General features: G+C 52.0%; 4 protein-coding genes, 1 long non-coding RNA gene, 1 other non-coding gene and 1 pseudogene across 14 annotated transcripts; 5 read left to right on the forward strand and 2 right to left on the reverse strand.

Annotated features, from left to right (window-relative positions):
* The first annotated feature begins 5,891 nt into the window (after nt 1-5,891).
* On the forward strand, nt 5,892-24,962 carry LOC101673075 (cytochrome P450 2S1). Of its 3 annotated transcripts, none has more exons than XM_045076843.1 (9): nt 5,892-6,375; nt 7,545-7,710; nt 9,581-9,730; nt 10,078-10,238; nt 10,342-10,521; nt 11,387-11,528; nt 12,807-12,994; nt 14,611-14,752; nt 24,772-24,962. In XM_045076843.1, the coding sequence occupies exons 1-9, from the start codon at nt 6,205-6,207 to the stop codon at nt 24,864-24,866; spliced, it is 1,395 nt and encodes a 464-aa protein (XP_044932778.1). In that variant the 5' UTR covers nt 5,892-6,204; the 3' UTR covers nt 24,867-24,962. The 3 variants fall into 3 exon arrangements, with proteins under 3 accessions (XP_044932778.1, XP_004776136.1, XP_004776137.1); XM_004776079.3 differs by lacking the exon at nt 24,772-24,962 and adding an exon at nt 14,916-16,136; XM_004776080.3 differs by lacking the exon at nt 24,772-24,962 and adding an exon at nt 14,845-15,150 and having other exon boundaries at nt 5,893-6,375.
* On the reverse strand, nt 11,426-16,142 carry LOC106004074. The gene is made up of 3 exons (XR_001176922.2): nt 16,006-16,142; nt 12,489-12,615; nt 11,426-11,619 (listed from the first exon to the last, which is right to left on the reverse strand). It is a non-coding gene; the product is annotated as an uncharacterized LOC106004074 (long non-coding RNA).
* On the reverse strand, nt 19,913-20,967 carry LOC123391154 (annotated as a pseudogene).
* A 75-nt stretch (nt 24,963-25,037) lies between the features above and the next one.
* AXL (AXL receptor tyrosine kinase) lies at nt 25,038-52,735 on the forward strand. Of its 2 annotated transcripts, XM_004776076.3 has the most exons (20): nt 25,038-25,558; nt 26,773-26,995; nt 27,334-27,434; nt 27,958-28,134; nt 32,951-33,031; nt 33,179-33,294; nt 36,772-36,982; nt 37,282-37,421; nt 38,084-38,234; nt 38,443-38,469; nt 39,664-39,796; nt 40,113-40,204; nt 43,085-43,180; nt 43,321-43,398; nt 44,812-44,904; nt 45,292-45,413; nt 46,045-46,154; nt 49,511-49,670; nt 50,114-50,250; nt 50,866-52,735. In XM_004776076.3, the coding sequence occupies exons 1-20, from the start codon at nt 25,495-25,497 to the stop codon at nt 51,215-51,217; spliced, it is 2,664 nt and encodes an 887-aa protein (XP_004776133.1). In that variant the 5' UTR covers nt 25,038-25,494; the 3' UTR covers nt 51,218-52,735. The 2 variants fall into 2 exon arrangements, with proteins under 2 accessions (XP_004776133.1, XP_004776134.1); XM_004776077.3 differs by lacking the exon at nt 38,443-38,469.
* Nucleotides 52,736-53,403: 668 nt separating this feature from the next.
* On the forward strand, nt 53,404-90,899 carry HNRNPUL1 (heterogeneous nuclear ribonucleoprotein U like 1). Of its 6 annotated transcripts, none has more exons than XM_013047613.2 (15): nt 53,404-53,507; nt 59,364-59,486; nt 61,244-61,400; nt 63,154-63,227; nt 64,650-64,789; nt 66,633-66,732; nt 68,436-68,548; nt 73,492-73,758; nt 74,913-75,035; nt 75,141-75,269; nt 84,908-85,076; nt 85,669-85,953; nt 87,062-87,351; nt 88,883-89,074; nt 89,648-90,899. In XM_013047613.2, exons 2-15 carry the CDS (start codon nt 59,369-59,371, stop codon nt 89,762-89,764), a joined length of 2,274 nt encoding a protein of 757 aa, XP_012903067.1. In that variant the 5' UTR covers nt 53,404-53,507; nt 59,364-59,368; the 3' UTR covers nt 89,765-90,899. The 6 variants fall into 6 exon arrangements, with proteins under 6 accessions (XP_012903067.1, XP_044932776.1, XP_012903066.1 ...); XM_045076841.1 differs by having other exon boundaries at nt 53,406-53,507; nt 61,247-61,400; XM_013047612.2 differs by lacking the exon at nt 53,404-53,507 and adding an exon at nt 54,972-55,429.
* On the forward strand, nt 84,076-84,182 carry LOC123391292. The gene has a single exon (XR_006605916.1). It is a non-coding gene; the product is annotated as a U6 spliceosomal RNA (small nuclear RNA).
* Nucleotides 90,900-93,139: 2,240 nt separating the features above from the next.
* On the forward strand, nt 93,140-103,691 carry CCDC97 (coiled-coil domain containing 97). The gene is made up of 5 exons (XM_004776075.3): nt 93,140-93,357; nt 97,138-97,593; nt 99,041-99,319; nt 99,764-99,893; nt 101,503-103,691. Exons 1-5 carry the CDS (start codon nt 93,312-93,314, stop codon nt 101,621-101,623), a joined length of 1,032 nt encoding a protein of 343 aa, XP_004776132.1. The 5' UTR covers nt 93,140-93,311; the 3' UTR covers nt 101,624-103,691.
* The last annotated feature ends 1,264 nt before the right edge of the window (nt 103,692-104,955 follow it).

Consider the following 104,955-nt stretch of genomic DNA (forward strand, 5'->3'; position numbering starts at 1 on the left):
TCATTTTATGGCGGTCAGGGGTGCCTGAGGAATGCTACACATATGGAGGGGAGTGGGTGAAGAGGGGGTGCAAGGCACCAGCTTTTGCTCTGTCCTCAGCCAGCCTCCTGCTCCCTCATCAGTATCACAACCCAAGCTGAAGGCAGACACCCAACCGACTGAGCCACCCAGGCATCCCTTGAAATAATTACTTTTAAAACAGGAGGAAGGCTGGCAGATATGGAGCCCACTGTTAAACGGATACAGATATGGAGGGGAGGGGACAGGGGCCATGACGAAGACCACCAATTTTATTTTGCTTATCTTTTGGCTCCTTCCTGACATGAATTTGTGGGAGCAGTGCCTTATTTTTTTTTTTTAACCACCAACACCACCCCATCTTCCCAGAGGCCCTTTGGCTCCCCATGGACTATGGCACATAAAAGATATGTGAAAACAGAGGGTGGGGTGCTGTGGAGGATGGATGGGATCTGGGGATGAGATGAAGGGATAGCAGTAGCAGACTTGTGAAACAGAAAACCACGGGGGGCGGGGGGATGGGGGTGGGGAGCCCCCCTGGCTGGCTCACATAGGCATAGAGCTTACTAAAACAGACAAACGAAAAGTCTGCAAATGGTGTCACTTAGACCAAGTTCCCAAACCAGGACTTCTACTTAATCTAACTGCAGTTTCAACCTCCCCCAAAAATGTAGACTTAACCGGTCAGTCAGGAATTTTTCAATGAGTGCCATGAGTCTGCCACTTGGACCCTCTCCAGTCCCCAAAGAAAGATGAGGCAATCTGCAAGATAAGACCCTTGCTTTTCCCAAACAATGTAATGATGCTAATAACTCTCTTGCCCCGCCCTCCTATACAAAGCTTCCATTTTATATTTCCTCAGAGCGCCCCGTATTTGCTAGATGGGATGCTGCCCGATTGGTAAATATTTTTAAAAGGCCAATTGAAGCTTTAAAATTTACTCAGCTGAATTTTTGTTCCTTAACAGATTAATGAATATTGCTGCTTTGCTTCCTGTGACATAGTCAATTCCCTGATGTTACTCACAACCAAGGATGCTCTTAGAATCTCGGGAAGCACGAGGGCTGGGGAGCTGGGAAGGAAGCAAGACTCTTCTTTAACTTCTCCTTTCTCTGGCAGTTAGTTCTGTGTGCTGGGTGGGACCCCTTGAGGGAAGGAAGGGCTGGGAGGAGAGAATGTAAAGGGGACGGCACATGGCCAAGTAGGAGGTAGTTCAAGGTTTATCCCCACACAAGTCAAGTTCTAGAACCATAAGGCTTGGGGGTCCCAAGCAAAATAGCCACCCACCCCTGCCAAAGCAGTTTCCAGAACCCACCCACCACTCCACCTGCTGGAAACTCTGGGGATGGCAGCCTGTAGAGTAATCTAAGAAAATGCATGGTAGGAGCTAAATTTAAAGAGGGTCAAGGGCGCCTGGGGGGCTCAGTTGGTTAAGCCACTAGGACTTTCGGCTCAGGTCATGATCCCGGAGGACCAGGATGGAGTCCCGCATCAGGCTCCCAGCTCCTTGGGGAGTCTGCTTCTCCCTACTTTCTCCCCTCTCACACTCTCTCTCTCACTCAAATAAATAAAATTTTTTAAAAAGAAAAAAAAAGAGAGAGATTGAGAGTCAAGCTGCAGCCTCACCAAACCCAGATCAGAGGGTGTCTGATGAGAAGCAGCTGGTAGGGGAGACGGATCAGTTGTCAGCCAGCCAGGGTGAAGAGAGCCCGGAATCCACCAGAAATTATTGTTTCTGTAAAATGTATGTTGGGAACCAGACTTCTTTGGTCTTTAGACTCAAGAATTTGGAAACCTTGATGGCCTTTTAATGAATTTGAGAGACTAACAAATTGTATTCATTCATTCAACAAAATATGTATTGCACCTACTGGGGGCCAGACACTGGGAATATACCCGTGAACCAGACAGAAGTCTCTCCCCCCTCATAGAACATTCTGATGGGGGAAGGTAGAATAAAATAATATATAACATGGCTTCAGGTAGTGAAACCGGCTATGAAGAAAATTTTTATGTACTTAACAAACACACTCAAAGCTTCCTATATACCAGGCACTATGGTAAGTGCTTTAAAAACGTGTAATATTTATTAAATGCCTTATTTAATGAATTAAAGCAGGGTCTGGGATTGGGAGAGAGAGCTAATTCCATTTGTGTGGTCTGGGAAAGTGTGTTCTGGAGAGAACTGGTCTTCAGCTGGGAAAAGAATATGAGCCAACCTCAATCTATAGGCCAAACATTTCAGGCGGAGAGCTAGTGCAAAGGCCCAGAGGCTGGTTTTGCTGTTCCAGAAACTGAAAAAAGCCAGTGTGAGTAGAGTTTCATGAGCAGAGAACAGAGTGGGCCATGATGATGTCAAAATCAGCTGCCAGGGAACAGATTCTGAAGGACGTTGGAGGCCACCATTTGAGGCTTGAATTTTATTAGCAAGGTAGTGGTTAAAAGTCCTGTCTTGGAGGGGCGCCTGGGTGGCTCAATGGGTTAAGCCTCTGCCTTCGGCTCAGGTCATGGTCTCAGGGTCCTGGGATCAAGCCCCTGGGATCGATCTCATCGGGCTCTCTGCTCAGCAGGGGGCCTGCTTCCTCCTCTCTCTCTCTGCCTGCCTCTCTGCCTACTTGTGATCTCTGTCTGTCAAATAAATAAATAAAATAAAATAAAAAAAACAAAGGATCTAGTGTAAAAAGCGAATAAAGAGAAACCTCATTGAAATGGAGTTGGGAGGTAGGACAGGGAGAGCTTGCAAGCCTTACCATTCAAAGTCAACTACAAGCCCAAAAGGAAGAGAAAAACCTGGCCATGGATACTACTTTCTTATATTGGGAGGGAAAAAGGAAGGCTTGCCCACACCCCCCCTGCCCCGCACCTCATTAGCACAGCCAGTGAGAGACAGTCACAACCAGCCAGTGAGAAGCCGTTCTACTTCCAACTCCCAGTTTGCTCCAATGGACTTTTTCTTTAAACACCCTTCCCAAAGCTCTCACCCCACCTCTATAAACAAGTGTATCTCAGCTGGGTTCCCTGGGTGTGCCTATCTATGCTTTTGCGGTAGCCTGTTTTCCCTGTACTGCAGTTAATCGCAGTTTCCAAAGAAATACATATTTTCCTAGTAAAATAATTGGCAGTTTTATTTTTAAGGTTAACATTTGTAATCAAAGTCATCTTATAACATTAGACTCCTAGAACCTTTGCAGCCTTCTAATTTCTCTCCTAGGCCAGAGTTGTGTCCCTCAAAACATGGCTACAACGTTTCCTACCATCTCCTCTAGTCTTGATTCTAGGCTCCAGCATCCAAAGGGTGTGCCCCGAAACCCAGGAAGAGGAGGTGGGGAGGCTGGTCTACATTTTGTTGCCACAAAGTAGGTGCCAGTTCTTAGTTCCTCCTTTGCCTTGTTCTGGAGAGTTCCGGGAAGTCCCAAAAACAACCAGATGAAGGCTGGTTTGGGGACCTCCCGGTCCCAAAAAACTTTCATCTGGTCCCAACCAACCAACCAATGGGGCTCTAGTCCTGGGACAGCCAACAGGCATCTCAAACTTAATGAAACCAAGTGAGAATTCCTGATTCCCTGACCTCCCACAAAACCTGCTCCATCAGCTTCCCACCTCTGGTTCCCACAGGTTCCCTAATCGCCTTTATGGCCTCTGGAAAAGGCATCACCATCTTTCTTCTTGCCCAGGGCAACAAATCTCGGAGTAGGGGTTTAAAAAAAAAAAAATTGTTTCACTAAAAAACATCCTTCTGGGTTACCAGATTCTGGTCTTGTTTCCTGTCTTATGCAATAGTCTCTTCTCTCTCCTGTAATAGTCTCTCCATACCTGACACCAGAACTGCTCGGATTTGACGTTGACCTTGATTCCTTCCTTTGCTGTCACACCCAATTTGTAGCAAATCCGGCAGGCGCTACTTCGTAGACATCCCAAATTTATCCATTTCTTCCTGTCTCCCCACTGCCACCCACCCAGCTCCCAGCCATGGGCATCACTAGCCTGGACCTTGCTTACACTAGGTTCTTGGCTTTTTCTTCATCACTTGCTCTCCAGTTCACATGCTGTCCAGTCATCCACAATTCATTCACCAGAGGGTAGAAAAAAGATGTCTTTAAATGCAGAGAGAAGGGACGCCCGGGTGGCTCAGTCGGAACTTCGGCTCAGTTCATGATCCCAGCGTCCTGGGATCGAGTCCCACTTTGGGCTCCTTGCTTAGTGGGGAGCCTGCTTCCTCCTCTGCCTGCTGCCCCCTCCCCCACACTCGTGCACACTCACTCTTGCTTGCTCGCTCTCTCTCTCTGACAAATAAATAAATAAAATCTTGAAAAAATAATAAATGCAAAGAGAAACCTAATCTGGGAGGGGGCAGGCAGTGATCAGTGCCAGAGACAAGGAGGGGAGGTTTGACTGAGAAGGGGCATGGGGCGGTTTCTGGAAAGATGGTATGCAGTTGTTGAAATGCATCTTTTTTTTTTTTTTTAGATTTTATTTATTTATTTGATAGGGAGAGACACAGCAAGAGAGGGAACACAAGCAGGGGGAGTGGGAGAGGGAGAAGCAGGCTTCCCGCAGAGCACGGAGCCCGATGTGGGGCTCGATCCCAGGACCCTGGGATCATGACCTGAGCTGAAGGCAGATGCTTAATGACTGAGCCACCCAGGCGCTCCTGCATGTTAAATGTGCCCAAGATGTGTGCATTTCACCGTGTGTAATGGGTGGGGGAAATGCCCTGTAAGTAAATACTGAACTCCAGCAAATGATGGATGTTGTTGTGTTTAGAAGTGAAATGTCCTGGTTTCTGCAAATGTCTAAGATGCATCCAAAATAATAATAAGACGGATGGATGGATGTGGCATGATGAAAGGTATGCAACATAGCAAGGATAGTAACATGGAATTGGTGGCATCTGGGGGGGGGTTAAAATACAGGTGTCTACTGTATGTTTGAAAGTTTTCATGATAAAATGTTTAAGGAAAGTACAAAGGAAACTGAGTAACTATTCTGCTGAAAACTCCCGCACCTGCTTCCTTTTGCAAGAAATAGATGCTGATTGCTTTCCAGGTCACTGCATACCTCCCCGCTGACTTCATCTCTATTCAATCTTCTGATGCATCAAATACTTATTGAGCACCTACTGTGTGCCAGGCACTGCTCTAGACAATGGGGTTACAGCTTTGAAAGGAAAAGCATGGACCTGACATTGTAACTGTCTTCCTCAAGGAGCTCATTGCCCTGGCAAACCTTTCAACAACTTGAAATTATCTTAATTTATGACTTCATTTGCATGTCAGTATGAGCTCTGGGAAGGCAGGGCCCCTTCTCTCTTACTCAGACCTGTGTCTCCAGGTCTAGACAGTCTTGTTTATAGTCAGACTTCAATAACAATTAGTTGAGAGAATATTAGCTAACATATAGCTAATATTAGCTAACATAACATCGTTATCTGTGCACCTGGCCCCGTTTGAAGTTGTTTGCCCATGAACCCATTAATCCTGAAAACAATCCCCTTTTTACAAGAGTTAACGGGCACCCAGAAGCTAGGCCGTGAACTCAAGCAGTCTGGCTTCAGACATCATGTTCCCAACCACTATAGGAAACTGCTAAGTGAAGGAATGATTCAATTAATCATTTCCCGTGGCCTGAGTTCAAATCCCAGCTCTGCCGCCTGTTAGCTGCGTGGCCTGGAACCAACCGATTTATCTTCCCGAACTTCAGATTTAACCTCGTGGTGAAGACGAAGGATGCTGGAGGAAACGGGCTCCAAGACGCGCACACGCACTTGGGAAATCACACCCGGACAACCTGGAGCAGGGAGGTGGGAGCTGGGGAGGGCGGCGTGGGGTCACCGTTCCAGGCACCGGGTGTGGCCTCCTGGAGGCAAAGTCGCTGGCTTCCAGTTTCCTCCAGTGTGCCCACGCCCTACCTGGGGCGCCGGGAGCTGTCTCCGCCCCCGCCCCCCCAACCTGGCTGACCTGGTAGACAGCCTCGCAAGAGCCGGTACCCACAGCCGGCAGCCGCGGTGGTCTGGAAGAAAGAAATCCGGCGACGGGGGAGAGAATCCCGCCTGTCTTTATCAGGCGAGGCTCAGTGCCCCGCCCCTCTCCGCCAGATTTCGCCCCGAAGGAGCCGCCTGGCTCCCGCCCCCGACCCGCCCGCCGCTTGGAGCGTCTGGGAACCGGCCGGAGGAGCCGACCTGCCGCGATGGAGACGCCCGGCACCTGGGCGCTGCTGCTGGTGCTGCTGCTGCTGGTGCTGCTTACGCTGGCGCTGCCCCGAACCCGAGGCCACCTGCCCCCAGGGCCCACGCCACTGCCGCTGCTGGGGAACCTCCTGCAGCTCCGGCCCGGGGCGCTGTACCCGGGGCTCTTGCGGGTGAGCGTCCACGGGGACGCCCGGGCTGGGGCAGGGGAGCCAGGGCCAGGAGAGGGGGGTGCGCAAGGAGAGACAGCGGAGCACCAAGGGCAGAGAGGCCCTGGGGTGTCCTAGAGGAGGCAGGCCAAGGGTGAAAGGGCAGAGGGGCTGGGGGGTTCTGGGGTGGGGCAGTAGCAGGGTTCCAGAGCTGAGAAGGTCTAGTGCGGAGGTGGCGGGGGTGCTGGGGAGAAAGGACCTTGGTGTGCTGAACCCCGGCTAGAAGAGGCAGAGACGTCTGCCCGCGGAATCCTGGAGAGGATGAGAGCAGGGGAAGAGGAGGCAGGATCCAGTGGCAGGAGTCCCGGCGAGGGAGTGGCGGGGGCCACAGAATCCTGGGAAGGTGATAGAAGCAGGGAATTCAAGCCAGAGGCAGGAGCCCTTTTGCGACTGGGATGCTGGCAGGTTTATCCCTGGGGAAGAGGCAGCTGGGGAGGGGCAGAGAAGAAAGGGGGGAGGGGTCGCTGGCAGGAGTGGGGAGGCTTGGCTGGAGGGTTCCAGATCTGTGTCTGCTGAGAATCCCGGTTGTGGAGCGCTGAGCTAGGAGGGAGGTGGAAGTCCCTGTGGCGGCAGGGAAGGAGGACAGGAAGGAAGACTGAGGACGTTCTAACCTTTGGGGCAAGGAGGAGGAAGAGGCCAGAGGTTCTCTGTCAAAAGGAGTCTGAGGGACTTCAGAACACGGGAAGGGGGACGGGAGTCTTGGGGAAAAATGGGGCACGTGCCCTACTGGGCACCTCAGCCAGAACTTGAGGGTTTAGCTAAATGATAGAAGAGTGGCTAGTTTGGGGGTGGGGCAGGAGCCAAGGAATGGGGAGAAGCCAGAGTCTCAACTGCCCAATTTTGCTGCTGTGTTTCTGAGTCAGGGGAGAGGGGTGGTTCTGGGTTGTCCCAGGGTCCACACTTGGGGCTCTGTAGGAGGCAAGGGGTTGGGAACTCTATGGGGAGGGGAACTGGGAGCCTGGTACAAAAAGAGAACTGAAATAGCCCCCAAGGGGGCTATTTCTGTCTGGGGCAGGGGAAGGGGTTCCTCTTAGGAGCCTCACCCAGTGACAGGGCCATGATGGGGACACCTCCACCGAAAGAGGCCACAGCTTGCCCCATGGCGCCCAACCCTTTTCCCTCCCTGCCCCCAGCTGAGTAAGAAGTATGGACCCATGTTCACCGTGTACCTGGGACCCTGGCGGCGTGTGGTGGTCCTGGTGGGGCACGAGGCCGTGCAGGAAGCCCTGGAAGGTCAGGCTGAGGCGTTCAGTGGGCGGGGCATGTTGGCGACCCTGGACGGGACCTTTGACGGCCACGGTGAGTCATGAGCAGAGCTGGGGACTGTGGGTTCCCTCGATCAGAGGCTCAGAGCCTGCCACCATTTACCATGTGACTTTTGAGCATAGCTTGGTGTTTCTGAGCCCATTTTCCTCATCCATCACCCATCAAATGGGGTGCTAATAGTGCTTATTACATAGGTCATCCTGAGGATTGAATGTGGCCTGGGTGAGATGTTGCAGGGTTCTTACTGCTCCAGGTGAAGCCCCCAGGACTGGGAGGGACCAGGAGAGTGTTCTAGGCACTGGGACCACTTAATGTGTAGAAACTAGTTTCTGCTAAGCCTGAAAGTAGAAGGCTGGTGTTGGGGATGCTGTCAGGACACCGCCGTGACCCTGAGCTTGTTGGCCAGTACGGAGAAGGACCTGTAGCCAGGCTAGGATGGGGAAGGCAGAGGGGTCAGGGCCAGGCTATGGGAAGCCCTGAACTGCAGGGACCAGAGGAGTTGTCTGACCGAGCCTGTTTGGTGGGAGATGTCCAGGAAGTCTTGAAAGACTGGTTGCCTGGGTGCCAACTCCTAGGATGAACAGGAAGGGTGTTCCAGGCAGAAGAGTAAAAAAAAAAAAAAAAAAAGCATGGAGGGGAGAGAAGAAGCATTCATTCATTCAGTTGACAAATTTTTATCATGCCTGGCCCCGTAGTTATTACTGTGGACACAGAGGTGACCAAGACAGATGTGGTGTCCTGTCATCCTACATGTAGAAGAGGTGGGCATGTCACGGGACTGGAGGGAGGGAATAGAATTCTAAAATAAGAGGTATAGCTCTAAGATCAGGACACAGGAGAACTGTACTGGCCCAGGTCGGGGGAGGAGAGAGAGACTGGAAGAAATCAAGGAAGGCTTCTTGGAGGAGATGACAACTGCAGTGAGATATGAGGATGAATGCAGTTAGTTCAGTGAGGATGGAGAGGTGAGTGATCCAGGCAGAGGGAACAGAGGGGGCAGAGGCCCTTGAGGGGGGATCCTGACACCACTGAGGAAGTGAGAGAAAACCAATGCAATTGTAGCAGGATGAGAAACAAAGCTGGAGAAGTGGGTCACACAGGGCCTGAGTCACACCAGAGTGCTCAGCTTTGGGATTTTCTGGAGGCTATAGATGGAAGCAGGGAAGATATAAGTCAGAGCTAGAAGGATCCTTGGGTAACTGTGCAGGAGCCCAGGCTGGGGACTGTGCTGTTCTGGGGCTGGGGAAGTGGGGAAGGGCTCTGGCTAGGAGCAGGGCAGGGTTGGCGGAGTACGCAGAACAGTGGACTGAGACAGGAACAGGAGAGGTGCTGAGGCCAGTTTGGGACACAGTGGGAGGGTGGGCTGGGGACACCCTGGAGGAGACTTCCAGGAGGCCCCTAGGGGCTGGCATTATACATATGAGACCCTGAGCTCAGAGAAGCAACGTTTTGTCCAGAGCAGACCCTTAGCTAAAGGAGGAAATTGTCAGTTCCATTCCCCTCTCTCCTGGTTCAGCTTCCAAATGACATGGGGAAGGGAACCCAATAGCGCTCGTAAATGTTGGGAAGGAGAGAGGGAGGGAGAGAGGAGGGCAGGAAGGAAGAAAAGAAAGAAGGGAGAGAGGGAGCGAGGGAGGAAGAAGTCTTCACTCCTCCTGGTTCCTCACGAACCCAGGGAGCCTGGATAATCCCAGTGACCAGCTTCTCAGGAGAATGTCACCCTCTGCCCCAAGGTTAGACATTTATGGAGCACCTACTGAGTCCTTAACCCTGGGCTAGGCTGGAATGGACTCAGGACAGGGCTTGCAGCATCCGCCTCCAGACACCTCAGTGGGAGGGAGGGAGCAGTCCTGGGGAATGGGAAGAAGGGCCGGTCCCTCCTTGAGTCTAGCCTTCTGCACAGGGGTGTTCTTTTCTAATGGGGAGCGGTGGCGGCAGCTGCGGAGATGTACCATGCTGGCCCTGCGGGACCTGGGCATGGGGAAGAGAGAAGGCGAGGAGCTGATTCAGGCGGAGGCCCAGTGTCTGGTGGAGGCATTCCAGGGCATGGAAGGTCAGCAGGGTGGGGTGAGCCTGGGGGCCCCTGCAACATGCCTGAGTGGTGGTGGGGGGAGGTCCAGGGCTGGGCTGAGGGCTCTGTTCACTGCCACCTCTGACTCCTCCTCCACCTTCCGGCTCTGTCCTCTTCTCTCCCCATCTATCTTTTGCCAAGTCTTTCCCAGTCTGTCTCTCTTTCCATGTCTGTTTCTCTGTCTCTCCCTTCTCTCTATCCGTCTGTCTCTTTCCTGTCTGTTTCTCTATCTTTCTTTCCCCATCTGTCTCTCTCGATGCCTGTCTCCTTCTGGTAGAGGCTGGCCTCCTCTCCAGCACAACCCTCCCCAACTACCCTCTCCCCCACAGGACGGCCATTTGACCCCTCCCTACTGCTGGCTCAGGCCACTTCCAACATCATCTGCTCCCTCACCTTGGGCCTCCGCTTCCCCTACGAGGACGAGGACTTCCAGGCCCTGGTCCGGGCAGCTGGTGGCACCGTGCTGGGGGTCAGCTCCCGGTGGGGCCAGGTAAGTGGGTGGGACCCCTCTCCAGCCACCTTTTCCCCCGGAGCACCCCTCCACGCTGGTGCAAGGCCAGGCCCCGTGGGAACAGCTGCCCTTCCCCCTGCAGACCTATGAGATGTTCTCCCGGCTCCTGAAGCACCTGCCGGGCCCCCACACACAGCTCCTGGGCTACCTGAGCGTCCTGGCCACCTTCGCCGTCCAGCAGGTGCAGCGACACAAGGAGAGCCTGGACAGCTCAGCCCCACCATGCGATGTGGTGGATGCATTCCTGCTAAAGATGGCAAAGGTAGGGGAAGGTCAGGGTCAGGGGCACCTCCTGAACGGGGCTGGTGGCCTGGCCAGCCCCTACTGAGGTATAGCTGGAAATCTATCTGCTGTATAGATGGTCTCCAGAACTTTTCTCATCTTCTCAAACTGAAACTCTGACTTGTTAAACAACAGCTCCCTGGGCCTGCTCCCCAGCCCCTAGCAACCACCTTTCCATCTCTGAATTTTCTTATGCTTGGGACCCCACAGAAATGGAATCCCACAGTATTTACCCCTTTTGCAACTGGCTTATTTCACTTGGTGTGTTATCCTGGAGGGCCATCTGTGTCATAGCCCGTGACGGCATCTCCTTCCTTTTTAAGGCTGAATCCTTATTCCCCTGCATGGATAGACCACATTTGGCTTATCTATTCATCAGTGGACTCTTGGGGTGCCTACCCCGTTTGGCTGTTGCGAATAGCACTGCTGGGAACGTGGGTGTACGATACCCCTAAGAGACCTTGCTTCTCGCTTGTTGGGGTATGCGCCCAGAAAGGGAATTGCTAAATCATATAGTAATTCTATTTTAATTTTTTTAAGGGACCTGATACCATTCCCCATAGCAGCTGCGCCCTATGACTGCCCCACTGATGGTGAGAGGGTCCCCGCTTCTCCACATCCTAACCACATGTCATTCTGTTTGTTTTTTTAGAGCAGCCACACTCTTTCATTTTCAAACACAGCACAACCAAAAAGAACTAATATCAAGAGTCCACTTCCCCACTTGCCTAAACATTTATACAAACCCCCCTGACAAAGCTTGAACTTGCTGGCGTGGCTCTGCTGGGCCTCTCTTATTGCCCGCAGCCTGAGTTCTCTGAGCCCCTCTGCCTGGTTTCTCCCAGGAGCAGCATGACCCAAGCACAGAACTGACTGACAAGAACTTGCTGATGACAGTCATTTATCTGCTGTTCGCCGGGACGGTCACGGTCAGCACCACGGTCCGCTATACCCTCTTGCTTCTGCTGAAGTACCCTCGGGTCCAAGGTAGGAGGCTTCTGCGCCAGCCAGCCCTGGGGCCGGAAGTGAGGGCTCCAGAGGAAGAACATTCAGGAAAACGGACAGCCTGAGCCGGCGCCTAGAAGTGAAAATGAGCCTGGCATCAGGGGTGCCTGAAGAGCGAGAAGCTGGGGAGGCTGCCAGAGGCAGTGAGAGGTGCAGTGAAGTGAGAAATGGGGCAGGAGACCTCTCAGGGCCTTGTCGCCTTGGTGGTACCTTGTATGCCTAATCCTGAGCAATAGGGAGCCATGGAAGGATGCTGAGCAGGGGAGGGCAGGGTCAAATTAGCATTTTAGAAAAATCCTTGGGGCTGAAAGAGGTAAGGTGTGCAAGAGGATGCCAGGAGGACAGGACAGGGACCTGGGCAGGAGAGGACAGTCCTAGGCCAAGCTGTTGGGAGGGAAGAGGGGCCGGGTGGGCAAGTAGAACATGACCTAGGAGGCCCAGGGGACTGGGGGATGGGAGGACCATGGGACTACCCTGAGATGAAGACAGAAGGAATGAGGAACTATTTCAGGGGAGACACTGAGGCAAGTATGGGACAAGCGTGAGGAGTCTGGGGCCACCTGCCAGGAGACATCCAGGAGGCCACAAGACACCTAATTCAGGACTGGAGATAAAAAGCAAACTGGGGTCCTTGCTCTTGGGGTCCTGAGTTCAAGCAGCATGTTGGGTGTAAAGAGTTTTCTTAAAGGTGGGAGGCACCTGGCTGGCTCCGTGGGTAGAGCAGGTGACTCCTGATCTCAGGGTTGTGACTTTGAGCCCCACATTGGGTGTAGAGATTACTTTAAAAAAAAAAAAAAATGCTGGGGTCATCAGGGCCCAGGCAGGACATGAAGCTGGGATAGTATGGGAGGTACCTGGCCCAGACGTGAGCTCCAGGGAAACCCAGGATTTGGGGGTCAGGCAGCTGCAGTAAAGGCTGTCAAGCCAGTGGGGTGGGCTGACCTGGAAGATGGGGCTTCGGGTCTGGTGGCCTCCAGGGAATGGAGTCTGCTCTGACTTCAGCTCTCTGGGCCTCAGTTTCCTCATCTGGGCGATTGGGACGCATAATGGTACCCCCCTCACAGGATTGCTGTGGGAGTTAAGGAGAGACCCTGTGCTCAGCACACACAGGATGTTAGGGACCTAGTTTCAATGAAGCCTCCTCCTCCCTACCGGCCAGCCTCCCCCCACCCGCTGCCACTGTAAGATGGGGATTCCCAGGGTAGAGTCACAGGGCCCAACCCCACCTCTGACCTCCTGTCCCCCTCTTCCTGAGTGCAGAGCGTGTGCGGGAGGAGCTGATCCGGGAGCTGGGGGCCAGCCACGCACCAGGCCTCCGGGACCGAGCCCGCCTCCCCTATACCGATGCCGTTTTGCACGAGGCGCAGCGGCTGCTGGCTCTGGTGCCCATGGGAGTGCCCCGCGCCCTCACAAGGACAACCTGCTTCCGAGGGTACACCCTGCCCCAGGTGGGCCTGCCCCTCGGCCACGCCCCATGTCCGTCTCTGCTGCTGCCTCTCTGTGACTGTGTGTCTGATTATTCTGATTATTGGTCTCCATGTCTCCTCAATGACCATGTTCCTCTTCTCTGCAACTCTGTCCCTCTGTCTTTCTGAGTGCCTTTCTCCCGCTTTTGACTGTCTCTGGGCCTCAGTTTCCCCCATCCCCATCAGCGGATAGCCTACTTCTACCTCCTTCCAAGGTGGCTGGGACAGTCACATGCCAGGGGTGACAGGTGACAGACAGGGAAGCAATTTGAGAACTGAGGGCGGAAGGAGTCTCACAATGAAATGAGCCTCTCCCCTCCTTCTCTCTCGCCTCCCCACCCTCCCTCTACCTGAGCAGCTTCTGCCATCCCTTAGAGAGCAACTCATCACTAGCACCACTAGGGGGCGATGTCCGCTAGGAAACCCCAGGAGCCTTCCCGCTCCCTCGAGTGTGTAGCAGTTAGGATCCTGTCCTGGTGTTTTCTCACTGGGACCTGGAGCAAATCACTTCAGCCCATGAATCTGCCCCTACCCCTCTTCTAAATCAGGAACAGTAATAGTATTAACTTGAGATCTCAAGGAACCTGCGGGATAATGCTTGCAAAACACCAGCTCCACTCTTGGTGCCAGGACCTAGGGGTTCCCCCAGGTGCTCCGTTCCTGGCAGCGGCAGCCACAGCTAACCCAGTGACTATGGCCACTCTTAATCATGATTACGGAACCCCAGGCATCAATGACTGAGCATTTGCTCTCCGCCAGGGATTATTCTAAATGCTTCATGGACTTAGTACCTTGTTGAATCTTTGGAGCAACCCTACACCATTATCATGCCCATTTTACAGATGAGGAAACGCCTTGAAGGCTGAGAAGACTTGCCAGGGTCACCCAGCCTACAGTTGTAGTGGCAGAATTTACACCCAGGGCGTCTGCTCTAGCCATAGCTGTCTGCCTTGTTTTAACAGCCGTAGTAGCACGACCCTGTCTTCTCCTGGAGCCCCCCTCCCCTTCCCGGCTCAGCCCCACTAGCCATAGTCCCTGGCAAATGAGGTCCCTCTCCCTCACATCTCCTCCATTGCACAACCCTGGGATCCTAGTCACTCGGGGACCTGCGCTGGGGAACCCTCACGGACAGCCGTCACCTACCCGCCCTTGGCTTTACCTCTGGAAGAGTCCAGTGGGAAAGAGCTGGACCCAGGCCAGGTGGCTTAGGACAGCCACAGATGAATCACAACACAATTTTAAAACACAGTATAAAAAGAACTAGCTCTCCCATGTCTAGATGCTATGCTGGGCAAGTTGTGTAAGTTCGGGGGACCTCGGTTTTCCCGCCTTTCAAATGGAAATCATGTTAGAAATTACTTTGTAGACTTGTTAAAAAGATTTAGTGAGTTTAAGTGTATGTTTGAGTGTGCGTGTGAGAGAGAGCACAAGGTGCACGTAGCTGTTGTGTAAGAGAAAGAGTATATATGAGATACTTAAGAACGTGCCTGGCTGGTAATAAGCCCTTGAAATATTCTCCCCTTGTGCTTTGGGCACTAGAGAATCCTCAAACCTGGGTGGGGAAGGTTATTTGTAATTTGATGATTGCTTCCCCGCAGGGCACTGAGGTCTTCCCCCTTCTTGGCTCTGTCCTGCATGATCCTGAAGTCTTTGAACAGCCAGAGGAATTCAACCCAGACCGATTCCTCGATGCAGATGGACGGTTCCAGAAGCAGGAGGCATTCTTGCCCTTCTCCTTGGGTACGTGCTGGGCTGGTCCCTGCTCCCCTGTCGGTTCCCCATGCCTGGGTGTGAGGAGGGCTGACACAATCCCATCTCCCCGTTCCCTCCAGGTAAGCGTGTCTGCCTAGGGGAGGGCCTGGCGCGGGCGGAGCTCTTCCTCCTTTTCACCACCCTCCTGCAGGCCTTCTCCCTGGACAGCCCATGCCCACCGGGGGCCCTGAGCCTCCAGCCAGCTGTCAGCGGCCTTTTCAACATCCCCCCAGCCTTCCAGCTGCAAGTCCGGCCCCACTAACCTCCCAGCACTGTATGGACCAGATGAGGAGGGAGAGAGCTGTGGGAAGTGGGGGCCTCCTCATGCTGGTGGGCGTGAACATGGTTGTGTCTCCAGAGCCACAAGTCTACACCCCAGGCAGACACACACATACACCTATAGGTGTTCTAGAGTCTGCCACGTGGGTACTCAGCCTACAAATCCTCAGGACTCCGCTTGCTCGCTCGGCCCAGGTGGCTACTGAGACACGCAGCCACAAGGGCCACGAGGGCCACAGGGCAACTCTGCCACACAGGCTTTCTATAGACATAGATTTAGTTCGTCTGGAATCATGATCACCGTCCCAGGTAACACACCCTCTCGTCCAAACACAGCCCCCCTGGGTTCACAGCCCAGGTGCAGGGTTCAGCCCCTCCCCTCACAAGGCACCAAAACAGCCATGGTGTTCAGGGCCCACAAGCCCTCTTCACCCCGCCTCCTGGCAATTCTGGGAGCCTGGTACAGAGGTGAACATCCCCCTTCCTGGATCATGTCCGTGCACAGAGAGACCGTCCCTGTCTTCAGCTCCAACGTGCCCTCTCTCGTGCACGCATGCCATGATCCAGGCACGTGACCATCGCCATCCACATGCCCCCAACCACTGAACCACACAGCCAGCACACATATGACACCAGACACACCATTACCGGGAAGGGGGGAGGGCACAGCCCCAGCTTCTTCCAGGCCTTCTGCTCTCAAAGACACCCCTTTCCAAGCACCTTGATCCTCAAATCCTCCCAAATATAACTAGACACTCAGCGTGCATTTGCGCACATAGCCCTGGGAAACAAGTAAACTTGGATACCCGCACACACACACACACACACACAAGACCCTCCAATCAGAGAAACACCTCCCCCTCCCGCTTATGTAACTTTGTTAAAGGCGTCCCCAACCTGACCTCCCCCACACACACACACAGTACCCTGGCCCACCTCCCGTCCCCAAGTCCCAGTTAGACCTGGTGGAAGTGGCTAGATGACCAAGGAGGGGCCAGATTCCAGCTCCCTGTGTTGGGCCAGAGGCCAGCTCTGACGTCCTTGTGACTTGAAGGTCCCCATTTTGCAATAAAAGTTCATTTCTGGCCCCCGGTCTGGCCCATGGCAGGGTCTGGTGTGCCTGTGACAGTGTCTGTCATTGTGAGTAAGGGGTGGGGATGGGGGGGGTCCGCCCCTCCCTCGAGGCTGGGCGGGAGCTAAAAAACAGGGCCCCCACCCGCCCTGGCTGTTGACATCAGTTACCAGATGTGGAGGTGGGGGGAGGGGGGTCTGTCTTGGGCCTTACTTCCCGTGAGGCTGATCTGGAGAAGGGGGTGTGGGCAGGGAGAAGGCAGCTGGTAGGTAGTCGGCAGAGCTGGGGGTTTGGGGTGTGCTGAGGGGGCGGGGGTTTGCAGCTAGGGAAAGCCTGCAGGTGATGCTCCTGATCCAGGCCCTGGGAACTCCCCCAGTCTGAAAGCTGCTGGAGCACGATTCCTAACCCAGCTCTGCCTCTTCCATAGGCTCTTTTCCTCCTGCCTTCCCTCCACAAGGCAAGCAGACACACTTTTTTATTTGTTAATTACCGAGTAAGGAAGTTTTCAAGTGCACAAAAGTAGAGAGCGAAGTCCCATGCCATCCCCTGTCCTCATTCAATAGCCATCAACATTCTGCTAGTTTTATTTCTAACACTCTCTTAGAACTGTTCTGTTTTTGTTTTATTGTTTTTTTAAGATTTTATTTATTAATTTATCTGACAGAGAGAGAGACAGCCAGAGAGGGAACACAAGCAGGGGGAGTGGGAGAGGGAGAAGCAGGCTTTCCACTGATCCCAGAACCCTGGGATTATGACCTGACCCCAAGGCAGATGCTTAACAAGTGAGCCACCCAGGTGCCCCATTATTTTATTTTTTTTAAGATTTTTTTTTTTTAGCTTTTATTTTTAAGTTAACTTTACACCTAACATGGGGATCAAACTCAAAACCCCAAGATCAAGGGCCACAGGCTCCACAGACTGAGCCAGCCAGGTACCCCTGTTATTAATGTTATTTATTTATTTATTTAAAAGATTTTTATTTATTTATTTATTTGACAGAGCGAGAGAGAGAGAGAGAGAGAGAGAGAGACAGTGAGAGAGGGAATACAAGCAGGGGGAGTGGGAGAGAGAGAGGAGCAGCCAGCCCGATGTGGGACTCAATCCCAGGACCCTGGCATCATGACCTGAGCTGAAGGTAGACACTTAAGGACTGAGCCACCCAGGTGCCCCCCACCGTTATTATTTTAAAGCAAATCCCAGGGGCACCTCAGTGGTTGAGTCCGTTAAGGGTCGACTCTCAGCTTTGGGTCAGGTTATGATCTCAGGGACTTGAGATAGAGCCCCCCACATCGGACTCCAAGGTCAGCCGGGAGTCTGCTTGTCCCACTCCCTCTTTCTCTCCCCCCACTCAGGGGCTCTCTAAAAATAAATAATTTTTTTTTAAAACACCAAATTCCAGAAAAATCATTGAATATGCCTTTCTAATAGTGAAGGACATTTCCCCCAGGCCCCAACATCTTCTGACAGTTTTCCAGCAAGCTTGAGGGAATGAAACAGGGATACCGCGTGGTGCAGCCCCTGGGCTCTCCCACGGGCAGTCTGACCCGCCACTGAGCACGCTGCCATCCCCCTGTCCATCCAGCACTGTCTAGGTGTTTTAAAGTGAACGGCAGACGTTGGTTCATCTTCCCTGGGTATTTCAGCAAAGCATTTGTCATTAGCTGCAAGTTTCCTTGTTTATTTATTTTTAAAGATTTTATTTATTTATTTGACACAGAGAGACAGAGATCACAAGTAGGCAGAGAGAGGGGGGAGGGTGCAGGCTCCCCACTGAGCAGAGAGCCTGATGTGGGGCTCGATCCCAGGACCCTGAGATCATGACCTGAGCCGAAGGCAGAGGCTTAACCCACTGAGCCACCCAGGTGCCCGAGTTTCCTTGTTTAAAGTTTTTCACGCGGGGCCCCTGGCTGGCTCAGTCGGTGGAGGGTAAGACTCTTGATCTTGGGTTTGTTAGTTGGAGCCCCATGCTGGCCGTAGAGATTGCTATTAATCAATCAATTAATTTATTTATTGAAATTCACACGGAGGGAAGTCTGGAACAAGAAATACCATCAGACTCCCTCAGGGAGGGATGGACCGTGTGCTGCATTGGTATGAAAGCTGGCATTGAGTCAGGATCGTTTCAGTAGCAAGGAAAAGAAAAACCTAAACTCAGGAGGGCTTCATAGGAATTATGGAACCCGAAAAGGAAAATGTAGAATGAGTGTGGTCTTCAGTTCTGTGTGTGTGCACTAAGATGCATGTAACTATCATTTTAACCATACCTAAGTGTGTAAGCCATGGCGTTAAACACACGAATCTGTGTGACCATCACCGTTTTCCTCAAAGATGGTTATTATCCCCCCAAAAAGACTCTTCACTTATTAAGCAGTAATTCCCCCTCTCAATTTTTAAAAAATTTTTATTTTTATTTTTTTTAAGATTTTATTTATTTATTCATCAGAGAGAGAGAGAAGAAGCAGAAGCAGAGGGAGAAGCAGACTCCCCACTGAGCAGGGAGCCCGGTGAGGGGCTCGATCCCAGGACCTAGGATCATGACCTGAGCCGAAGGCAGACTCTCAGCAGACTGAGCCACACAGACGCCCCTCAATTTTTTTTAAAAAGATTTTATTTATTTATTTGACAGAGAGAGAGAGAGATCACAAGTAGGCAGAGTGGGGGGAGTAAGCTCCCTGCTGAGCAGTCCGATATGGGGCTCCATCCTAGGACCCTGAGATCATGACCCGAGTCAAAGGCAGAGGCTTAATCCGTTGAGCCACCCAGGCCCCCCCTCAGATTTTTTTTAAAAGGTTTATTTATTTGAGGGGCTCCTGGGCAGCTCAGTGGGTTAAACGGCTGCCTTCGGCTCAGGTCATGATCCCGGTGTCCTAGAATCAAGCCCCACATCAGGCTCCTTGCTCAGCAGAGAGCCTGCTTCTCCCTTTTCCTATGCCTGCTGCCCCTGCTGGTTCTCTCTTTCTCTGTCAAATAAATAAATAAAATACTTTTTAAAAGATTTTATTTATTTGACAGAGAGAGAAAGATCATAGGTAGGCAGAGAGGCCGGCAGAGAGAGAGAGGAGAGCAGTTTCTCTGCCAAGCAGAGAGCCCGATGAGGGGCTTGATCCTAGGACCCTGAGATCATGACCTGAGCCGAAGGCAGAGGCTTGACCCACTGAACCACCCAGGCGCCCCATTAAATAAAATATTTTTAAAAATATTTTTAAAGATTTTATTTATTTATTTGATAGACAGAGATGACAAGCAGGCAGAGAGGCAGGCAGAGAGAGAGAGGAGAGCAGTTTCTCTGCCAAGCAGAGAGCCCGATGAGGGGCTTGATCCCAGGACCCTGAGATCATGACCTGAGCCAAAGGCAGAGGCTTTAACCCACTGAGCCACCCAGGTACCCCAAATAAAATATTTTTTAAGAAAGATTTATTTATTTGAGAAAGAGCACAAGAGCATGGGATGGGTGGGGCAGGGGGAGAGGGAGAGAACTCTCTGGCAGTCCCATCACCATGTCCCCGGTGGATCCTGAGACCATGACCCGAGCCTAGATCAAAAGTGGGACTTTTAAGGGACTGAGCCACCCAGGCGCCACTCCCCCTTTCAATTTTTTTTTTTTTTTGCTGGGTACAGTATACTTTATTGATGGTACATGACAAGGTAGGGCTCCCCAAGCCCCTTCCCTTCTTCAGGGGGTTTGTGATAGAAACAGTGGAGGTTGAGAGATTCTCAGTGTTTTAGGGGATAAGTTGCGGCAGGGATTCCCCAGCAGCTGAGGGCCTCTTTCTTCCTTTTGTTCTGGCTGGGGCTGGTGGTTCAGGGGGCTCTTATTCCTTGGAGGCCATGTGGACCATAAGGTCCACCACCCAGTTGCTGTAGCCAAATTCATTGTCATACCAGGAAATGAGCTTGACAAAGTGGTCATTGAGAGCAATGCCTGCCCCAGCATCGAAGGTAGAGGAGTGGGTGTCACTGTTGAAGTCACAGGAGACAACCTGGTCCTCAGTATACCCCAGGATGCCCTTAAGGGGGCCCTCTGATGCCTGCTTCACCACCTTCTTGATGTCATCATATTTGGCAGCTTTCTCCAGGCAGCAGGTCAGATCCAAAACAGATATGTTGGGGGTGGGGACACGGAAGGCCATGCCAGTGAGCTTCCCATTCAGCTCAGGGATGACCTTGCCTACTGCCTTGGCCGCACCAGTGGAAGCAGGGATGATGTTCTGGGCAGCCCCTCGGCCGTCACGCCACAGCTTCCCAGAGGGGCCGTCCACAGTCTTCTGGGTGGCAGTGATGGCATGGACGGTGGTCATGAGTCCCTCCACAATGCCGAAGTTGTCATAGATGACCTTGGCCAGAGGAGCCAAGCAGTTGGTGGTACAGGAGGCATTGCTGACAATCTTGAGGGAGTTGTCATACTTCTCATGGTTCACAGCCATCACGAACATGGGGGCATCAGCAGAAGGAGCAGAGATGATGACCCTCTTGGCCCCGCCCTTCAAGTGAGCCCCAGCCTTCTCCATGGTGGTGAAGACCCCAGTGGACTCCACAACATACTCAGCACCAGCATCGCCCTATTTGATGTTGGCAGGATCTCGCTCCTGGAAGATGGAGATGGACTTCCCATTGATGACAAGCTTCCCGTTCTTAGCCTTGACTGTGCCGTGGAATTTACCATGGGTAGAATCATACTGGAACATGTAGACCATGTAGTTGAGATCAATGAAAGGGTCATTGATGGCGACAATATCCACTTTACCAGAGTTAAAAGCAGCCCTGGTGACCAGGCGCCCAATACAGCCAAATCCATTCACTCTGACCTTCACCATCGTGTCTCGGGCACGCGGCTGGCACTGCACCTGAAGATGCGGCTGTCTGTCGAACGGGGAAGAGCAGAGAGCCCCCCTTTCAATTTTTTAAAAGGCCCAATGAACACGTGTTTCACCCCACTCACTATTACCGAATCTGTGGTCTCCATATTCACGTTTCCCTAACAATCTTAAAAGTATACTTGGTAGTTGGGTTTGTTCTAACAAGGAGCCCAAAATTCACCACAGGATGCTTTCCCGTGAACTTCTCGGGTCTTTGAAATCTGTAGCCATTCCTCAACTTGTGTACACCACTTGTTTCTTAAGAAACTAGGTCACTTTGCCCTGTACAAATTTTCACATCCTGGCTTTGGCTGACACCATCTCTGTGGTGCCATTCAAGATGTCTTTCCATTCCAGGAATACCCCGTAAAGTGAGAATTAGGGACACCTGGGTGGCTCTGCCATTTAATCGTGTGCCTTCAGCTCAGGTCATGATCCTGGGGACCTGGAATCGAGTTCCACATGGGGCTCCTTGCTCAGCCGGAAGCCTGCTTCTCCCTCTGCCTGCAGCTCCCCCTGCTTTGCTCTCTCTTTCTCTCTCTCTGATAAATAAATAAATAAATAAATAAAATCTTTAGAAAAGAAATAATAAAGTGGGAATTAGATCAGATTCGGACTCAGAGTGGCAAGAGGTACACACTGGGAGTGCTAGGTCTCTTCCTGGGCCATCATGTGGCAGTAAACTATGGCCAGGTCCTGATCTCTCTGTTGGAAAGTTTCCCGTCAACCTTTCACTTATTGGTCTTAGCGGGGTCTTCTGAAACCAAATCCAACCAGGTCTCTCCCCTGCTCAAAGACCCCCTCCCCCGCAGCAGGAACTCTGCCACACTTTTGGTGGGAAGATAAATTGGTATAGCAATAATGGAAAAAAGTGTGGAAGTTTCTCAAAAAAATTAAAAATAGAACTACCTTTTGACCCAGAAATCCTCTTTCTGGGTATGTATCCAAAGGAAACAAAATCAGTGTATCAAAGAGAGATCTGCACTCCCGTATTCACGGCAGCATTCTTCCCAGTAGCCAAAACAGAAACAACCCCTGTAGCTATCAGCAGATAAATGGATAAGGAGAATGTGATACACACACACACACACACACACACACACACACACACGTGTAAATGACAAAGTATTATTCTGCCATGAAAAAGAAGATCCCACCATTTCCAACAGCTTGGATGGACCTTGACAGCATCACGCTAGTAAAGTAAGTCAGACAAGACAAATACTGTATGATCTCACTTAGGTTTGGAATCTAAAAAAAAAACCAAACTCATGGAAACAGATGTAATATACAGCATAGAGCCTAAAGTTAACACTACTGTGGGGGCCCCTGGCTGGCTCAGCCGGTAGGGCATGTGACTCTTGATCATGGGGTCCTGAGTTTGAGCTTTAAGTCGGGGAGTAGAATTTACTTAAAAAAAAAAATACCATATTGCATATTTGAAATTTGCTAAGAGAGTTGGTCTTAGAAGTTCTCACCATGGGGCACCTGGCTGGCTCACTTGGAAGAACGTGCATCTCTTGATCTTGGGGTTATAATTTCGAGCCCCATGCTGGGTGCAGAGATTGCTTAAAAATATAAGTCTTTTTTTTAAAAGAACTTCTCGGACCCCTAGATGGCTCAGTGGGTTAAAGCCTCTGTCTTCAGCTCAAGTCATGATCCCTGGGTCCTGGGGTCAGCCCCGTATCACATCACATCTCACATCAGGCCCTCTGCTCAGCAGGGAGCCTGCTTCCTCCTCTCCCTCTTCCTGCTTCTCTACCTACATGTCAAATAAATAAATCTTTAAAAATAAATAAATAAATAAAATCTGACAAATAAATAAAATCTTTTAAAAAAAATAAAAATAAAAATAAAAAAGAACTTCTCACCACAAAATAAGAAAACTTCTGTATCTGTGTGGTGGCAGACGTTAACTGGGCTCATTGTGGTAATCATTTGGAAATAGATACAAGTATCGTATCGCTATGCTGTGCACCCGAAACTAATGTTCTGTGTCTTCCTTGCTGGGCCAACACCCTCCCTAACCTTACCCATTTCAGACACCCATCTCCTTGAAGTCCTTCACATGCCTGCCTCTGAACCTTCCTACTAGAGATTCCTTCTGCCTAGAATGCCCTTTCCCCCATGATTCATTTGCTAATTAGCTTCAGATCTTTTTTTTTTTTTTTTAATTTATTCGGCAGAGAGAGAGAGGGAGGGCACAAGTAGGCAGAGAGGCAGGCAGAGGGAGAGGGAGAAGCAGGGGCTCCATCCCAGGACCTTGGGATCATGACCTGAGCAGATTGCAGACGCTTAATGACTGAACCACCCAGGCAGCCCTGATTTACTTCGAATCTTAATCACAACCTCAGAGGGGTCTTCCCTGACCACCCCATTTATAATGGCAATCTCACCCTTTTGCTGTTCCCTCTCCTGCTTTGTTTCCCTGCACTGTGCATATTACGCCCTCATAAATGTTTTACCTGGTCTTGATGATCTCTCCCCCTTCCCTTTGGAATATGAGCTCCATGAGGCAGACGCTCACCTTGCCCACTGGGGAATCCCCAGCCCCCCTCACGGAAACATTTCTGTCCACCTGTCCCTCTCATTGTTCTAAATGCACTTGGAAGTCGATTGCAAGCACGTAGCAGGTGCTCAGCTAATTGTTCCTGAGTGGGCAAACACAGATTCCACTTGGCAAGGCACACAGCCACAAGGCTGCCGGAGGATGTGAGATGGGAGAGAAGCCTGGGGACAGGAAAGGGAGGCACAAGGGTACAGGGACAGCAGAGGGCCTGAGGGTAGCCGTTTGAGATTTTTATCTTGGAAGGTTTGGGGCAAAGGAGGGGAAAGGTCCCATCTGAGGTTGAGAAACATTTGTCTTGCTGGTGACAGGTTAGAGGGAGGGAGCGCCATGGTGGCTGGGAGACCAGGGAGGAGGACAGGCTGGGACAGTGTGAGGTCAGAGGGAGGAGAGATGGCTGTGAAGCTGGGTCCTCCACAGGGACTTAGTAACTAACTGCTGGAAGGGGGATGTCCAAGAGGACCTTGAGGACAGCTGAGGCTATCCCTGAAATGGGACAGCCATGAGACAGCTCAGGGAAGACCCTGAGAGCCAGGCTGAGGGGCTGGGAGCTCAGCCCCAGCACATGGGGAGTCATGGTTAAGCAGGAGAGGGACAAATGTGAGTTTCAGAAACATCCCTGTGGCCGAGTGGAGGCGTTGAGGCCAGGCCAGTAGGGTTGAGGGGAAGGATGGGGCTGGACAACAGGGGTAGGGAGGAGCATACCAGTAAACAAACAGAATGGCCCAGAGCACAGAAGCCCACGCTTGCAGAGATCCCCCACCACTACATGTAAACCAACACAGGGCACCAAATCTATCTGCAAGGACTAGGCCGCACAGTCCCACCAGAGGGAGACAGCCATGTGAGACACACAGATGAGGGACAGACAGACCAGGCGCAAAAACTCAAGGGTTCCTCATCAGCTGTGTTACCCTGTTCGAAGAACTGCATGTTCCCTGACCTAAGACATCCTCCCTCTGGCCTACTGAATGGGTTCTATTCATATTCCCATCTTAGAGATGAGCAAACTGAGGCTCAGGGAGGCCAGTCACTTGCAAGATCACACTGTTGGAGGTAGAGCTAGGCTTCCAACCCAGGTCTTGGGACACCCCTGTGAGTGTCCAGACCTTGGTGTCCTGTTTCTTTGCCCACGTGGGTCGTTTTTGTTATGAGGACCCACGTCTGCAGGCGTCTATCCGCCCGATGCCCACCCAGTTGGGTCCTCCCCTTTCTGGTTTCTGACTTTCTGCAGGAATGGCGCTCCTGATCCGGCTTGTCGAGTGGGTCCGTGGGCCAGAAGCGTGCCTCTGCATGCCTCCTGTGGTCCCAGCCTCTGTGCGTGGATGACATCTGAGTGTGTGTGTGTCCTCGTCAGAGGAGCTGGGAGTGTGAGGGGGAGTGCCTGGCTGGGGCTGGGCTGGGGGGTGGAGGCAGGGGAGGGGGCTGTCGCAAGGGCTGAGAGGGGAGTGGAGTTCTGGAGGAATGTTTACCAGACACGGAGAGAGCCCAGAGGGACAGCGCCCAGAGCTGGGAGAGAGAGCCGCACAGCCTCCCTGCCTCGCTGGCCCCAGGATTTGGGGTGCAGTCCTTAGAGCGCCTTCCCCCTCCTCAGCCTCCCTCCGGGGCCCCTTTAAGACAGGGCTGGTCCTCTCCTCCCAGAGTTAACCCCTCCAAGCCCAGGTGGCCCCCTGGGCTCCCGCTGGTGGGCGGAGGCAGAGGGGGAGCCAGGGGCGGGGAAAGCGTTGCCCGAAGTCTGAAGTCTGGGAGAGAGAGTAGGAGGCTGGGGAGCAAGGAAGGCGGCGGCCGCTGAGGAGAGCCGGTGCGGGGGCCCAGCCGTGGCAGGCGGGCAGTGCCAAGTCCAGGGAGCCTGGAGCTGGGGGGGAGGGCTGGGGACAGCCCGGCCCTGCCCCCTCCCCCGCAGGGTGCCCAGCAACTTCTGAGGAAAGTTTGGCATCGTTTGCGTGGTGCCCCGAGGATGGGCAGGGTCCTGCTGGCCTGGTGCTTGGCGCTGTGCTTCTGGGGATGCGTGGCCCCCAAGGGTGAGTGATGGGGCCCTGCTGGGGGTGGGGGTGGGGGGACGACCCGGGGCTGGGCTGAAGCAGGAAGGAGTGGAATGAGGGGTGGATGGCAGGTGTTGAGGGGAGTCTGGGCTGGCCCAAGGATTGTCTTTGGGACAACAGAGGGGGAGACAAGGAGACACCGAGTTAAATGAGTTAAATGGGGAGAGAGGAGAGAGGCCGGGTAGAGAAAGGGGCTCAGAGAGGAACAGGACAAGAAACAGAAACTGGGAGGGTCTGAGATGGAAAGAAGTGAACACAGAGCGAGACAGAGAGACAGAGAACCTGGGGGCTGGAGTGGGGCTGGACTTGACTCGCGGGGGGTGGGGGGCGCTTAGGGAGAGGGGCTGAGCTGGGGGCTGCCCCGGAAGGAATCTTCCAGAAAGGAGCACGAAGTTAGGCAGTGGGATGAGGAGGACTTCAGAGCTCTAGGGGGGAACGCTTGTCACTGTCACCCTTCCACACACTTGTCCTTACCCCATCACTGTCTGTCTGCTCCATTTCTGGGATGGGGGTCTCCGGCTCTGGCTGTAGATCGCCATCTCTGTGGAGCTTCATTTCTCTGTCCCAGTCTCTGGTTTCTGTCTCCCTACTTTCTAGGTGTCTCTATAATGTCTCTGTCTCTTTGTCTGTTTGCCTCTGTGTCTCTCCCCCAACTTTGTCCTCCTCTCAGGGGTGTCTCTCCCTCACTTATCATCCTCTGTGTCTCTCTGGTCTCTGTCCCTCAGCTGTCTCTGAGTCCTCAAGCTTGACTCTGTCTGGCTTCTCTCTGTCTCTCCTTCCCTGTTTCTCTTCTCTCTCTCTCCTCTCCCTCCCTCCTTTTTTCCTTCCGCACCGCACCATCTACCAGCACCCATCTACCACCAGCAGTCCACCACCAGCCGATCTGTCAAGTCTCTAGAGACCCTAAGGAAGGGCAACAGGGGCGGGAACAGGGCCCGGCCCTGCTGGGCAGTCGGGAGCGTGGGAGGCTGCCAGATCCCCGGCCTACTTCCCAACAGACCAAGGATGAGGCCCCTAGGAAGGACGGAGGCTAGACCCCAGTCCCCTGGGAAGGCTCCCATCCTCCCCCAAAGCCTCCACCCTCCACCCCCCCCCCCACTGAGGTCACTTTACAACTATGTGGGCCTAAGGGCCTGGCAGGCTGGGAGGAAATCAGGGGTTCCTAAGCTAACTCTTTCCCCATCTCCCCACAGGAGCACAGGCTGAGACAGACCCTTTTGTGGGGAGTCCAAGGAACGTCACAGGTGCCCGGGGACTCATGGGGACCCTTCGGTGCGAACTCCAGGTTCAGGGGGAGCCCCCTGAAGTGACCTGGCTTCGGGATGGACAGGTGCTAGAGCTGGCAGACAGTACCCAGACCCAGGTGCCCCTGGGTGAAGATGGGCAGGATGACTGGAAAGTGGTCAGCCAACTCAGGTGCCCAGCCTCCCCCTGACCAGCCGCATCCCTCCTGATCCCTGTCCCCACCCCACTCCTCAGCCCCCAACCTCCATCACATGATGGGTAAAAAATTATGGGCAGGAGCCCCACCTGGGCTGGAACCCCAGTGTGGCCACTCGCTAGCTGTGTGGCTTGGAGAATGTGATGTAACCCCGGGTTTCACTTTCCTCTTCTGTAAAACGAGTTAATAATAGTACTCACTCCTTAGCTCTGACGAGTTTCTAGTCCTGACCCCCTTCCTGCAGTTCTGATGACCCCTACCCAGGGTCCAGCACTGACCCCGAACCTTTCTGTCTTTCCTCTTGTTCTGTTAGAATCTCCTCCCTGCAGCTCTCAGACGCGGGGTGGTACCAGTGTGCGGTGGTCCTGGGAGGAAAAACCTTCGTGTCCCAGCCTGGCTACGTTGGGCTGGAGGGTGAGCCCTGGGCACAGAGGTTGTGGGCGGACAGGAAATCTGAGTGGTCAGAGGGTGCTGGAAAATTTAGGGGATATGCAGCCTGGGTGTGTCAAAGATATTTAGGGGGTCGGGAAGCTGGGGAGTCTGGGAATTACTGGGGGCAGGCCTCGGGGGGATTTTATGTCCTGGGGGAGAAGATATCTTGGCTTGGTTGTGACATGTCCTAGGGGCAGACATGGTTGGGGTAGGACATTCTGGGGATCGGGTAAGGAGTCAGAGGTACAATTTAAGCCTCTCCCGCGCCCCTCAGGGTCTCACTTTTCTCACTGAGACTCAGATGTCCCAGGGGTCAGATGCTGGTGGGGAAGTACCCAGGGGTACTGGGATCTTGTGTTCTGGGGGTAAAGGCCTGACAGGTTGGACATCTGAAGGACGTTCGGATGTCCTGAGGAATCAGATACAGACGTCAAAGAATTTGCAGTGAGTCAGACACCTGGGGAGCTCAGAGGGACCTTGGCAACTACCATGCCCCCCACCCCAGGCCTGCCTTACTTCCTGGAGGAGCCTGAGGACAGGACTGTGGCCGCCAACACCCCCTTCAATCTGAGCTGCCGGGCACAGGGGCCCCCAGAGCCTGTGGACCTTCTCTGGCTCCAGGATGCGGTCCCCCTGACTCTGGCCATGAGCCATGGCCCCCAGCAAACGCTTAGAGTTCCAGGTAAGTCTGGGGAGTAGCCAGCTCTGCCTAGAGGGCCAGACAGGATGGGAGCAGGGAGCAAAGGAGTCTTTTGTGCTCCTGTGTGAGTGCCTGACCCTCTGTCCTTCATTGTCTCTTTCTGTCTCTGTCTCTGTTTTCTCTCTTTGTCTGAGTCTCACTGTCTCAGCATCTCTATCCATATCTACCCCTCGTCTCTCTCCCTCTGCTTTCTCTGTCCCTTTTTGTCTCTCTGTCCTCTGTTTCTCTGTCTCTTTCTGCTTCTCTGTGTGTGTCTGTCTCCCTGTCCCTCTGTCTCTCTTTATTCCCCCCAGCTTGTCTGAATAGAATTCTTTGTCCCGGGTTTCCTCTGAGCTGTCCCATGGCCCAAATGTGTGTGTGGGCCTGATGTCCCTTTGTCAGCCCCTGACCCCAAGCCTGGCACCGGAAGCACCAGGCTGTTTTCTCCTCCACCTCCTCCACCTGCCCACCTCTGTATCAGAAGAGCTGAAAGCGGAGAAAGAGGAGAAAGTGGGAGAAGGAAGGACAGTTCCAGGGAGAGAGAGAGATCAAGAGACATGGGAAGGGACAGACCACAGAGGTAGCTTAAGATGCAGAGTGACAGGACAGGGAGGTCTGAGTGACAGCAGAAAATCTCCTAGCTTCAGAGTGACCATCCATTTCCGCACCACAGAGATGGGGCAGGACCTAGCTTGGGATCACAGCGCGGTCAGAGGTAGTGTGAGGGTCCCTGCACTTAGCCGTTTCTCCCTCACCGAGGAAGGAGAGTTGGAGGAACACAGCCGGGTGAGGATCAGTCTGAGGGAGGCAGCTGGACCCTGGCGGGCTTCAGCTTCCGGCACCCCAACCTGCTGCCTCTGTCTGCTGGGATGGGGCGGGGTGGGGGGCTCCTGCCTGAGGGTCTCTTGGGCTAGAGGGAGGTGTCCACATTCTCAACATTCCGGGGACTCTGAGTGTGCAAGGAAGAGGTGGTGAGCATGCCAGCCCCCAGAGGGGTGACTCAGGCCCGTGGCTCTGGGGTCTGAGTCAGCCTGGCAGGACCCTGGAGATAGGAAAGGAGAGGGGGATGGGCCACCCATGCCATCCCAGGAAGGAGAAATGGGGCAGCCCCCCCACCCACAGACATGAGAGGGCCCGTGTGTGTATCAGTGTGTGGTAAAGCTGTAGGGGGAGGGTGTCTGTGGGTGTGTGTCTCAGTGTGTGTGTGAGGTCCTGTCTGTATGTATCCGTGTCCCTCTAGATCTGTGTCTCAGTGTGTATGAGGCCGTGTTGTGTGTGTGTGTGTGTATGTGTCTAAGAATACCTGTGTCAGCCTGGCCTCTGTCCTCCTTTGCACTTGCGTGTTCACAGCTGTGACTCGCTGTGTGAAGGTGGCATGTGTATGTGTGTGTTTTGGGGGAGAGATGGCAGAATGAGGGGAGGGAGTGTTTTGTGGCTATTTTGCATCTAGCTCCCTGTAGAAAAGTGACATTGTCACGTCACAGGTGTGCATCTGTGGGTGTGAGTGTGTCGTGGTGTGGACACCTGTTTCCTTGTGGAGACAGAATGTTGTCAGTGGACAGTTTAGTCTTCCTTGGTGTGTTTTCACTCACTGTGGCTGTCCACGCATTTGTCTGTGTCCACACATGTCTCTGGGGTTCCCTTGCATAGGTCCTGAGGGGGGTGTGTTGGTTTGTGACTCTGACATGGACCCCGATCTGTGTGTGTGTGTGGGTGGGTTGGTGGGTGAGAGAGAGAGAGAGAGAGAGATCTACAGCAGGCGGTAACAACTCCCTTCTTCTTCTGTCCGGTCTCCCTATGTATCAGCCCCAGCCCTGATTGTCTCTTGGTAGATAAACTTGCCAGCCTGTGTGTGTATGTATGTCTGTGTCACCTCTAGGCACATGGCAACTATGTGTCTGCCTCACTGTTTATGCAAGTGAGTTTCTGTATAGTCTGCCTCTCGGTAAATGTGTCCAAAGCGACCTGAGTGTCCAGCTGTGTTTGAAGGACTGGCTTTGTTTGTTTGCAAGCAAGTCGGCATTAACCTTATTCATGTCCTGGTGCGTATCTGTTGGACCACTCCAACCTCAAGGTCTATGTGTGATTCCCTGTGTGTATTTCCACAGGCAGGTGTGTGTGTTTGTCAGTTTTTTTTGGGGGGGGGGGCAGGATATTGCTTTGCTAGGTGTTTGACTGTGTGTTTATGTTTGTGATATATGTGTTTGTGTATGTGCGCCAACGTCAGACCCTGTGTAGATACGTGCAAGTCACTGGCTGGATACTGGTGTCGCTGCGTGTTTGCAACCCCATCAGCTCCTAATGCAGCTTAGCCAGTGCCCGGTTTTCTGTTTCTGTGCCAGTAACGGCCCCTGTGTGTTAAGTGTGATTCATTGTGTGAGTGTGAGGGTGGGGGGAGGTGCCGTGTCAAGGAATTTTGTCCGTTTATGTGTGTCTGTCCCTCGATCTGACTCAGGGCGTGCCCTCTCTCTGTCCATCTCTCTGATTCCCTCGGAAAAAGCGCGGGCGTGGGAGGAGGAGGAGCGGGAGCGGAGAGGGAGAGGGACTGTGCATCTGGGAAGCACATCTGGAGTGGGCCGGCTCCAGTGGCGGAGGGAGAGCCCGCTGGAGGGGAAGGGTCCCAGGGCCCTCCATTCCTGCTCTCCTCGTCTTCAAGGTGCCCTCTGAAGCCGAGGAAGGGGGGATCCTGCGCCGCGCGCCCCCCAGCCGCCACCGGAAGTGCCGGAGCGGGAGGGGGCACCCCGGTGACTCACGCGGGGGCAGGAATGCTGCGGTCGGAACAGGACCCGGCTCCAGAACTCCCTCGCGCCCCGAGGCTCTTTGGACCGGCAGCACCAGCCCCTGCGCGGTGACCCTGGCGGGCCCCCACGTGCCAGGTGGCTGGACCGGACCCAGGCTCCCCGCCCCCTCCGGCAGCCGACCGGGGGCTGTCCTGCCCCTCCCCCGCCGGCGGGGGCTGCGGCCGGGCTGGGCACCTGACCTTGGCTGCGGGCTGCTGCCTGGGCAGCAGCGCTGGGGAGCTTCCCTGCCCACCCCCTTCCGGCCTCGGCCGACTTTCCCTCATTCCGCTCCCTCTGCCGACTGAGAAAAGGAAACTTTGTGTCTGCGGGTTGATGGTGGTGGTGGTGGGAACCGGAGAGAGCGCGCGCGCTCACACACACATACACTTTCACACGCAGACCGAGCAGGAGGCACACACAAGCCTGCAACATCCATAGGCAAACGCAGTCTACCCGCAGACACCCAGAAACACAAGGTACATATTGGAGCGCCTGGCTGACTCAGTCCGCTAAGCATCTGCCTTCCTCTCAGGTCATGATCCCAGGGTCCGGGGATCAACCCCCACCTGGGGCTCCCTGCTCCACGGGAAACCTGCTTTTCCCTCTCCCCCTGCTCATTCTCTCTCTCAAATACATAAATAAAATCTTTAAAAAAGAGAGACATATTGGGGCGCCTGGGTGGCTCAATGGGTTAAGCCTTCTGCTCAGGTCATGATCTCAGGGTCCTGGGATCAAGCCCGACATGGGGCTCTCTGCTCGGCAGGGAGCCTGCTTCCTCCTCTGTCTATGCCTGCCTCTCTGCCTACTTGTGATCTCTCTCTCTCTGTCAAATAAATAAAATATATTTTAAAAAAAAAAGAGAGAGACATATTAAGTCACTTACCCATAGAATTACACAGGCTCATATTTCCACATACATACCCAGAAACACTCAGGTACACAAAGGCATACACGTAAAGTCATTCACTTGTTCAACAAGCATTTATGGAACACCTACTGTGTGCAGGGCTATTGTGGACCTGTATGAACCTTGGCATACAGCAGGGGACTGAATAGACAGAAACCCCCGCCCTCCTATAGCAGGGTTGACAGACAGTGAGCAAGACATACAGGTAATGGGCAAAGTATGTTGTGATGAGAAGAGCCAAAGAAGAAAAGTAAAGCTGGGGAGAGGCTAGATATGGCCATGGGGTCCTGGCTCTGAACAGGGCGGCCAGGGACAGAGTGACAGAAAAGGTGGGGTCTGAGTCCCAAATGTGATTGAGTGTGGGCGAGAGCCCTGTTCACTTCTGTGGGAAGATAGAACAGAGATGCAAAGTTCCCGAGATGGGAATGTGTCTGATATCTGAGTTCCCAGTGAAGTGGGGGAGGGGGACGGGAGTTGGTAGGAGCTGAGCTTAGAGCATATAAATGAGCGAACACCTCTGGCTTTACATACAGCCATCAGGGCCTTTTTCTTAAGTATGTGTCTGCTAGGGATATATGCCTCCATGTGTGTCTGTTTGGCTCAGTGTGATCGTGTCTGTGTTTGTGCAAGTATGTGATTGTGTGAATGCGTATGTCTGTGTGCGTGTTGGTGTGTGTGTCTAGGTATGAGTATGGGTACTTTTGTATGTGTGTGTGTAACTATGTGTTGGTGTATGTGCCTGGTGTGTCTGTGTGTAACTATCTCTGTGTACACATATGAGTATGTGTGTTTCGGTGTGTGTGTTTTTGAGTGTTGTTTGTGTGAGCATATATGTGTGTCTCTGTGTATGAATGTGTGTGTGTGTGTATGTGTGTCTCTGTGTGTGTGCCCGTGTGTGACTGCGTGTATATGTGTCTACAAAGTGGGGTACTAAGACTGAGGCCACCAGCCTGTCCTTCTGTCTGGGGACAGAGGCCTGTGCTCCCAGCTCAACCCCCACCTCCCTTCCAGCAGGAGCCCATGTGGGCTGCACTGACTGTCGGGCAGGGCATGGTAGGTGGTGGCTCAGCATGGCCTGGGAAACCGTCCTTCCCCTCTCTGACACTGGGCCTCTCCTTTTATGACTCCCCAGGTTTGAACAAGACATCTTCTTTCTCCTGTGAAGCCCATAACGCCAAGGGGGTCACCACGTCCCGCACGGCCACCATCACAGGTGAAGGAAAGGGAGCTGGGGATTTGGGTGTCAGAGGGTGTGTGGTCTGGCCCAAAGGTCAGAGCTGGGGTAGAGGGAAGGGGGGTCTAGAGGGGAGCTTCGGGCAAAGACCCCCCAGGGTCAGCCCTGCCCCTCATGTCTCCACAGTGCTCCCCCAGCGGCCCCGTGACCTCCACCTGGTTTCCCGCCAGCCCACAGAGCTGGAGGTGGCTTGGACCCCAGGCCTGAGCGGCATCTACCCCCTCACGCACTGCACCCTACAGGTGAGACCTTAGACTTGGCTCAGCCCTCCTCCTTCCACCACACATAAGCCCCCTGCCCCTCCCTGGGAAACCAGCCCTTCCCAGCCATGCATGTGCTGAGAGGCAGTAGAGCCTCCAGTTGAGTCAACACTAGATGTCTTGGCTTCAGATCCTCCCTCCACCACCAGCAGCTGCAGGAGATGGGACCTTGTGACTTAACCTCACTGGACTTCAGTCTTATCTGTAAAATGGGCAGATAGGCTTGTTGTAAGAATTCAATGAGTGAATACAAGGACCAAACTTAAAATAGTATCTGGAACATAGGTAATGCCTAATAAACTATTAGCTGTTTTAACTTTTTTTTTTTTTAGTATTAGTAATACTGACTCTGGCCAGAGTGGGAATCCTAAGACAGCATGGGTCAGAACCTTCTCTGTCACCAGCAGGTGACCACAGCCCTGTGCTTCTCCCATCCCAGCCCTGATCACTCTGGGTTGCCGCTGTCTGAGGGGTGAGTCTCTCTCCCCACTGGACCGGGATCTTTGGGAGGACCAGTCCTGGCCTGTCTCAGTCACCACTAGGTCCTCACGATTGCCCAGTGCAGGTTCCAACTAGAGTAGGACACATTTGCTAGAAGAGTCCCTGACCTGAAGTGTTCTAGACCCAGCCTTCAGCACCAGAGTTGTTCTTAGTCTGCGCTAAGAAAAACAAACGCAGATTCTCTGAATACAAGACCCAATTCTGGCCTGAAGTTCTTTGAGATCTGGAAGTTGGAGTGAGGGCAGGACAGTGTCTGCCCCGACAGATGATAATAATTGGTAATGCCCAGTGTTTATGGAGTGTCATCTCTGTGGTGGGCCTTATGTTATGACTTTATGTTTTTATGTGTGTTTGTGGGGGCAGGGTCTGTGGAGACACCCACTTTCCAGATGTAGAAGCTAAGGTTCAGAGTAGTTAAGCAACCTGTCAAGGATCACAGCCAGGAAGTGGCCGAGGTGGGATTTGAACCCTCACCTCCCCAAACCCAAACAGCCCCCTTCACCCTCTTGGAGACCATTCAGAGCCAACACTTGATCAAATAAGAGCTGTCTTTCTTGTAATTACGTGCCCTAACCCTAGAAAGTAATCTGCTAATCTTCCCATTTTCAAGGGAAGGAACTGAGGCCTGGAGAGGGGAAGTGATCTGCCCTCCCCATGGGCTTTAAAGGATAAAACTGATTCAATCTTCAAGCGTGGGCCCACTTGGGAGATCTCAAATGCTAGGTCAGGCATCAGCTGTACCCCCCAACCCACATGCGTCCAGTGTCAAAGAAAAGCAGAAGTGTGTCCTCTTCCTTCTCCAGGGCTCACTTCCTGCTGTGCCTGGCCTGGGGCAGGAGGGTTCGAATGGGAGGGCTGCAGGGAAAAGAGAAGTGGGAGTGGGCACCAGGAGGCTGACTGTCTGGACCTATGTCCCTGTGTCCCCTTTGTCCCAGCAGAGGTTCCCCTTCTCATCTGTCACTGCAGGTCAGAGAGCGGGCATGGGACAGCTTCCATCCCCCACCCCCATCATATTACCCACCCTCCCAGACCTCATGGTGGGATCCTTCCCCACAGCCGTCTGTGGGACTCTGGGCAAGTTGCTGAACCTCTCTGGGCCTCTGTTTCCTCATCTGTAAAATGGGAATGAAAAAAGAAACTGACCTCAGAGGGTGGTGGCAAAAAGACCAGGAGTTCAACCAGGATTGCGCCTGCTGGGGTGCTTGATACAGAGTCTACACTGGGGAAACGTTAACCATCGATAGGATGCACAAACCGACTTCTGTGCTGTGTGTCATCGAGCCTCATACCTTGCCAGGTAGGGACTCTTACATGCCCATTTTCCAGAGATAGGAACGGAGACTCAGAGAAATAGACACCCATTCTAGGTCACACAGCAAATGATACCCAAGCCAGGACTTGGATATCCAAGATTCTTTGGGTCCACACCAGTAAGCGGTAAACTTCCCTCTGAGAACACTCAGTGTGACAGTGTGGTTGGGTCTCCTGGTTGCTCCCCCGGTGTTGAGGGGAGGTGGCAGCATCCTTGTGGTGTGTGGCTGTAGAAGTTGTGGTTATGTGTGGCAGGGCTGTACAAATGTCTATACCTGCTGTGGTCCCTGCCATGCTGATCGTGTTATTACTGGGGATCAGGCGAGTGTCCCAGCTGGGGACGCTGTGTAGGGCATGCAAAGTTTGCTACTTGTAGCCGGGCAACTTCTGTCTTGCGCATGCACACACACACACACAATAATAGCAATAGACACTCACCGTGCACGGCCTCCTCTAAATGCTTGCAAGCATCAGCTCACTCAACCCTGCAAGTTAGGGAGACATTGTTGTTATCCCATTTTACAGATGAGGAAACTAAGGCACAGTGCTAGGGGCTAGTAGAGGCGGGATCTGAACCCCAGATCCAGCGTCTCTGCTCAGCACCAAGTTCTGCTGCCTCTCTGAACAGAGGAGAAGTATTGTTACTATCACCAATGTTCTTATTTCTTTTTAAAGATTTTTATTTATTTGAGAGTGAGAGAGATAGAGAGAGCATAGCAGGGGGAGAGGGTAGAGGGAGAGGGAGAAGCAGGCTTCCCGCTGAGTGCGGAACCCTATGTGGGGCTTGATCCCAGGACCCCGGGATCATGACCTGAGCTGAGGGCAGACACAACGGCCTGAGCCACCCAGGCGCCCCAAGGCAAAAGTTTTGAAGACAGGTTGGGGTTTAGTTCCCAGCTTCATCAGTGACAATCTGGTAACCTTGGGCAAAGTGATTCTATCTCTCTGAGACTCACTGTCCTCATCTGTAAGTGGGGATGCCCATGGTACCCAAACACAGAGCTGAGGGTCAGATGAGCTCAGATGTGTAAAGGGCTTTGCTTTTTTATTCAGATATGCATAACGTGCATAATCTTCAGTGTGCACCTAGATTGTTAAACACAAATGTTCATCCATGTCACCACCCTCCAGATCACCACCCACCAGCTCCCCACCCACAAGGATCCCTGAGCCCCCAGCGATGCCCACTCTTCTGATTTCTCTTGTAGGATGTTGCTTTTGTCTGTGGTTGAATGTCATTGTCATTTTATTGATGCTGATCACCTGCCCTGCTCCGCACAGCTTGTCCTACCTTCAGCCTTTAGGTAGCCCTGGAAGGCATTTGTTCTCTAAGTGCCCATGTTCCAGATGAGGAAACTGAGGCTCGGAGAGGGCAAGTCTTGCCAGAGGTGGCTTTTACAAGTGATGACGGAGCCACATCATGCATCTAGGAGGTCTTCTCGCTTTGCAGCTGCATGTGCCCCTGTTACACCAGCACAGAGCACTCTCTCTCGCGCGCGCGCACGCGCTCTCTCTCTCTCTCACACACACACACACTCACCCTTGCAAAGTTGTGCCATCACCCCAGGACCACCCCTACCAACTTGTGTGAGCCCCGTCTTGAGATCTCCTGGCCGTCCCATCCTCAAGCCCCTTCCCTCTCCCCAGGCCGTGCTGTCAGATGATGGGGTGGGCGTCTGGCTGGGAGAGCCAGACCCTCCAGAGGAGCCTATCACCTTGCAAGCGTCTGTTCCCCCTCACCGCCTTCGACTGGGCAGCCTCCGTCCTCACACTCCTTACCACATCCGGGTCGCCTGTACCAGTAGCCAGGGCCCCTCACCCTGGACCCACTGGCTTCCTGTGGAGACACCGGAGGGAGGTAAGAAGGGGCTGGTGTGACGCAGACGTCACTCACCGCGGCTCACATCTGTGCCACCCCAGGCATCTCCTGTCACCCATTAAGCCCAAATGGCCTCAGTCCCTCCCACCCAGCCCCGGACTCCCCAGCATGGCCCACTGGCATCTCTCCCAGACCTCTCCCCTGTGCTTCCGCTCATGGCAGGCCTGCACGAGGTGCCCACGTGCGTTCCCTTTGCACTCTGCCCCTGCTTCCTGGGAACAGGGGAGGGGGTCAGGAAGAGGTGGGGGTGCCAGCTTCCCCTCTTCCCTGTCCTCCAGTGCCCCTGGGCCCCCCCGAGAATGTCAGCGCCATGAGGAATGGGAGCCAAGCCCTGGTGCACTGGCAGGAGCCAAGGGCGCCCCTGCAGGGCACCCTATTGGGGTACCGGTTGGCCTACCGAGGCCAGGACACCCCCGAGGTGGGTGCTGCTGGCAGGGCTGGGTCGGAGTGGCTGGGAGGAGGGAGATGGGGAGGAAATGTCAGGGTGGACAGGACAGTGGTGTGGGTCGGGGTAGTACAAGATCATACGGCACCTAGGAGAACACGTTCTAGGGAGGTTTAAGGGGTCTGGGGAAGGGGTAGGGAATGGCTATTTAAAAGCACTGTACAAAGCGTTTCAATAGACTTCCAGATGTCCTGTGACGCTTTTATAGCAGATAATCCTAGAACACCTTGAAGAAGGGGTGATTTTTCCTATTGGGCATGGAGGTGATGTTGGAGCAACAGCACCCTGGGTTGGACAGATGGGGTGGGAGATTGGGTGGGAGATCAGGAGGGCATAGAGGAACGTGGGTGGAAAGATGGGGATGGGGGTTCAGTCCCCCCTTGCTAGCACTTGACAAGGGGCAGTTAATGAGGCAAAGGGCCGATGCTCGTGGAGCTGATGGTGGAGTGGGCGTGGGGATGGAGAATGGAGGTAGGGGTGGTGGCGAGGAATGAAGGGTGGGAGGAGGTAGGGAGGAGGGGTTGGGGGCAGGAGGGGGCTTTTGGAAAGATGGAGATTTGAGGCTGAGGGTGAAGTTTTAAGAGTTAAGGGCAGATAGGGGGCACTCTACCCTGACACTCCATCCGACATCCTAGGTGCTCATGGACATAGGGCTAAAAAGAGAGGTGATCCTGGAGCTGCAGGGGGACGGGACTGTCCCCAACCTGACAGTGTGTGTGGCAGCCTACACTGCCGCTGGGGATGGACCCTGGAGCCTCCCTGTGCCCCTGGAGCCCTGGCGTCCAGGTAAGTCCCAGTCCTGCTCAGCCCCCTTCAACCCATTCTCAAGGACCCTGTCTTGCCCTGATGCCCCTGACTTTCTCCCTGTACCTTTCAGTGTTACTTACCCCAATCTAGGCTCTTTTCCCACCCGAAGCTTAATGAGAGTCTCGTCCATGTCACACCAGCCTTACCCTCTCTGAGCATGTCCTGCCTCTGTCCTTTCTCCTCACAGGACAAGGACAACCAGTCCACCAGCTGGGTAAGGCTTCCCACCCTCTCTCCTCCCTCCTTTCTCTCAACACCCCCTGAGGATCCCATCACCATAAACATACCTGTTGCCATTGCTTTCATGTTTCCCAAACTCATCACTCTAATCTTCTACTTCTGGGGTTTGTGTGGTCCTTGATGGAGTCGCCTGGAATGGCCCTGAACATTATAGGTACTCAGTGAATTGTGGTTGGATGGATGGGCAGACAGATGAGTTATCCCCCCTCAAATCCATCCCTCTCAATATTTCTCCAGCAATTCTCGAACATTCCTCCTACAGCCATTGTACCCTCCTAGCCCTGTTCCAGATCATCTCTTGTAACCCAAACTACTAGCCTTAAGTATTCCTTACGTGCCTTCCTACATTTCTTTCCATACCCTTCTCACACTAATCCCAGCTTCCTTTCCCAGTCATCCTATTACAGTCCTTGGTTCCTCACCCATGCCTCCCAAACACAGGACACATCCACACTTCTCATTCACAAACTGCACATTTTTCACACCTTCACCACATATCCCACATACATCCATATATCCTGGAAAACTTTGGGTCCACGCTATCCCACACTCTTCAGGTCTCCGTGCACACCCATTGACACTCCTCACCCCTCGCCAGTCCTAATCCATTCCCGCTCTGCACACATCCACCACACCAAACTCCCGGAACACTCAGCACGTACCCATTCCCACGTTTTTACACACTATGTCAGCTCATCCCATGCCCACGCTCCTTTCACACCAGAATTAAATCCTTACAAATCACTGCTCACTACTTGTATCCAAAACTCCTTGACTACTCCTCGTTCATATACCCCAAACTCCTCCAATACTCCTCTGACATTCTGTGCACCGTCCTTTGCATACTTACTTCTCTCCCATCCTTTGCTTTATGGAAACCCCTCCATCGTCAGCGCGCACTCCTCAAGACCATTCCTTGGCCATTTGTCCATAAGCCTCCTTCTCCTTGCACACGCCCCACACACCCATCCTACACTCCATGCATTCTCTCCCCCCGCTCCCCTGCTTTCCAGACCCAAGTCCATCTCCTCGGAGAAGTGAATGCCTCTACCTACCCCATGCCTCATTAGATATTTCCACATCTGTTTCCCTCCAATGTCACATCTTTGGGGTCCAGGGAGCGGGATCCAGGGCTTCCCCCATGACCTGTGTGCCATACCCCTGACAGTGAGTGAGCCCCCCGCCCCTGCCTTCTCATGGCCCTGGTGGTACGTACTGCTGGGAGCCGTTGTGGCCGCTGGTTGTGTCCTCATCTTGGCTCTGTTCCTCGTCCACCGCAGGAGGAAGGAGACCCGCTATGGGTAAGTTGGAACTACGTGAGTAGGGAGGCTTGTGTGGACTGGGATGGAGAGGCTGGGGCCAGGGAGACCATGAGGAAGCTTGTGTGGGACAAGAGATTACCGATTAAGATTCCGATTAAGAATCGGAATGAGATCCAGGGTCCGGGTGATGAATGGAAGGCGGGGGGGGGGGGTAGAAGTCTCAGACATGCTTAGCAAATGCTGGCGGGGTGGGGGGTGGCTTGGGCTTAGGGTGGTGTTCACTTTCACTGTTCTCAGAAGGAGGGGTTTGCACTTGGTTCTGCCCTGTCCTCACCTCCTGCCCATTCTCCCCAAGAGAGGTGTTTGAACCAACAGTGGAAAGGGGTGAGCTGGTGGTCAGATACCGTGTTCGCAAGTCCTACAGTCGCCGGACCACTGAAGCCACCTGTAAGTGAACCCCCACACCTCCCCGCCCTGGTTGGGGGCTGACGAGCATAGAGACTGGGGCCCGCTGGGCTTCTGTTGATGCCCGAACCAAAAGTTCCTGAAGACCTTGGAATGATAGGACATTAGAACCACAGACTCTGACAACAACAGAACTGTGAAATCACACAGACCCTTAGAATAATAGGGTCTTAGACAAAAAAAATCATAGGAAGACCAAACCTTAGAGCTACAGGATCCTAGAACAATGTGATGATGATGGCGATGAAGAGGACGAGGATGGTAGGATGATCGTGAAGCCAGGGGTGACAGCCAACCCCAGCAGTCCCTATGTGACAGGTGCTACACATGTCATTTAATTGAATCCTCACGACAACCCAGTGAGGCAGGTACGTCTTCCCTCCCCACCACCCCCACTGCACGGATGAGGAAGCAGTGGCACAAGAGTGTTTAAGTGACCTCCTCAAGGCCACGCAGCTTGCACGTTGGATAGCTGGGCTTTGAAATCAGATCATTTTGCTCTGAAAGTCCATCCCCCTGAGCTTCCTCTAGGAATTAAAGAATGTTAGAGAGGTAGAATCAAGCTTGGCTGAAATAATTCCAGGATCAATACCATAGACCCTTAAGATCTTGAAAACCAGAGGGTCTTAGAACTCTAGACTCTCCATGAGACTGTGGAATTAAGGAGGGTCCCAGCCATGAAGGGACCTCAGAGGCCACATCGTCAAATTCCTTCCTCTTTCCAGCTGGGGCAACTTAAATCCAGGAAGGAAAGGGACAGAGCGATGTCTTTCCCCAGCACACTGTGAGAAGGCTGGCGGGGCCCCAGGGAGATATTGGAAGAGGCTGGGAAAGACATTTAATTCAAGAGGAGCAAGGATAGGAAGCAAGGAGGTCATGGTGCTCTAGTAGGGTAACGTGCAGCAGCGATTCTCAGAGTGTGATCCTGGTCCCTGGGGGTCCCTGAGACCACTGCAGGGGATCCATGAGGTCAAAACTATTTTCGTAATAATCCCGAGATGTTATTTGCCCTTTAGCACCCTCGTTCTCTCACACGTGTTCTGTGGAATTTTCCAGAAGCTCTCTAATACATGATGATGTCATCACTCTTTCTGTTGACAAACATCTGCTTCTTTATTCTTGTGTTTGAAAACTCCATCCATTTTAATTTTTTAAAAGATTTTATTTATTTATTTGACATACACAGAGAGATCACAAGTAGGCAGAGAGGCAGGTGATGGGGGGGCAGGCTCCCCGCCAAGCAGAAAGCCCCATGCGGGGCTCGATCCCAGGACCCAGGACCATGACCTGAGCTGAAGGCAGAGGCTTAACCCACTGAGCCACCCAGGTGCTCCCATTCATTTTAATTTTAAAAATACAATAAGTGTTGATCTGTGTCAGCCCCCTGAATGAAAGCTCTTTGCCATCCACAGTAATTTGAAGACTGTGAAGGGGTCCTGAGGCCAATAAGTTTGAGAACGGTTGCTATAGAGCTACGAAAATAAATCACAACTATGTGTGAGAGCTACATTATGGCTGTCTCATAGACACCGTGTTGAGTGAAGGAAACCAGAGACAAAAAAGAACACAGTATATGATTCCACATTGATAATATCCCCAAACAGAGAAGGCCAGTATATGGTAAGAGAAATCAGGAAGGTGGCTGCTCTTGAGAGGGCGGGTCATGGTCTGTTCTTGACCTGGGTGCTAGTTACACTGTTGTGTTTGCTTTGTAGAAATCCGCTGAGCTGGGGGACCTGGGTGTCTCGGTCAGTTGAGCACCCAACTCTTGGTTTCAGCTCAGGTCATGACCTCGTGGGTCCTGAGATTGAGCCCCGGGTGGGGATCCCCGCTCAGCAGGAAGTCTGCTTGAAGATTTTCTCCCCGTGCCCCTTCCCACCCCGCTGGCGGGCGTGTTCTCTGTAGAATAAGTAGATCTTTTTTTTTTTTTTGACACAGTGAGAGAAAGAGACAGTGAGAGAGGGAACATAAGCAGCAGGATGGGAGAGAGACAAGCAGGCTTCCTGCTCAGCAGGGAGCCCAATGGGGGCTTGATCCCAGGATCCTGAAATCATGACCTGAGCCAAAGGCAAATGCCTAATGACTGAGCCACCCAGGCGCCCCTAAAGAAATCTGTTGGTTAAGCAGCCAACTCTTGATTTCAGCTCAAGTCGTGATCTCAGAATTGTGAGGTTGAGCCCCATGTCCGGCTCCTCACTCAGCAGGGAGTCTGCTTGGGATTCTCTCTCTGCCTCTCTTTGGGCTCCTCCTCCCCATCTCACCTGGGAGCGTGTGCTTTCTCTCTCTCTCTCTCAGAAAGAAATCACTGAGCTGCTCCCTTGTGATTTATGCAGATTGTAACTCAATAAAAAGTTAAGAAATATTTTTAGCAACTGCTGTGGCATACCACTGACCTATCAGGGTGCCCAGTGGTACAAGATTATGTGACAGGCTCTAACCCTTTTGCTGCTGGTTTGGGAAAAGATTTGGGGGGTCTAGGGGAGGAGCTAGGGCAGGAAGTGTGCTCAGGGCAGTAGCTGTTTGTTTGTTTGTTTTTTAAGATTTTATTTATTTATTTGATAGAAATCACCAAGTAGGTGAAACCAAGTAGGCAGAGAGGCAGACAGAGAGAGAGAGGAGGAAGCAGGCTCTCTGCTGAGCAGAGAGCCCAATGCGGGGCTCGATCCCAAGACCCTGGATCACGACCCGAGCTGAAGGCAGAGGCTTTAACCCAGTGAGCCACCCAGGCGTCCCCAGTAGCTGTTTTTGAATGAATGCTGAAGTATTTCAGTATTTTAACAATGGTACATCCCTCTTGACATCCAAATGTCTCCTGAGTGTCAGCCCTGCTCCATGGCTCTGTCCACCCTTGCCCCCATACAGTGAACAGCCTGGGCATCAGTGAAGAGCTGAAAGAGAAGCTTCGGGACGTGATGGTAGACCGGCATAAGGTAGCCCTGGGCAAGACGCTGGGAGAAGGTGAGCCCCCGGCCCCCCCTCACCCCCAGCGCACACACACATTCCCCTGAACCACGAAGTCCTTCACTTCCCCACCCATACCCTGTCACAGTCCCCCCAAGCACCCACTGATGTCAGTGTCTCCCTCTTGTCCCCCACAGGAGAATTTGGAGCCGTGATGGAGGGCCAGCTCAACCAGGATGACTCCATCCTCAAGGTGGCTGTGAAAACAATGAAGAGTGAGTCTGAGCTTGCATGTCTACATGGATGGGACCCCTGACCCCTCACCCGAAGGCTTTTCCCTATGGCCCTAATGAGGCCAAAGAGCAGAAGAGTGAGTTGAAAACCAGCCTTGCCACAGAATCTCAGGGTTTCCAGATAGGAAGTGGAGTCCGTACTAGGTGCTTTAATGGATGGGATTTAGTATGGGGAGACTTATTACAAAGGCACTGGAATGATGGGGAGCAGTGAGGCTGGAGATTAGTGACAGTCATACTTCCATCCTAAGACCTAAGGCCAGAGTGAAGAAGTGGTGTCACCATAGCCACCGCCAGGGATGCCTGGTGGGATTTGGGATTGCAGATTTAGAGGCTGCCTTGTGCAAGCTTGAAATACACAGCCACCATCAAGGCAATGCTGGAAGCGGTAAGGGACAGAGTGAAATACCCTGACTTCTCCCTCTCCACCTACCCACCTGCCAGTCTTCCCATTGGCAAACTCCAACAGGAAAACAGGAAACAGTATGAACAGTACAAAGAGGAGCCTGGGAAATGTAGTTTTGGTGGGGGCCAGCCCCCTTGGTGGGGGAAGGTCTGGAATGTAGCTTCATCATTTATCAGCTGTGTGATCTCAGGCAAGTGACTTTCCCTCTTTGAGCTGCGTTTCTTCATTTGGGAAAAAAGATCATAATATCCTTGCCTCCTAGGGTGAGCCAAAGCACTTAATGCTGGGGTGGTAAGTGGTCTGTGCAAGGAATGTGGACTACGACTATATTATTTACAGGGTCAGAGAGGGTGGGAGCCACTCCAGGGTCACACAGCCCAGGAGTCCAGGGCCAAGTCTTTTCCATACGAGGAGGGCCAGGCTGCTGCTGATGGTGAAGGAGGGGGATCCTTTCTCAATCAGTGGAGCTAAAAGCTTGGGTTATGGAGCCATCAGTGTCTTCCCATTCATTCATTATTGAACACTTTTTATGTACCAGGTTACGTTCTCCACCTAGGTTTGAGTCCCAGCTGTGTGACCTTGGGTGAGTGGCTTTGCCTCTCTGAGCCAGTGTCCCGAGTTGTAAAAAGGGAGTAATGGGATGAATCCCCAGGGAAGCAGCCTAGCATGGTGTGTGCACCTGGATCTCAGAGCCGGCCCACCTGGCCTTCACTTCTGCCTCTTCCACTTGCAAGCTCTGTGTGCCCTTAGGCAGATTTCCTTAACCATTCCGTGCCTTAGTTTCCCCATTGTTAAAACAGAGAGAATAATGGTCTCTCCTCAGAGGGTTAAATAAGTTCACATATATACATACATACACACACACACACACACACACACATATAGCTGAGTGCAGCACCAGGCACAGATGACAATGATGATGAAGGAGAGGAGGAAGGAGTCCTCCCTCCCCTCTCCTCTTCCTTATCCACCTTCCTCTCTCCCCCAAGTTGCTATCTGTACGAGGTCGGAGCTGGAGGATTTCCTGAGTGAAGCCGTCTGCATGAAGGAATTTGACCACCCCAACGTCATGAGGCTCATTGGTGAGGGAGGGGCAGGTTTGAGGGTGCCCAGGACTCCATGGAGGCCATCCAGGAGGAAAACCCCTCCCTCCGGCACTGGGAAGATCAAACCTCCAGGCTCCCTGCTCCTCCTACCCTCAAGCTCCCTCCTCCTTCTTTCCCTCAGCTTGGAATGTGACCTCTGACCTTTCCCAGAAATAGCTGAGGTCCCCAGGAGGGCTCTGGAAACTTCCCTGGGAACAGTGCTGGAAATGGCTTCTCTTAAGCTTGGTCCTTGCCACCCACCACCCACCCCACCCCCAACAGTTTGGAACTTAGATTTGAAGGGGAGGGAGAGAGAGAACTGAGGGAGGGGATGGCTTCCCCTCCTGGCCAACTGGAGTGACAGGGCTGCCTGGGGGTCCTCAGGCGTCTGTTTCCAGGGTTCTGAACGAGAGGGCTTCCCAGCACCCGTGGTCATCTTACCTTTCATGAAACATGGAGACCTGCACAGTTTCCTTCTCTATTCCCGGCTTGGGGACCAGCCAGTGGTGAGGGATATTTACTTGTCTGGTTCCCAGATATCCACTGAGCACCTGTCAGGTACCCAGCACCACTCAGACACTGGGAACACCACAGTGCCCAAGAGCTTGCTCTCGTGGAGCTGTCTGCCAGTGAGAGCACCAGGCAATAAAGAAGTCAACCAATAAATAAGCAAGAGAAATTTAACTGCTAGGAAATGAAGAGAGTCAAGTGAACAACAGAGAGGCCAGGCAGGTAGTTTGGGTGGACTGAGAAGGTCTTACAGAGGAGGTGACCTTGAAGGAAGAGCCAACTGGCGGCGGGAGGTGGGGAAATCTGGGGGGAAGCAGTCCTGGCAGAGGACATAGCACAGAGGAAAAGGCTTAGAGGCAGGAACAGGCATAGTTCGTCTAAAAACCAGAAAGGAGGCCCCTGGCTGGAAAAGTGGTCGCACGTCCAGGTCAAGGGCAATAGGAGATCAACTTGAACGGGAGGGCAGGAGGCGATTATATAGAGCCTTGTTGGAAAGAGGTTGGATTTAATTCTTGGAACCATGGGAAACCACTGCAAGGCACACACAGGAAGGGAAAGAAGGAGGGAGGGAGGAGGGATGGATCTCAGGGACTCCGCTGACCTCCACTCCTTCCTACGTTGCCCCAGTTCCTGCCCACTCAGATGCTGGTGAAGTTCATGGCAGACATCGCCAGTGGCATGGAGTATCTGAGTACCAAGAGATTCATACACCGAGACCTGGCTGCCAGGAACTGCATGTGAGTGCTAAGCCTTCCATAGCTACTCTCACCCCCACCCCACCGTCCCCTCCTCAGGGGAGCTGCATCCCTCCTTCTAGGAGGGAAGAAGGGTCTAGACACACATACCCCTCAGGCAGGCCAGAACTCAGTACTGCAAGGGGATTGGAAAAGACTTCGTGGAGGAGGGGAGCCTGGAACTGAGATTCTGGAGGGGTATTTGAATGTGGAGAGAGTAGAGGCAAGAGGGTGGGCTCAGTGAGTGGCATGACGTGAGCAAAGGGGCAGAGATGACCAATGACAGTGGGGACATTGAAGCCTCATCTCTGTATCCCTCCATGCTGACTATCTTGCCTGGGGCTGCCCTTAGCAAGGGGCCATATTGAATAAGGGGACCAGACACCCTCCTTTCCCCCACCAACAGACATCCCAGAAAATAGGCCAGAATTAAACTAAGGTCAGGATGGAACATGTATATACAAACACAGGCTTCGACTATTAGTTTCATTACAATATTGGACTCAGAAACCGGAGCTGGAGAATTGGAATCTTCTTCAAGATGGGTAAACGTTTGCAACTCTCGGGAACATGAACATCTCTTTCTTTCCCCCCAAATTCTTTCTGTGGAGAAAGTCCAATCTCACAGAAAAGTTGGAAGACTTGTTCAGTGGATGCCCGTACACTACCCTGGGGGCAATTATGCCATATTTCTCCTCTCTTCTCTGCCGTTCTCTCTTTCCTCAACCGCTTCAAAGCAAGTTGCCTAAATCTTCAATAGGTTATCTCCTAAGAATGAGCATTTACATGTAAATTATAGTTCTGTTGTCACACCTGAGAATAGTAACCATAATTCTGCAACATAACTTCATATCCATCCAATCCATATTCAGATTCTTCAGTTGTCCTCCAGAATGTCTTTTAGGGTTGTTTTTTGTTTGTTTGTTTGTTTTATTTTGCTTTGTTTTTTGTTTTTCTTGCCCCCAATCAGGATCTATTCAAGGTCCCCCACACACACATTTAGTTAAATCTGGAATAGCCTCCCCCCCCACCATATTTTTTAAAATATTTTATTTATTCATGGAGAGAAAGAGTGTGAGTTCATGCCAAGGGGAGGGACAGAGGGGGAAGCAAGAGGGATAAGCAGACTCTGTACTGAGTGTAGAGATTTACAAAGGGCTCAAGGCAGGGCTTGATCTCACCACCCTGAGATCATGACCTGAGCCAAACCAAGAGTCTGATGCTTAGTGGACTGAGGCACCCAGGTGCCTCCCTCCCCTGCCTTTTATATTGTTACAGCATATTCTTTTCTTTTTTTTTTTTTTTTCAAAGATTTTATTTATTCATTTGACAGACAGAGATCACAAGTAGGCAGAGAGAGAGGAGGAAGCAGGCTCCTTCTGAGCAGAGAGCCCGATGCGGGGCTCGATCCCAGGACTCTGGGATCATGACCCGAGCCGAAGGCAGAGGCTTCAACCCGCTGAGCCACCCAGGTGCCCCTGTTACAGCATATTCTTTTGGAAGAGACCAGGCCCGTTGTCTTACAGGATATGACATATATGTGTCTGTTTCTTTGTGTTGGCATTTGCCTTGTTCCTCTGTTCCCTGTATTTCATGTTAATTGGAAAACGTATGTAAAGTCTTCAATAGACTCAGAAAGGAACTTCCTTTCCTTCTGCAACTTGGGCTGATCCTGAGCAAGCCCCCTTTGAAATAATGACACTGAAAATGGAAGCAGACAACCCATTGTTATGCACCTGTTTTTTTGTTGTTGTTAAAATATCAAGGGGTGCCTGGCTGGGTCAGTCAGTGGAATGTGTGACTCTTGGTCTCCAGGTTGTGGTTTTGAGCCCCATGTTGAGAGTAGAGATTACTTTTAAAAAAATCTTAAGGGGTGCTTGGCTAGCTCAGGGAGTAGGGCATGCAGCTCTTGATCTCAGGTCGTGCGTTCAAGCTGCACATTGAGCATGGAACCTACTTTAAAAATAAATAAATAGGGGCGCCTGGGTGGCTCAGTGGGTGAAAGCCTCTGCCTTCAGCTCAGGTCATGATCCCAGGGTCCTGGGATAGAGTCCCGCATTGGGCTCTCCGCTCAGCAGGAAGCCTGCTTCCCTCTCTCCCTCTGCCTGCCTCTCTGCCTACTCGTGAACTCTGTCAAATAAATAAATAAAATCTTTTAAATATATATATAAATATATATATAAATAAAAATATAAAATAAAAATATATAGATGTATAAATATATAATATAAATATAAATATATTATATATATATATATATATTTTTTTTTTTTTTAAAGAAAGTTCCTGGGGGCACATGGGTGGCTCAGTCATTAAGCATCCAATTCAGCTCAAGTTATGATCTCAGGGTCTCGAGATGGAGTCCCATGTTGGGCTCTGTGCCGGGCATGGAGCCTGTTTAAGATTCTCTCTCTGCCGGGCGCCTGGGTGGCTCCGTGGGTAAACCTCTGCCTTCGGCTTAGGTCCTGATCTCAGGGTCCTGGGATCGAGCCCCATGTCAGGTTGTCTGCTCAGTAGGGAGCCTGCTTCTCCTCTCTCTCTCTCTCTTTGCCTGCCTCTGCCTACTTGTGATTTCTGTCTGTCAAAAAGAAATAAACTCTTTAAAAAAAAAATTCTCTCTCCCACTGCCCCTCCCCCACCTCCTAAAAAATAAACGAAAAGAAAGTTCTTTGCGGATAAAAAGAAAGGAAGATTGTGGCTTCCCTTGGAGAGGTAGGAAGGACTGATAATGTAATGTGTTTCCTTCTTTCTTATACTTGAAAAAAAAATGTTTATTTTATATACACTGAAACACCCACATCCTACGTGTGCAGCTCAATGAATGTTTACTTGTCATGTAAACAACCAGCACTGGATGAAGATAAAAAAAACAACATTTCTAGGCCCTGGCGGTCTCCCTAATGGACTTCCCAGTCACTGCCCCAAGGGAAAACCCTTATTCTGGACTTGAGTCACCTGTTCTTAAATGTCACATAAATGTCACATAAATGTCACTCGTGCAGTTTGTACTCGTTTGTGTCTGGTTTCTTTCACTCAGCATGATGTTTTTGTGGTTAGCCCATGTCTCTGTACGTATTGGTTAGTTCCTTCTTTTTCTTTGCTCTGTGGTATTCCTTGTCTAGATGATGTCCCATGATGTTCTGTTTCTTCATCTGGGTGCTGGTTACATGGGTGCGCTTACGAAACTTCATATGGACCAAACAAGATGGGACACATTTCCCTTCAGTCTGGGTTGACGGATCCTCAACCCCAAAGAGGGACAGCCAGAGTGGCAGATGGAGACGTGTCTGAGAGTGAGGGCAGGCTTTCCAGTGGAGGGGGCAGTACAGTCACCCCGTTCCTCTTCCCAATCTGGACAGGCTGAATGAGAACATGTCTGTGTGTGTGGCGGACTTCGGGCTGTCCAAGAAGATCTACAATGGGGATTACTACCGCCAGGGACGCATTGCCAAGATGCCCGTCAAGTGGATCGCCATCGAGAGCCTGGCTGACCGTGTCTACACCAGCAAGAGCGATGTGGTAGGTGTGGAGATTCCCCACAGGAGTGGGGAGTCAGTGGCTTGTTCATTTCACAGCACAGGGGCCTGGTGGTAAGGGTTAGGCATGTCTGGGGTTGTGCTGGGTGTCTCTGAATGGTGGTGTGGACATGCTGGGGACATGTACAGGTTCAGGAGGTGGCAGGTTCATATAGGAGATGTGTGGACAGTGTAGGCTGGGAGAGGTGGCGATAAGTATGTGTATGTGTGTAGACGTGTGCATGGATGGGCACGTCTGTATGTGCACAAAAGTGACCTCTGTGAGCCTGTCCCTGCGCCGGTGTTGCAGTGAAGAGGAATGTGTACCCGCTAAGATAGCGATGGACACGTGCGCACAAAAATGTGGGTGTACCCATGAACCCATGTATTTGGGGGTGTCTATGTGCAGGACAGACCCTCTAATTCTCTCCCCTCTGCCCCCCACAGTGGTCCTTTGGGGTGACGATGTGGGAGATTGCCACGCGGGGCCAGACCCCATATCCCGGAGTGGAGAACAGCGAGATTTACGACTACCTGTGCCAGGGAAACAGGCTGAAGCAGCCTGTGGGCTGTCTGGACGGACTGTGAGGATCCTCAGGACCCCGCCCACCCCCTCCCCCATCCCAGATTTCACTCCCAAGACCCTGAGCACCCCCACATGGCCCCAACCCTCTGCAACCTGCACAGAACCCCTCAGACTGTTGAGGAACTCATGTGAGCACCCCCCCTGCCCCCAAATTCTAATTCACCCCAGACTCCTGAGCTCTTGCCCTTCCCCCAATCCTCTTAAATACCCAGGACCCTCCACCAGCCCCCCAGTTTGCTGTCCCGAGCTTCTCCAAACTCAAGGGTCTCCTCGGAGATATCCTCAGGATCCTTCAGGACAGAGCTTATCAAACTTTGCTGTCTCACAGCACGTAGAGGAGAGCAGAACATTGATCCAGCGCTTTCAGGGACAAAATCTGCTCTAGCAAATCCTCACTAGAATACCACTCAATACCCAGAGAGCTTCCCCAAGACCCTTTCCAGCTCCCAAGTTTCCCAGGACCCCCTTTGGAAACTCTTGAGAATTCCCAAATCCCATCAGAAGCCCCCAAACTGCTCACGGTTCCTTCCAGTTCCATGAAATGCTTCCAAACTCTCAGAATGATCCCCTTCTGAGCTCCTGCTATCTCTCACCCCTCACTTTGCTGCCCCAGGTATGCCCTAATGTCCCGGTGCTGGGAGCTAAACCCCCGGGACCGGCCGAGTTTCTCAGAGCTTCGGGAAGATCTGGAGAAGACGCTGAAGGCCCTGCCCCCTGCCCAGGAGCCAGACGAGATCCTCTATGTCAACATGGATGAGGGAGGAGGTCATCCTGAACCACTTGGAGCTGCTGGAGGAGCTGACCCCCCAACCCAGCCTGACCCTAAGGATTCCTGCAGTTGCCTCACTGCGGCTGAGGTCCATCCCGCTGGACGCTACGTCCTCTGCCCTTCTACAGCCCCTGGCCCCACCCTGCCCACTGACAGGAGCTCCCCACCTCCCCCAGGGCAGGAGGATGGAGCCTGAGACAACGCTCTACCTGGGAATCCCTCTCAGGAGTCAAGCTAGGCACTGCCACTGGGGGAGCCTCCCCACAACTCTCCCCACTCCAGGCCTCACCCCCGACTACAGCCTCCTCTTCCCACCTATTCTACTTCTACCCCCAGACAAATTCTCCCTCTTCTCCATGCCTCAGTGTCCCCGTGTGTAAAAGGAAGGGGTTGGGCTGCGATTCCTAGGGGTCCTCCCGCGTCTAACATTCCAAGATTCTAGATTCTAAGGTTGAAAGAGTCTAGAAGAAAGGTTCGAGGTTTCAAAGATGCTCTTAGTCTTTGGCTCTAAGAACCTAAAATCCCAAAGTTTCTGATTCTAAAGTGCTAAGGTTCCAGACATGAAGTTTCAAGGCCTATATTTTAAGGCCCTCAGAGTCTGTGGCTTGAGATTTTTCTGGTTCTAGAATTCTTGATACAGCCCACCAAGATTTTAGGTTCTGAAGCTCTAAGATTCTAGTTCTAGAATCCATGGCTCTATCATTCTAGATTTTGTTATTTGAGGGTTCTAAGTCCTTAGGATATAAGATTCTAGATTCTACAATTCTAGACATGGAGGTTTTTTGAGGCCTAATGTTCTAAAATTTGAAGTTTTAAGCCTCTTAGACTGTAAATCCTCAGCCTCTAAGACTCTACATCATTAGTCTTCAAGATTTTATCTTCTCAAGTCCTAAGATTCTAATAATGGTTAATTCTAAGTTCTAAGGCTTTATGATCCTTGAAACTCTTTATTATGAGATTCTGGATCCTAAAGATCGAAGAGTCTAGAATCTGCAATTCAAAAATTCCAAGAGTGTAAAGATAGAGGTTGAAAGGTCTAATGTTTTAAGATGGGATGTTCTAAGACTTAGTCTAAGAACCTAGATTCTTTGTCTAAGATTCTAGACCATACACTTCAAGATTCTAGATTATTAAACTCTAAGATTCTAATGTTGTTCTGTTCTATGTTCCAAGACACGTTAGACTCTATTAGGCCAAGATTCTGGATCCTTAGCATCTAAGGTATAAGACTACAGTTAGCTGTGACTAGCTAGATACCAAAGTTCTAATCATTTCTAATGCTGGACACATTTAGGTTCTATGCTGCATTCCACCTTTCTAGGATTTTAGTTAAGGGCCCAAGAATCCACAGTTTTAAGTCTTAAGATCTGAGGCACTGTAGTTCTACGATTCAAATGTTGTCAGATTCTAAAGATCTACAGCTCTTGAATTCCAAGGTATGATGCCGAGGTTCTAATTTTAGAGTATTCTTCTGGGTGACTCTCCCCTTCTGAGCCACCTCTGCTTCCTCCTCCCCTCCTGTGGGGGTATGTCTCCCCTCAAGCCTGTGCAAGAATGCACTGGGGATGCCTCCTTTCCCCAGGAGGCAGTTTCCCTCCTTTTGGGCCATGCTGCCCCCCCTGAGCCAATCCCTCAAGCCCCCCATTATGGAGAGGTGTGGACAGACTCTGGCACCTCCAGAGGGGCTCAGATCATATAAAACTTTATAACCACCCTTCTGTCTCCTCTTGTTTCCACTCAGCTGTCATGTAGCCCCTCTCCCTGGGCGGCTCCGTTTCCCATCAGTAAAAAGAAGGGTTTGGTGGGGTCTAGGAGTTCTCGATTTACAAAGAGGGTAGAAATGAGCATACGCATAGACAGGAAGACATGAAACAAAGAAACAGACTCTCCAAAATCCCTAGTGAGGAACGGGCACTTACTCAAGTGTCAGAGACACTCTCATCCCCACCCCAGAGTAACAGACCCATTAGGACACACTGAGGCACACTTGGACACAAATAACACTGAAATTCGGACACACAGAGTAACAGATGCAAAAAATTATACAGCTACAAACATATTTACAAACATAGGAAAGGCAGATATTCACCAGGCATAGGAAGAAACTAGAGTAACACAGATTACAGAGTAAACACAGACACACCGAGTACGACAGGTACTCACAAACTCAAATGTTCAGATTCACATGGACACACGGGCACAGAACACCTCCAATCATCACGGGCTCAGAAAGAGATTCCTGTCAAGACAACCCCACTGTGCTTTGCAGGCCATCCAGGGCCCCGGTTCCTGGGTGTATCCCGCAGCATATGGAGAAACCCTTGGCAGCGCCCGGACGCCCCCCGGTGGCGCCTCCTGAGAACCGGGGACAGTTCAATCCGGGCCACAAACTTTTTTAGACCAAATCCTTGTGGGAAGCTGGGAGGAGAGAGGAAGTCGGACGTGGGTGAGGGGCGGAGTGTCTGGACTGGAACCTCCGGGCCCACGTGAGTGTCTGCCCCGTTTCTGAGTGGGTGCTGTGTGTCGGGGCCGCCGTGTCAGCTTGTAGCGTTGCTGTTCTTTGTCTTTATCATTTGATGCCTCCCGCCTGTGCGGACCGTAGTGGCCACATCGACACTGTAGTCTGGGGTATTATCCCCTTAAGGGATGCATCTGAACCGACCCACGGCCATTTGCTTATCTGTGTCGTGCGTGTTTTTGTCGAAGGAGAGGCGGTGTGCGGTTTTTTGTGCGTTTACGGCATGGCTCAGAGGGATCGGGCGTTTATCTCGCGTATCTCGATTGTGTATCTTAGAGGTTTTTTGTGTGTGTTTGGAGTCCGAGGCGACAGGTGGTGCAGCGGCAGAGACTGCGACACTCTGTGGCTTCAGCGTTCGTAGCGTGCGGCTGAACTACGAGCCCTGTGTGTTTGAACTTAGGCGTACCGACGCCAAAGAGCCAGAGCTACTGCAGAGCGGTTCAGAGGCTCCGGTGGAGAGATCCGCGCACTTGCGGAGGTCGTCCCGGAGGGGGGAGGCTCTATGGTCGCGTGCAGAGCGCCAGTTCCACGTAAGATACCAACCATAGAGAAAGACGGCGGCGAAGCTGTGATCGTGGGCAGAGGCACCCCTTGAGGTGAACTCTCAAAGGGAAGAGTATGCGATTTTCTTTACAGCTTCTCTCCCGTTGACAGCTTAGCCTCGGTCTCCAAACTTTCGGTACTCTCTGAAGTCCAAAGGTTCCTTTCCACAAAGGCAACTGAGTTTCTTCCAGATTAGGGATAATTTATCTACTTTTATCTCGTCGGCCTCCCCCTACGGCGACGCTTGGGAGGCCGTCCACTGAAGAACGGCCAATCTGGTTAGCTTTTCCTGAAGCGATCCGACTCTACTAGCTGTAGTGAGATAAAACAATAATTGCGATTGGTGGGCAGATTGTTTTGAAACCGCCCTAACGGCAAGGGGCGGGTCCTGCGCGAATTTATCTTTCCGGTTTCTTAAAGGCAACAGGGAAAGAAGGCGGGGGAGTTGGTTGGCCGAACCTCCATTTGATTGGTTCTAGGGGTTTTACCCGCTCGGACTCCTCTAGGGGCGGGAGATCTAGACCAATCAGGATATGTGTTACAGGAGACCCCAGTTTGATGAAAGGGCCGCGCTGGAAAAGCCGAGAGTGGTTTTCATTCTGAGATCCCATCGCTGATTGGGCCAAGTCTTTACTCCTTTATCTTCATTTGGCCCTACGGGAGCGGGCGCGCGGGCACTACCCAATCACTGCGTGCTCCGCCTCCCGCCTTTTCCCGCCCTCCGCCCCGGCGGCGGCAGCGACGTAGGCCAACGCTTCCTCCCTGGCTGCTCCTGAGCCCTTTCATTGCAGTTCTTTTGAAAGCTGTGCTCTGATTGGCTGGGTGTCCAGGCCCGCGCCCGTTGCTTCACGCGGTGGCCAATTGGCACCCGTGTTGCATCGCATGGGGCCACGGAGGAGGGGGAGGCGGCGGCGGCGGCCATTTTGAGCCGCCGCCGCCATTGGAGCGGGCCCCCCCCCCTTCCCCCTTCGCCTCCTGACAGGAAAGGTTTAAGGGGGACAGAGCCCTGGGAGGCCGGGCCGGGCTCGGGGGCCGCCCCGGGGGCCCGGGCCATGGATGTGCGCCGTCTGAAGGTGAACGAACTTCGCGAGGAGCTGCAGCGCCGCGGCCTGGACACTCGCGGCCTCAAGGCCGAGCTTGCTGAGCGGCTGCAGGCGGCGCTGGAGGCCGAGGAGCCCGACGACGAGCGGGAGCTCGAAGCCGACAACGAACCGGGGCGACCCGGGCACAACAACGAGGAGGTCGAGACTGAGGGGGGCTCCGAGCTGGAGGGGACCGCGCAGCCACCGCCGTCCGGGCTGCAGCCGCACCCGGAGCCTGGCGGCTACTCGGGGCCGGACGGACATTGTGAGAGTGCGCGGGGCGGGGGTCGGGGAGCCGGAGTCCGGGCCGAGGAAGGGCTGTGGGACGCGAAGTCCGGCGCCTGAGATCGGGGAGATGGCCAGAGGATTGGGGGATCCCGCTACCCGCCGCTGAAAAGGATGTAGGGCAGTGGGCCTCGGGACGACTGGAGGGTGGACCCTGGCATTAGGGGCAGGGGAGATACTGGAGTGGGGGCTCAGGGTTTCGGAGATGAGGAAGGTCTGGGGGGTGTAGAGGATTCCGGAGTCTAGTGCTCGGAGACCAGAAGTCATGGTTTCTGGAGCCGAAGAGTCGGAAGAACAGGCGGCTTTCTAATCGGTGATTGAGGAGGGTCTTGGAAATGACGGTTTCAGAGGTTTGAAGCTGGGTGGGCTTGAGGACTCTGCCAAGCCCGGCGTTTAGGCTGGGTGTCGGGAGCCCTATTTTTAGGGCTGGGAGAGTTTTGAAAATAGAGGATCTTGGAATTTGCTGCTGGGTGAGGTATGGGGAATTCTGTTTCGTACTGGGATGGGCAGGTAAGGTGGAGGTGCTGGTGTCTGGCCGAGGAGGGGGGGTGGCATCTGATGGACTGAGTACTCTGGTATTTGGTTAGTGAGCATTTAGGGAATGTGGGAGACTGCCATGTGTTTGGACTCGGAGGGACCCGCCTCTGAAGATGGCCCCAGAGACTCTGAGATCCAAGACTGTAGGGCCCACTTGGGCATTTGGTGCTGGAAATACTAGGGACTTTCAGATTGGCTTCGAGAGAAGGTTTAGGGAACTCTGGTCACTGGAGGCAGGCAGGGGACAGAAGGATGCTACGCTGGGTAGGGAACCTAGAGGTGTTGAGCCCGGTAGGTTCTGAGGACAGGTAATCCAGTGGCGAGTGCGGAATCGTTTTGGATTAACAGTATGGAGTGTTTGGAGAACAGAGATAGTTGTGGGTGGGGTGGGGCAGATAGCAAATTGGTGGAGTTTGAAGTTGATGGAGTATCTGGGGGATAGAGGATCCTTGTGTCCCGTACAGGAGTGCATATGTGGGTCTAGCAAATATGGGAGAGGGGAGGGTATAGAAGGGAGAGAGAAGGAAAACCTGTTGACTTGGCTTGGGGCCTCAGGATGGAGTGAGGGGAGTGTTTCTGAGGCTGAGTGTCTCCTCCACAAGAAGGTTCCTTGGTTCCCCAGAAACAGTTATACTTTTGTGCCCGGGGAATGCAGGTCTCAGGGTGTAGTAGGGAACCGCTGCAAGAACCAGAAGGTATGATTCAGAACAAGAGGTTATAGAGTAGATATATGATTGTCTGAAGAGAGAAGACTCTGGTATGGAAGGGAGGAAATTTAGAGTTAGAAAAGCATGGTTTTCTAGCCACACTGTGGAGTGGGGATTGGAGAAGTTTAGAAGTAAGTAGAAAAGACTCTGGCCTCCAGCCACTGTGGTATTTCTCTGAAAAGAGGGTGCCGTGGGGTTAAGAGAATGAGGAGAGCAAGTGGGAGAGAGAAGAGACAAATTGAATTGGCACTGGGTGTTTACTGGTTCACGAGAGGTGGGATGTCCTTTGTATAGATTTGCAGTGGGGGCAGCCTGGGGATTGCCCGGGGTCCATGTGTCTATGCAGGAAAGAATACTTCCCCTTGCAGAGACCTGTGAAGGGAGGAGTGGCCCAGTGTGCATGTCTAGGGTAGGAGAGGCCCTGGCAGGAATGCCTAGGAGGAAGGCCCAGTGGCCAGAGGTGCCTCAGAAGAGGGCATGTTAGACTCCGATGGACTTTGTTTTAAAGATGGTTCTATGACTTCGGCAGGTCAGTGTACCTCCAACTGGTTTCCTTGTGTGCACAACAGGGATACTAATAGTGTCCCCCAGGGTTGGTATGAATGAGGTCACATGTGTAGGACTCTTAGCACCGGGCCTGCCTGTTATTAGGAGGTGGATATGTTAGAGAGTGGAGAAAGACCCCAGAATCCTGGCTTATCCGGGTGAGGCTTCCTCTGTGGGCACAGGACAAGTTCTTGAGAAGAGACATGTGAATATTTGTGAGAAGAAGAACACTGTGCTTGGAGCCTAGAAGAAACGGAATGCTTTGGAAAACCGTCCCCGTGTTCCAATTAAGGAGATACTTTTTCATTCTTTTTCCTTTTATCCTGACAACAAAATCCTTTGAGCCCTGTTCTTGCCCCGCTGCAACCCTTCCTTCAAGCTCTGGTAAACAGGGCTGTAGCAAGCCACGTGATCTGTTACTTTCCTTCCTTTGGGCTGCACCTGGTTTGTGCCCAAATGTATTTGTCCTCTGAGAAAGGATCCAGTCAGTTAGCAAGTGGCAGGAGAGTCTCTCCTTCCCTGTGGTTCTATCGGTCCTGGCACAGCCACCAGTAGGGCCCTAGAGGCACCTAGCAGAGCTTGCCCCTGGGGCGGAAAGCCTGCTTGCTGCTCATCCTGGGTTTCCAAACTTCTCTTTGGCTTTGGCTGCAAGGGTCTTCTTGAGTTTGCTATACTCTGGTTTTAGTCTCACCTCTGAGCTTTCACATATTATTCCAACCCCACGAATGTTTTGTTTTCTCTTTTCTCATCCCTGAGCTTTCACCTATGTATCCTTTAAGGCAAGCCTTCTCTGTTACTTTCTGGGTCCCTGTCTTAATTTCTTCGTAGATGTGAACACAATTAGAATTTGCTTTTTGTGTTTTAAGTATTTGTTTAATGTATGTCCGTTTCACTAACCTGAAGGCTTCAGTGGGTTGAGCTTATTCTTAGCTGTACCCCAGGGTCTGGTGTGTAGTGGGCACTCTATGGATAGTTAATATTATTCTAATAAAAATAAGCTTCTATTCTTAGTCTTATTCAGTAGGACACCTCGGGGTGCCTGGGTGGCTCAGTCAGTTAAGCATCAGCCTTCAGCTCAGGTCTTATCCCAGGGTCTTGGGATCAGAGCCCTGTATGGGGCTCCTTGCTCAGTGGGGGGCCTGCTTCTCCCTCTCCCTCTGCCTGCTCCCCCCCCATTTGTGCTCTCTCTCAAATAAATAAATAAAATCTTTATTTAAAAAAAAAAAAAAAGGACACCTTCTTAGGATCCTTCCCACCCAGCTCCAGATATTTCAGGACTTATTCCCTAATGAGTCTAAAGGCCACTGTTAGGACTCCTGTTTTCTTAACAGTTCCTTTCCTCCCCACCTTCCATTTCCCCTTCAACTGGGTTGGCTACCCTTTATCTTTTTTTTTAAGATTTTATTTATTTATTTGACACAGAGTGAGCACAAGCAGGGGTAGTGACGAGCAGAGGGAGAAGCAAAGCAGGCTCCCTGTTGAGCAAGGAGCCTGATGTGGGACTCAGTCCCAGAACCCTGGGATCATGACCAGAGCCGAAGGCAGAAGCTCAACCAACTGAACCACCCAGCGCCCCTGGGTACCTTTGTCTTTGTAGCTTTTGTGGAGTGGAAGAGATTCATAAAGAGGGTTGACTGTGCAGATGGGAGTGAATTGGGCCTGACAAAGCATTAATTTGTGCTCTGAGCAGTTTTTAAGATTGTGCCCTAAAGCCTCCCTACACGTCAGAGGATAGCTAGATTAGATTTTAAACTGCTGCATGGAGTACCAGGTGTCTGTAGAGTTGCCCCAGCCCTGGAGTGCAGACTTACGGGTAAGGCCAAGTTGGATACCTTCTTTGACCCTGCCATCTCCTCACTTTAACCCGAGCAGTTGTACTTCCATTGGCTTTGTTTGTTGGGATTCTGTACAACCCAGTCACAGATGCATCACCATTTGAGGGACAAGAGGGCATGTCCTCAGCAGCTGGGGCCACTGATTGCCCAGATAGCTATCCATCTGAAGGTGGTATCATACCTTTTAGCCTTTGGCTACTATATGTAGTAGGGATGACATCATACAGCACTTAAAAGCCACCTCCGGTCCCAAGAAGCACCCTTCTAACTGGCCATTTTTTGTTTTAAGATGTCATGGACAATATTACCAGGCAAAACCAATTCTATGAGAGCCAGGTCATCAAGCAAGAGAACGAGTCTGGCTACGAAAGGAGACCACTGGAAATGGAGCAGCAGCAGGCCTATCGCCCAGGTGGGAAGGCATATCTTTTGAGGGAAATAGAATCTGTATGTGGCCTGTACCCTCTGCCTAAAGCCTGTCTTCCTCTTGGGCAGTCCATTTGGGCTCTGTCACTCTGGCAAGGTTCTTCTGAAGGAGAGAACTTAATCCTGCTCCCAGGTGTTGAGAGAGGGGAGTCTGTGGTATCTGTTTTCAGATGTTAGTATCAGTACCCTGGAGAGTTTAGACTCAGAGGCCATATTTGAGTCTTATTTAAAATCTTAGAATGTAGAATCCAGCAAAGACCTTCTAAATCTAGTCCAGTTGTTCCCATGTTCTGAAGAATGTTGTTCCAGGAGATATCATTAGGGACTTGCCAGGAAAGAGTTCCCTGGCCAGAATACATCTGGAAAATGCAGCACGTGCTATCCCACCCCTGGGAGAATCAAAGCATTAAAGGCCCTGAAAAGTCCTGAACTGGGGAAAAAAAAACACACACACACACACAAACCTGTGTCATATTGTTTAAACCCAGGGTTTCCCAAATAAGTTTTTGTAGAACAAGGTTCCCTGTAGTGTCAGTTTGGGACTTGGTAACTGAGTTACCAGATGTAACTCAGTTCTAGCCTCCCATTTTACAGACCGGGGAGATGGCTTGTCTGATGGCAGAGCTGGGGTTAGAACCTGGGAAACTAGTGCCTGGGCCACTGCTATTGGTAATGAGGAGCAGTCCCAACCATTTGTGTCCTATTTTTGGAAAGCACGGTCCCACTGTTGAGTAATGGCAGAGCCAGGACCGCCTCCCAGTCTTGTGTTCCTTTCACTGTGTTGTGGCCCCGGTGCCTTTTCTCAGTGAATCTAGTTGATCGTATCTACTTCCTTTCCCGGCTCATCCGCAAAGTGAAATCCCCAGGCATTTCTTGAGGGTGGCTCAGAATTTTAATTTTAATGTAGGTTAAACTGCAGATTTGTGTCAGGCTCTGTGAGACTTGTGGGATCATTTGGCCCAAGGAGAGTATTTTCTGTGCTGGGACCACGAAGGCTCTCTAAAGATGGGTGAGTGCAGTCCCTGTCCTGGAGGCCCAGGGGCCTTCTCTGTATGTGCCAAAGCTGGGGAGTGATCCCAGGTGGTCTGGGGTTGAGTGCTGCGATGGGGAGATGTGAGAGATCCACAGCATCAGCCATGGGTACTACGTCCAGTTTGCTCTCAAGTAGGTTCTTGGATTTTTACTTCTGAGTCTTGAAGTCTGCCCAAGACTGGGCCTTTCCCATGGTTTACAGTGTGTTATCCCATCCTGACTTTCTGTTTGTGGTGTGACTTAATAAGGCCATCACACCTGTAGGCTTGCTTAAGTGTAGACCCTCTGCACCTGGAGTGATTGAGTCTGGGCTTTGTGGTAGAGTGACTGAAGCCAGTGGAGTTAGCTGTGGGACCACAGTGTCCTGTTGAATTAAGCCTTTAAGAGAGCTTGATTTTATTCAGTACTGAAGTCCTCTATCCCTCCCCCTGAAGCCTGAGAGTTACCTGACTGACGTCTGTCACCTCATCAACTGCCGGTGCTAATGGGCCTAGCTGGCTATCTCTGGCCTCCCTTTACCCTGGCCCTGTTCTCCAGTACAGCCTTCTTGGCTCCTTTGGCGGGCTTCCATTGAACCCAGCAAGCTGCCTGTGCCCAGCCCATCGTCATTGCAGTCAGGATCCTGCCAACATCTGCTGAGGTGAAAGGGACCAGAAAAGCGATAGCTAGGCAGTTCCCAAGTGTCTTGACCATCTGGATTTGTCCTGACAGTAGAAGTGAAGACAGAGATGAAACAAGAAGCACCCTCCAGCTTCCTCCCGCCCGAAGCATCTCAACTCAAGCCAGACAGACAACAATTCCAGAGTCGCAAGAGGCCTTATGAAGAAAACCGGGGACGGGGGTACTTCGAGCACCGAGAGGATAGGAGGTGGGTGTGTGAGGCGATAGTCACCCCTTTTTCAGTAGGTTTTGTGTCCATAGCCTCGTGCCCACTGAGACCTTTGTACTAATGAATGGGGCAGAGCGCTCCCTGCCCTTACGCCCTCACTCAGCCCTCCCTGCACTCACTGCCAGATTTAGCTTTGCTAAACTTTTGCTCCTTCCCTCAGCTCCTCCCTTCTCATTACCTGCAGGATAAAGTCCAAACGCTTTGCCTTTCACACGTGAGGTGCCAGCCTGCCGTTTCAGTCCTTTGCCTCACCGCCCAGTTACCCTGCACTGTGTCTGTTCTCCATGGCTGCTTAATATCCCTTGTTGGAAAGATTTGTTTCCTGACCCTTCTCCTAAGCACACCCTTCCATCCCTCTGCTCGTTTGTTCATTGTCGCACTCGTGCCCCTTTCGTAAGATGCTTACTCTTGGGCTGGACACTGCGGACATGGAGGATTTGGACAGTGGGTTTTGCCCTCTTTTGTCCCAGTGTAGGGCCTAAGATAGACACATAAGTATGCCACACCCTGTGGGGCCAGTAGGCAGGGTGCACAGGGTGCCTGTGAGTGTCAGATTAGAGGAGGGAGTGGCCACTCTACCCTGGTCATTTTCCTTTCCTGACAAGCTCTCTCCACCCCTCTGCTTAGCCCCAGTCCTCCCCTCCCCTCCTTTGACTTCTGCATGAAGAGTTTTCTGATCACAGAAACTAGGAATGACCATTTCTTCTCTACTCGTCTAGACGGTTGTCTGACACATTTTATTTCCTACTTGTTGGAGTCCATCCTCTCTGGCTTGTGACTCTGAGACAGGGCCTGGGTCTCTTGGCTGTGACTAAAGGAAGGATTTGGAAGCACCTCTTAAGAGCTTCTCCTAGTGCCTCCTGCAGTGCAGAGGTCTAGACTGCCTGCCTGTGGAGAGCAAAGAAGGAATACTTGCTCTGATTTGAGGCTGGCAGGGAAAGCTTTCTAGGATGAAACTTAATCTGTGATGCAGTCCTTCTTTGTCCAGGGCTCTATGCTTGCCCTAGACTGGCAGGGCTGGAAGGGCACTCACCAGAGGGAAGCCTCCCAGGTAAGCCTTGGGTACTTGATCTGGGCACATGGTGGACAAGGGTCCAGTGTCCCATGCAGGACCCTGGGCATTGGGCCCCATCCTTCTAGTCTCTTTTTATTCTTAAAAGTGGTATTTTAAACATTAGTCCATTTTGGTGTTTTGGTAGGAGAGGAGTCTCATTCATAATTCAGGACACTTGACAGAAAGAGACTGAAAAAAATGGGTCATTTCAAACACTTGCGGATGCAGAGTCTTAGGAAGATGTAGACAGATTGTGATGACTGGGGCTGATCTGAGCCCTTGCATAGTCCCCTTTATGGTCCAGTCCCTTCTGGACTACTGTGTCCTCCAGTTGGTAACTGAGGCCAGTATGGCGGCACATCTCAGCTGGCACAGGGTGTGGCTCAGAATCTGTGTAAGAGGAGAGCCATTGAACAAGCTAGCTAAATGCTTCTGCTGGCCCTTTTGAGCAGAGGGCGCCCTCTCTAGTCCCCATGCCCACTCAAGGAGTCAACAGTCATTGCTCTTGTGGCAAGGGTGTAGGGTGGCTTAGTGCTTTTGCTAACTAATCTCTGTGGGAAGAAACTGAAATCCAGGAAGCCATTTGGAGGCCACTTGTAAATTCCAACAGAACTTTCATTTCCCTTCCTCTGTGCTCATCCAACCATTCTCATGAGACTTAATGCCTTTCCCCGACAGGGGCCGCTCTCCGCAACCTCCAGCCGAAGAGGATGAAGATGACTTTGATGACACCCTTGTTGCCATCGACACATGTGAGTCCTTGGGGTGCCTATCTGATTCTGCTTTGCAGTCAGTATTGGGAAACTGGGATGTGAGAAACCGGGCTCTAGAGTGAGGGTGCTGGTTTGGGGGCCGAAGATCTCCCAGCTCTACCTGGGATTCTGGGCAGGTCTCACCTTCCCTTCAGGAAGGTATAATCCTGCCCTAATACCTCAGAGAACTTTCAATAACACTCCTCAGAATGGGTACGAGGGCAGTTTGGAAAACCCCAAACTCCCAGGGAGTTGTCACCTAATAAAGAAGGGAACCTGAGTGCAGCTGGGGAAACTTAACTCTTTGACGACCAGTCCCCAGTTTCCATCTACTGCTCACGTTCCTGGTGAAACTAATGCCACCTTGTCTTCTGAGGCATTAGCCTGGCCCGCCCTACTCTCCGTCCTCCAGTTTCTTTCCACTGGATAAGTGGCTTCCCCTTGACAGTACATCTGAACCCTTGGGGTGGCACTGATAAAAGGCCCTGCCCCTCCTCAGACAAGATCTCAGTGGTAGAACCTGGGAATCTGACTTTAAATGAAGCCAGATTAGGTCTGAACACAGTACTTTTCAACAGAGCAGAACCTTAATGGCAACTCACGTGTTTCTTTACTTAGCTCATATTTATAGAGTAGTGGCTGCAAACTTCGGAAGAGAGACAGACACCTCGTACACAGTCCCTTCTGTCACAGGATCTCAAAGCCCGTATACCCAGAGTAAAGCTAAACTTTTTATTTAAAGTATAGGGTGGCAGTGGTCAGTGAAGCAGTGGCTGATCACATGCCAGATGTACAGATCACAACTCTCAGACTTTATAGAAAAGATGGGGTAGTCAGGAAAGGCTTTCTTGGAGGCCTGACAGGCTCCTTGAAGAGTGGGAAGAGTTGGAGCTCCAGCAGTTGAATGGGAGCCTGCGGTACACCTGGACAGTGGTGCCTGGGAGGCAAGCGTGGGTCCGGTTCAGAGGCTAGTGCAGCTGTTGGCAGCAGAGTCTTGCTCAGGGAAATGGTTAAAATTGTATAGTGTGTGGGATTAGCCTTTTTGTAAAATGCTAAGTCCCTTGAACATAATGAGATACGGTCCTTTCCCTGTCAGATGTATGTTCCCGTAAAGTGCATTTGTGTATGATTTCTGGGGGTTCCTCTGACTGCCATCCTTGGACCCCAGCCAGGTGGAGAACTCAGTTCCTGTGCGTGGTGGCTGCATTGGTCCAATGTGGGCCAGCTTGCAATAGTCCAGAGCCTTGCTACCAAATGGGAGAATGGCTAGTCAGTGTGGCTGGTTTCTCATGAACCTGCCCTCATGATGTGTCTGCCTGTGTATTCTTGGTTAACACTCTTAGAGGACTGACCTTTGTCTGTGCCTGTCCTTCTCTTGGATCTTTAAAATATCAGCTAAACTCCCCACTTTTTCCTCCACAGATAACTGCGATCTCCACTTCAAGGTGGCCCGAGACCGGAGTAGTGGCTACCCTCTCACAATTGAGGGCTTTGCCTACCTGTGGTCAGGAGCCCGTGCCAGCTACGGAGTCAGAAGGGGCCGTGTATGCTTCGAGATGAAGGTGAGTGGGAGCAACTGAGGGGTTAGGAACAAAAAACAGGTCCATCTTTTGGGATGAGCCTTTCATCAGCTACTTTGCTCAGAGCTACGATTGCGAAAGAGATTGAGCTTAGACTATGTATTTTCAAGCAAGAGAAGCGTGTTGGACTCTAGAGAACCATGCCATTGCCAAGCACCATATCGGGAGAGCAAGCCAGCCATACATTGCCTCATCAAGCTGATTTTTTCCTTGGTGGGATATTTTTTTTTTTCCCTCAGTGGGATTTGACCCAGGTATTATACAGCCAACCTCACTAGGGATAACATGTTTGTTAGAACTGGGAAAAGGAGTTGTTTGGAAGAAAAATGAGCTAGAAAGAATGGAAGTGGACCGTGCCAGTTAAAGTGAGGCCAGAAGGAGAGCTGGACAAAGAGCGTCCTGCCACCAGGACGTCCTGCCACCAGGTAGAGGCCATCCTCTACCATCGTCTCCCCACAATTCATGTCAGGTTATGTTTAGGGAAACAACACATTCTCATGTTCAACGAAAATTCAGACAGCACAAAAGAGCGTAGGCTTAAAAAAAGAAGTTAGACTCAAACCCTCATAGTCCCTATTCTCTCCAGAAATAACACATGTTAACAGTTTCTTGCATGTCCCTTATAAATCCAAACATGTTTTTTTTCCCTTAAACTTGTTTATGACCGTTAGTATTTGCAGAACCGTTAGTATTTGCAGAACAACTAGATACAGTGCCAGGCTCTTTACATGGACATCTCCATTTATCCCTGCCATACATCATGAAATAGGCACTGGACTCCCCATTTCTTAGAGGGGCGAGCTGACCGAGGGTTATCATATTTGATTAAGTCTGTTGTGATTCACGCATCGTTTTGTGTGCCTGTCAGAGAGAAATACTCGGTTAAACTTCCATAGTGCTTTCTTACCACATCATTTGTAATATTTACCCTGATTGGGACACAGAAAATGTAGAAAATGTGCATCCAGAAGTCCACAGAATAAGTTAACTTTAGAGAAGCCTCCAACTAATATAGCTGTGTATGGTTGTTAGGCAGTCTAAGCTGTAAGGTAAGTCAGAAGGTGCGGTTCATTCTCTCTGCTCCCTGTACTTAGTACTGTGTCTCGATTGACAAGTCCTGTCCCTGCGCCACAGCCGTGCTTCACTGTCCTGCTGCTTCATCTTTTCCGTGGTGCAGACGTGCCATAACATGGCATGCCTTGTTTATTTTTGTTTTTGGCAGCGCCTTACTGATGGGTGGGTGGGGAGAGCTGTTTTTAATACAAACACTGTCACACTGAATATCCTTGTGCGTGTGTCGTGTGGTCACATGTGTACCTATGGGTGCATCTGTAGAGTAAACTAGAAGTTAAATTGCTGGGTTACAGAGCACAACTTTTGCAGTTTTGACAGAGGTTGCTAAATTGCTCTCCAAAGACATGGTGCTAGTTTATCCTTTTACACAAAATATGAGAGTCTCCATTTCCCCTGCAGCATGTTAAAAGTGTCCTGGGATTGAGCCTCGAGTTGGGCTCCTCACTTAATGGGGAGTCTGCTTCTCCCTCTCCCTCTGCCTGCTGCTCCCCCTGCTTGTGTTCTCTGTCTTTCTCTATCAAATAATTAAATACTTATTTTTAAAAAAACCTATATTTTAAAGTGCCTGTCTCTGTGGCCATGTACTTTCCTGAGCCCTTCCACAGGCCCTTCCGAGCGGCCTCAACATCTTTTCCCCACCAGCAAGAGCCACTGCTGATTTTTTAATGCCTTCGTGCTGTCCTCTTGTATTGCCTTATAATCCACGAGCCTCCAAGCATCAGTTCTGAGCCCTCTTATTCTTTGTCCCCAGATCAATGAGGAAATCTCCGTGAAGCACCTTCCTTCTACAGAGCCCGACCCACACGTTGTCCGAATCGGCTGGTCCCTGGACTCCTGCAGCACGCAGCTGGGTAAGGGGAGGGCAGCCTAGCAGTCTGGGTACTAGAACAGGTGCCTCTGTCCCTGGATTCTCAAGCTTCCTAAGCTTCTCTTTCCAGCATGGGACTCGGAGCACAGCTAGCCCAGGGTGGTGCACCTGTCTGTCTTCAGGTGTACAAGACTATACGGACCACAGTCAGCTGGAAGGACTGCAGTCTTCTTAACTTTTCTATGAAAAATTGCTTCTTCATCTTTTAGGGAAGGGTCCACAGTTCTCTTTAGAAGTTGACCCCCTTCTTTAAAAAATCAGTTGTCTTCTGTCCTCAAACCATGCTGAAAATAAGTTCTTCAAGCCCTGTACATTTGTGTCTGGGGTTTTCTGTCCAGACCCAGAGTAGAAGGGGAAGCCAGGAGCAGGGGGCTGGTTGGCAGAGAGAGGCAGGGGCTGCCAACTGAGGGGTTTTGAATGAAGTTCAGCAGGCCTGAAGTGACACCTCGGTCCAAATGACCGATTTCGATGACCCATGCTGAGACCTTTTGCTTTGGTCATATAAAATTCTGATTATGAAAATAATGTGTACTCTTTGTAACAGTTCATGCCATTTGGAGAGGAGGGAATGAAAATCCTCCCAAACCTGTGAGATAAGCGGCGTTAACATTTTTATCTACAGTCTTCTGGACAGTTCTTTTGTTCTTTGTATATCTCAGACTGTGTCACACTATGTGTACTATCTTGTAGCTTGGTTTCTTTTTCCTACTTGATAGATGCTGAGCATATTTTTGTAAGTAGAGCTGTTTGACCACTGCATAATTTTCCATTTTATAGTAGTGTCACTTACTTGTAAATGTTTTGTGGATCATGTAAGTTGATTGCAACTTTTGCAGTTTAACTCTTAAGCTATCCTTGTGTGTAATGATCTGACTGTTCACTTAAGACTGACTGATCCTTAAAAGTAGAAATGCTAAGTCAGGAGTGTGCAGTTTCATTGGGGTACATATTCACACTTTTTAATTCAGGTGCCCATGTCTTCTCGAGTCCTCCCTGTCTCAGTTTTTGGATGTAAGTGGTGGGTAGTTGATACCGGTAAAGGTTCAAAGCCCAGAGCAGTGAGATGTAGCTAGTGTGTAGAAGCACTGAGTCTGGAATTCATGCCTGTTAGAGCCTGCCTTTCTGGTCAAGGCTCTCCATACACCCCTGGTGTCACACAGGGCCCTCGGGATCTCACTCCTCCTCCCATTGCTTCAGTCCCCAGTTCTGTGGGGTGCCTTCCCACAGAAATCCGGCGCCTTCCCTAGCGTGTAAACCTCACGGTCTCCAGAAGCAGAACCCAGGCCCTTGCCTGATTTCTGCCCAGAACCCACTGGCACCAAAAATGATGTCATTGGTAGACTCGGCTAAATGTTGAGTGTCATGAGGAAGGTTGTGCCCTTGCATGCATCCCGCCTTTGTCCTAGTTCCTCTCCCTTCCTCCCTCTCTTTCCAGGTTCTCCTTCTGTTTGTGCAGTGGTTCAGGTCAGCTCCCATTCCCAACTTCACACCTAAACCTCCCAAGCCTCCTGAGGGGCTTCCTTTCAGCAGGACCTTCCTCACTTTCCCACCCACCCATCCACCCAAAAGCATCTAATTAGTAAAATGAGTAAAGAAGCTAATTTTTTCTTCAAAAGTTTGTGGCAGCCATAAAGGCTGTTGGGACCATGGCAGGTTTAACCGGCTTTTGCCTGTTTCTTCCATCAGGTGAAGAGCCTTTCTCCTATGGCTATGGAGGCACTGGGAAGAAGTCCACCAATAGCCGGTTTGAGAACTACGGAGACAAGTTTGCAGAGAATGACGTGATTGGCTGCTTTGCAGTGAGTGCCAGCAGCCTGTGGGAGTTGGCGGAACCAGACGTTTGTCCTATCAGCTGGACCTGCAGGCTTCTTTCTCAGAAAACCTCTGTCCGTTATCTGCCCTGTGTCCAGCAGCTTTTGTCACAGCTCTTTGTCTCTTTATCAGATGGAAATGTTGGCTCTCATTTTGGGCAAGATTCTGCCATTCTACCCTTTTTGGTCTTTTGTGCGAAGTTATCACATGGCACCTTGGAAAGGTTTGGGATTGTCAGGTGTGTGCAGCCTTTCTCCAGTCTTAGATACCAGAGGGATATTTTCTAAACACACCCAGGAATTTCTTTCCTCCTTGCTTGGAATAGCCTTTCTGCTCTCTTTAAGACAATGCTGTTGGCTCTCGCCCCACTGTGGCACTTCTCTTCCCAAAACATCTCCCTTCCTTCACATCACACTTCTTGAGCGAGCCAGGCTTCCTACAGTGCAGTGTCTTCTAGAAGGGCAGGGGTGGATGCTGAGCAGAACAAGATAAAGGATGGCTGTCTGTGGTGCAACTTCAGTCCCTGAGAACAATGACTGATACTTGACACAATGGCTGTGGCTCTGGGGCCAGACTCCCTGGACCCAGCTCCTGTTTGTCCACTCACAGCACTGGGCAGCCCCCCTCCCGCACCCCCCACCCCTGTATTTCAGCATGTTCTCTATGAGAGTCTGCTGAGTTGGGTGTTGGGCCATTAAGCCAGTTCATAAGAACACTTCTAACAATGCCTGGAGCAGAGTAAGTGCTCAGTAAATACTACTTAACGCTGTTACGGTTAGGAGCTCTAGATGTTGTCAGGTGTGCCTTGAGACCTCAGGTGAGGTGGCTACCCGGGTGCTTCCTCTTGGTCTTGTTCTCCTCCCCCACCCTTGTTTGTACCCATGGACTCTTTTTTTCCCTTTCACTCTCACAGGAAGATGATTTCAAACTCAAAATCCTTAAGAAACCTCAGTCTTGCCCAGATTCTAACATTCACCAATTTGCTTTTATCATTTCTCAAACATAGAGGTGTCTGTATCTGATTGGTATCTGGTCCACTGGAGAGTAGGGTGCCTACGTCATGTTTTTGGTTTTTAGTCCTTTAGCCTGCATTTTGTAAGAATAAAACTGCAGTCTTAACCACAGCACAGTTATCGAATTTAACATTGATATAATACTATTATCTCCTCCACAGTCACATTTAAATTTTGTCAGTTGTCCCAGCAGTATCCTTTAGAGCAATTTTGTTATGGTCCAGGGTTATGGATTGCATTCTCTTGTCAGGGCTCTTTTTAAGATTTTATTTATTTTTTAACAGACAGAGATCACAAAGAGGCAGAGAGACAGGCAGAGAGAGGAGGAAGCAGGCTTCCTGCTGAGCAGAGAGCTTGATACGGGGCTTGATCGCAGGATCCTGGGATCATGACCTGAGCCGAAGGCAGAGGCTTTAACCCACTGAGCCACCCAGGCGCCCTCTTGTCAGGGCTCTTTAGTGTGAAATAAGTTTCCCAGCCTTCTCTGGTTTTTCCTGACCTTCTTATCTTTTTAATAAGAAACATGTTTTCTTGGGGCGCCTGGGTGGCTCAGTGGGTTAAAGCCTCTGCCTTCAGCTCAGGTCATGATCCCAGGGTCCTGGGATCGAGTCCCGCATCGGGCTCTCTGCTCAGCAGGGAGCCTGCTTCCTCTCTCTCTGCCTGCCTCTCTGCCAAATAAATAAAATCTTAAAAAATAAAATGTTTTCTTAATCAAAAATTCATCACATTTATGCTCTACGAACTGCTCTAAACTTTATATTTTAATTTCCCATTTAACAGTTAATCTTGGCTGTCTTTTCTTCTTCACACAAATAATGTAGATTTAGCTCAGTTAAAAACATTTCTGAATAGTTAAGGAATTCATCTGGTTTCCAAAGATATCAAGAGAGATAATATCAGAAGATGCGCAGTGCAAAGTCTCCTGTAGGCCTTCCCCCTCCACTCGTGGTCACATATGCTCCCAGCACACAGGAATCCCCGGTCCTCGGGATTTCTTCATCCAAATACAAGAAAGATGATGATCATCTCCCTTTTACAAAAGAGGTAGCAACAGCACCCGTGTTGTTTCATGTTGGTTTTTGTTTAATTATTTATCTTAGAGATTTTTGCTGTCATTACCTAGAGTTTTGGTTCTTGCACATAGTCTGCAGTTGTGTGCACCTGCCGTGTTCATATGTTCAGTTCTCTGTTAGTGGACATTTGCTTAGTGTGTCCCCTTTTCATCTGGTGGCTGCCTCGTACTCTGATGCAGGCATCAGTTTACCTGGCATTTAGCCGATCTCCTGTCGATGGCTCAGGAAGCGGTCTGCTGGGGTAGTCGATGCTGCAGTGATGGCTTGTCCTGTCCCCATGTACCTCAGTATCTTGGGGTTATTTTTGTGTTTCCACACTTGGATCTCCTGGGTCTCCCACTTCCCCAGTGGAGCACAGTTGGCAGTGCTGGGCTAAGTGATTGGCACCACATCCATCTCTGCATTCTTGTGAGAATCTACATGTAGTGTTTTTTCCTGAAAGTGCAATTTCTAGGTCTGAGGTGGGGGTTTTTTTTGTTTGTTTGTTTTGGTTTTTTAAGATTTTATTTATTTATTTGACAGAGACAAAGCAAGAGAGGGAACACAGGCAGGGGGAGTGGGAGAAGGAAAGTGGGGCTTCCCGCAGAGCGGGGAGCCTGATGTGGGACTTGATCTCAGGACCCTGGGATCATGACCTGAATTGAAGGCAGCCGCTTAACGACTGAGCCACCCAGACACCATCAGAGGTGCATTTTAAAGTTTCCGTTGCTGCCACCAAGACCGCGCTCCAGAGAGGCTGTGGCACCTTAACACATCCTCAGTGTATGGCAGCATCCCCTGGATTCTATCCCATTGGAGCATGAGGCTCTGTGAGCGTGTGCTAGGGCATAACTACAGGCCTTGACTCCTGCTGCAACTAGATCATTCAGCCAGGAACCCCATTCCTTCTGTTTTTAAGATCCCATTCACAGTTTCCTTTTTTCAAAGGGTGCCATAACTTTTTAGAAGGCTTGGGGTGATGGATTGGAGGAGATGTGAAGACTAGGAGCCCGAGGGAAGCCAGGGGGAGCCCGTTTGTGTTAGATCCCAAGTTCTCAACATTCACAGAAGAGGATACAATGGCTGTCAGGCAGCGAGAACCATAGAACCCATTTCAGTAGACCATAAGGAATATTGTGCTTGGAGCCTTACAGAAGACTGATGATAACACCGGGCATGATGAATTTGGGATTCGAGACCCTGGACCGGCACCAGGGTGCTTTAGCAGGACTGACAGGACCACCTTTGCCTCTTGGACAGATGACCCCATGGGTGGTGGATTTGTCAGTTGAGGGTGCTGGTTTCTGTACAATATAGTAAGCTCCCCGAGTGAGGCCGTTGGTCGTAAGGAAGACTGACCCCCGGGATGCTCATCTCCATGTGAGAGAGTAAAGGTGACCTCGGCCACTCTTGTTCAAATGAGCAGGGATTGGGCAGGAGTCCCTTTGCCAGATGTTTGGGTATCTGCCCTGCATGATCTTGACCTCTGCGGGCATTTAGAGATGAACAGATAACGACCATATTGAGCTTTGTCCTGTGAGTGCTGAGGACACTGGTGAGGAAGCTACTTAGAGAAAGGGATTCTCGTCACTTCTTAAAGGACAGGTTCCAAGGTGTTCTCCCCACTCCAGAGGAAAAGAATACCAGGTTTTGTACTTTTATCAGGAACCTCACCTTGTGCTTTGCTTCAGGCTGCCATCTGATCCCACATTTTGAGTCTCCCTTAAATGTAAACCTTTGCTTTGCACCCAGAATGATCTGAAGTGGCTTTGACCAAGCCCTTCCCCTGTTTGAAACAAGTCAGGGGCTCTGCTCTGCCATCAGCATGGAGTCCAAACTCCCCAGGTGACAGAGAGCCCCTCACAACACAGGACAGGGACCATGTCTCCCCACGGTGCTTGGCATCTCGGACTCATCATTCCCATTAACCCACTTAGTCCGGTTTGCAGCATAGTCTTGTCATGGCCCCCCTTGTGTGATAAGGAAACTGTAGATGAACTTCAAGGTCACACGGTTAGTAAATAGCAGAGTTGAAGCAGTCTGCCTTCCCAGACGGTCTTAACCACTGAGCTCCAGCTGGTCCATAGGAATGGGGTTTGAATAGGGTTTGAATGGACAAGCACGCCTGGCTCTCCCGCCGCACCTGAAGTTCCTTCTTCCTCATCTTGTGTGCTTCAGCCAGACTGACCCTTTGTTCTCTCCCCATCGGATTTGTACACAAACAACACTGCTCTGTAGGACTCTCTCCTCCCCCCGAAGACCTGGCTTGTTTCCATGTATTGTTCAGGACTTGGCTTGCAGGTCCCCTCCTCAGAGAATCTTGCTCCTGGGTAGGTACTCTTACTAAATTAGGATAGTGTCCTTGTCTGATGCCTCACCAGGCCCCGTGCTCCAACAGGCCTGGATCACTGACAGATCTATGCCCCAGCAAGAGCAGGAGCTGCTGAACACGTGTTAAACGAATGAAAGCATTTGTAGAGCTGGGCTTCACTCGAGAAGCCCTGCTGTGGCTTTCCTTCCATCTGTTCTCTTTGCAGACTACTCTTGCTAGGCTTGAGGACAGACAGAATCGCCTTTTCTGTCAACATTTGTCTTAGGCACAAGACTTGGAGCTTCCTAAAATGACACGTGTCACATCCCCCAGCTTTGGGATTTGGGGACAAGAAGGGCTTTGGCCACACCTTCTCAGCTGTTCCCTGGTGCCTTCTCCTGTATCTGCTGGCGGGTGGTATGGGGGGACACTTAAATGTGGGAAGGCGGCTGTATTTCCACTCCCCATATCTGCTTCCTCCTAGCTTTGCTCTTCCTAGTGTTATGTCTGAAGCTAAGCATTGGCAGTTATCTTCCTTTGGCTCTTTCTCCTAGGACTTTGAATGTGGAAATGATGTGGAACTCTCTTTCACCAAGAATGGGAAGTGGATGGGCATTGCCTTCCGGATCCAGAAGGAAGCCTTGGGCGGTCAGGCCCTCTACCCTCATGTCCTGGTGAAGAATTGTGCGGTGGAGTTCAACTTCGGGCAGCGGGCAGAGCCCTACTGTTCCGTCCTCCCAGGCTTTACCTTTATCCAGCACCTTCCCCTGAGTGAGCGGACCCGGGGCACCGTTGGACCAAAGAGCAAGGCAGAGTGTGAGGTGAGTGGGCCTGGAAGACCGCAATGGAGGCTACCTCTCCAGAGCCACATTGGTGCCAAGGCAGAGGGGAGACACTGCAGCCAGGTGGTGAGAGCATAACTCAGGAAGGGAGTGACCTTGGGGTTGGGTGGGGGACTACTTCCTCTAGGCTTCCCAGGGCTGGGAGAGAGAGGAGAGGGAAGCCATGGTGTGACTTGCACGGAGGAGGGAGAGGCTGAGGTGAGAGACCTAAGTCTTGGAAAGGTTCCCAAAGAAAGTGTTATGTGGCTTCTTCCACATGGCTCCTTCAGGGAGGGCAAGACCATCTGATGAATAAAAATGACAAGAGATCTTGGGGGTGATTTGGCTGCAGAAGCTCTACCAGGGAGCTTTGCTCTCAAAATGATGGTTTTTCAGATACAAAAGTGATTTTTATGCTTATTCCTAAAAAACTGAACACGAAAGTTAATTTCTCATAATTCCACTATCTGCAAGTAAGTTCACCAGTAAAGTTTTTGAGCTTAGGCTGTCTATCTTTTTTGCTGTGCTGGGTGCCTGTTTTGTACACACAAACTTATAATTTGAGATGATAAAGTATAAGCATTTTGATATCTGCCCTTTTCATTCAACATTATTTTGTGAGCTTTAGCCAACTACATGAAACCCTATTTTTAAACCCATTTTTAATGGCCTGACAAACGAACTGCTCCCCTCTTGGTGTAGGTATTTAGGTTGTATCTAGTGTTTGCCAGATTCTGAATGTACTAAAATATCGTGTTTGTCCTCATGCGTATAGTCTGCCCCCTTCTCGGCCTCCAGGAGGGTTGTACCACTTCTCCTGGCCGCTATGTGCACCATTCTCAGTGCGTGACCCTGTCCGGGGTTTTCCCTGTCAGAAGCCACTTAATCCTGCCTGAACCAAAGTGTAAATATTCACAAGAACAGCACTTGATTTTGTGCTCACCCCATGCAAGGCCATCTGTTAAGACTCTGACAGCCCTCATGTCTTTGAATCTCAACAACAGCACTGTGTAGACGCAGTTACTGCTGCTGTTTTCTGGAGGCAGCCATGAGGTTGGGTTACCCTTGAGGTTACCAGTGAGTGAGGGTGGTGCCAGGCCTCCATGCCACCTACTGCTACTACTTCAGTGTCCCTCTTTGTCCCATTCTTATAGATTTTGATGATGGTGGGCCTGCCTGCTGCCGGTAAGACCACGTGGGCCATCAAACATGCAGCTTCCAACCCCTCCAAGAAGTACAACATTCTGGGTACCAATGCCATCATGGATAAAATGCGGGTAAGGATGGCCCCTGGTCACTACATATATACCCCTTCCCACCCCCCGTTCCAGTGCTGCCCTGCAGCCAGGACCACCCACCCCTTCACCACCCTCTGCCCACAGGTGATGGGCCTACGCCGGCAGCGAAACTATGCCGGCCGCTGGGATGTCCTCATCCAGCAGGCCACCCAGTGCCTCAACCGCCTCATCCAGATCGCCGCCCGCAAGAAACGCAACTATATCCTAGATCAGGTACTTGCTGGTGACTGTCCTGCCCCAGGAAAGGAAAGGGGCCTGTTGGGTGCCTGGTACTTTTATTTTTTTCCCCAGAATACTTGGACTGCAGTGCTGATCATCATGTATGGTCCCAGACTCTTGGCATAGTTCTTTGAGTCCAGTCGGTGGGTGGGGTCTGGGGCATGATCCAGATGTAACTCAGGCTCTCAGCAGCCCAAAAGAAGATCATGAGGTGATAGCTATTTAGTGAGATGGGAGGGACATGGATTTCTGAGCTGGACAAACCTGGGCTTGAGTCCGAGCTCTGCCACTTCCTAGCTGCATGCCTGTGGGCAGGTGACCTCATCCTCCAAATCTTGGTCTCCTGGTGTGTAAGAGGGAGATCGTAATGGTGCCCTCATAGCACACGGTCTGGTGTATCGTAGCTGGAGATTGTTAATTACTCTACGAAACAGGTACGTCCCAGCTTCTTTTAGCATGTTCTTATGACTGTCCACTACGTACCTAGTCACATATTGTGTGCCAGTTAAGAGGAAGGCTGTTAGCATCAGGTGATCTGGGAACCTATGAAATTAACCAGAATTTTATATGCAGGCACAGATACGTCCTTTAAAAAAAAACAAAAACCAAGCCACTGGACAGTTTTGAGTTAGGATAGGAAGATCATCTGTCGTTTTCAGTATTCTCAAAAGGATGAATGAGCCAAACATGGTTAAGGATGGATTCCTGTCTCAGAGTAACAAGTTCCTCATGTTTACCGCCTGTGAGACATCATTCTGGACATTGTCCCGAAGGCTTTCTCATGTAGCTGACCCCATAATGGTGGATCTGTGAATAAGTCTCTGCTGCCCTTAGCCTTGCCCTTGGGCTCTCTTAAAAATCTGAGTGCAGATGTGTGAGCTGTGGCACCCCTCTCCTGGAAGCCTTACCAGCATGTCTTCCATGTGCATAGCCCACGGATCCCTTGAGTTCAGAGTTCCGTGAGGGCAGAGCTGGTGGTGGTGGCAGGCTTGTCAGAAAAGTGGTTGGAAACCAGGGAACCAAGTTGGCTTCGCATAGGAGTGAGCATTTTATACAAAACAATTGAGGGATGCCTGGGTGGCTCAGTTGGTTAGGCGGCTGCCTTTGGCTCAGGTCATGATCCCAGCGTCCCACATCAGGCTCCTTGCTCAACAGAGAGCTTGCTTCTCCCTCTGCCTCTGCTGCCACTCTGCCTGCCTGTGCTCGCTCGCTCGCTCTCTCTCTGGCAAATAAATAAATAAAATCTTTTAAAAAAAAAAACAACAATTGAGTAGGAGCTCCCAGACTGGTGGACAGTGGAGGTTGGGGAAGAGTGGTGTGCTCAGAGAGCACAGGATCTCTGTGCCCTTCTGTATATGTTGCCCGAAGCTGCTTTTCCATGTGGCTGTTCTGGAGTTATATCCTTTTCATAATAAACCAGTAAGCTGCTGTTTATAGTGGAACAAATGAGGCCTCATAGTCAACATTTAAAAGAGTGCATAAGATGGCACTAGTTCTTTTTTTTTTTTTTTTAAGATTTTATTTATTTATTTGCAGAGACAGCGAGAGAGGGAACACAAATGGGGAGTGGGAAAGGGAGAAGAAGGCCTCCCACCAAGCAGGGAACCTGACACGGGACTTGATCCCAGGACTATGGGATCATGACCCAAGCCGAAGGCAGACGCCTAACAACTGAGCCACCCAGGCACTCCTAGTTCTTTCCTTTCTTAATGATTTTTTTTTTTTTTTTTTAGTTTTTTTTTTAGTTTTTTTTTTATTTCTTACAGAGAGAGGAGGCACACGAGTTGGGGGAGGGGTAGAGGGAGGAAGAGAGAGAGAAGCCGACTCCCCTCTGGGTGCCGAGCACAATGCAATGTGGGGATTGATCTCATGACTCTGAGATCATGAACTGAACTGATGTCAAGTCAAACGCTAAACGAACGAAGCCACCCAGGTGCCCTAAGAAGAAATTAGTCCTTAAAGACAAAAAGAAAAAAAGCTATTTGCTGTTATAGTTTTATAATGGACAAATTAAAGGATCTTGCCAAGCAGTTAAGTGTTGAGAGTGGAAATGTGTGGCCTGTTGATGAAACAGCATGCTACGAAAACTAAATATTGGCCGAGGCTGTGCCATGCTTTTGGTGTCCTTACGTAATGGCAGAGATGTGAGATGGGCTGGTGGACCTGAAAAGGTGTATTTTCATCCAGTGAGCAATGCTGCAGTCATAGGATTGAGCCCTGAAGACTCGAATTTGTAAAGAATACAGGACATGATCTCATAATACTAAACTTTGATAAGATAACTCACTGAGGGGCGCCTGGGTGGCTCAGTGGATTAAAGCCTCTGCCTTCAGCTCGGGTCATGATCTCGGGGTCCTGGGATCGAGGCCCCCATCGGGCTCTCTGCTCAGCGGGGAACCTGCTTTCCCCTCTCTCTGCCTGCTTGTGATCGCTTTTTGTCAAATAAATAAACTAACTCTTAAAAAAAAAGATAACTCACTGAACTAATTAAAAAGAAAAAAAAAAACCCACAGTTGAGAACAAGATAGTCTAAGAGCCACCCAGAGTTATTGCCACAGCACAGCCCCATTCATGATGCATACAGCCAACCTCCCCCTTTAAAAAACTTTTTAAAATTTTTCTTTCTTCCTTCCTTTTTTTTTTTTTTTTTTTTTAAGATTTTATTCTTGGGCACCTGGGTGGCTCAGTCAATTAAGCATCTGCCTTCAGCTTATGTCATGATCCTAGGGTTCTGGGATCAAGTTCCACATCAGGTTCTGCTCAGGTGGGAGCCTGCTTCTTTCTACCTCTCCCACTGTGCCTCCTACTTATATGTGTGTGCATGTGTGCTTTCTCTCTCTCCAATAAATAAAATCTTAAAAAAAAAAAATAAAGATTATATTATTAATCTTTGTATCCAATGTGGGGTCAGACTTCTAACCCCATGATTGAGAATCGTGTGGTCTACCAACTGAGCCAGCCAGGCATCCCAAAGACTTTATCTTTTAAATAAGCTTCACTTTGCCCCATTCTTCTTGTCAGGGCATTTTGAAATTAGAGTCCGACTTGGTCTCAATGGGACTCTGGGTCCTGAAAAGTAGAGAGCAGTAGTGTTTTCGTACCCTGAGGTTTCCTTGCTTAGATACCAAGATACTGTAGATACTTAGACACTTAGATAACTTAAATACTTAGATACCTAGATATCTGCCTTCTCTGCCCCCAGTTTGCTGGTTAAATGATCTGTAAAACCCATTTCAAATATGTGGCCCAGTGAAGAAGGATTATAGTCCTAGGGATAAATGGTCTTGACATCTGTGTTCAGCATCTCTGAGTGGGCTATCCCTAGAAGTCAGGCCCCCAACCTGTGAGCCAGGCACAGAACAGCTGAGCTCTGTGAAGACTCACTTGTGGCCTTCTCAGCTTGTGCTGGCTTATTCAGGGACAGGGTCCAGGGCTGTACTAGGTATACCTGTGTTCTTTAGGGCTGCTGGTCTCCTAGTAGAGGGACCTGCTTGTCAGGCCCAGTGACCCAAGCCAACAGGGAGGCAAATAACTTAAACTCTGAAGGAGGGTGTGGGGAGGGTTCTCACATTAACCACAGATTGGAGGATTGACTTGGAGCCTGAAGCTATAGGTTATTCAGGCCCAGGACAAGGTCTAAGGCCAGTGGTTTGACCTCTTTTGTGTTAAGCCCCAAAAGTGGGTTCCAGAAAAGCCTGGAAGTAGGATATAAGATTCAGAGCAGACCCCTGACTAGATGCGGGCACTTTCCACTCCACCAGCTTTAACAGTGATAAGGGGTAAGTTGATGCATAGCTGTCTCCTGAGCTAGATAGAACTCCCAAAGCAGAAACAGTGCGTCAGGCAAAGATCCTGCAGTCCCAGGGTCTCAGCTCAGGTCTCTGCTCCCTTTTTCCTTTGATTTTTCCTGAGTGGTCAGACTTCCCTGCATTTGGCTCTCCTGTGTAGGTTGGCCTCAGAAATGCTCATCTTTGAGTGGGAAGGAAAAAGAGGCTATATGAGCCAGGATTCTGCCTTCATCCAGGATCCTGGCTTCTCTCCCAGAATGTGTTTCATTAAGCACACACTCTTAGGTGTGTAGGGACCTGGACTACATTTAGTGATGACTTGAGTCCTCTTGAGATCATGGGGGTGTTACAGCTGTGGGACATCTGAGGAAGGCAAGGAGCAAAGTGGACCAGAGGGGAAGCTGAGGCCTCATTTGGGAAAGGAACCTATTTGAAGTTTGCAGTTGCTTTATTGGTAGAACAGGCCTCTGCTGACTTCCCAGAAAGTCACAGCCAAGAATGGTGGGGGCCATGGTGGAAAATTAGGAAAACTTTCTGGAGGTGGGGTGCCTGGCCAGAACATGGACAATGATAAAAGGAATTGAGACTTTGTCCTGAGGGCGGTGGTGAACCATGGTCATGTTTTCATCAGGGAGGAAAAGGGCTCACTTCGCCTGGCTGGTGAAAGGTTGAAGAGAAAGGGGAACAGAGGTTGCATCACTTCAAGTGCTCTTTGGGATTCTTGCTTATCTGTGGAAAGCCTCTGGAATGAGGTGCTGCCTGGCCTGCCCCTGGCCTACAACAGGCTTCGAGACAGGACAGGAGCAGGATCTGTCCTGGAGGCCTTGAGAAGGCCTCTGCAGGGCCCTCTGTGAGGCCCCCAAACCACCCTCAGAGTCGGGACTGCAGGCTAGGAGTTCCCCTTCGGGCTCTAACAACCCAGAGCAGGCCAGGCAGTAATGATAAGCAGGGCTGGATGTGACAGTGTTGCCAACCGCGCCTCAGTCTGCAGAACGTGTGGTGATTGTCCTGCTTTGGGTACCTGTTGACGAGTGCCCTGCCTTTGCATGAGACAGAAACCTAGAGCCAAGAGTAGAGGCACAGAGTAAACCGCCTCTTGTTGGCAGGCGGTGGAGGGGGAGGGGTTTCTCTTCTCCACCTTCCCCACCCCCAGAGCCTCGGCCTGTCCCGCTGTTAACACTCCAGCTAGTTCTCTTGCCGCATGTGTGGTTCCTTCCACTGGGTTTACCTCGCTCCTCGTCCAGAGTGTGCTCTTTTGTCATTGGCTTTAAATGTGCTCCTCTGGGGTCCAGCCAGGTTTCTCTCCCCACCAGCTTGACCCTGATGAGCTCTGGGCAGGGGACAGTGGGACTCTCAGAGAACTCAGGCTGGGAGCAGCCTACTGTTTTACTCCCTCAGTCCCACGGACCATCACACACCAGAACTACCCACATAGCTTCTTGGAGAAACCTAACTCCTGTCCTTTGGTGCACATTGCTAGGGATTGGGGATAGCCAGGAAGCCAAGGAACACAGACAACCCCAGACCTTCTTAGAGTCAGCATCTTCAAGCAGGGTGGGACTGGGAGAAGCAGGAGCAGGGCAGAGGGATCCCACACAGCTGGAAAAGCTGACCTAGCTGTTGTGCTGGTCTCCTAGCAACAGCTGCCAGCAGCCCCCAGTGACCAGAGCAATGCTGGGCCGACCTAAGGGCTCTGACCTCACTGTGTTTGCTGTAGCAACAACCTCGAGCAGTGAACTCCCTTTTCTCCAGGAAGCCAAGTATTTGCATTTCTGCTGGCCTGGTTCACTCTTCTTCCTTTCCCCCAGCCCAGGAATAAGGGGAGGGAAAGGCAGTCTTAAAAACACTAGCCAAGTGTGTTCTCAGCACCTCCATTCCAGAGTGTCTGAAGAGCCATCCCTCAGAGTCTAGCCACTTCCCAGGACAGAGGCTGCCTATTACTGGAGCCCAGGCTGCTCCGCCCCGTCTCCCACCACCCCATGAAGCTGCAGGGACTAGCATTCTTGAAAGCATTGCTTCTGTCTGCCCCCTCCTCTGTACCTTGACAGGGCAGGTCTGCCCCTTGGAAAGCCTCTAGGAGGTGTTTATCCCTGTCCTTGGGGTTCAAGGCAGTGAAAAGAAAAGAGGATCACTTCTTCCAGGCGAGAACCATGGAATAGGTTGTCCACAGACTGGTTTAGGGCCACAGTCACTCTGGCTTTTGTGCCAGGAGAAAACCTCATTATTTAGCGAGAAGAGGCCAAATTCTATCTTGCTATGATCAGATGCCACCTTCTGCTTTGCTTTCAGGAATGAGTCCAGGAAGAGCAGTGGGGAGAGGGACTTTTCCTCCGTAACCTGATGTGCCTCTTAACCATTTGTAGTCCAAGGCCTCTCTATTGGGCCAGTCCTCACGGCATGGATGTGTGCTTGCAGCACACACGGTCCTCCTTCCTGTCCCTGGAGGATGGGACATTTTCCTCGGGGAACAGGGAAGGAACATCCCCACCTGGTGTGTGTCAGAACCAGAGGTCTGATTGGTTTAGAGAACAGCTACACCCACCACCCAGATCTTCCAGCAGATGTACACCAGGGTCCCTGGCCTCTGGCTGACCCACAGCCCAGCTTCCTGTTCCGTGTTTTGGGAGAGGATCTCTTGTGTCTTGTCTTTTCTTCGAATTTAACTTTCCTTTATCCTTTCCATTGGGAAGTCTCTCCTGGGACAGTGTCAGTCCTGTTGGCCCTATTTTCAGATCCACCCTGTGCGTGTTGACTTGGAACTTTCCCTGCCTCCTCCTTGCCACATGCCAGACATTTTCACATCTGCAAATCCTCACCAGAGCCAAAAAGTGGGTGATCTGATCCTTGTCTTTCAGATGAAGAAATTTGAGGCGTGGGCTAATTAGGTGACTTGTCTGCAGTCTCACAAGTAGTTGAAGGCACCGCTGGGATTTCAGCCCCAAGCTTCCTCCCCAGAGCCCGTATTTGCTCTACCCTGTCTCATTGTCCCTGCTTTCTTCTTCCTTTTTTTGAAGATTTTATTTATTTATTTATTGTGTGAGCAGGAGGAGAGAGAGACTCTTAGAGGGACTCCAGGCTGAGCTCTGAGCCTGACTTGGGGCTAAATCTTAAAACCCTAAGATCACGACCTCAGCCAAAACCAAGAGTCAGATGCTCAACCAACAGAACTACCCAGGCACCCCCGTCCCCTTCTGATGGGAACTCGCTATGGCTTGGTCTTCCCCAGGTGTGGATTTCTTCATATCTACTTTACAGTGAGGCTAACCACGGCACACGTCCCTCCCCGGTAACGGCCATAACAACAGTGGCTCCCAGTTGTTGACTGCTGGCTGTGAGCCAGGCCCTGGGCTAACCAAGGGCCTTTACACACATGAACTCCTGCTGTCTTAATGGTGAGCATCTGACATTCATACTGTTCTCCCTTTTAAGGGCTTGAGACTCATTAAATGCACAGTACGTTGATTTTACGGACAAGTAGGCTGAGTGGCACTGTTCACCCAGGACCACATGGGTGGGACCTGAGCAAGTCAGATTAGAGCTGGATGTGCCAAACCACCCCTAAACACACACACACTGCCTTCAAGCTGGAGTGTGCCAGGCAACCCCTACACACACACACGCATTGCCTGTGTCAGGGTGGCTCCTGTGCTGGAGGCCATCTAAGAACCCCTGCTCAAGGACTTTTCACGCGGGGACTGTTGCTCTGCATCCTTTTCCTCTCCTTCCTCACAGCCCTGGCAGGGAGGCTCTTCATCTCTGTTTGCCAAGTGAAGCAACTATAAGGACTGGCCAGAGTGATTTATCGGCCACACTAGGACTTGACCTGGGGCTTTGCATCCTGCCAAGCCGTTGCTTCAACATGTGGTATATTCTCATGTGCACGCCCCTTTACAGGCTGTTCCCCGCTGTGGCTTCTCCCTCAGTCCATCAGAGCCTCTCAGAGTTGTTCAAAGGCACATATTCCTCTTCACTCCAGTTGTGTTGAGTGTCTAAGTTTAAATAGGTCAGATACCCATAGAGGTGGCTGGGTCCTACCTCCAGAGACAGGTTTGGGAATTCCGAGTGGCATTAGGGCTGCTCTCTTTATCAGTAGCATCCAGGTGGTTTGGGTGTATAGGCTGATTCTGGGGTCCTGCGGGTCCAGGCCCCAGTTCCAGAGGGCCCGGCATATAGGAGGTACTCCGTAAATGGAAGCTGTTGTTAACTGCTGCTCTTGGTCCTGTGTGTTCTAGAGCGCCACTTTGTGCTGCCACCAGCCCAGCACACACCTGCGCATCACCAAGAGGAAGGGAAACATTAGCAGCAAAACTTAACTTACAAAATGCATGGGCTCTTGCCTTACCCAGCTCCTGGTTAAAAGTCTGTGGTGAGGCTGATGCTTTAGAGAAGGACTGAGTGAATAAAGGAACCACAGTGTTGACGACAAGAGTCCATACAAATGTCAGAAAGGGCCAGTTAGTTATGGCAACCATTCTGTAAATATGTAGCCATTAAAAGAGAACACTGGCAACGTTAATTAGAGAAACATTAAGTGAAAAAGCCTTCACGGGGTGCCTGGGTGGCTCAGTGGGTTAAAGCCTCTGCCTTTGACTTGGGTCATGATCCCGGGCTCCTGGGATCGAGGCCCGCATTGGGCTCTCTGCTTAGCAGGGAGCCTGCTTCCCCTCCTCTCTGCCTGCCTCTCTGCCTACTTGTGGTCTCTGTCTGTCAAGTAAATAAATAAAATCTTTAAAAAAAAATTAAAAGGCCTTCAGGACAGTACCTAGCCTGATTCCACTTGTGTTATTTTTTGTTTGTTTTTTTTAAAAGATTTTATTTATTTGAGAGAGAGAATGCAAGCAGGAGAGGGCAGGTAGGGGCAAAGGGAGAGGGAGAAGCAGACTCCCTGCTGAGCAGAGAGCCTGATGGGGCTCCACCCCAGGACCCTGGGACTATGACCTAAGCCGAAGGCAGACACAGCTGACTGAGCCACCCGGGCACCCCTGCAGTTGTGCTAAAAATCACACAGATCTGTGCTGGCTTTAGCAACACATATACTAAAATAGGAACGATACAGAGAAGATTAGCGTGGCCCCTGCGTGAGGATGACCCATGGGTTCATGAAGCATTCCATATTTTAACATGAGCACTTTCCATGTGTACCTCTAAGACTTTCCCATCATGTCTCAAAGTAAGTGTTTTTAAAAAGAAAAAAAAAGTTACACAGATCTTTTTAGAAGTACGTGAATTCAGTACAAGTCGTTTTGGGGAAGGAGGACTGGCAGGAAGTGGATGAAGGGGTTCTTACTCTACATTCTTACTCTGCCTTGTACTCTAAAGTATTTATCACATGAGCCTGTGTTACTTTTAGAATGGGGGGGATATTGTAAGGTGGCATACCACTAATAAATAGGAGTTTAAAGTGCAGGGACGCCTGGGTGGCTCAGTTGGTTAAGCAGCTGCCTTCGGCTCAGGTCATGATCCCAGCGTCCTGGGATCGAGTCCCACATTGGGCTCCTTGCCCCGCAGGGAGCCTGCCTCTCCCTCTGACTCTGCCTGTGCTCTCTCTCTCTCTGACAAATAAATAAATAAAATCTAAAAAAAAAAAAAAAAAAAAGATCATTAAAGTGCAACCGCAGGGAACCCCTTGTCCTGTGACTGTCAGCAGCCACTTTCCCAAGTCAGTTTTCTGAGGATGGGCTCAAGAATCTTAAAAGAGTGGTTTTCTGAGTTTCCGAGTTTTCTGAGTTTCTTTACTTTGGAGAACTAGCATACTTTTCTCTTCTTGGCCTACATAATGCCTGACAGAGAAAAAAACCCAATTTGTAATGTGCCATTTCTTGCCTCTTCTGTTACCTACCCTAGACAAATGTTTATGGGTCAGCCCAGAGACGAAAAATGAGACCGTTTGAAGGCTTCCAGCGCAAAGCCATTGTAATTTGTCCCACTGATGAAGACCTAAAAGACCGGACAATAAAGCGAACCGACGAGGAGGGGAAGGATGTCCCAGATCACGCGGTCCTTGAAATGAAAGGTAGGAGATGAGCGGTTCCGGGGGGATAGCACAGCGCGGTCCTCTGGAGAAAAGCACCTTCCACAGCCCCTTTCCCAGCTCCTGGCTTATTCCTTTGTTGATCTTGTCCGTTCTTTCCTACCTCCTGTCTGGTGCAGCTGTGAATGGAAGAGCTGCCAGAAATCTCTCAGGGCATGGGTTTCAGACTCAGTGGGGCTGGGCCAGGATGAGAGAGAGGATATGTGGGAGCAGACACTGAAAAACCCGACAGGCGCTGCCTCTGGCACCCACCGGTGCCGTACTGAGCTGGCTTCTGTCTCCTGCTCTGTAGAAACAAGGATGCTAATCCCACCTGCCTGGCCCACTCCCTGGGGAGGCTGGAGGGTGTATTTATATTTGGTGGCACTTAGGTCATTTCCTCAGAAGAGAGACAGGAGAGTCTTTGTTAACCCTGAACACTGTTAGGTTGAGACCCTTTTTTGCTTCTGTCACTCACTACTCATCCCCTCTGCCATCTCCCTTCTGGCACGCCAGTGTCCCAGGGGTGTCAGAACCAGACGGGGGAAGGTACTGACCTCTCCCTGTTCCCTCTGGGGCCCTGCCTTCTTCCCAGCCAACTTCACATTGCCGGATGTCGGGGACTTCCTGGATGAGGTGCTGTTCGTTGAGCTGCAGCGGGAAGAGGCCGACAAGCTGGTGAGGCAGTACAACGAGGAAGGTCGCAAGGCCGGGCCACCCCCTGAAAAGCGCTTTGACAACCGAGGTGGTGGCGGCTTCCGGGGCCGCGGAGGTGGTGGTGGCTTCCAGCGCTATGACAACAGAGGCCCACCAGGGGGTAACCGAGGAGGCTTCCAGAACCGAGGGGGCGGCAGCGGTGGAGGAGGCAACTACCGAGGAGGTGAGCCATCTCAAACAGTGCTCTTTCAGCTCTTGGCTCCTGGGGCAGGGTTGGGGTTTGTGACCTAGGGTTGGGCGTTGTGTCAGCAGGTGAATTTGCCTAGCACCCGCTATGGACTGTGGGCTGTGGGCTGAATTCTGGCGGAGAACTGTGGTGAGTCAAACCGTAGGCCCTCAGGGGAACTCCCCCACTGTCCTGCTTTCCCTGGGCGTTGCTCCTGAAGCCCATGCCCCTTTGCAGCTTACTCTAGTGTCATTTTCGCAAATCTTCTCTGCCATCTGACCGTAAGCTGCTTAAGAGTGGCCAGAACAAGTTTACTTCCGGTCTTAGTTTCCAGCTCAGGACCTAGCACAAGACAAAAGTTAAGACTGTTTTTGGTGTTTGGTATTAAAACAAGTAGAGAAGTGGGCTGAGAGAAGTTAATTTAACCAAGATTTGCCTGACTAAATCCAGAGCTAGAGTTAGCACCAAGTGGCCTGTTATTAAGTTCTGCTGTTTCTGAAGCAAAGTGTATGATCATGATTTAGCTAGCATGCCTCACTTAGCTTCAGTGTTGAGCTGGATGGTTCTGGGGACACCGCCATGACCCAGACAGACACATCACCCTGTAGTGGCTGTCCAGAAGGCTTCTGGGCTGAGTGGCAAAGCCCTGGGTTAGCGTGAGCTTGGTGACACCTGATCCAGGCTGGGAGGGAGCAGACTAAGGAAAGGCCTCCCGAGACACCAGTGTCTAGGCTGAGGTCCAGAGACCAGTGGGAGTTGGCAGGGGGCAGGGTTCTGGGCCCAGCCATAGCTGCTCAAGGGCTCAGGGGGAACTGACCCATTTGACCAAGCATGAAGAGGACTATGCTGCCCTCTTCCTAACCACCTCTTCCAATTTGTTCAGCAGCTGTTGGGATGCTGGGGACACAGTAGGAACCAAGCAGCCCTGGTCCCAAGCTCACAGTCCCGTGGGCAAGACAAGCCTGTCAGCAGACAGTGATGACTGAGTTATCGGGGCTGCACAGGGGATGAGCCTGGGGATCTGGGGAGACCAAGAGTAGAGCCCTGCTCCTGAGGGTCACCAATTCAGAGTGACAGGGCCTCTCCCCTGGCTTATCTGGCGCAGGCTTCAACCGCAGTGGAGGTGGTGGCTACACCCAGAACCGCTGGGGTAACAACAGCCGGGATAACAACAACTCCAACAACCGAGGCAGCTACAACCGGGTTCCTCAGCAGCAGCCGCCACCCCAGCAGCCGCCGCCGCCACAGCCTCCGCCCCAGCAGCCGCCACCACCACCCAGCTACAGCCCTGCTCGGAACCCTCCGGGGACCAGCAGCTACAGCAAGAATAGCAACATCCCCGGTTCGAGCGCCAATACCAGCACCCCCACTGTCAGCAGCTACAGCCCTCCACAGGTGAGAGAAGGAGCGTGTGCGTCCACAGGCCAGAGGAGGTGGGCTGGGGGAATGGGCAGTGGGCGTCCTGGCCACACCTCTCTACTCTTTCCTCCAACTCTGCCCTTTTTCATGGCAGTGCTTTTGACTGCAGTGGACCCTAGTTGTTCCTTCCAGACCCAGATAAATCAGGAACCTACCTGTTCTCCCACCCCCTCACAGTCATGTGTTGTGGGTGTTTATTGCTTAAGTCGCTGTCGCTGGGCTCTCCTGAATCCCCAAGAAAGCACCTAATTGGAGTTCCTTTTGCCTAGACTGGCAGCATTTGGAGCCACGCCCTGAGCTTGGGAGGTCTTGCCCTGTGTCCTGAGAGCTTCACTCTGGAGCAGCTCCTGGCTCAGTTCCAGTTCTCCAAAAGCCAGTGCTTGGGCTCTGGAATGCACAGGCACTGTTAGCCAGAGTAGTCCACAGCCGTTTCCTAAGTGCCTTCCACATGCCAGGCCTGGGGACAGTTGCCAAGAGACAGATGAATGACTCCCAGTCCTGGTCTAACCAGAATGTTTCCTAGAACAGGATGGGTAGGCACAGATTCAAACCCCAACCCCACAATGTCTGGGTTCTATAACCTTGCACAAACAGTGGCACCTCTCTGTACCTCGTTTTCTTTATAAAAGACTATGGAGTTGTTGGTAGAACTCCTTTGCAAGGTTTGCTGTGAGGGATGGGTGGTATTCTAGCTTTGTGGGTAAGACTCTGGAACTAGACAGACCAGAGGTCAAGTCCTAGCTCCACCACTTTTTACTGTGTGACTTGGGTCCACTAATTTCACCTCTCTGAGCTTCAGATTCCTGCTCTATAAAATGAGGCTAGTGGAACCTGCCTCACAGGGTTGATGGGGGAATTAGAGGGATTAATGATCCAGTCTGCATGTGGAAGCACTTGGGAAATTGCTACTACTGTTCTCAGCAGACCTTCCCAAAACAACTACCACCATTTAGGGAGTTCCTGGTGGCTTGTGCGCTCAAGCTTCCCGAAGATGCAGGGCCATCAGAAGGGCTAGTTCTGTTGTAACTCTCATCTTTTTTTTTTTTTTTTTTTTTAAAGATTTTATTTATTTATTTGACAGAGAGAAATCACAAGTACACTGAGAGGCAGGCAGAGAGAGAGAGAGAAGGAAGCAGGCTCCCTGCTGAGCAGAGAGCCCGATGCGGGACTCGATCCCAGGACCCTGAGATCATGACCTGAGCCGAAGGCAGCGGCTTAACCCACTGAGCCACCCAGGCGCCCCTGTAACTCTCATCTTACGGGAGGGAAAAAAGCAGTAGAATTTGAAGAGAGGCTGTGTCTCTTGCTCCTCCAGAATCTTAGAGCTGGGAGTAGAGTCCAGAACAAACACAACCCTGCCTCCTTCCCTGTCCCACCATGTCACAGAGCTGACCCATTTCCTCAGCCCGCAAACAACCTCCCCCAGGGAAGTTCCTTTGTGGTGCACAGCTTATGAAGGCCCTTCTTCCATCCCAGCTGAACCCTGGTTTTTTCCCCCACTTTACAGCCGAGTTACAGCCAGCCACCCTACAACCAAGGAGGTTACAGCCAGGGCTACACAGCCCCACCGCCGCCGCCACCACCACCGCCTGCCTACAACTATGGGAGCTATGGCGGCTACAACCCGGCTCCCTACACCCCACCGCCGCCTCCCACTGCACAGACCTACCCTCAGCCCAGCTATAACCAGTATCAGCAGGTAGGTGCCAGACTCAGGGTGGGGCAGCGGAGGGAGGGTACACATAAAGAGACTTCCAGGGGACCTGCATGGATGTATATTCTGAGACTGGGGTCCCTCGTTATTCATACTACAGAGATGGGCTGATCTCAGGCTGGCAATCACCTGATATAGCCATTCCATTTAGTGAACGTTCTGCACTGGTATCTGAGCCTCTTTTCTCCATTGAAGCCAACAAATGGCATAGCAGGGGCCTCTGAATCCTGCTTCAGCACCATGGCCAGTGTCCATGCCCCTTGGCTGGTGCTAGGCCATCCCACCTGTTGTTCAGTGTTTTGAATATGGTATCTGCCTATACCTGAAAGGACATTAGTTTGGCAAGCCAGGAGGTCTGGGCTTCAGTCCCTGACTCCCCAACCATGGGACATCAGGTCAGTCACTTACCCTCCCAGGGGACCTTGATCTCTCCAGGGGACTCATGTGTTGGCTATTGTCAGTGCATTCATCTCTCCCCTGGATGAGAGGAGGTTCGAGACAGGAGCCAAATGTGGGTCTGGGTAAGGATAACATGGTGCTCTTGGTTTCTCTCTCCAGTATGCCCAGCAGTGGAACCAGTACTATCAGAACCAGGGCCAGTGGCCACCATACTACGGGAACTACGACTACGGGAGCTACTCCGGGAACACACAGGGAGGCACAAGCACACAGTAGCCAGTGTGCTCTGGAGGCCCCTGCCGGCTTCCTCCACCAGCGCCCACCTCGGCCCCCTCGTCTACCCACACTGGGTCCTGTGGTGCTGGGGGACGGGTCATCCCAGGGCTGCCTCCTTTCAGCCCACTGCCTCCCCTCTGAGGGGCTTCTTCCCCAACACAGGGCCGGGCATTTTTTTCTGGATTCAAACAGGCAACAATGATCTTTTATTTTCTGTTTGTCCCCTTACCTTCTTCCTCCTCCTCTTCCTCTTCTTTCTCCTTCCTGCCTCCTTTTTGACTAAAGACCTCTCCCCTGCCCCTTGGTCATACAGTGAGGCTACAGTGGCTGAGGGAGGGCCCCTTTTGCCCACCTCTCCCAGCCCTGCTCCAGCCCCTCAGCTTCCCAGACCCTCTTGCAGTTGGTTGTACATTCTTCCAGGAGCTGTTTTACTGTCTACTTTTCAGGATTTAAAAAAAAAAAAAAAAATCAAAAACTTAAAAAAAAAACAACAACACAAAACCCCACAAATTTAAAAAGTAAAATGCGGAGGGAGGAAGTAGTGACAGATATTTTTTGGTAATTATGCTTTTTTTTTTTTTTTTTTTTAAATTTTTAGAATTTATCTGTTTTTACTGTGGCTATTGATATTTCATCAGGATAACCATTTCTTTTCTGAGTTCAGGTGACAGAGGAAGAGCCACAGCCTCAAAACAAAACACACACAAAACAGAACCACAGAATCATCTTTAACCTAACTTTTTATACGATGTCTCAGTTTCCCCTAACCTTGCACACAAGCTTCTGTGTTGAGTTGAATTGTAACTGCTTTTTGTATTTGGAGAGAGTGTGACTATTGAACTTGAAACCTTTTATTCCAGGCGTCTTGGTAGTTTCTGGTGGGATTAAGCGGACGAGAGGGAAGAAGGGGAGGTTGGGGGTGCTCTTTCCCTTCAGAACATGAGATTTCTCCCACCGCCTCCTCTCCAGAGGTCTTCCAGGTGCCAGACCTAAAGGTTTTTCCTACAATGATCCTCTGATTATTTTTACTCCCCCCTGACCCATATGTTTTAACAGGATTTTAACAAACTGCACTTACTAAGAAATGTGTTTGCTTTGTTTTGTTTTCTTTCAATAAATGACATGGCACCTCCTAGCAGGAAGGAAGCAGGGTTGAAACCCTGAAGTGTTACTGCAGTTGGCCTTTAATTGGGGTGGGACCTTTTCAAAGGGGACGTTATTTACTCATCCATTAAACACTTACTGAGGGTTTTGTGTTGCCTGGCCCTGTTTTTGGTGCTGGGGATGCCCCCCTTAAACCTGGGGCTCTCAGTATAAAATCCACTAGTTCATTTTAAAGTAGTTCTCTGGTCCCTGCTCTTTCTGGTCCACTCACAGCCCCAAATCTCCAGGAATTTGCAACTAAAGGCATAGCAGGTCCCTAGGCAGAGGGTGAGATAGGCTTGATGGGATGGAGACCAGGGCTGGACTGTTGGGGGTCATCATGGGGACCATCTACCTTGGTCCTGGTTTTGGGTGTTGGCCTTAGGACGGGTCCTTCCTGCACTCCTGGATCCAGGCTAGTGGGGATTCCAGGAACTTCTTAATCCAGCCACTATGGGGTACGTACTTGTTCTGTGCCTCACTCTCTCTCGACAGTGCTGGGGATCCAGCATGGTCAGGACAGGCCGGAGCTCTGCTCTCATGGGTCTCCCAGTCCAGAGGTAACATGGACTTGTCCTCGGATGGTGACACCACATGGTCAGCTATGAAAGTCTGAGGGTAGGGACTGTGGTAAGGGGAGGTCTTCCTGGAGAAGGGAACAATTTTTTAAGTAGCCAAGTTAAAAGACTTTGTGTCTGCATCTCCTAATAGCCTAGTGTCCTCTCCCCCATATGTGGTGGGGGGATATGTGGTGTTCCTCGCCCCTTGTAAAGGATAATGCTGGGGCACAGGAGTGCCAGTTGAGCCCCATCCCTTACAGGAAGTACCTCAGAGCCTTATGAATGGAACACAGGCTGCAAGAGGAGGAGGAAGTCCGACTAGTTTTGAGATCAGGAATGAGGCATCTGAATGTGAGATGGAACCAAAATTGGTGGCTAGTTAGGCTAAATGGGACCCTGGAGTGCCTCCCTCTGCACTCAGAGCACAGGGGAAGGCCCTCCATCTCTCTGGAAAGTCCCCTTGCTGGTGCACGTGTTGGGCAACAGCACCCTCTGCTGGCCTCTCTGAGTAATCTGTCTTGAATGTAGTTAGCACCTATGGGCTGTGGCAAATAGGCCTCTAAGTCCCTTATTCCAGCAGTGCAAATGGGAAGTTATTTCTCTGCTCCGGTCCACAGTGTCTGGATCATTGCACCAGATCCTCACTGATCTCCGTTACTTCCGGCCCCTTACTCTCATGCTTTCCCCACTCCCACCTGCTACCCGAAGGATAAAGGAACTCAAGCTACTTAGTGTGGCTTATGAGGCCCTGTGTGCCTGACCACTGGCGACCGCTCTGGCTTCATCTTCTGCTGCTCCCTCTTTGAACTTCAGATCGGTGGCTTGTTCTGGGGGAGTCACAAATCTCAATCCAAATGCCATCAACTCTGCTTCAGAAAGTGCACATGCACATGGAATTTTGCATTAATATTCAAAAGGTTCTCAAATCCTTTGCAGCCCAACAGTGGCCTTCCAAGTTAGAACACTTTTACTCCCTGACCACACCAAAGTCCTTGCAGTAGCCAGAAATATCCATGCCTGCCTTCCCCTCTGGGTCTTTGCCTTGCCCTGCTGCCTGAAACCTTCCTCTTTAATTCCTGCTCATCTTTTAGGTCTCAGCTTGGGTGTCCTCTCCTCTTAAAAGGAAACCTTCCCTGACCTAGGCTGGGGTGGACAGACAACCCCGTCAGAGTCGAGGCCACTCAGGGTGGTCACTTGTGGTATGTCTGTCCACTTTGTTGGTAACACCTGAGTGAGTCACTACGCATCACCTAGAGCGGATCGGTACCAGGTTGTCACTCTCCACATCTGCAAATTCTTCTGGTCCTAGAACACAGTGGGGAATTCTGTCTTATCTCACCACCCATCTCATGCTAGCTGGGGATTGGCTTTGATCACAGCAGCAAGAACCAAAGCTTAGTAGGTACTCTTTGAGGTGGTTAAGGAAAAGGGAATGGATTGGAGCCTAAACCAGAACACAAATCCTCAAAAGGCTCTGGACGGAGCCCATCAACCATTCAACTGTCCATCCCAGAGGTAAGCACGCCAGACTCTCAGTCCCAGCAGTGAACAGGTTGAACAATGGTTCAGATCCTTCTTGGCAGGTCATATGGGGGCGGGGTGGGGGGCGTGGAAGAGCCTCTGACCCCGACGCCCTTTCCGTTCGCGGCGGCGGCGAGGGGGCGGGACCTGAGGAGGACACGCATGCGCATAGGAAGGTCCGCCTTCACCCCGGAACTGTTGTTTCGGGTTTGGCGGAACACGGGGTCCCACAGAGTGTGCCCAGCCGGAAGTGGCCGCTGAGGGCCTGGGGCTGGGGTCAGCGTGCGGAGCCTACCGCGGGGGCTAACTAATTAGGAATCAGGATGGAGGCCGTGGCGACCGCAGCGGCGGCCAGGGAACCCGATGAAGGTGAGGTCCTGGCCTCGTGGAGGCGGCGGGAGGGTGGGGCTGCGGAGTCTTTGGAAAGTGATTCCCCGTGGGCGCGCAGGAGGACTCCTTACAAGGGGACACAGCAGCCCTCGTGTTTACCAGCTCACTTTGCCACTTTGTGGAGATCAATACCTCTCCTGTTGCGAACTGCAGTCCTTTACCCCGTCTCCTCGCCCGAAATTAAGCCCCTCCAAGTTCCAGGCCAGCCTTTACCCCGTGCCAGGCTAACTCTCGGGTCACCAGAAACCTGCTCCCTATCCCGTCTGAGTCTCAGTCACCCCTGCTTCTCAGTTACCCCCCCTTGCATGCACTTGACCCTTCCCTTGCCCAAGGCTGACCTTCCTCCTGACCCACGCAAACTCTGCCTAGTCCAGATTTACAGCTCCCCCATTCACAGCTCCCCTCATTCTCATTCCCCTTTCCCCAAAGACCACAGTGCCATCGGCGTCCTCGAGTCCTTAATCCGTTTCTGTGCTCCCTCCATCTCTCTCCTTTGCAATTTCAGTCTCTTTATTTCTCCCGATGCCTTCCCGTCAGTATCTAAAACGCTATCATTTTAGCTTCTCTTGAAATTTCATCCTGCTGCTTCAGAGTCGTCCCAGGAGGGGCGAGGTGTGGTTGGGAGGCTGGCTGAAACGTCCCTGGCCAAGAGTTGGTCATTGTTGAAGCTGAATGGTGGTATAGGGGATGGGGTGGGCATTTCATCCTGTTCTCTGAATCTCTGCATGTTGGAAATTTTCCATTTAAAAAAATGTTTTAATCTAAAAAAAACCTGGGGCGCTTGGGTGGCTCAGTGGGTTAAGCCTCTGCCCTCGGCTCAGGTCATGATCTCAGGGTTCTGGGATCAAGCCCCACATCGGGCTCTCTGCTCAGCAGGGAGCCTGCTTTCCTTCCTCTCTCTTCCTACCTCTGTGCCTGCTTGTGATATCTGCCTGTCAAATGAATAAATAAAATCTTTTTTAAAATAAGGTAAAATTAAATAAAAAGAAAATCTGTCTCTTGGTTCCATGTCAGGTATCTTCTCCAAAGTGTCATGCACACCTGCCTCCCTTTCTTCACCTCCCACCCATTTGCAGTCCAGCTTTTACCTCCAGAAACTTCTCTGATCAAAGTTGCCAGTGGTCTCTCCCCCCTGTAGTTAAATGGAGTCACCCCATTCAGCTTTTCTCTTACTAGGCTGCTTGAAGAATTCGATGCCATTGACCCCTCCAACCTTCTTGAAAGTTGTCCCTTACCTTCTTTTTTCTTTTTCTTTTTTTTAAGATTTATTTGTTTTAGAGAGAAAGGAGGAGAGAGTGAGGGAAGGAACAGAGGGAGAGAATTTTCAAGCAGACCCACCATTGATAAAGGAGCCCATAACCCGACTCCAGGCTCCATTCCAAGTGCCATGAGTTCATGACCTGAGCTGAAACCAGGAGTGGGACGCTCAACCTACTGAGCCACCCAGGCGCCTCCCCCCCCTTGATTTCTGTGACACCACTCTTCCCTTTCTCTTCCTCTCAGGCTCCTCCCGCTCAGTCTCTGTCAGTTTTCTATGGCTGCTGCAGCAGATGACAACAAGCTGGAGGGCTTAAAACGAGAAATTTATTCTCTCACAGTTTTAAAGGCCTGAGGTCTGAAATTGGTACCACAAGTCTGAAATCAGGGTGGTAGCAGGACCATGGAGGCTCCCTCAGAGGCTCTTCCATCTTCTGGTGGCTCCTGACGTTCTTGGCTTGTGGCCACATCACTCCCATGGCCTTCTCTTCTGTGTATGTCCAGTCTCCCTCGGACTCTCTGTTATGGACACTCATTGTGACCCACCTGGACAATCCAAGATAATCCCCCTATCCCAAGATCCCTAACTTCACATCTGCAGAGACACATTTTTTGGCCGTCAGCAACCACACAGGCTCCAGGAATTAAAGCATGGCTGTCTTTCAGTGGCCGATTTTGTATCGTGGCCTCCGTCATAGGCTTCTCCCCATCCAGTTCGGGCTCTTTCCTAGCCTACTCTTCTCATCCCTCACATACTTGCCTTGCCCCGCTAAGACCTCTCATTTACTTCGGCTTTGGTTCCTGTCTTGGCAATGCCGACTCTGTAGCTCTGTCCCCAGCCCTACACTTTCCTTCCGAGAAGTCTCCAGCCCCACAGACCTGGAGTCTTTTAGATGCTCCCTGTGGATATGCCCTGGGCCCAACCTACCTTCCATGTCCCAAACTGGCCTCAGCATTTCCCCCCACCCCCAGATCTGCTCCTTTTCCATGACTGTCTCAAGGATAATCTCACTAGACCCCAGACCTGAACTGGATGCATCCCTTGTCTCCCACCCCAAAGCCCCATGGCTTGTCTCCTCAGCCTCCTGAACATCGTTCTAACCACCACCCCTTCCTGTGCCCTCCTGCACAGCCCCTGCCCTGGTCCAACTCAGTCTTCTCTGGTCTCAGTGATTACAACCCTCTGACACCCACTACCCTTGTAACCCCCACCTCCTCCCTCTTCCCTGTCCCAGCCAAGCTGCCCAAAGGACTTGCCTGTACTTTCTGTCTTCTATTTCCTGCCTGCTCAGCCTCGCTCCACTTACCACACCTTTTGAGAGACAGCTCTCAACAAGGTTTGCCTGGCACGCAGCTTGCCTGTTACTACCTCCCGTGTTGTCTTTGACTGTCCTGGCTCTCCCATCACCCTGGGCTGCCTCGCTTGCTCCCGTGGATCCTCAGCGCAGCCCAGCTGGGGCCTCGCACACATTTAGAGTTGCTGAAGAATGGTTGGGTGAGTGTGTGAATAAGATAGAAAGAGAGGGAATGAACAGTTTAGTGGATGTGTTAGTGATTTTTTGAACAAATGAAAAGGCAAAGGATTGTGTGAGTCAGTGAATGAGGTAAAGAACCAAGTAAATATACCAAGCATGCTCCTGCCTCAGGGCCTTTGCACTGGCTATTCCCTTTTCCATAGAACTCTTTTCCCCAAAAAATGTCACGGCTCAGTCCCTCACTACCTCAGGTCTCTACCGAAATGTCACTTCTTTGGCAAGGTCTTCTCTGACTGTCCCATTTAAAATTGCAGCCTGGGGGGCTCCTGGGTTGCTCAGTTGGTTAAGCAACTGCCTTCAGCTCAGGTCATGGTTCCGGAGTCCCGGGATCGAGTCCCACATCAGGCTCCCAGCTCCATGGGGAGTCTGCTTCTCCCTCTGACCTTCTCGCTTCTCATGCTCTCTCTCACTGTCTCTCTCTCAAATAAATAAACAAAAAATTTTTTAAAAAAATAAATAAATAAAATTGCAGCCTGGGGCACCTAAGTGACTGTCAGTTAAGCGTCTGACTCTTGATTTCAGCTTATGTCATGATCTTGTGATTATGGGATCAAACCCCATATCTGGCTTGTGCTCTGCACCGAGTCTCCAGATTCTTTCTCCCTGTCTCCCTCCCCATTTGCCCCTCATCGCTTTATTTCAAATAAATAAATTTAATTAAATTGCAGCCTGCCCCCCAATGACCCCATTCTCACCTCCTTCCCTCTTCATTTTTCTACAAAACTCTTGGAACCACCCACCAGACTGTGCATTTGCTAACACATTGTGTGTTTTCAATAATTATGTTTTTCATGGTCTGTGTCCCTCACTAAAATGTCAACTTTGTGATTAGTCTGGTATCTTTGGGACCTAGAACAGTGCCCAGAACATAGTAGGTGCTCAGTAAATCTAAGACGAGTCTTTTCCACCTACTCCACCTTCCTCACACTCCCATCCCAGGACTGACACATCTCTCCTACCCCCACAGACTGCACACAGCCCGGTTCTGGGCATTGGGGAGAACCGAGCTGGACGCTGGTCCCACCCAAACCCCAGGACAAGGTGGAAGCGACAGAGGGACCACCAAGGGCCCCGGATGATGACCCCCCCGGGCCTGAGAATGCGGCAGTGAGTGCCATGCTGCATGCTGTGGCCGCCAGCCGCCTACCAGTGTGCAGCCAGCAGCAGGGCGAGCCTGACCTCACCGAGCGGGAGAAGGTGGCCATCCTGGGCCAGCTATACCATGAGAAGCCGCTGGTGTTCCTGGAGCGCTTCCGCACGGGCCTCCGCGAGGAGCACCTGGCCTGCTTTGGCCACTTGCGCGGCGACCATCGTGCAGACTTCTACTGTGCCGAGGTGGCCCGGCAGGGCAGTGCCCGACCTCGCACCCTGCGTACCCGCCTGCGTAACCGGCGCTACGCTGCCCTGCGTGAGCTCATCCAAGGTGTGGGGACAAGAGGGCTGGGCGGGCAGGGAGACTGAGGCAGAGGAAGTAAGGAACTAAGATGCAAGAGTGGAGACATGGACAGAGGTCTTGAGATGAGTTTTGAGACAGGGATACGGGGAGGTTGAAACAAATGTGAAGCCATGAGGCAAGATAGGTCGAGACAGACAGGATCCCAGGGAAGAGAATGGGACCAGTAGTGAGAAGGGTCAGAATTCAGTAGATGACACAAGTGCAATTTCAGGTCAGTGGGCCACAGACTGTGGTCAGTGGTTACCCCTCAGGAAAATGAGATTCCCTTTCTCACACCATACATAGAGGCACTGAGGAAATCCAGGGGAGTCTTTCTCTGACCCTGGGGACACAAAGGCCCTCTGAAACAAGGCACGCCTGTGAAAGGCACAATACCTTCTTGACCACAGTATCGTTATAAGCATCTTTGTGACCAAAGACACTAGAACTAAAGTGGAAGGATGAGAGCAAATGAGGCAGAGAGGGAGTGAAGTTCTGGTTACCGTGAAGATGTAGGCCCTAGAGCCAGGGAGATGAAGAGGGTGGGGCGCAGTGACAGGGAGTGAAGGAGGTGGGAGGGAGGAGGGATGAATGAATGGGGGGTGAGGTGACAGATATGGAACCCAGGAGGGACAGGTGGGTGGAGGCAGAGCGATAGAAACAGAACCAGGGAAACAGGGAGAGGAACAGCATATGGTGGGAAATACCAGAAACAGAGAGATGGGTAAGAGAGGGGGCAGGACAGGATGGCCACAGACCCCAGTGCTGCAGAGGCTGGGATTCTGGGCAGATTCTCACCCTGGGCTCTGAAGGCGGGGCTGGGGCCAGTGTGTGGGAGGGACTGGGCAGGCTTAATGATTTTCTGAGGAACAGAGCCACCTGCAGGAACAGGCAGCTGGAGGAGATGGGAAGCAGGTGGGGGGGAAACCAAGCCCACCCAAGGGATGGCTACAGGGGAGAGCACTCTGGGGAGAGGTGAGATGTGGGGTCTGGAAGGCTACCAGGGGCCCCCTGATCTGGCACATGCACCTGTGTACACAGACAGCCACACGTCATCTGCATCTTGGCTCTGGTGTGCAGGACCCCTGCACGCTGACTTGGAGACACTCCTAGACACACGCAGGAGGGTGTGCACACCTGTGTAACCAGGCACGACAATAGGGCCAGGGTGGCCACAGCTGAGTATGCACACACAGAGGAGCACACGTGCAGATCCGGGGCTGATAACCCACACACGCTCAGATGCACACGTGCATACTCGGGACCACGTGACCTCAGGTCCCTGCGTGCTTTCTCACCTGTCTCACTGTGCATGCCACGCTTGCCCTTGTGCGTGCATGGCTTCCTACAAGCATGGTTGTGGACATGCATCTGCCCAGACAGGCTCAGCCCACACCCAGACCCCTGAGCCCGGGCACACCCTTTCTCCATGCAGGCGGCGAGTACTTCAGTGACGAGCAGATGCGGTTCCGGGCCCCGCTGCTGTACGAGCAGTACATTGGGCAGTACCTAACCCAGGAGGAGCTCAGTGCCCGTGCCCCGGCCCACCAGGCGCCCAAGCCCGGCACCCTTGGCACCCCTGCCTGCCCGCTCTCTGACCTCCTGCTCCAGTCCTACCAGGAGCGGGAGCTGCAGCAGCGGCTGCTCCAGCAGCAGGAGGAGGAGGAGGCCGGCCTGGAGGAGGAGGAAGAGGAGGAGGACAGTGATGAGGAAGGTGAGGGCTGGTACCAGGGGGCTCCCAGCTGGCCCCCGACCTGTAAGAGCAGACCTCACATCCCTCCCCTGCCTGCCCTGAGTGCCCAGGCTCTTCCCAGTCCTTCTAGCATATCTGTCCCCCACTCCTCGAAGGCATGCAGCAGTCGCTTCCTGCAGGCCCCTGCTCATGCCATTCTCTCTGTCAAGAATGCCTTCCCTTCGCCACCCTCCAGGTATCAGCTCCTGACCCTGTTCTCCAACCTCCAGAGCACTGTATTGTCATTGCGTGTTTGGCATGTGGCCCGGAGCGCAGGACCAGGGTTGTCTTGGTCACCACTGTGTTCGCAGTGCCACCAGCACAGAGGAGGCAACTCTCTGTGGCCGTGTGTTCAGCCCCTCCCCGAGTGTACCACTCACACTTACCCCCTCACCCCCGACCCCACTGTGGTGTCCGCCCCTACAGACCAAAGCCCCAGCAAAGACTCGGAGTCCTGGGTACCTGACTCAGAAGAGAGGCTGATCCTGCGGGAAGAGTTCACCAGCCGGATGCACCAGCACTTCCTGGACGGCAAGGACGGGGACTTTGACTACAGGTGACCCAGGCCCTGCCCTGCCCCCAGCCCAGCACCCCACGGCCCTCAGCCCAGCTCAGATGGCGTAAGGGAACCTGAGATGAGTGTGTGTCCTTGGACTAGCTTTGTCCATCTGTGAGTATCAGTCCTCTCACCTGAAGAAGGGACTGAGCAGAGCTGATGGTCGGTACTCCAAAAAAAAAAAAAAAAAACATATTTCTATTCAGGTGAGTGGTGATGGCCTGTTAGGATGCCACCGCCCCAAGCCCTCCAGGTTTCCCCAGGCACGCCAGCTGCTTCCTCACACCCCCGCACCTCCTCGCTGCAGTAGGTAACCACTGGCAGGGTTGATGCCTAGCATGGAGGGGCCTGTGGTGGCCGCGTAGTAGTGACCCGCCACCGTGACCCCAGGGCGAGACACAGCCACTGCTCTGGGAAGGCAAGAACACAGAAGAATGAAGTATCGGAATCAGAGATAAAAGGCCAAGGCAGTCTGGCCTGGTAGGTGTGCAAGCCAAGGGCCTGGCTTCAGACCCAGCCCCAGCGACGCACGAACAAACCAACCCTCACCAGTTGAGTGGGGGGGTACCGCCTGCCTGAGCTAGGGCCACCCGGCTCCGGAGGCGAGTCTGGCTATCCACCTTCCAGCTGGCTTTGCAACTTTCAAAGCAGGGTGCAGAATCCCTGAGCCATGGGGAGCCCCCAGAAAGCCAGGTGCCCATAAGGAAATTGGGCCTAGGGTGAAGATTAGGGTTGCAGAGGGACCAAAGCCCATCCCCCCTGGAGGGCAGCTGCTGGGCAGAGGGGCCACTGGGTCCCTCCTCTGTATTCAGCCACCATGTGCCAGGCACCTGCTGTGTCCAGACTCTGGGGACAAAGCAGTGACCAAAGCCAATGAAAGGTTCCCTGCCCTGATGGGAGTTCCACTCTAATGAGGAAGCAAGAGAAGTATGTAGCATCTGGTGCTGACGGGCCATAAAATTAAGGCAGGGTCTAGGGGTGGGGGGGTTGGGATGAATTGGCCAGGGAAGGCTCTTGAGCAGGTGACGTCTCAGCATAGACATGCAGAGTGTTGGAGGGTGGGGCGGACAGCATGAATATCTGGGCTCAGAGTGTTCCCAGCAGGGGGAACACCAGTTGCAAGTGTCCTCCCACAGTTTAGGATCACTTGTCACCTCAGGGCAGACACTTCTCGGCCCGATCGTTCTTTGTGTGGAGCGTTGACCTGTGCGTGGTAGTAGAGGCATCCCTGGTGTTGAGCCACTCGGTGCCAGTAGGAGACCCCACTTGAGACACCCAAAACATCTCTAGTTGTCCCCACATGTCCCCTGAGGGCCAGGATCTTCCTGTTTGAGAACCACTTTTTGGGGAATGAGGGTCTTCCCATCCCCCCATCTTCCAGCTTTTTCAGAGAAACCTTAAGTTTTTGTGTAAAATCTCTGCTTTGGAAAATGTTGCCCTTTGTCTGAAGCCCTGAGAGGTTCCATGCCTGGCCCTCTCCGCCGGGGGGCAGCTCCCACTGACAGCTGCCAGCATGTGGCCTTTGACCTGGGGAGCCCCAGCTCCTCTGAAGGGTGAGAAGCAGTGAGGCCCACAGAACCAGCCCCTGACAGCCCCCCTCCCCCCGCAGCACTGTGGACAACAACCCCGACTTCGACAACCTGGACATCGTGGCGCGGGATGAGGAGGAGAGGTACTTTGATGAGGAGGAGCCCGAGGATGCGCCCAGCCCAGAGCTGGATGGGGACTGATGGCTGTGGCCGCCCACCCCACCCGTGACTCCGTCTAGGGGACAGCCTTGCTGGCTCTGGTGCCATCTCTGCCAACTCCCTGCCCCCTCTGCGTGCGGGGTTCCCTACCTTGCCCCCCGCCCAGCTCCACCTCGGTCTCTCGCTGTCTCTCTGGCTCACTCGCTTTTTCTCCCTGCCTTTCTGTCTCTTGCTTTCTACATACCTCTTCCTCTTTCTGCACCTCACCATCTTTCCTCTCTGTCTCTCTCCATCCCCTTCCCTGTCCCTGTGCCTTTGTCCCCACAACAGGGCCCAAGCTGAACACCTCCCCTTGACTGAGGCCAGCAGGCCCTTTGTAGCTGGTGCCCACCAAGTGGACATCAATGCCTAGTGGGGTCCAGGTGAGCCCCTGGCTTCACCCTGGCCTCTTCCCGTTTCTCCCCCTCTGTGCTGACGCAGCTCATGCCTCCTTGCTCCCGGTTCATTCCTGTCTCCTTCAGCCCCCACTCCAGGCCTCTGGTTTTTCCCACCTGTCCGCTCCCATTTCGGCCTCCATGCTGCCTCTGGCTCTCTGTCTACCCCTCAGCCTTTTTTTCTCTGGTCTGTGTCATCCCCCCACCCCACCGGCCTCGCTGCCGAGGAAGGCGGCCTTGCTGCCAAGGAAGGCGGCCTCGCTGGGCTGGCTACCAGCTGTCACCTCTCCCTCAGGACCCAGACTTGGGAGGGGGGCACAGGGGCAGCACCAGGGCCATGAGCCTGCTGGCTTGGGTGTGGCCGGAGGGGGCATGGGAAGGGGGGCTCTCCCCTCTCAGCCCCACCGGCCCCTCTCTTTCCCCCAGCCACAACGTTCCTTCCTTCCCTTCTTCCGCCTCCTTCTCCCTCTCCTGTTTATACTCCCCAAATATGCACAGGCTGTTATCATGGGTCCTGAGTCATCCCACACACAGCCTGCCCCAGCGTCCCTGCCCCCCAGCTGGCCACACGGCCCGCCCCACAGAGCCCCCTGCCGCCCCAGGCTAATGGGAGCCAGATGGCCTCCCAGTGACTCAGCCACTGGCCTGTGGGAACCCAGGCGTCCCGCCTTCCCATGCCCCCACACCCGGCTCCTGCTCCCCTAGTAGACAAGCATACAGAGAAAGGCTCAGCTGCTTGGGGAGGGCTGTGGGTCACAGGTCAGAGAGTGGGACCTGGGGACCCCTCACTCCTGGGAGACAAAATGATGGCACCCCACCATAGCCAAGCCTGAAGGATCCTCAAAACCACTTCCTCAGGCACACGGCCCAGAATAAGAGGGAGATCCTGGGGCCACAGCTTTTGACCCCTGGACCTCAGCTCTGCCCTCTGGGTCAGACAGGACTAGAGCCAGACACAAAGTGAGATCTGGCCTGGAGGATGAGGGACATTTCACACCGAGAGACTGTTCAATATGGGAGCTTCCAGTTCCTGAGCAGTCCTGTCCTTTGCCAGGCCTGATGCCACACAGAATCCTCCAGACAACCCAGAGAACTGGGGACTTGCCTCCACTCCGTAGGTGAGTCAGGGGAGGCCAGAAGGGAGATGTGAGTTGCTCCAGGCTGCATGGCCAGTGAAAATGAAACTCAGGTCTAGAACCTCACAGGTCCTATAGACCCCTCCTCCTGGGCTGCATGTCAGCCATCAGGTCAGGGCCACCCGGAGCAGACAGATGCACAAACTTCCTCAGGAAGACCGAGGAAAAGGCAGCTGTCAAGGGTGATACCAGCAACTAAGCTCCAGGGGGAGCTTCTCCCTGCACATGGGCTTGGAACCGTGTCAGGGGCATGGAAGTCGGCACCTGGACCAGAACCATTGCTCCTGTGTAGCTCGTGCCACCCGCACTGCTGCCCTGGCTCCTGGGGAAGCCCAGGACCGTGCCCTCAGCCAGGGGATGAAGGGTGTTTGCCCCGGGTCTGTGTGCGCCCCCACAGGCCCAGAGAGCTCTTCCAAGGCAGGGATCCCCCCTGCATGCTGTGCGCCACTCTCTTCGGGCTGCCACTGGATCCTCAATGTTGTTTGTGATATATTTTGTGGGACGTAGATTTGTTACATAATAAAGTGATGAGAGACAGCAGCAGCTGAGTCAGAATTAGGGTTAGTCAGATGGCAGAGACGGGAGCCTCTGCGCGGAGACAGAGGTGGGGCCAGTCAAGAGGGACTGTGGGAGACACACCCCCCCCCCCCCCGCCGACAGCCCCCATGGCTACGACCTGGAGGTGCCCTGGGGTGGGGTGAGGGGGGGTGCCTGGCCCAAGGCGGGTCAGGGCTGACGGAGAGGCTGAGTCAGGGAGGGAGGGCCTGCTGGGGGAGAGCCCCTTCGTGGGCATCCGGCCCCCACCCCGTCTCTCCTCCTGACCAGCCCTGCTGGCTGCCACCCACACCCCATCTGACCCCCCTGCATCTCCTGTCCCTCTCTTTCTCTCCCTCCTCTGCTTTGCCTCTTGTGCCTCTGTGCCTCTAGCTGCCTGAATCTTCCATCACTTCCCACCTCCCTTCTCAGCCCTCCACTCTTCCCCCAGCAGCCCTGCACAGGAACTCAGCCACCCCTCTTGCTTGCCTCCTGCTCATCCCAACACACGGGGTCTCTGAGCAGTGGTGACCATTCCTGTGCCTTCCTCCCAGAGTCTCCACCCCATCTCCCTCCCTGCTGCCCCTGGCCTGCCCCTCACCCCATTGGCTAGTCCCTCTTCTCTGTCTCCCAGATCCTGGGAAGCCCAGTGAGGATGTCCAGGTCAGAGGGTCACTGGTGGCCCCTGGAGCCCAGGAGGAGGGGTCGCCGCCACAATCCCATCCAGAAAGGGGGCAGGAAGGGGCATTGAGGCTGTGGCCTGTCTGGCCAGAAGGAAGTGTCTGTGCTGTGGCCTGGTCACCCCCACCCCCAGGACCTGCCGGGCCGCCACCACCGCCCCCGGGCTGGGGCCGAGTAAACACAGCCGCCGGCAGCTGGGATATTTATACTGAGGTCCGGGCGCAGGTCCAGTGCCCACCACAGCCCCTGCCCTGCCCGCCTGCCACAGCCAGCCCCGAGCCAGCGTGGCACCAGCCGGCAAGGGGACACACCGCAGACGCAGCCTCCACTCAGCACAGAGGCCACTGGGCGTGTCGCTTGGGATGCCGGTGGTTTCCCTGGGGACACACCATGCCCCTCCTGCCCTGGAAACACTAGCACAAAATGCAGACCTGCAGGACACACTGCCACCCGGCTGAAAACTCAAAACACCTCAAAGATCTCATGATGCCAAAAAGAGAGACCCACACAACAGCTCACACCGAAGTCACCAACCCACATGTGGGGAGACGAAAATGCAAACACCATCTGCTCCTAGAACTGAGGACAC

Source organism: Mustela putorius, unplaced genomic scaffold (genome assembly GCF_011764305.1).
Source record: "Mustela putorius furo isolate JIRA1106 unplaced genomic scaffold, ASM1176430v1.1 tig00000196_pilon_pilon_pilon, whole genome shotgun sequence".
Classification (NCBI taxonomy): domain Eukaryota; kingdom Metazoa; phylum Chordata; class Mammalia; order Carnivora; family Mustelidae; genus Mustela; species Mustela putorius.

What these genes read in the sequence shown, in the direction of transcription:
- LOC101673075 (XM_004776079.3), top strand. Translation starts at nt 6,205, where the DNA reads ATGGAGACGCCCGGCACCTGGGCGCTGCTGCTGGTGCTGCTGCTGCTG. An exon ending in CGGGACCTTTGACGGCCACG is followed by an intron (nt 7,711 to 9,580) that starts GTGAGTCATGAG and finishes CCTTCTGCACAG; the next exon opens with GGGTGTTCTTTTCTAATGGG. An exon ending in GAAGTACCCTCGGGTCCAAG is followed by an intron (nt 11,529 to 12,806) that starts GTAGGAGGCTTC and finishes TCCTGAGTGCAG; the next exon opens with AGCGTGTGCGGGAGGAGCTG.
- AXL (XM_004776076.3), top strand. Translation starts at nt 25,495, where the DNA reads ATGGGCAGGGTCCTGCTGGCCTGGTGCTTGGCGCTGTGCTTCTGGGGA. An exon ending in GAGGCCAGGACACCCCCGAG is followed by an intron (nt 37,422 to 38,083) that starts GTGGGTGCTGCT and finishes CCGACATCCTAG; the next exon opens with GTGCTCATGGACATAGGGCT. An exon ending in ACAACCAGTCCACCAGCTGG is followed by an intron (nt 38,470 to 39,663) that starts GTAAGGCTTCCC and finishes TACCCCTGACAG; the next exon opens with TGAGTGAGCCCCCCGCCCCT.
- HNRNPUL1 (XM_013047612.2), top strand. Translation starts at nt 55,135, where the DNA reads ATGGATGTGCGCCGTCTGAAGGTGAACGAACTTCGCGAGGAGCTGCAG. An exon ending in GAGCACCGAGAGGATAGGAG is followed by an intron (nt 61,401 to 63,153) that starts GTGGGTGTGTGA and finishes TTTCCCCGACAG; the next exon opens with GGGCCGCTCTCCGCAACCTC. An exon ending in GCTATAACCAGTATCAGCAG is followed by an intron (nt 89,075 to 89,647) that starts GTAGGTGCCAGA and finishes TTCTCTCTCCAG; the next exon opens with TATGCCCAGCAGTGGAACCA.
- CCDC97 (XM_004776075.3), top strand. Translation starts at nt 93,312, where the DNA reads ATGGAGGCCGTGGCGACCGCAGCGGCGGCCAGGGAACCCGATGAAG. An exon ending in GGAGGACAGTGATGAGGAAG is followed by an intron (nt 99,320 to 99,763) that starts GTGAGGGCTGGT and finishes CCGCCCCTACAG; the next exon opens with ACCAAAGCCCCAGCAAAGAC. An exon ending in GACGGGGACTTTGACTACAG is followed by an intron (nt 99,894 to 101,502) that starts GTGACCCAGGCC and finishes CTCCCCCCGCAG; the next exon opens with CACTGTGGACAACAACCCCG.